The following is a 121,896-nucleotide window of genomic DNA, read 5'->3' on the forward strand; positions in this document are numbered from 1 at the left end:
AGGTGTTAGTCAGTTCATCTTTACTTATAAGGAGAGGCTGTATCATCTGCCAAGTACCAAGTAGTGGTAAATTAGAATAAATAACCAGTAGAACGTCTCTGTCCTCACAGACCCCAGTCCATCAGTGACAGTTTTGATCCGAGGCACAGCTGGCAGACATGCCTGGACCATGCAGCTCTTCCACCAACCCAGAGGAGCTCGGGCCAATCAGAGGGTGAGATCATACTGTAGATTACTGGATAATGAAAGGCAATGCAAAACCAATATCACCCTAGAAGTATTTTCATGTGACATGCTAGAGTCTTGGGTTTGTAAAACTTGGAACTCCACAACTGGTTCACTGATAACACAACTCCATATCTATCTGCTTCTCTCCTCCCACAGCAGGTGTTTGTTCCCGAGGGCCGTCCACTGCCCAACAACGATGTGGGGATCAAGTACAACGTTAAGCAGAGGCCCTTCCCTGAAGAGGTGGATAAGATTCCTCTTGTCAAAGCTGATGTTAGCATTCCTGACCTGGATGACATTGTCAGTAAGGAGGTAAGAGAAAAGCTTCCTATTAAGTTCTGTTAATTGATCTTATATCCATATTATGACTAATTATATATATAAATTAAACTATTCTACTATGGGTATAAGCTCAATCGAGATTTTTTTTGTTGTCAAGGCTAAAATAGAGCCATAAGGTAAATTACTCAATCATATATTATTTGTTATTATACAAACTCAGGTGTGTTGTTTGGGCTGTCAGGATGATTCAAGAGCTACAAACACCCTGAGTAATTACCCACACGTGAGTTGTTGGAGATGAAATTTCACTTGGGTGTCTCTTGGAAAAAATGGTGAAATCATCTAGTTTGGTGACAAATTCTTGATGATTATTTTGTGTGGTTTCTCAATCCAATGCAATACCCATGCAATAATTTACAATCAATTAGAACTGAATCCATTACTCTCCGACTGTTAAGAAAGTGAGCATTAAAAGCTTCACAAAGACTGGATTTATCAAAGGGCTGTTGTACTGGGTTGGATTAGCTTGTACAGGTTAAGCTAATAAAATGGTGACTTCTTCCCTGTTGAAATTTTTGGTAACAACGTTTTAAAGCATGGATGCACACAGTAACTCTTTGCACATCATCTTCGGGAGGTGACACCTCTGTTTGCACTATGGGACTTGCCCTTTGTGGGTTAATGTGGAATTTATGCATTCAAGTGCCACAGTCTCTTGAAAGTCACTTTAAAAATGTCCCATACCTGTCTTCTTTTCAGCTGGAAGTTCAGCACGACAAGCTTCGCATTCTGATGCACAAGCAGATAGAATATGAGAATGCCTTGGAGCGGCACAGTGAGGAAATCTGGAAGTCCAAGCCTTTCCCTGACCCACAGACAGACTGCAAACCCCCTCCACCCTCACAGGAGTTCCAGACAGCACGCCTCTTCCTCTCCCACTTTGGCTTTCTGTCTCTGGAGGCACTCAAGGTTGGTAAACATAATTTTTCTGATAGCTTTTCATTTTCATGGCAAATGAGAAAATCTTTTGGACTGAACTTGTGAAAAACATTTTCTGCCAATATTGAATATTATATACTAGCCTTCCTGCTACTTATACCTAACTTTGGTTGTTTAGCCTTGTGATTCTGGTCCTCATTTACAGTGATGTCATGTAACAGTGTAAATGACTTAAAAGGTACAAAATATTAATAATATTATTAATATTGATTTATTCTTGATAGGAGCCCAACAACAGTCGTCTACCTCCTCATCTGATTGGCCTGGAGTCATCCTTGCCAGGGTTTTTTGATGACATCAGCTACCTGGACCTGCTTCCCTGCCGACCATTTGACACTGTCTTTATTTTCTATGTAAGAGCTGGACAGAAAAGCAGCCATGAGGTGAGGAAACCCAGGCAACACACATCAGATTCTTTATAAAATAATACAGTATATGATGTATTAACCTTATTACTTCTTTCACAATATTTGTATATAAATCTCTGAATAAGGATGGATCTGTGCTTGTTCTTGGTGATCAGATCCTGAGGAATGTGGAGTCATCATCCAGTGTCCAGCCCCACTTTTTGGAGTTCCTGCTATCCTTGGGCTGGCCTGTGGACGTGGGACGCCACCCGGGGTGGACGGGACACCTAGACACGAGCTGGTCCCTCAACTCCTGCTCCGACAGCAATGATATACAACAAACAGGTAAGCTCCTAAACTAAATAACTCCGGCATTAGATCTGAAGACGACTTTGGACGATTGTACATTATGGAAACTGTCTATCCACATTTTTGATATTTATGGTAACAAACCCAATGTTGAACTTTTTATTTTTTATTTCCTGTAGAGGAAGCAGCTACTCCTGAGGACACAGGAGGTTCTGTGTTCAATGGAGAGAAGAAAGTTTTGTACTACGCTGATGCTCTGACAGAGATTGCATTTGTTGTTCCATCTTTAACAGAAAATTCTGGTCGGTATTCACTGCTTTGAATATCAATTTATTATCAATTTATTTATTTATAGATTATATATAATGAAAAAACAGCGATGGAGTCAGGACTGACAGAGATCCCATTTGCTCTTTGTTTGTTTGTCTCCCAGAGGAGTCATCAGTACACAGTGACTCCACAGTGGAGGCAGACACCAACACAGAAATCATGCCTGGTTTACTCAAACAACCCAATCTCACACTGGAGCTGTTCCCCAACCATTCTGAAAACCTGGAGTCTGCCAAAAAGGTAAACTTTGGCTTATGTGTTTGTATCTGACCTGTGTTCCGATGGTTCTCATTATGATTTCTAATTCATTTGATGTAGAATTTGCTCAATCACACTGCTTGTTGTGTTATTTCTTTAGCTGAGTCCTTTGGTGAAGACAAAGAGGTCATCAACTGGAAAGTCTTTCCCACCACTGGGTCCTGAGACAAAGGTGTTTGTGGTCTGGGTAGAGCGTTTTGATGATATTGGTAGGAACATGCTCTTTATACTGCCTCCATGTTCTAGTTTTTTCTATCTGTATCTATTGTTAAGTAATTTACTCCCTACAAAATCTTGTTGTCTGAAATACTCCACCTCTGCAGCCTTAAAAGGTGACTGTAAAAAGGTGTTTCTGAAGTATGTGACCAATGCAATTGAGGTATGTGAATGTCATTGTTTCTGTGTTTTCAGAGAACTTCCCCTTGTCTGATCTCTTGGCGGAAACCAGCACGGGCTTGGAAGCTAGCATGAGCAACAGCACTTCCTGCAGGTATTCAGAGATTTACACTTTGCTGCCAGTACAGAACACATACAGTTCATGAATTGGTAATGGTTGGGTGAAAAAAAAGAACAGTTCTGCAAAACAGCATCTGCTCTGACATGCAGCACATAAACACATAGAGTGCAAAACAGGAAGTACAATATGCAGTGCATGCAAAAGCAAGCTGAGAAAAGGAACTGTGACAGAGCTGTGACGACCATTAGGACGGTGAAGTGGCTTAAAGGAAATTGTTGTGAAGCGTTATTCATTTCTGCCAGGTATAAATATGGTCATCTGATACAACATAGCAACCATATATTTCATTGGTGACTTAACTAATTTTCTGAATGCCCAGGTCCCTTAAAAGATAAAAACTTAAGGCCATTAAAATACTGAAATCGGCTGCAGAGCAGAAGGCCAGTCTGGCATAGACACATTTTTTCTGCCTACATAAATGTTTCATGTGGACTGAAACCTGTTAGCGTTTGCATTTAAGTTCAGTCAAGAGCGATGTGATGACACTCTTTATGCAAGGTATAAATATGGTTACTATTTATAAATTCCATTTTGTTTTAGTATGAAATGATGCTTGGTAAACAAAGAACAAACTCAAAAATAGAGTAGGAAGCAGTGATGTGCTGCTGCCTGTCCTTTTTTTTAACGGAGCTTACGTGTGTGGTTTTGCCTCTTGATGGTAACATTTCTAGAGTGGCTTCTCCTGGTATTAAGCCATGTGTACGCTAAGAATACTGGAAGCTCCTGTACATTAAAATGCAACATTATACAGTCCTGTAATTCATGCTGCCTTTGTGAAACGTTTCAATGTTGTTTGTATTTTGCTATGGGCTCTAGTTATATTAGGCTGTAACAGGCATTTTTCTGCTCACTCAGTATGTCAACAGCTTTAAATTTCATCAGGACAGATAATTTTAATGTATTAAACCCAAAAGTGCTTTTTATGTTATAATATTATGATTCTTTTCCTCAAATACATTCTACTCACAGGAAATGAATCACACTTGAAATACTTCAATCTAACACTGCTTGTCTTAATCATTCTAATTTGTGACAAATCACCTACAGTATCTTTTCTTTGTGTCTTTCTTATTGTTCCCGCTGCAGGTCGGGGTTACTAGAGAAGGATGTTCCTCTGATCTTTATCCACCCTCTGAAGACGGGACTCTTCAGGATCCGGCTGCATGGAGCTGTGGGCAAATTTGGCATGGTGATTCCCCTGGTGGACGGCATGGTGGTCAGCCGCAGAGCTCTAGGTAATAGCTCATGTGGCTTGCTCTGACTTAACTTGTCATTCCCAGCCAACCACACTTCCTCTTTGCCTTGTTAGAAACAACAGAGTCAACAAATCTTAATGCATCACAGGGAATATGTTCGGATCATTGATGAGCTTACTGAAATACTAATGTGCACACATTAATATTTTATGTTTGGCATCTTAGTTTGAAATACACTAGAAATATACTCCATTTAAAAAGTTTGTATTGTTTTTTAGTTTGTGCATTATGGTTTGTAATATTAAGAAGGCATGGGTATCATTTGCTATGGGAGAGCCAGTGGAAACATCATAGTTTAGCAGCACCATGAAAGAAAGCATTTGAAGCTCCTCTGCTGATCCGTAACTTTACTTTAAAAAAACTGAATTAACCTCACTTTGTTTTTCAATGCATATAATGTCACTTATGGCCAGCAGATGGCATAGTTGTTAGCAGTGTTTTGACTGTCGGTTTTCCAATACATAAATGTACAAGAGTGCATTTTAAAGTAGTTTTTTAACTCTGTCCCTGAGTCAAGGCAGTAAGTAAAATGTTTCTACGCATTCTCAGAACTGTCACATTTGACTACTGGTGATCTCACATGTTTGCATCCTTCTCCTAGGGTTTCTTGTGCGTCAAACAGTTATCAACGTGTGCCGACGGAAGCGTCTGGAAAGTGACTTGTACAACCCGCCTCATGTGAGGAGAAAGCAGAAAATAACTGAGATTGTTCAGCGTTACCGCAACAAGCAACTGGAGCCTGAGTTTTACACCTCGCTCTTCCATGAGGTGGGGGAGGGAAAGCCTCACCTCTAATACCCCTGTCCTGTCCTAACACTGGCTCACAAGCGCACACAACACACACAGACACACACAGACACACACACACACACACACACACACACACACACACTCACACACACTCTTTTTACCTATACTCACACACCATTTACAATTGTGCGTGCATACACACACACACACACGCAGAATCTTTATATTTATACTGTACAATTTTGTTATTTATATGAATACATATATCAACACTGTCTGCCTTTGACTCTGAGAGCAAAGTGTCAAAAACCATGCCAAGGTGGAAAAGCTACATTTCTATGTCGCAGCCACTCACTGAACATTTAAATGGCTGAAGTTCAACAGTGTCTCTGCTCATTTAGGCTCATGCTTTGTGGCAAAAGAGTTTCTGCTTGTCTTTAACTGCAATACAATAGGTACACTGTTGGCCTTTCTGAACTTGTGAAAAAGTTTGTTCTTTAAACCCTGTGACATGAGAGAATTTCATGATGGTTTGGTAGTACACAGTTCAGATCTGTTTTTTGTTTTAATCAAACAGATCGCGGTTGGATATTTGCCAAGGAAATGAACATCTAAGTGTCATGAAATGTTTTGTAATAAACATCGCTGCTGCTTCAAGGCAGGTGGCTTCAATAGAACAAAGAAATGATGGACAGCATTAACACATAATCTAATTTTACAACAAATTGTCATCTACATCCAGACAACTGCTAAAGTCTTCCTAGTGCGAACACACATTTGGCCATCCAGCAGCTGACTGAGCACACAAATGTTGCCGTTAAATTTTTATTTTATTTTTTTTCCAGATGATTTTTAGAACTCCTATGTTGTATTACTGTATGTGGATGCCATTTTTGGCACCTGCACTGTCTCTGTGCCAGTCTGAAAGTCAACCCATCTCACAACAGCCACTGCACTGTTTGTGTGTGTGTGTGTGTGTGTGTGTGTGTGTGTGTGTGTTTTTGTGTGTGTGTGTGTGTGTGTGTGTGTGTGTGTGTGTTTTTGTGTGTGTGTGTGTGTGTGTACACACAGTCACATGTATGCTTTTTCAACCAGTCAAACACTATAAGGAGTCACAGTGACCCCTAGAACCCACATAGATGGAGTCTAAAGATGAATTTTGTCACTTTAAAGAAATTAGACTCAAGATAATCCAGTTTTGAAAATTTCAATTCGGTCACATATTCCTAGAATTGGTTTACTCTTAATGCTTGGGAACACTTTAGTTTACTGATGGTGAGAGCAGTTATACAGCTCCTGGAGTTTGCACTTGATTGCTGGGCTAGTATGAAATGACCACAAAAACATTTTAATTTAGAAGTCTCTGCCAATACCAAACAGCACAGTTTAAGTGTCTTGCTCATCATGATAGATTCAACGGCCAAAATACTCAGTGTAGCTAACAGCATTATATAACCTGGCTGATCAGTGCTGTATTTTTTTTTTTTTTTTTTTTTAATCTAAACCCAGAAAGAAAAAGAGTTATATTCCGTTTGGATTACAGAAATACGCAGTTTAGCCTTCACAACCTTTTAGTAACCTTTTTTTTTTTGCTTAACAATTAGTTTCACTTTTGTTTACTCACTGTACTTTGGTTTTTATTCAAGCCCTCTCACTGTCTGCCTGTAACAATGTGAACTTATTTATCACAGAGATGGAACAGGGCAAACACCTCTAGTTTCTTTGTTATATTGGAAAGTCTTAATGCACTGAGCACATTTTATGTTTATTTTCTACTCCCTGTGGTTACCTTACATGTCTTTTGTACTTTTTGTGCATTTTGAAAGAAAACCCTGCTGAAGGAAGAGTTTTATCTTGTGAAAATATGAATGAAGAAGAGGCGCCGGCGAGTTTTTAACCTATCATGTCTAATTGTGTGACTCACTTTTTATGACGGTGCTTTATGCACATGCCTTTTTTTGGAAGGAAAAAGTACATTAAATATGCTTCAAAGAAACTACATACAATCAGTCATACATTGTATCCTATGTTACTCCTCTGATGTTTGATCATATTTAAGGATTTGCCATGTACAGAAGTGGAGGATAATATGTAAATATATGATAGTGTAAGGCATTTACAAGTTGTCTGTTGCATTCATCTGAGATGGCGAGAAAAGTTATGTATGTATGCAGTTATGTGTGGGAGGCTCACAATGGGTATTGAATGTAACATGCATCAATTAAAACTATTATTGACCTTTTAATTTCTCCCATTCCTAATATTTGACTTTTTGTTCACAGGATTTTTATGAGGAATAAAATGAAGTTCCACTTTTACCTTTTAATATTCAATTGATAAACTTTTTCTTTCCAGAAGCAACATAAGCTCTAGACTTAGATTTCACATACTCTGATCAGCTAGAGCTAGAATTATATCAGAGCAAAATGCAGACACTTCAGTTATTCTGTTACGAACATTTGCACCACAAACCGAATGAAGACTTGTGGTGTTAATGGTGCTTTGGTACAAATGCAGAAAAACAGGCTGAATATTGCCTGATGAAACAGATAACAGCTCTGGGGCCTGAGACAGTAGGTGTGCCTCCAAGCCCCGAAGCTGTATTGATATTAACGTACTTAACAGAAATGACTGTGTTTGGTTTACTATAATGACAAGTCTTGATCTAAACTTAACAGTTAAGGTTGATTGTGTTCTTTATTTATTTATGCAACTGTGGCCCTCTCTGCGGCTGGAGGCTGCACTTGTGTCGGTTACCACCAGGGGGCGCCTTTCCCCTAAAAGTACCCGCCGGGTGCTGCTGTGACAGGTACAGGTGGAAATAATGAGCTAACTTACTCAATATACATATAATTATGACTTTTTTTTTCCTTTCGTGTATTTTACGGTTTAAAACACATGTCGCCTGAGTCTTGTCATTCTGACAGTTTTTCTATTAAGTTAGGATAATTGCACTTTACTAGGAAGGGAAAACGCTAATACGTGAATTGCTGTGTAAACATAAATTATTGCTTTTAATTTAGTATTTTAATGTTTTTGTATGTAGGAGCATATAGTGGCAAAAGGGATGTTGATTCAGAGGCAGGCCACATTTCTTCTTTCTTTCTTTCTGTTTTGTTTGTTTTTTTCAAACCTGGTAGGAATCTCCACTTGGCCTGGACAGTCAGCGACACTTGATGTACATTTAATTTAGGAATTCAAAAGGAGATCTGCACAGGCATGTATGTGGCAGCTATGGGACCGTGCAGCCCTCAGGGTGTGCATGACAGGGCTTTGATATCTTGTGTGCGGCCCGCCAGCGCATACAGACTTGTGTGGTGCAGCTGTGGTATCTGGGAGCCGACACTTGTCTCCTCTGCAGCCAGTTCACCACTAATGTGTCCCTCCACCGGGAGCTGACTTGACCAAACATCGTCCTCTTTGGTCTTCATAGGCTCGGGTACCGATGTGTGTGTGAGCTTGTTTGTTTGTGAGCAGAAGTGAGCTGCCGCGGCCTTGTGCGCGTCTCTGGCCCCGGGTCCCTCCCCCTCCTCCTCCCCCCCCTCCTCGCCCCGCTCCCTGTCGTCTCTCAGGGCTGAGCTGATCTGCCGTGGCCCCGCTCGCTCTCAGCTGGTGTAGCGGCCCCGCAGCCAGGCTCTCTCCGCTTGTCTGGTACTTTTGGCGAACTTTAATTTCAGTGAGCGGTGCCCTGCACGTCGCTGCTTGAGGGGGATTTTTTTTTTTTTGTGTGTGTGTGTGTGTGTTTTTTTGGAAAACTTGCTGTCGCAGAATGGACTGAACCAACAACCCAGCGAAGTGCGGATATTTAAAGAGAAGCAGAGTGTTTGAGTAACCCTCGCTGAGGGCTCAGTTACCGCTATGGAAGAGGACGACGGGCACCATGAGAACGGTGTCCACGCCGCCAAGGACTCGGACCGGCAGCAGCGGCTCAGGCTGTGCGTTTTAAATGAAATGCTGAACACAGAGAGGGATTATGTGCGCACACTGCTCTTCCTTCAGTCGGTAAGTTTCACTCATTCTTGGACGTTGCGTTCATCCGCGCTCCGCTCTCTCCCGCACGGGCAGAGCATCCTGCCAAACTCCAGTCATAAATATTTCAATTCGTGCTTGCCTGTCTTTTTGGTCAACTCGTACCTCTTATTAAATAGCTTGTGGCATTTTCTGTCATGACGAGCTGCTCTCTTTATTTCGGCATACCTGCTGTGTATTTAGTGACACACCTTTCAAGTAGAAGATAACTTCAACATCCCCCCCCCCTGCTGCAGCTGACGGACTGGGCATGGAGATAAACCATCAACAATTTGTACTGGGTTTGGCGTCACTTTCTGTCCGCAAGGATCGCTTCTCTCTTAATAGCTTAACTTTTATAACTTCATATATACGCGTGTGTGTGTGTGTGGACAGGCTACATGAGTTGGACGCTAGTGTTGGCCCAACGTTGTGGCCCTAAGCGCAGACATACCTGTGTCCAACCTGCTGCGCCTCAGCCTGACGTTATTCATGAGGATATTGTCACAAACATAAAGCTTTGCCCGATTTGTTACGAGCCCTGTATGCATGCGGCCTCCGCACGGGCTTTAAAGCCGGGGGCGTCGCCATTATCACACCTTTCTATTGTGCGTCAAAGCACAGGTTCAAGACAATCAAAGCCAGAGCTCAATTCACATTCGCTTTGCAAATAAATAGATATTCATGAGCTTTCAGATCCACCACGCCTCCTTTTTTTTTTTTTCTCCCCCCAGACTGAGATAAGGAACCATTTCAGCACAGTTTCTTATTCAGCCCTTGAAAATCAGCTATCTCTGATGAATGAATGTCCTGCTAATTTTACACGCTCCTTTCAGCCACCAACATAGTGCCAGCGCAGATGGCTCCCACCTGCAGGAGACTATTCAATTTGTCACTTGACATTTTTCGTTATCCTCCTCCCTCCTCCTCTTCCTCCCTCCTCCTTCATCCTTGCCTTGTCATCTATGGTACTGACACAGTGCAGGTGGGGTTTCAGTGTCAGACTGAGAAAATAATGAGAGTGAAGTTAAACACCAATTCGGCTGCATTTATGTGAGAGTGAGAGTAATAATGGGACTGCATGACTGTGCTTCATTGCTTTCCGTACGGAAATCCCCTCTCTTTTGTTGCCCCCCTCCACAACAAGGTCAAAGGTAAGGGTCAGCTACAAAACATCACCCTTGAGCTGGTAGGAAATAAGGCGATCGTATTTCTTGCTTTGCTTCCCCGCTGACTTCAAGAAAAGGCAAACTCTGATTTTCATCTTTACCTGCTGATAAAAGGCTGTTTCCTGTGAACAGGGCAACAATTATTTCATTTTTCAAATTTCAACATCTGGCAAGTATTTGTTAAAAAAAAAAAGTTCACGGTTCCCTTTTTTTTCTCTTGCGCTGTCACATGTTTAGAAATTTCCTTCAGGTTCTTGAAATAATTTTGTTACACTGCTGGTTCGCTGGCTTTTCTGCTGGGTCCTAGACTACTCTAATGAATGGATTTCAATTGTGTTTAAAAATATCTTTTAATATTTGGGGGGCAATCTCTGTGACACTGCTTTCTTTCTCAGTTAAACAAGAGGCAGCCAAGGCTTATCTTCTGTTACAAGACAGACCAGGCAGCAGAGGGACATGCTCAGACCCCCCCCCCCATCGCTCCCAGCTCTGGCATAATGATAAAGACAAAGTCCCACTGATTTATCTGAGAAGTCTGGGAGCTTTTTTTTCCTGTGGACATCTGAAAGCTGTCGGAGCCATAGCCCTCCTCCATCCTCCTCCCCATCATCACATCAATTGGCGTCTTTTGATTTAAGCCAGACTGGAGTGAGATGCTCAGGCTTGAGCGAAGTTCTGTTATCGCCCATGTCTCTGCATAAAACACCCTTTATACAGCTAAGGCTGCAAGCAAACAGCGTCAAAATTTAGCCCACATTGTTTCTAGTCAGGACAAGCCAGTGGGATTTCTGTTAGGATTCATAGTAAGCTGCGTGTTTACCAATTCAACTATTGCATATGTGCATTTTGCCAGTAAATTCAGTTGTCTGGTAACAATTAATCACCCCTCTTAGCATGTCCCATTGCTCTGCACTGTAAAAACTGAAACTAAAAAATGTTGATTTTTTTTTTTTTTTTTTTTTTTTTTTTTTGTATGACCTCGTTAACAAGTGTTTCTATAGGCTGGTTCAGGTGGATATGATCGCCCTCATTACAAGTCATATTCACAGATGGGAAGTTACAGTACTGTGTCAACAAGCCTCGATGCCAAAGCATGCTCTTCTGACCCAATGTACCCTATATGTGATAGTATATGTTGTGCTTACACGTGAGACCCTTACCTAAGTCCACTGAATCTCCATGTGGGGAATGTTGTGGCATCAGGACTCAGTGGCTTACATTGCTAAAGGAGCACGTGGATACTCAAAACAAAATGAGAAAAAAGAAACATCAGTGACCAACACCAGTGCCAATCCCCTGCAAATCTCCCCAGTGCCCTCCATCCAGGGTCCAGCTGAGCCTGCTCACCTTCCCTCTGTGGGAGCCGGGGCTTTGTCACCATGCAGGCTCACTGTGGTGTTGATAAGGAAAGTCTGGCTGGGGGAGCTCACAACATATGGTTTCAGTAAAGATACAGAGTGGTGGTGGTGGGGGGTGAAGATGCTACAGCAGCGATGGGGAATGAAGTGGTTGTAGATTGTCTTCTAAGAATTAGTTGAATCATTTTGAGATGATAAGTGCTGTTTTTCACATTTTAACCTACCTCATGTAATTCAGTTAGATAGCTCCCACATTTCCCAGAATGCCCTTTGAAGGCTCACTAAGAATGTATGGTGTATTTACACATTTTCTGTGAACTATAGACAGAAAAAGAGACAATGTAGGAGTTATACAGTGAGCGGTGTTTCCCCCAGTTGAGAAAATTGAACTGCAGTTATGACTGAAAGTTTTGAGCTTACAATGCTGTCTAGCCTCCTGATAGTGCTGCCCTGACACCATTGTAGCTGCACTGAGGAGATCTGGACATGACGCCATGTCGACATTAAACTAATTAAGTCCAGAATACATTACCTTTTTTTTAAGAGTTTCTGTAAATAGATTTTATATGTAGACCTTGCTTCCTATCTGAAGGCACATTTGTTTATCTCGGTCTCATTTGGGTTTTTCCCACATGTCCATGGTAGGATGGCAGCTTGCTGTTGACTGCCCACATCATTCTCCATTGCCTTATCACTGATTTATTTTCCGCTCCCCCTTTGTGCTCTTCTGCAACCTCCTGGATCTTTAGTCCCCATGAAGCATCGATTATCAATCGCAATGATTGCGGTGACACACAAAGAGATTGTTATCCGGCTTTGGCATCTCAGCCATTCCGCATGTCACTCATCCCCTGGCAATTACCAGTGCCAACGAGCTCATCCAATGTGCTGGAGGGAAGCATGTAGGGATGGTGGGAGGAGAAGAGGTGAGAAGGGGGTTGGGGTGTGAAAAGAGGGATTAGGGGATTCATTTTTGCTGTTATCGTTTTCAATCTCTGAATCTATTGCCTTTTCAAGTGGAGTGGAAACAAGCTGATTCCTTTCCAATTTGAAGTTTGTAGTGATAACTGCTCTTTTCAAGCTTTTGTTGCAGCGATTTCCCTCATTTATGTCTGAATTGATCATTTCTTCCTGCCACAGATTAGTGGGGATTTTCTTCAGGCCAGCGCTTTGTTGATTTAATCCAGGCAACTGGATTTTCCCTGCCATGATGACCAAAATCTATGACAGAATATGGTCAGTGGTGTCATACCCGGTAGACTTGAGGGATTTTCCTTCAAAACCACAAAAATGGGGGTTTGCCATGCAGGACTTTTTGACTGCACTGACCCATGGCACAGTGAATCCTGTTCAGTAAAGACAACAGTGGAATTGTGTGGCCAATAAATCAGTCAGCTTTTGACCCTCTGTCTTCATTCTGAGAAGTGAGAGACGGAGAGACGGGTGAAGGTCTGGAAGGTCTCGTCAGGGCTGCAGGATAATAGGAAACATCTGGAAATCCTGCTCCCTGTGACCCTTGCTTTAGGCCACACATGAGTGAGATTACACATGTCTAATGCTGATGTGTGTGTGTGTGTGTGGATAAATGATGTCGTGATTTGGTGTGTGATTGCACATACACCATATAGCTGCAGTTGTTTCACACCTCTTTCTCTTCTTTTGCTGATGTCGATCCTTCTATACGTCCACCTGTAGTCACTGTTGACAAGAGTCGCTAAGCAAACAGGATGATAGAAGCACATGCTCACCAACACAGAAGACGCTATGCAACCGGTGCCCAGGAAGACAGACGTGCCGGAAGACAGCCTTGAGCCTCCTCTCCGAAGTTGAGCCTGTGTATACCTCTTTCCTGTCCTTTTTTTTTTCTCCATCTCTCCAGCCCTCCCCTCTCAGTGGGAAAGACCAGCGTCAAGTTTCTCTGGGCTAGGGGGGTATAAATAGATTCAGATCCTGACTCTCGTCTTGGCCACAACGCTGGTGGTTTCAGCTCACTGCAGCCTCAGCCCTGCTGAAGTCATACAAACTCAGGCACACATCACATATATTGCAAGAGTGACAGAGGGGAAAAACTGCCCACAGCCCATCCTAACATCAGGTAGAACAGTTAAAAGGGCAGGCTGCTGGGGTTTAGTGAGGGTTTTTATTATTATTGGGCTTTAAACTCTCTGCTGCTTTATAAGGCTCGAGAGACAGAACACAAAGTTTCATCATGTGGCTGAAACTTCAGCATGAATCAAACTTTCAAATGTGAATGCAGCGTGGACAGGTCTTCGAATAAAGCAAAAGAGAGTCAGCTTAACATTTGAGTTTAAAAATATCCTAAACATTATTTTCCATAACCTGCAGGCTTTGGCCTTTTATGTTAACTAGAGCTCATGCCTATGTCGGCATACTGAGATCTGCCTTTGATGCACACATATGACGTTAATGTTTTAAGTTGCCACTGTGCACCATTCCATCTTGCTCTGGACAACTGGTACCATGCAGTGCAGCTACTGAGGCAGACCAATTCAGTTCAGTGGTGGCTGTTGTGTAAATGGGCATAAATGGCAGTTTCCAACTTAATATTAGTGCTTTTTTTTAGTCATGTGTGTTGATAAGCCATTTCTTTGAGGCGTAGGGCTGCAGCAGGAATTTTAAGAATTCAAGTTAACAAGTCTAAACCACTGTAACACCCAGAGGCATGATGTCAAAAAAACACCCCCTTCCTCATTTGCCTCCACAAGAGATGTTTGCAGACTCTTACAGTCGTGAATTAGCAAAGGATATAAGTCATGTTACGTGATCAGTGTGGATGGGTGTTTTTGGAACTTGGTGAAATGTTTTTTTCTGCGAGTTTCTTCGCTGTTAGTGGTTACACAGTCAAACAAGTGAATCTATTCAGGAGTGTGCGAATGAATCAGTGGTCAAACAGGCATTAAATCAGCTCACTGATTTCTCCGTGTCAGATATCAGACCATGCAATGTCAAGAATGCAGCCCGAGACTTTACAGATGCACTGTTTGTGGCATTTTTATGACTGGAGCAAACATCCAATAAGAGACTCTGTCACTGTGTGTGAAAGACTGTGTGATGTGCTTTTCAACAGGCTGATATATGATACAATGGGTGACCTGGCCTGAATTGTAAAAGCATGGCTACATGAGCTCTCTGATGTCCCTTTAGAGAGCATGACCTGGACGAAGTTGGGACAAGTACTTTCTCAGGGTGGATCCTGGGTGCAGTAGCTGTGCGGCATGCTTTTGGAGTACTGTCAGCATGGATGGATGGATACCTGCAGGATTTCTTGGCACAGTCTCTCCCCTCGGAGCTTCCTATTTGGTTTACAGACTGTGGCTGCAGGCTTAAAATGTTTGTTTGCTTTCTCAAATACAACCAGATGTGTGGCTTCTTTTGGGGGTCAGAGGTCGTTTTCCCGATAGGAAAACACTGAGCAAAAACAGACAACCGTAGAACACCTTTACACAAAGCTTCTTGAATTTAGAGAGTAAGGCAAGGATGTTTGATGAAGCCCGGGTTAGATTACTAAACTGTTGAAGTCTTGCTCGATCAGGGCGGGTCAGAGTAAATGCCTGGCCTGTATGCTGTCCAGTCAGGAGACCGTTCACATGACACAATGGGACAAAGGAGTGTCGCACACACATTACACACTGCCCAACACACTCCTAAGTAGGTCTTCTATTGTTTTTTTGTCCCATGATACAGCCACAGTTTTACAAATGTTTTTTTGAAGTCCTCCAAATAAATCTGATATGTACACGGGTTTTCCAGTTCATTCTCATCTCTTTTGTCCATTACTTCAGTGTGAAGGCTCAGGTTTACGCTTTAATGTCAACCTAGAATTCCCACTTCCTCTGAAAGGCCGCTGATGTATGTGTTGTGACAAAAGTCAACGAAAGTGTGTCAGAGCTCAGTGTGTGTGATGCTCTGAGTGAGTGGTGGGGATGTAAAGGTGGTGGGAAGGTGCATGGGAGACAGAACTTTGCTGGATTCACTGCCACAACTACAAAGCAAGAAAAAATGTACAGAGTTGAAAACAAGTTTCTTGTTGTGATTGCCACTTTGTTAAACATTCGCTGTAAGGCAAACAAGTTCACTTCACCAATCTTTGAGAATTCTTTGACCGCACGAGTTAAAGAGGCTGCCGGCTGCGTTATTATAACTGCTCATGACAGCTGCTGATAAATTCTTGGGCCTGGTTGCTGAAGGGCTTTTATTTTGGCGTTCACTCAACCTGATGACATTTTTGCCAACTAACATGGCACGATGAAAGGCTTGAGTCATACATGCTTGAGCTGTTACTGTGATGATTTTGTTCTCACATGCTGACAGGAAACCTTTTAGGGATTGGTGCGACATTTTGACATGGAGAGTTACCGCAGCCAGTTTTTGGAGTCAGCTGTGATTGACATGACACTTAACACGACAGATATGTGACAGAAAACAAGAAAAAACTTGGAGGTGAATGGAGCCCTTGCTTTAATGGGGATTTTACCTGAGACTGTTGTCTCTTTTCCTCTCATGATTTCAGTTTCACAATTGAGGTCCCACACTCTGTTGTCTTCCTGCTGTACTTTTGCCCGTGAATCAGAATGAACCTGAAAGCATCACTTTCAGAGGTGGAAACTAAAACAAGTGTTAGTTGCGTCTGTGCCTGCCAAAATGAGGTAAATGAATGTAGGTCAGTTGCATCAGTGGTTTCAGAGCTAGAAAAAAAAATCAGACAGACAGAAAGGACTTTAACTAGCTGCCCTCTAACTGTCTGTCCATTAAACACTGTTCTCTGTCATGTTGGTAAATATTGTTTGAGTGGGAACCAGTGGGTGCTCGCTATGATCTTCCCCACCGCTTTGCCAAATGACCATTATTGTGGAGTGTTGAATTGCTAATTTGTTTCTTTACCACTGTTGTCTCTCTGTCCCCGCACAGGACAGTGTTTATGTCTGCCCAGCTGAATGCCAGGTGTGGCACTGTTAGTTTGGTTTTGCTTGGTTGTGTTCCGAAGATATTATGAAAAATATAGGAAAACGCTGTCTGAGTTCAGCTTTTAATGATCAGCTGTGCCACATCTTTTTCTGTAGCTGGTCTTTTGGTTTGTTGGAAGCTTCGCAGGTCTCTGATGGCTCACTCAGCGCCACACTCACTGCAGTCTGATCCAGTCTGTGATCCCCACGTCTGTCAGCAGCGAAAAACACACGTCCAAACGTCCAGATGGCCTCTGCAATCTGGTCCATGATGTTATCTCCATCTCGCCACATGTCACCCGTCAACAGGAGCGCCACTTGGAAAAAGGGGCTTACAAACTGCACTGAGTGTGAGCACTGGTAGAGATGACATTAGGTGATTATTGAGCTGAGATGAAAGAACATTCCCTGTGAAGAGAATACGTCATTTTACCAGCGTAGGTCATTTTAACAGATTCACAGGTTGAAGCAGATGTGCTAATCTGAACTGCTGGCTGTTAACACTTTACAAATGCGGAAACAAATATCAATCCATCCATCCTTGCATCCACACTGATGTGCTTTCCAAGCTATTTCTAGTCCCATTGTCACAGGGGGAGTAAGTGAGAACTGGTGTTGTGTGCTTCTCTTTGTTTTGTTCCTACAGATGTGTAATGAGAGACAGAATAGAGAGTGAGTCTGTAATTGTGTGACAGAAGCCGCCTAACAACCCGAAAAAGTGGAGATATCATAAATGATATTTATAGCACATTAATTACAGGCAGCCACTGTGAAAGAGTGCGAGCATCTAGCAAAATGTGAAGGTGAAAATGCCCCAGCCCTCAGTTTTAAATGCATCACGCCAACCAGGCAGAGGGGAAAAAAAAAGGAAGCTGGGAAATGATAATTCTTGCTGTAGTGGAACCTTTTGAAAACAACATTTAAATGGGCTGAATAGGTTTGCTGAATGTCACTGAAAATTTGTATTTCACTTACTGATCATATGCATCATCCATTCATTAATGCAACAGAGCTGATTAGTAGGCAGTCTTAAACAGGAGGTCCCTGGTCCAGTGCTGTCTGTCCTCTGTGGTCGAGACACTGTCTCATCCCCTGTAGTGTTTAGTTTCCGCCCATAAGAGCAACTCAAAAGAAGTTTAAAGTTCTTCAAAGCGGAAGTGAGTGAGAGGAGGAGAAAAAAAACTGGACATGACTCAAAGAAGACTTTGTGTTTTGGTGATGGGCTCTGCCAAAAAGGGTTTCTCTTGGAAGACGGCGAGGGACTGGTTGGAGGGTGAACGGGGAGCTGAGGGAGTTTGGGAGAGATGTGAATTACGGCTTCGGAGAGAAAGAAGTTTGCTAAAGTTTACTGGGGTCCCTCATTGTGGCAACGCCACGGGCCATTCTCCGGCTCTGCTGCACTCACACCACAAAGAGGGGATTTCTTCATTTATTTATTCAATTTCATGCCATGTCGACCCCGAAATGGCCCCATCTCCTCTCCAGAACTGCCCTGTCCCCCTTTGTGGCTGGCTACCCAAATCCTCTCTCCAGAAAGAGAGACCCTTAATGGATGCATTGTTTTTAGCTTGTTGTTGTTTTCTCTTGGATAAGGAGGGGTAGAGGGTTTGAGGCTGGTGACCTGAGAACTCACATAGAAAAAAGTCCTGAATCTGTGGATCTGTGATTCTGTTTGAGCGTTGTTTCAGTAGGTGTGGGAACCGAAGCGAATTGAAAAGGGGCTCTCAGGACCAGCTGGAAAAACCTTGACAAGTGTTAGAGCTTGTTCTTGATCTACAGGGTCTCTTGTGAGATATCTGAATTGAGTGAGATGGCCCAGCATTGTTGCTGAATGCTGATGGTAGCCATGGGCAAACAGAAAAATGGCCTAGTTTTTCCCCCCATTAACACCATGTCTGTTTTCATTAAGGAGGAGCTGTCAGAATAAGACCAACCCACTCCAAAAGACTGTAATAAATCATTATTTCTGCTGATTACCCATATATTATATGTAAATTTGCACTTGCTCTCATGACCAACAGGAATTAGATAATCCATCACACCTCAGTAGTTTTGTTCCTCTAGCTCCATATGATCAATATCTTTACCAAATGGAGGTTAATGAACATGAATGAACTGATGTGAAGTGGATGTTGGTGACACATAGCAGTTTAGCAAATATGTCAATATGTATTCCAGGTCCTATTATAATATTGATATCTATAAGAAAAATGTAGACAAACGTTTGTGTATCGTACAAGCATTTTTAAAATCAGCTGTTTTTTTAGTCAAACTCATTATTTCTTCAGTTTGTCTTGTAATTCAGGAGACCAATATTTTGTTGACACACGCTTCCTTTTTTTCTGTACAACACATCAGAGCTTTCATTATAACGCAATCCAGGAGAATACCCCCACAGCTCCCAATCTGCCAGTCAAGGCACCATGTGATCATGTTCTCACGGACATTCATTTTCCCGTTAATCCCAGTTTAATATGGATAGCCTTTGCTGAAGGCAAACATACAAATTAAAAGGATCCTCTGCTCCTCACTCATAGTGACCCTTGAGGCAGTATCCCCTGCTAGCAGTGTGACGGCAGCACCAATGGCTTTGACCCTACTGTACGACTTACTCCCGTGTCTAAACTTAACTCGGTTCGACAATTATGACATTTCCTCACTTCTCTCTAGTTATTTCCCTGCTGGTTCTATGTAGAGTTTCTTGTGTTAAGAAATTATTTCTAATTATTAGGATTTGAACCTTGTAGATGAACTCAGGCTTTTTTCACAGTCAGGTTAGTGAACTAAAGTGTTTTTTTTTTAGTACTTTTGTGAACTCATTGTCAGTCAATTAAAAGTGTTCTAGACCAAAGTGAAGACTTTGACTCACAGAACGTGAATCTGATGTCGGGTCATTACTTGGTTGGCTTAGCTGCAGGTAGAAAACTGTGTTGAGAAGCAGACAAGGCAGACGTGAAGGCAGCAGGCCTCTTACTCACTGTCCAGTGGAGCGAACACTGAGCCCACACCAGCATATGGCCCGTCTGAATCTTCACACCTTACTGTCTGGCCCCTCTTCGCTCTGATAAACCTCAACATTTAGCAACCCCCCCCCCCCCAGCCCCCACCCAACCCGCATCTGACCCCTTGGCTGTTGGTCATATGAGATGATGCCGGATGCCTCATATGACACAAGAGCAGTCATTGGCGTTAAACAGTGATCACACTGTCTGGGGCGGCCAGTGATGATGGATGCTGGGCTGGACACGGCATGTTGTTTTTCAGCCTGTCGAGTACAGTAAAGTAGTAATGGAGTAAATAATAGAGACAGTGGCTTTGCATTTGTGTCTGCTCCTTCCAATAGCAATAAATAGCCTGATCTTCCTGCTTGTCATTTTGTAATTGTTGGTGCCTTAAAACACAGACAGCACTGTCTCATTACAGTGTGACTGTTGTGCCACAAAGTCTACAATTTAAATCACTTCCAAGTGTATAGTGCACAATGTGATTTATTTATTTGTTACAGTTTGGTTTGCATGCTAGTGCGAAACTGTCAGACTTTACTTAGAAATAGTAGAAAGTAGAAATAGGGGCCAGTCGAACATGCTATATACTTCCTTTTCACAAAGGCCACACTTCCTGTCCAGAAGTGACATCTGCTGCTTTTGTGTGGAGAGGCGCTGCTTCGTTCTGCAGACTGTTTGTTTTCCTTCCCTGCTGAGTTGAACCGCTGCTTATCAGCTCGAAAATAAAAAAAAACAAAAGTCTTGTCAATGATTTAAGTGTCTAAAAAGTGTTGGCCTTTGTTCTGCGTAATTGCTCTGGTTTCACTTCCTGTTTGCATGCCACACACTCAAACGCAACAGCAAAGACATCCGTGTGCACTTCTTCTATTGCAGTTTGGGTTTTTTTTTTTTTTTTACTTAAGTTTTTCTTGCACATAAGCAGTTGCAAAAAAGTGGACAGTGACTCAGCTTGATGGGATCCCCCAGCTTTGCATCAGCTGGTCTTGCGCCCATTCAGCAAGTTGCACGTTTTCCAGCTTTTATGTGAGCTGCTGTCAGAGCAGTTTCACACACTGTCCTCTTGAGTACGGCCCCTAGCGACTTTCCTTAGTTGTTTGAGGTGGAGATTGTGATGTGAATCTGATTTGGCATGAAAGTGTGGATAGATTGAGCAACATGCATCCATGACAAAACTGTACGCCGTCGATGTTATCTGAAGCTAATGTCCAACTTAGTAGAGGCTTTTTATATTTTATCATCACTGGTTGGGACAGTCATCAGCAGTAGCAGTAGCAGCTTTAAATGAGCTCATAGCAATGCACACAAACATTGTTTTCTGTGCTCTGCAGTGATCTGTCCTGTAATGGTCAACATTTCCTGTGGACCTGAGAGTTCTTTTCTGAATTGCGTATGCTTCGACAGGAGGTTTCACACTTTAGCAACTGCACAGAACTCTCGGACTAAACTACGGCTCCAGAAAAATCTCTCGATGGTTCAAGTGTGAAAACACCCTTGTTTCACAGATTGTAAATGAGGATAGATGAAGGGGTGTGGGGTTGTGAAAATGCTAACAAAAAGCTAATACGATTATAGAAAGCTCACAGCCTTGTTTCTGGGAACTGTTTCCTAGGGTTTAAATTAGATCAGTTAACCTGTTAAATGTCTCACCTTTTTTTTTCCTGGAGAAAAAATGTCCAACTGCGTATGGCCAGGGCCAGGGCCAGGGCCAGGGCCAGGGCCAGAGCCAGAGCCAGGGCCAGAGCCGGGACCAGGGCCAGGGCCATCATCTGTTTGGCTTCTGTAGTAAACCGCTTGTTTAAACATTTTTAGCTTTAGTCTACAGACCATTTATATAATGAAATTAAGATTAAACAATCTGCTTCATGACTTTGTCAGCTCCATGCACTTGACAAGCAAAGAGAGCAGGCTAAGAAATTTTAATAACCAGTAACATTTTGCTGATAACCACAGATTGCTGCCAGGCTTTGATAGTGTGCTGCTGCAGGTATTACTGTTATGAAAGGAATTAACTAAGTGAGTGAGTGAGTGAGTAAGTAGGAAATCATTTAGAAGAATTACTGAGCAATAGAGAGGACATTGGCTCACTGACAACCTGAGTAAGCTTACAAGCATGAAAACAAGACTTTATCTGTACATTGCATCAATGAAAACCCTAAAACATGTAAGTGTCTGGGACGTGCAAAGGTAAAGCAAGTACAATCTGCATCCTGAAACTGAGGGAAATCATTATGATTAACTATTAAGATATTTGGCATAATGTTCAAGATTAGGCTTTCCATTATTTTGTTACTTTTAGCTTTTATAATACAGAAATAATGAAAAACCTATTCAAAAAATATGTTTTATTTCTTGTAACATTTTATTATTCTAGTATTTCCTCTGATAAATGTCATTTCAGCTTTTTCAGCCTTTTGAAGCATGTAACTTAGAATTTCTTTTATTTTCACTTAGACTTTCTTCTATTTCCTTTGTGCAGTATGTTGGTCTTTCCTGGCTTTACCATACTGAAACATCAGTGGTGTAATTCTGCATTAGTGTTGTACTTGGCAGCTACTTTGTGGTCTATCAAGGAGCTTCATGGCTTTTTTGCTCGTGTCCTGTGGGATTGCATCATGAGCAGTTTTCCCCTAAAAGCCCATCACCCCAGTGGCAAGAGACCATCATGTGCAATATCCCTGCTGTGCTCTGTGCAGCAGCTGAGCCCCCTGCACACAGCCACTCTGACTCATTATTGTGAGTTGAAGGGTGTCAAAAAAAACATTTGTTTCCCTTCTGACTGACTATTATTAACACATTGATTAATGTCATCACTATTTTTAGGTACTGGACAGTGAGTATGTTCTGATGTCTAATGTGAGCTGCTTTGGGTAACCTGTGCAGGACAGGTGACGTCATATATACATAGTTGTACCTTATCCAAGGAGAGCTTTCAAAACACAATCATCTTTTAGTTCATCTCCATCAACTTCACAGTCAGTGTGGCACAATGACAGAAAGATGAATCTGTCCATGTAAATATTATTCATCAATGTCTGATTCTCCACTTAACACGATTGCACACCCGTGGCTCACTGATGACGATGTGCTGATGCCAGGAAAAAAAAAGGGCGAAAAGGTCACTAAGGATGGAGATATCAAAGTAAACAAGAACCGTCAGCGCCATCCTGCTGCCTCTCGGCGAGTTGATTAAGAAGTAATGAGCACAACAACTGTGTCCGGTGGGTAGAGTTACAGCGTTTGTCATGACTACTGTGTTTGTTTTTCCTGATTGATTTTTCTTTTCCAATAACATCTGGCTTAGCCACATACTGTGGAAGGGATGGCCCTTTCAATATTCATCTCATATCTTAATGTCAGTACATGCTGGCAACGCTCTGAGGTATTGCCCTCTCCATGCAAATGATGCATGACTTGTAATACGCTGAGGGTTTTCTGAGGGCGCAATTACATCTGCTTCTTTTATGTTCTCCAAACCAGAGTTGGAAATATTGGCTTTTTTAATTACTATTATTTTGCATCTTGTTCATACAGCCAAATTATGAAGCCTATTAAGGCTTGTTAACAGAAGTCACGTAGAATTACTGTTAGCTGTTAAAGGCTGGTGTTATACTTTACACATCTTCAAGTTTGTGAGCATCCACTAGGGTCGAAGACCCTTACATTATATCATCAGAGAGTGTAAGCGAGGCTCTGTGCAGATGTCTGCGCAGTCACTACGCTGCAAGGCCATCAACTGCGCATGCTTCCTCCAAGCAGACTAAAAAGTAGTATAATAACAAAAACTACATGTCTCTGGTGTCTGCAGATGTCTGCATCTGTATAATTGAGGCCTAACTTCTGCTAAGTATGATTGACTTGTCTATTTTCTTGATTGGTGGTCATTACTCTAAAGGGCTCAAGAAAAAGCTGAATATGAAAACCACCCCAGACTGCAGTTTGTCCAATTATGATGCCAGGCTTTCCAAGTACTGTGAACTGCTGTCCGTCAGATGTCGACATCCTCCCAATTATACCCATCATACCTTCTTTTGGGGCCATTTCTTGTTGTTGATTCTCATCAGGCTCTCAAAATACTACAATCCTGACCAGAGCTGGAGTGAAATCAGACACACGTGGTGTGCATGCCCAGTTTCTGCTCTGCTCTGTTGTCTCCTCTGGCTCCGCTGAAGCCAATGTCTGGGTCATGATGGTGGACAGTGAAAGCTTCCAATTTTCTCTCCAAATAAACCTGTCTGCTTTGTGATGGAACAATGAAGACAGCCAATACAACCCATGGTGAGAATGAGGCGAGACCTGGACTGAAAGGAGCTCTTTGTTGCTCCTTCCCACCATCCTCCCTGCTGATCCCCCTGTCACCACATCTGTGTGGCACATTTTGTTTAAGGAGTGAATCCTGCCTGGACGGTAGCTGTCTAAGATGTCAATAAGGAAGGACTCAGAAGTCTGGATACTTTAGTTTTTCACTTCACCCTCCATCCCTTCCCCTTTTTTGTTTTCATCCGTTGTCCCCCTTTGCTATCTCCTGCCCTCACCCTGCTTTCCTTCATCTGAAAGCCACTGAGGAAAGGCCTTGTTTCCTGCCTCATCTCGTCTCCTCTGCCAGGGAGCAATCTCTCACATGAGTGACTCTTCCAGTGTGGACACGGTACAAGTTGCCATATGGGAGATTTAATTAGTGTACGCCTCAAGCACAATCAGCTCCCTCCCAAAACCAGTCAAGAACACGACAACTACTGCCTCTCTTTAATACAGGTCTTAATTAGGGAGGTCGCAGCTCACTGCTAAGGATCTTTGCTTTCTATTTTGGTAACAACCTACGCAAAAGCTAGCAAAGAAGAAAAAAAAAGGGGGGGGCAGTCCTCCCAAAGTGTTCGGTCTCTGAGGAAATGATATGATTGCTGCTTGACTGCCGGTTGGCTGGGTTCTATCTTTAGAGCAAATGTGTGATTACAAGTGTCAGTCTTTCATTATGGCAAATGACTTACTGTAAGTAACACACACATTAGGCCAATGTAACGTGGGGCTGTATGGAGCATGCAAGTGTTTTCTTTAAAGGGACGGTTCACTCAAATTACAAATAAATTCATTTTCATTCTTGTGGTATGTAGCCTTGCAGATAGTTTTGGTTCCTCTGCGTCACCCACAGAATGCAGTGTCAACAGTTTTCACTGGGAGTATTTGGTAGAAATTTGCTAGGTTGGATTTTGAACCTTAATATTTTTTGAACACAGACCAGAAAAATGAGCATCCGAAAAGCTTCTAGTCTTGAAAAATGAAAAGTATCAACAGTTTGCATCTAATGCCTGGTCAAATTCTTATGTTTGTTTACTTCTCTAGTTCTTTTACTTAAATTGGAAAACTTTTATAACCTCAGACTACATTTTATAATTTTTTTTATAGGTTGTTGTTTTGTTGAATGAAAAGTAGGGCTGATATGTAAAAAAAAAATCATCAAAGTCATCAAATCATCATTTTTTTCTGATGGATATTGTGAGTCACAATTTTAGTTGGAAAGGTTATTTTTGCATTTCATTTTCACAGAAAAAAATGATGAATGTTAAAAATGATGATGATGTGATTTTTGTTGGGGCTTGTAGCAAACAAGCACGTTCCTTTACATCTGGAGAATATGATCTGTAGGCTATCTCTGTAGCACCACAATGCTTCATGTATGGTATCTTGTGACAGGTCTTACCTCTATCCAATAAAACTCCAACTCCACCTCGGCTATTGCACTTTGCCATATTGTGATTTTAATAGTATTTCAAGTAATTGTTCAGCCCTAATAAAAAGGGGTTTAAAACATGTTGTCATTCCTCAAACTAAGGCTACGTATTGGCACAGATTTTGACGTTGTTTTTATAAAGACACATTTTTCAAATGTGACTTTTCAATTCTGTGAGCGCCAAAAACAAAATCCCATTCCTCTCCATTGTATTGGGACAGAGGGAGAAATCTGAGAGAAATATCCTAGGATCCAAAATAACCTGCATGGCTAGAAGCTGCTAGAACCACTGACCTTTGTGCATGAGTGTGCAGGTGTCTGCAGATCATGGTGCTGCTTGTTTCATCATTATAGCTTTGAAGTGAACCTAGAGGTTAGAACAAAAGCAGCAACCTAAAATAATACTGAATTTTTCCAGAGTCATTGTACGTACATCAACTCATAGCCTTTTTTTCTCTCCCCTTTGTAACGCCCTTCATCCACGTGGCAAGCTATCAGTTTTATCAGCTATTCTTTTTATTTTCAAGACTGTATCGGTGTCTGGAGATGAGGCAGACAGTCAGTGAGGCAGGTTAAGCCTGTCGGGCACAGTGCGACAGACAGAGGAATGGGGAAGACAGAAGAAGAAAAAAAGAAACTGTTTGCAGATTCACTTCCCCTCTCTTTGTCAGGATTCTGATTGGCAGGCATGTACACACACGCACAGACAAAACTGCACACACACGCCGAGCTAAACTTGACATGAGCCTATTACGGCTGTCTTTTGCTGAAGTGGTGTGTGGAGACGCTGCAACAATGAAGCAGTTATTTTGGCTGATGTCTTACAGCTGAATGCTCAGGTGCATTAGCTTCCACTGCAGAACATCCATACATTGAGCTTTAAGTGTCACAAGACAGTGAGAAACACATGTCTTGTCACATAGTGGAAAGTTGTGTGGTACCTAAGGGATAGTGAAGCAACTCTCACATGTCTGTCTCGCACCATGAAAGGCAATACTCTGTGAAGTATGTGAGCGTGCATGTGACTGTCTGTCGCTCAAGGGCTTTTGTGCTTATGCTCATGCATGGAGAGACATACAGAAGCATACAGTATACAGATTCATACAGTGCACAGAGACAGAATCTCTGTGCACTGTATGAATCTGTTTCCTCAAAACAAAGCATACTTTTAAAATAATCAGAGGGAACCTGAACTTCCACTAACAGCACCACAGACTGTAAATAAAGGTGCACAGCGTAACCTCAGTGACGTCACCCATAGGTTTCTGAAGAGCGGTCTTGATGCTCAGAGTGGGCTGCTCCACCGTCGTCATCTCCCAGCTAATCCAGAAATGGGCAAAGAAGTCGGCCATGTGTGAAGCCAAGACTTCAGTGCATACTAGTTTAATAACTGTGGCAAATGTACACTCCGGTTAGCATCGTTAGCACAGTTCTCCGTCTGGGCGTCTTGCTCGAACTCTGATTTGTTCATTGGCTAATTAGCTAGGTAATAAGCTAAGCTAACATGACATCAATACCTTCGAATTAGTGCCAACATATAAGTAAAATAATGCAAGGATTTCACTCACCTCAGAAACCAGGAGCACAGACTTCCTTATGTTCTGTGGATTAGCCGCACAACAAGACATATTATTTGTTGATATTGTGTGAGAAAAATCCTCCAAACACCACAAACATGGCCAAGTGGTCACGTTCAGTGACTCAAATTAGCTGAGGGGATGCTGAGCGGACAGCTAGCCAACTGTGACAGCACCCAGGTGTCACTCAAAGTGGCAATGCCCTATTTTTTCCATAACTTTAAGCCTTAATGAAATGTAAACGGATGCGTTAGGTTAAAACTCACCCCGTACAGTTGTCATCAAGGGGGAAATACAATAGAAACTAAAACCATTTTTTTGTACCAGGCTGTAAACGTGTTTATTTCTGCTGTAAAGTTGGGCATTTGAACATAGGAGTCTATGGGGATTGACTTGCTTCTGGAGCCAGGATGTTAAAAACCTGTCTTGTTGTCTTGTTTAGTCAGACTTGGATGATCAAAACTCCATATGCTGCTTACATTCTCCTATATATTCACTTCTTTTTTTAATTCTGCTTTGTGTCTTTTTCCTCCGCAGGCATTTTTGCACAGAATCAGACAAACTGCCGATGACCAACAGTGTCTGTCACCTGAACATGTCAAGGTATGACCAGTGCAGGCAAAAGACAGTCTGCAAGTCAATATATATATAAAATGATTGATTTTTCCATACTGAGATGCTCAGATGAAATATTTATGCACTGATTGACCTTTTTCCCCACTTCTCTGTCCATCTGTCGGTCACTTCCTTGCTCTTTTCCCTCTCTTCCTTCCACCCTGCCTCTTTATCTCTTCATCTCTTCCTTCCTCTGTATCCCCTCCCTTTACATCATCCCTCTGTTTATAGATTCTGTTTTCAAACATTGAGGACATCCTGGAGTTGCACAAGGAAGTGCTGGCTGCCGTGGAGACCAGTCTGCAGCCCGAACCCCAGCCTCAGCATGCACTGGGACACGTATTCCTCCAGTTTGTAAGTGCATGACACGCACAAAAAAACGCATATAACAGCAGACAGTCATGCGTATATATAAGCACATGTGAGTGCATGTGTGGACGCATGCATGTGTGAATTCCTCTTCCATGTGAAAACCCACACACACACACAAACTCTTTTCATGGGTTACCCGTAACCACAGATGCAGGGAAAGCGTGCAAAGCCTGCTGTGAAAATACCCCTTAATTCTCTCTTTCTCACATACACACCCCTCCCATCTCCTGGACTCCCCATACACACACACACACACACACACACTCTTAGACTACCTCCACCCCTTTGCCTTTCCTCCTTTTCCAAACAGTCCTGCATCCTGTCAGGCAAAAAGACTCTCTCTTCCCTCCATTCCTCTTCATCAGTCTGTGCAAGTCACTGTCTCTGCCATCTCCTTCTTTTGCCCCTCCATCCCTCCATCCAAAGATTCCTCTCTGCTCTGCAACCCCCCCCCCACCCCCTCCGCTCCCCTCTGTTTGAACTCGTTTGGCCCCAGGGAACAAACAAAGAAGGGCCTGTGTCCGGGGAGGAAGAGATGGTGTGTCATTCAGCGAGGGGACAATGCTTCTGCTGGTAGCTCTCTCATAATGTCTCTCTCTCTCTCTCTCTCTCTCTCTCTCTCTCTCTCTCTCTCTCTCTCTCTCTCTCTCTCTCTCTCTCTCTCTCTCTCTCTCTCTCTGATAAACTATCTTCAATTCACTTTCACTAAAGCACAAAGCAGCTCACTAAGGTTATAGGCCTACAGAATAGTGTTGTAGGAGGGCAGCACAACCAGACTGGAGTTCTAGTTTCTCATAGATGAAAAAATGTCATTGCATTGTTGCAAGTTTCTGCCCCTTGCCCTTTTTCATCTGGCTCAAATCTAATATTGGGACCACAAACCTGTGAATCCTTGACTCTACTGCTAAACCCAACCACAGACACCATTTATGCATCCGGCTTGTGGCTTGTGTGTGCCATTTTATGAAGCACACCACCTCTTCGAAGTGAAATGACCCGATCAATAATAATCTATCCACTACCTGCTTGTGGCATGAATGACATTTAATCACACCTGGGGTTAGCTGTTGAATTGGCTCATCAAATTGTACCTTCACACATGTGAAGGTACAATTTGATGTGATGTCACGGTCATTCAGTCTGTCAGGCCAAGTGTCAGGGCAGAGAATTGATTAAAGGAGCTCAACATGGTGTGTTTTTTCCATCGCTCTGTGGTCAGACTGCACCAGTAATTGGGAAGCTGCAGGTGAACTGATTCGTTTAAGAACGGGGTTGGTCTCTTCATAATCTCAGTCTGCCAGGACAGAGACATTTGAGACTCAAACTAGTATAGGATATCAGTTCAGGATGAGTCATAGTGATGAAGCAAAACTCATAGCTGTGATATAATATGTGTAAGTCATTGTTTTGTACAGTTTTATTGAGATGATTATAATTTCATGTAAATGAGAGACAGAGGCGACATATAGTATTTAAAATGTATGAATACTATTACAAAGTGAATGTTTACAATGGTCTCAGCCTTTTGGACCCCACTGTACATGTTTTATGGTTGTAACTAATGGCTAATTTCATTATATACTGATCTGTCAATTATCATCTCCATCCAAAACCCAATGATATTTAATTAATATAAAACATATGAAGTGATAAAAGCAGAAAATCTTCACTTTTGAAAAACTGCAACCAGATTGGATTCGGCATTTTTTGCGATGGATGTCAACAAATCCCAAAACAATTAATGTACCTCCCAAAAACTTATTATCTGCATATTATTTCTTATGTCTCTGTCACATAAACCTCCATTGCTGTCCAAAAATATGTTTTTTGTTGATTCACCTGCTGTAGTCCCTGCTGGAGAGTTTCACACGCTAAACAGGCTAGCTGTTTCCTCCTGTTTCCAGTCTTTATGCTAAGCTAAGCTAAGCTAAGCTAAGCTAAGCTAACTAGCTGTTGGTGTCAGCTTCATATTTACTGTGTAGATGTGAGAATGCTGTTGATCTTCTCATCTAACATCTAACAGCAAAAAGTGAATAAGCACATCTCAAAATGTTGAACTGTTCCTTTAAATGATTCAAATTAATCAAAGAATTTTTCAAACAAATCTGCGCATTTCTCTTTCACTTTTTGCTCTGCTTTGTTTGTGCTTGTTTTCCTCCGCCTTTGTGTGTGTCTGTGTGTTTGTGTCTGATTGTGTGTGCCACCATGTTTGTGCGTCTTTTCTGTGGAGGTATTGAGCTTCACACACACACCACCTTTGTTACTGCATATCCATTACACTACCCTCTCCTACCCATGACCTTTGTCTCCTTCAACACTGACACCTCTCAACCAATTGGTTGAGCCCCGTCTGGCGCCCTCCAGCCGTACTCCTTGACCTCGACCAGAGGTCAAAACCATGACTGGGATTTGATTAACCTCCGGCATTGTTCCACAAGGCTGTCTGCCACTCACAGTTAGGGAAGAAAAATGGGAAGATTAATTGCTATTCAAAGTCAGATGTTGCCAATATGGCTTTGGGGGGTGGTTAAAAAAAATTAAGTGCAGCAGTCTTTTATTTTGAATTAACATAACGAAAATTGTTCTTATCAAAATTCTTAGTGAGAATTATACAACTGCTTCTTTATCAAAATTAATGAATATGGGACATTTTGCAGTTTTAAACTAATATGTAACCAATATAATAATTATCTTACTGAGTCTGTTTCCTCAGACCAAACACACACAGATGTGTTTAGGATTATTTCAACTCTGCAAAGGTGAAAAAGTGACTCCTGTTAGAGGAGAAAACAGAGACATCAATATTTGCTCTATTTCTGGTAGTGTATATGTGAGCACTGTGCATGAAGCAACAGTCGTGTCATTATGCACTTTCTGAACTACACCCATTATGCCTCAGCTCTTGCAGTGTTTGATACTACCCTCTCATCTTGCCTCCGGAATAACATTCCAATGACGAGGAATTCAAATAAAGACTTGTGTTTTTCAAAGGGACAACCCGAGTCTTGGAGTTATTCTGGGTACAACTGATGTCTTTCAGTCTCTCAGAGAAGCCCCAAATCTTTAAAATTGACTGTGTGGAAATTAAAGGTTCACATTTTGGTCCTACTTAAGCTTCTTTAAGGGGGCCTGAATTGACAGTGCACTTGTTGTCACCTGAGGAAGGGAAACACCTCAGAGTGGACCTCGGTTGTAAACATAGCTGCAAAGAGGCATGCTGTTTTGGGGAGCAGAGGGGTTCAATTGCAGATTGCAGAGACTGAGAGATGAAATGGTTATTTCAGGTTCAGCTACTGAGGTGCCACCATATGCTGGAGCATGTAAACTGATACACAGCGGCTGCATTTTTATGTCACTAAATACTGTTGGAGTAGTTTTTTTTCTACACTGTTTTGAGAATAGCTTGACACAATCTAGTTGCTGACAAGTTGTTTGGGATACCCTGAAACTTTCACAGTCTTGGCATGTTCAGTGTAGTAGTATCCAGCTGTCCCTCCTGGTTAAATAACTGGGGAGAGCAGACAGTCAGAAGACATATTTTGGTTATTTTACTGGTTTCATGAATAGCAAGTCGCTTAGTTTTCCCAGATTGAGGGACCATGATCGTGTTTTTCCATTACATGCACATACATTTCTGTCAGCTGCTTTACAAAGCATGCCGTATAGTTTTTGAATGTGTTTTCCTACAACTAAACATAGCTGGAAATATATGCACACATTACAAGTTGTGCACCCTTAAATGTATTTGGCATTTGGCCAGCCAACAAAGTTTGCTGCCAGATGATGTTGTGTTGTGCTGTAGACAAAATAGAGCCAGAATCAAGTTTATTGTCACCCTGCCCTGCATCTGTTTTTGCTGAGAGAAGGCTGAGCTAACAGAGGTCTCACTGAAACAAATGAAGAAGCCTGCATTTTATGACAAACCAATAATGTTAGCAGTACATGGTTAATACTACCATGCTCTAAAATGATCAGGAATCATAATGTATATCATAAACAGTCCTTATTATTATCATTATTATTATTATTATTATTATTATTATACATTTTGTTAAATATACTACACATGATTTTAAGTTGCTGGACAGAAACATTCAGAAACATTGGTTTAGTTCTTTATCCATATTATAGGTGAAAATTTAGAATATTTTGGCATCATTAGAATGTTTATTTTCATTTGTACTTATGAACAAATAGATGAATGTGGCATATGTACATTTACAAGTCCATCCTCCCTTCTTTTAGCTGCGTAGTGTACGAACTCAGTTTGACAGTATCTGGGGTTTCACGCCATATGCCGGCCCAGCTGTTCCTCCCAGTGGTGCTTTGGACCGGGATCCCCAGCCAAACGTGGCTTTGGGTGTGTTTGTGTTCTTGCTTGTGTGGTAAAACCTGGCCACCGTTTACATTGTGCTGCTCACTTGTGTTACACATCTATAAAAGATTTTCAGCTCCCTCTGGTCAACAGAATGGGAGTGAACAGAGACACAGAGCTCTAAAAAAAGAGCCTTACGCTTTGTTTGGCCACTTCAGTCACCACTGCTGGGCTACCATGTAAAAACAGAAACATGCACATATGCATTCAGTAGTACTGCATGTAGTTACCTGTGTGTGTGTGTGTGTGTGTGTGTGTGTGTGTGTGTGTGTGTGTGTGTGTGTGTGTGTGTGTGTGTGTGTGTGTGTGTGTGTGTGTGTGTGTGTGTGTGTGTGTGTGTGTTGCGTGTGTTTGTGTGTTTGTGTGTGTGGGGGAGTAAAACCACACATCCGTGCCTGCACAGGATGCTGGCTTGGTAACATTTGTGTTTTTCCAGGTGTTGTCATAGATGATCATTTTATGGATGAAAATATTGAGCCTGATTGATCTGAATGACTGATTATTATTTTATTGATTATTCCTTTTGTAGTTTTATGGCCCAAGCCAGCTTTAAATGCAAAGCCTTCGGGCAACAGCTTCTCAGTTGAGGTTGAAAGTGGTGTCCGAGCACCTGCAGTTTTGGATTTCACTTACAAGGCTGTTTCAGATGACAGTTTCAGTTTCTGGACCTCAGGCTTAAGCCCTGCTCTGCACATGGTTTCACATCCCAATTACTGTAGTATAGCCAAGAATACACAACAGACCTATAAGCTTGATAAGCTTCAGGGTGTAAATTCACCTGCAGCTGTGATACTGTGTATACATTGATGTCTACAGTACTTTGCATGAATAATGCATTTTAAGGTGTTGCATTACATATTGTAAAGGGAACTAAATGGCAGCTTGACAAAAGCTTCTGCAGTAGTTGTGGGATTGTTTATTCTTGTTGCAACACAATGCCGTCACCAAGGAAATAGAAAAAAATGCCAAGCCTTAGCATACTCTTAACTTTTTTATGATGCAGACTAATCTAAAAAAGAGAAGTGTGATAAATGGTAAATGTTACATAACAACTTGATTATCCTGTCAGGATTTTTCTTAATCATTGTTGCAATTACACACTCACATACATTGCCAATTTTGTGGCTGCAACAACTGATACTAATAATAAATAATGGCAGCTGTAGAGGTGCAGTTATCCACCACACTCCTTGCTGTAGTACAGTTGAATCTCACTACACTGAGTCCTCTCCCCAGTTTATGCTCTTTACTGTCAATCTTCCTCATGTCAGCTGTCTTTTCCTCTGTGCTGCCAACAGGCCACTAAAGTGTAGTAAACTGGGTGTTTTCCTTCTGTTTTGCAGAGGGAGAGTTTCTCAGTGTATGGCGAATACTGCAGTAACCATGAAAAGGCTTTGCGACTTCTCATGGAGCTAAACAAGATCCCCAACATCAGGACCTACCTGCTGGTAAGACACCACAACTTCTCTCCTCCACCGTGCTTATCTTGCTCTTTCACCGCTTCTCTGCCTCTAAGGTCATCAGATCAGCCTGTGTTCTGCATTTTTATGAGCTTCCTTCCTCTTCTCGCTATGACTCCACCATCTCTCCTCTTAATTATGCCTAAAAAACTTGAGTTTTTCATTATTTCATGTCACATGAGTCTTGGTTAGCAGTTGCACTAGTGTTTGTCCACATAAATCTTTCACCTAGTTTTCTTCCTGTTATCTTTACTGCTGTCTTCCTTTGCCCCATATTTCTTTCCTCCCTTGAGTCTCCTCTCGGTTATTTCTTTTTGCTGTTTTTTTATCCATGCCTTTCCTCTTTATATTCTCTCATCATAACACCTCCATTTCCACTTCAACACTTGAATAAATGGCAGAAACTGTAACAAGGTCACAGGGTTCTTCCTGCCCGGACAGGAAGCAACCACCACCAAGGTCATTTTTGCGTCGCTCTTGTAGTGTTTCCGCTACCAGCTGTTTCCGTGTTTTGACACAAAAACCTTTGGACCCTGGACAATGAACTTAGAATGGCTAGGGGGCCTTTGAGTGGGGACCCGACCAATGAAATCATCTGCAGATTCTGGGCCAGCCAGCTGTGGAGTGTTGGCAGCCTTTTTGGGACTGGCCAAGAGATCTGAGGCCCTGCATTTGTCGCTGCCTGATGGTTTGCTTCCATGGCTTTATTCTGACCCACAGGACTGGAAATGGAGGGATCAAAGTGTTGCTGTGTGCTTTGGCCTTTTTGCTTCTTCTGGCCCAGTCGTGCAGCAGTTAATTGGTTAGGTATTATGCGATATTAATGCTTCCAAAATAAAATCACTGCACAACATCTGGTTATGTATTAAAACAGGCCTGCTCAGTATAATCTAAAATATTGGACGGGATCTTGTGTTTTGTATAGCAACCATCAGCAAAACAGAAAAAAGACTGATTCTCTAAAATTTAGAAAATACCCAAAGTATGGTCTATTAAAGATATTTGGACTTGGCAATGAAAATATGCGATGTTTTCTTAGAAAAGCAGAGCGTATACAGTAGGACGAAGGTTTTGCAGTTCTTAGAGTGGTAACCCTTGCAAATCGATGTCATAGTAATTAAATGCAGAATGATATGCATTTCCATTGGCTTCTATTCAGCAGTGTTTAATTCCAGGGCAAGTTTTTATTATCTTGATTAAACAATTTCCATGCTAATTGAATCATATGATGAAGGGAGCTTCTGAAATTGTATGTAGAAATGAAGTGTTAATTGCACTGGAGGAGAAGAGAGGAGTGAAAGCAAAAGGAGGTCAGTGTGAGGAGTGGAGGGAATTCTGGCTTCAGGCTGGCAGATTACAAATAAGCAGAAGATAATGGAGAAAGGAAGAAAATTAGGTTGTGGGAGAGAAGGGAAGAAAGAGGGGAGATTAATACATTAGGAATCTGTGAAATTCCAGAGTTGCATTTTTTTTAACTTCAAAAACTGTCCTCACCTCCTCTGTGTGGAGCTGAAAGGAATTGCCATTTGATTATAATGCTCTATTCTGATCTCCTGCCTTCTTTCCCACTGGAGAACACTCAAGTAGTTTATCTGCATGGCTGCTTTTGATCTTTCATCCCATCCAATGAGCTTATAGCATACTGACAGGCTGCGTTCCTGCAAAATTCAAGGCGTAGAGAAACCACAAGTGTAACTGTAACCCCCCACTTCAGAAGAATACCCCTCCTTTCAACTGGTTCTGGGGGCTAGTTTCTAAAATCCCAAATCTTCTGGGGAATGGGGAGACATTTCAGAGGTTTCTCAGCGATCCTTTTGTTGAAAAACATCACTATTTGGGAGGTTTTTTCAGTGGCACAGTAGAAGCATGGCGTAGTATTGCATAGTCACAGCTTAGAGTTCTGTCTTTAATCAAGATGTCATAAAAATGACAATGTCTGTTTTTGGTTTTAATCATTTGGTTGTTGTTTTCCTCTAAGATGGGCAGAAGGAGAATGATCAGATCTTTAAGTGCACAAAGTGCTACTAACATAATCCATATGAATTAGAATAGTAAAATAAAAACAGGACAGACAACAATGCAGCACACTATACATGTAAAAAAAACATAGTTGTGTCAACCTAAATCTCAAAATGTGGCTGTAACAGAGCAGAATGTACTAATCTGTGCTAATAAACAGAAATCATAGAATTGGCAAACTAAGCTTTGGTGACAGGATGTGGTCATTGGCTCCAAAGCTTTTCCGCCAGCAGCAGCTGTCGTGGTTTGGGCTTACCAAAACCGAGGTTGTGCACCACGGTCACAGAGGTCATGATTTGAAATGAACAGGAAAACTAATAGGGGTAGTTCTTCATATAGTAATGTCATGATGAAATTGCTAAACATAAAAATAGACAAAGAAACAAATAATCATGTATCTCTCCAACAAAAGACAGGAAGTCACACACTATATTGATATAAAGAGAGTGAATACATGAATGTCATTGAAGTGACAGGAAATGCTCCGCAATTTCAGACGCGCTTTTTGAGCTTGTCTCGATCAACATACAAGTTTAATAATCTATTACTGGAGGCAGCAGACATATGGAAACTGTACCACACCCAAGTCTTTGCTTCCACACAGACAGAGACAGATTATTGTTCTGCACCTGGACCTGCAACAGATCTGCTGCCGGTGCAACAGACCGTGACTGAATGGCAGTGACAACAATAGTCAATTAAAGTCTGTTTATTACTGGAGAAAATACAAGAGGCATGAGACAGGAATGAAAACAGCTGCATATGCTCTGAAATAGTGTTTCAGACAGGTGCTGTCTTAGATAATACACATTTTAAAATGTTTTATACAGTAGGTGTGGAAAAGCTGAATGGACTCCTCTACTCTGTCACTGAGCCAAGATGCACCTTGTAAAAAAAGAAGACCTACTTGAGAAATATTTAACTCCTTTTCTGATAAATCTTGAATTCATTTCCACTGCTAACTGAGATTGACCTACTGTGGAAACTCATCTGCCAACAGGAAGTAGAGCTAAAGACTCAACTAACACAATTTTTAACCTCGGTTAGAAAATGTAAATGTATAATGTGCAGTTACTGATGAAATGTTAAGAGGTTTTCTTCGTAGTTATGTTCTTTGATTTCCTACTACTATTGTGTACCTGTTGCATTTCAGGCAGAATGTCTTTCATTTTAACTACATACATTTTTTTAATGTCTCTAATATTATGTGTTGTAACATTATAATTGTAATATGGTTGTGTGTGTTTCTTCTTCAGCACTGTATGCTACTGGGGGGGAAGAAAAGCACAGATATTCCCCTGGAGGGCTACCTTCTCACTCCCATTCAGAGGATCTGCAAGTACCCTCTGCTGCTGAAGGTACCGTACAACTGCCGCAATGATGTCATGGTGCCGTCATTAAATAAAATAACACCAGCTTTGTTTTATTCAGACAATCTGCACACTGAGCCAGCATGTTGGCTCAAACCAGAGACCTCATTACACAGAATCAGCACTGATCATATTGTATCTGTGTTGATCGCTACCAGTGACTCATTTTGTAGAAACTCTATAGGTGACCTGCTGGCTTTTCAGAGCACCCAATCTTCCACACCTACTGGTATTTTCAGAGGTGGCAGGCTCGGGACTCGTGTAGAAGGAGTTGTTGTTAGTAAAGGTCACAGACTACTTTAGCCGCTCTAAGACTGAATTAATTTTTTTATGTGCCTGCTCCTGGAAATTCTCCTGTTTATTTTTTAAAAATTGAGTCCACCTCTTTTCCCAATGTAGGAGCTGCTGAAGAGGACCCCTAAAAAACATGCTGACTATCCAGCTGTGGAAGAGGCTCTGCAGGCCATGAAGGCGGTCTGCTCCAACATCAATGAGACCAAGAGGCAGATGGAGAAACTGGAGGCTCTGGAACAGCTGCAGTCCCACATTGAGGGCTGGGAGGTGAGAGAGTCAGGGAGAATAAGACAGAGGATCAGGATGACACTAGTCAGGAGAAGACTGGACTTAGGGCTGTGGCATTTTAGAGTGAAAGGCTTTAATGTGCTGTCACTAGAGCATTCCGAAGTGTTTCTGCAAACAGAGGAAAATAAATTCCCATAACATAACCATGACAAAAACAGCCCGACTTATTTTAGAAACATCTCAACCTCCACAGTCTCCATCTATCTCAGGAGTTAAGCACTATTGAAGCAAAATCACTGCTCTGAGCACAGGGGCCACGGACAGGGCTTGGGAGCCGAGCGAAGGGTCCAGTGAATTTTTCACGCCTCCCTCACCCACCACAACAGAGGCCTTGTCTTAGTGGGCACCAATGGGACAATCCACCCACACAGGGTGCCAAGGGGGATGCCAACGGGCATGCTGCCCAATCAGAAGAGACCTAGGAAGCTAGTCTCACATGCACTGGTTTGGAAAACAGACCCCTTCTCTTCCTGTCCCTCAGAAAAATGTAACAGATAATTGTAATTGATAATTGTTTGGATATATTGACAGTTAAAGAACATACAGAATATTTTCTGGTCAGTTATGTTACGTCTCACAGCCCAAGAAGATAGCGAGTAGTGCTGAACTGATTAGCCAATCAGTAGAGCAACAGATCAAGAAAAATTATTCCAATGATTTTGACAGTTGATTAAACTGAAATTTTACAAGCAAATCTGTAAAAGATTTTCCTGATCCAGCTTCTCCCATGTGAAAACTTTCTGCATTTCTCGGTTTTATATGATTTTATATAATTTTTTTTATAGTTTTGGATTGTTAGTTAAACAAAACAATGAATTTGAAGACGTCATCTGAGACTCTTGGAACATGTGATTGCCATTCATTATTTCACAAAACAATTAACAGCTTGGTTGTAAGCAGTTAGTGCAGTGGTTAGCATGCGCTGTTAGCATGCACATGTTCTGGGTTCGAACCCGCCGTCCTGCCAGAGCCTCTCTGTGTTCTCCCTGTGCCTGCGTAGGTTTTCTCCAAGAGATTAATTGCAGACTGTAAATTTCACATTGGTAATTGGGTTAATGTTGTGACATTAGCAACAGATCACAGTTAGCCAAAATCTAACTCTAACTAAAATCTACTTCTAAAAATGGAAATGGAAGCATATCAGATTCATTAAGAGGAAAACTTCAGACAGACTGTAGTATTTTCAGTCTAAGACAATTTCTCTGGTCTCTGTCTCCGAACAACTCAGTAGAAGCTTGGAAAGGCACTTCACCCCGACCCTGCCCCCCTATAGAGTCTTCAGTCTAACAGCATTAGTCTCGCTCTTCTTTCCCCTCTCCAGCCATTCTCCAGACTAATCACCTCCAGCCCTAATGGAGGAGACCGCCAGTAGTGCTGAAGTAGGCCCAGATGCATTACCACAGGTCATATACAACGTGCACGTGCATGCGCGCACACATACACTGTCACCATGTATGTGTCCACTTTGCATGCTCACACATACGTTACAAACGCAGGACTGCAAAGACATGTGTGCATACACACAGCACATGCATGTGTGTGTGCACATAGGTACAGGCACGCTGTCTGAATTCTCTTACACTCAGACTCACGCCCACCCCCACCTCAGCTTAGTGCAGTTTACATGAGGTTGAATCGATCGTCTGAAACGCGATCCCCTCCCCAGGCCCGGTCGGTATTCGCCTTAAGAGAAGCGCACAGAATCATTTTTCCCTCAATGAACTCTGGAGCGATGAACATCAATCATAAATATATACTCGTGGGAATCAATTATGGATGCTCGAGGGTGGGTGTGGTCGTGTGGGGGGTTTCCACGGTCAGAAACATCAAAGACAACAGTGAAGTCCAAATCTGATCTATATGTGTGTGTGCCTGTGGGGATGTGGTGGGCACTCTACAAGCCAAAGGGGGGGAGGTTGTCCAAACCCCCACACATGGGTGTATTTAGTTCCAGATGATTTGGAGAGGAATGATCCGTTTAACAATGAGTAATGAGATGTCTTTTAACTTTATTATTAGATTTTTTCAGTAGCCCTGTTTTGACAGTTTAGCTGAACAGCGTGTATGTACTGCTTATCATTCAAATTTCCTCAGTGGCTCCACGTGTGATTTTTAGGAAATCGTTTCATCCGTCATTTACAACTCGGGCAGGAACATGTGAGCACATGGTCACTCATGCATGTATCTGTATCTGTGAAAGCGATTTCTGTTCCCTAGTTGGAAATGTGAAAAGAAACTGAAAATTATTTTCTAAAAAGAATGAAGCCTAAATAATGTTAGTAATAGGTTCTGAAGTTCGGCCACTTTGTGAAAAGGTTAATTGGACACCAAGCTGTGGTCAGTCAGCGACGTTAGCACCTCCAGACTGACTTTATAAAGATTGGAAGGTGCACATTTAGAGAAAACAAGTTTAAAATGAGAAAGAAAGCACTGAGATACTTTTTGATCTTTGATGATTAATAAAAATCAGGCGGTTCAACACAGAAAATGTGGCATTACCTGGCGAATGGAGGAACACGCATTTGTATCAGCTCCTCACAGTCCAGTGTGTTGACCGCAAAAGACCAAAGTCACTGATCTTTGCAGTGCTTCGTGAAAACGACGGGTTCTTTCAGTCTTAACAGGTTGAGGTGTTACATAGCTGACGAGAAACGGCTTTTAAGAAAGACCTGATCACATCCTGTGAAGGTGGTGGGCTGCAGGGTGACATTCTACATCTTCCTATATAAGAACAGTGCAGTTCATTGGGCAATTTCTGAATTTCTTCCTCACATGACGAGGTACAAAGTAGTTGATCAGAATAAGGCACTTCCACCTGCAATCTGCACTAGGAAATGACTCTTGTATTTCCTTGCTCTATTCATATACAGCTGTACTTTAATGTGAATGGAGGCAGGCATGCGTTTCTAGCTTGCGTGTACATGTTTTCACATCCTGAGAAGGGAATAAAAAGGCTTTGTTCCTAAGCCGAGAGTCCCCAAGGAAACTGCATCTAGGCCAAGGTAACGGTTTTGTCACTGCCACTGAAGTTTTGGTGTTACTTGTCACAAGTTCAGTGAGAGGCTAACTGTCACGGCAGAGAAAAGTGTGCAGTTAGTATTTTTGCAGTTTTTCATTGAGCCCACACTGAAGTTGGGTGGGGGACAGCTGTGTTTACTTTTTCCTATCATTGACGATGGAATGAAAACAAATTGTTCACGGTGTCAAAGTTGAATTTCATATTGTTTCACTGAGGCTGTGAACTCTTCAAGTTTTGATACAGACAACAATGTCTTCTTTGCAACTCCCCCATTTTAGCTGAGAGTGCTGCCAGAGTTTTCATGCCTATTCTCAAATAAAAACAGGTTGTAGCTGCAGCAGTCCATGAAGCCTCTTGAATAAGCAAATAATTATTGCATACATGGTGGATGCAAATGACCTCTCCAGTTGTGTCATGTCTTAATGTTGTTATACTCAGTCAGTACTGTACCTATGTCAGTTACTAAGTCAATCTTCTGTTTCAATCTTTATTTCCTCAGGGGACCAACCTGACAGATATCTGCACAGAGTTACTGCTTCATGGAAATCTCCTTAAAATCTCAGCAGGCAACATTCAGGAACGCGTCTTCTTCCTGTTTGACAACCTGTTGGTTTATTGTAAGAGGAAGTCCAGGTGAGAAATGCAACATCCGCTCAACAATACAGTTGCTGTGATAACAGCATGTCAGAGGAGAATGAACATGAAAGCATTCAAAAATGTTTTTATTGATTAACTACCTGGAAGGAAACCAGACATGGAAAATTGGCACATATATCCTCATTGATGTCCTCATTGCTGTTTGTACAGACAGATTTTCAGTGTACGAGCAAAACAAAAATGCCTACATGTGTCTGCAGCACCCGTACCTGTGTCTGCATGAATGTGCATACGTTATGAACACAGGTTCTCTTCTTGCCACGGCGCTGCTGGCATCAACGGATGTTTTCCCTGCCGAGTGTAACCACAGTGTTGTCCCATTTCCTAGGGTTTCTGGAAAGAAGTCCACCAAGAGGACCAAGTCCTTCAACGGGCCCCTCTATGTGTTCAGAGGCCGAATCAACACAGAGGTGATGGAGGTGGAAAATGTGGAAGATGGAACAGGTTTGTGTTTGCCCAGCAACGTTACTGTTGGAGACCGTCTGTATGTCCATTCATGCAACCCTCCTGGGGCGGCTGTTTGGATTCTCATGAGTGTCTGGTTCCTGATGTAAGGCAATGTATCCCAAGCTCTTGATTTATTCACTTTGATTTCTTGGGTCATATACAATATACGTTTTTATTTCACGTCTTAGTTTATGAAACCGTGCAAGTTAGAAACGGGTGGTCGGATATGAATCAGGTACTTGTTGACGGTTTGGGTGGAGTGTCAAACTTGCACCTAGTTTCAAACAGGATGCAGCTCACAGCTTCATTTACCACCTTTCAGTGTCTGTTGAAGTGTAACAGCTACCCCGAGCTCGCTGATGAACTTGCTCTCGTATTGCTTGAGATATTGTGCCAGAGATAAACAGCTCATCTAAGGCTGGTTGCGCGACGCTCGTCACTCAGCTCGTACTGAAGTTGTGGTTTGTTGCGAGGCACCGCGCTGGGCTCGGTACTACTGATGTAGAAACACACCGTCTTCCTCTCTCTCTCTCTCTCTCTCTCTCTCTCTCACGTTTCCTCTTTTTTTTCTTTCCTCCTCTGCAGTGGAAGAATATTTTTTGCAAGCTCACATGACCTTTTTTTCTGCATGTTGGTTGCTGGTTGTCACATTTAGGCTGCAGCAGGGGAAACCACAAAGAAAAACATGCCTTATTCGCAGAACTCGGGGGTGCCACATTGAGAATGCAGAAAACTGAGAACACAGATTATCTGATTGTTAGGTGTAAAAGATACGAAATACACAAGTATTTCCAGTTATCTGCTGAAAACCTGAATGGAAATGGAAGTTTGTATGTGCAAAAATGATTATGATCAATAACACAGGGGTGATAAACTGTAGGCAATATGCCACAACCTTAAGTCACACAGTGGAAGAAGTCGACTTAAGAAGCAAACTGTTTGATTTATTTATAGTGAACAGAGTTGAAAGCTGGTCGCCTTTGCAGAAATTAAGAAATGTCCTCCCCTTCACTGACTCATACCCCTCTCTGTTTTGATAAATGCCACCTTAAACATCTCAGCATGTACTTACATAAGATTTTACTAGAATTCATCTCTTTCATCCCAGTGGCTAAAAAGAGACTCTACTCAGTAGTACGTGTGTCCCAACCTGGTTTCCTGCTCTCCCATAACTGTGGGAGCTGCTCCCTGTGGGGCCTGAAGTATCAGATCTATTTATATGACCTTTGAGCGTTGAGACTAATGTACCCCATTACCAGTGGCCATTCATTATTCAGTAGCTCCTCACCTGCAGCTAAATGGATGATAAAATTAGAAAGGAGTACGAGGAGAGATTTTGTTGAGTCAGTGGAAAGATGCACTTCTACTGCTCTCGTGGTGCATCATGTCGATCTTTTTAAGTATCTTGTAAATCTGTGCTTCAGTAGTCAAAGAGATAACTTCAGTAGCAACTTAAACAACATCTTTATCAGTGTGGTTTGATTGTGCTCATTACTACTGGCTGTATTTACCCTTGAGGTCAGGGTTTATATGGTGGATATGCATCTGTGGTTTTTGTCTCAGCATGACAATGTTTGAAGAGGACATGAGAAGAAGAGGAGAAAGAAAAACAAGCTCAACAAACACGAGTGAACCGTAAAGATCATTTGTAGTTGCCAAGTTTATTTTAATTAGATGATTTAAGTATGTCCCTGAACCCTGAAGGCCATTCGAATATAACAGGCCTGATGTATTTTAAAAAATATAGCTCCCTCTGCTTTATAGCAAAGTCTTGCTATTCATGATGATTCTTTTCTTTTTTTTTTTTTTTTTACCTTGCAGCGGACTATCACAGCAACAACTACACAGTGACGAACGGCTGGAAGATCCACAACACTGCAAAAAACAAGTGGTTTGTCTGCATGGCTAAAAACGCTGAGGACAAGCAGAAGTGGCTGGACGCCATCTTGAGGGAACGGGAGCAGAGAGAGAGTGAGTAACGCTCATTCTTTTAAAGGCCTTTTTATGGCACTTCTGGTTTATGGGACTGACAGCGCAAAACCAGAAACGATTCCTTTTTATACCAGAGTTTCCGTCCTAGAGAAGTCAGTTGTTTTGTTAAGTTGCTTAGAGGGATATTTCACCAAGGTTCACTGTGTTTTACAAAGATGTATGCAGTTATTTATTTTTATGCCCAGTGTGTTTCAGAAGTTCATTGTATGAAATATAGAAGTGCCTCCTGCTCTTCTCCACCCACTGACTTTCTTGCCGATCTGTTTGCTGTCTTGACCTCAGATCCTCATTTTTTGTTTTGTCTCCATCTTTTGTGCTGCACACTCATTGCAATGTTGAGCTGTACTTCCTACAGATCACTTGTCAATCAAATGGCCAATACCGAGATGTTGCTTTCGTCCCCTTCTTCTCCATCCTGCCAGATTTGGATTTCCTAGTTGTAGTTGTGAGGTGTTTTCTGAACTCATTGTATGTCACCCCGCATGTTGGCGTCACCCTAGTTTCACAAACTATCGGGTCTCCCTCGACTGGCACACAGTAATGACTGTGGATGTGCTCATGACCTGGATACGGTGTTTGTGCCCTGCAGTTATGTCCCACCTTGAGCAGGCTGCCTGCTTTTGTTTGGTAAATAGAGGCTTAGGTGACATGACATCCACTGTTGGCCTGGCTGACCTGTGCACCACGCAGAGGCTGCTACCACAATCTATTCTTCTTCTCTTTCAAGGAATCAGTGCAGCAGAGGTATTTGACTCATCGATGCCCCGACTTAAATCAAACGTCTCATTCACAAATGGCAGATTTGCTAAAAATAGCATCTTGGTCAGATGCTTAAAGTGCACTTACATAACACACATCAGCTTTAATTAATCTGGATCTATTTTTACTCTAATAAAAGAGTTTTTTTTCCCATAGACATTAAACAGAGTTGTATCCATTTCAGTTTTGTTTTGCAGCCACGTTCATCCAAAAGCCCACCAAAAGAAATAAAAGCCCCAGCACCACCAATTTAAGATTAGTGATGTAAACTGATATTCTTGTTGCTCCCTAGGTTTTTTCCCTTCATCATGCAACTTCCCTCTTTCACCTTAAAATGTGTCCCCACCTGTTCAGCACTGGCCATCTGTCTTTGTTATGCTGTGTGCATTAAATGGTGTGAAAGGCTTTAACCAGATTTGGGGCGGTGCACAAGAGGCCACCTGATAGCTTTGATGGCTTCAAATTAAGACTGTATCCCTACAGCTATTTGGAAATGATTTGGCTGATTATTACCATGTGCTCATTGGTTTGGCTCAGCACTTTAGCGGTGTACAGCTGTCAACATGAATATGCTGTGTTTGTGTAAATTAGCTGATTTGTTTAAGTGATTTAAGTGATTATTTTTTGACGTCATCAGCGGCTGATCCCTTTGATAAAAGGGTTTTAGAGTAGGAATAAGTAAGAAGGAGGGTGCTGCAGCTTGTGGTGTTAAGTTTCAACCTGGCGGAAATCGACCTGAGGCTAACAGATGCCAGATCAGTCACAGCGCCCTATTTCCCCACACTCTCCCTTTCTATTACCCACTCTGCAGTATACTCTGTGCTTACCTTTCTCTCACCCTCTTTACTCCAGTCTAGACAGCCTCATGATAAAGTTTGACTGCAATAAATCCTGGCAGTGTTTTCACCCACTTTATGCATTATTTCTCCTCCTGACAAACCTTGGTTAATGTGACCCTTTCTCTGTATTGCTGTGCTCCTTAGACATGTGAGTCTCCTCAACCCTCCCAGTAGGCTTTTTAATTGTTCAGCAACTGCCAGCTGGAGGTGTTTTGTCTTATCATTGTTTTCACGGAAGTTTAGGGAAAATGCGTGGGTCAGATAATGTGGTGGGGTATTAGCTCATGCCAGTGAGTGCAGGAAGACGAGGAGCAGCTCAAGACAAACTCCGACAGCTGGAACCAGAAGCTGAGGGGCCCTCTGCACTGGACAGGCCCCGTCTGTTGTTCAATGACACTCATTGTTTAAGTGCAGTCCAGCTGCTGTCAAATGTAATATAACCCCACCTCCACCACAGGCTGCCAGTGACCAGCGCCAAGGACTCAATGGGAAAATTGGATTCAAGAGTTAGCTGTGAAACTTTTTACATTGTTTGTCCCAGCCCACTCCCTTTTATTTGGCCTGACTCCCAGCCCAACACTTGTCAATCAACCTTCAAATGGTTTAAGACCAAATGATTTATTGTTTAATCATGAAAAGAACTTGCTAAATATTGAAAATGAAAATCATTGTTAGTTCCTGTCCTAGTTGAGAATTCAAAAAAACAAAAACAAACAAACAAGTGGCTTTTTGAAAAGGCAGCAAGAAAAGGAGAAATAGCAACAACTTGGGGAACTTACTGATTCAGCGTTCTGAGCAACCAGTCAGCAAAGCTCACAGGCACAATAGCAACCCAATGGTTGACTTCGTGTGTCTACAAGAAGGCCTGAGATCTGAGACAGTTGATTACGCAAATACATGAGATGTACTTTATCAAGCATATTGTGGCTGATAAGGAACAATACTTTATAGTCAGTTTTAGGAGCTTTATGTTCCTCTCAGCGGAGTTAAGCAGCTTAGGGAGTCACAGTGAAGCAGAGTTGAGTCGCCCAAGTCAAAAAAGTGTCACAGTGCGGTTCAGAAGTTCATCAAACCCCACGATGAGGTTAAGCAGCTCAAACACTGGCGAGGTTTTAGTAGGGCAGCAGGCCTTACAATGGGCCCTCACATGTTCTACTTTACTGTAGAGGAATAATAGTTAAAAAAACAGCACAAAAACAAGATCAAGATCACGCTGCCTTCCTGACCTTTACTCACTCTAAAGACAACTTGTCTAGGAGAGATTAACATCTGGGTTTGTTTCGGAAGGTTGTTGGAGCCCCGAGCAACCATGCTCTGATCCTGGCTTCAGTCCACATGCACAATACCAGAACACAAGCAGGCCGTCCAGGCGAAGGCTCGTTTCACTCACAGCACCATGACAGACTTTGGCTTTTGAGTTTAAGAAAAAGTAGTTATAAGAAAAAGTAGAAATTTGTGTCCCATAATTTGTCTGTTGTATTTTTCTCTGCCTTGTGTTACAGCCACTGCATTGAGCTGAGATTTTGTTGATGCATTTATTTCCCTTCCCACATCTTTTGTCAGCTCTAACTTCAACAGATTTTCACTCCATTGATGGTTAAGAGCTTTAGACGTGACAAATCCTCTCAAATCAGACATTTGTTTCTCTGTTGTTTGTAGGTCTCAAACTGGGAATGGAGCGGGATGCCTATGTGATGATTGCAGAGAAGGGGGAGAAGCTCTACCACATGATGATGACCAAGAGCCGACACCTGATTAAGGATAGACGCAGGAAGCTCAGCATTGTGCCCAAGTGCTTCATGGGAAAGTGAGTTTCTTTGCCTCCTCAGTGCCTGGTTTCCCTAGGTTCCAGGAATGTGACTGCAATGCTATGCTGTTCACAAGGAGATCTTTACAAATCGCTGTTACATAAGATGAGCAGGCTTTCAAAAGAGCCGGTATCCAGTCTCCCCAAGTCCTGGCAAAGTGCCTAAACTGTTTTATCCCTGCATCCTCTTGCCTGTAATGAGCCCCCCCCCCCACAGTCTCCTCTCACGGGTTGTAGAAAGGGGCCAAGTTTCTCCCCACACACTCATACACCCAGACCTTTAATTAAAGTTTTGCAGCTAACCCTAACCCTGTCTGTGTTAACGCTGACCATTTTCCAGTGTAGATGGCAGACAAATGATGGAATTATGCTTTTAAGACAACAGGGTGTGTTTGATGTGATAGTAGTCGACTACTTTCACATCAGCCACTGCCAAGAAGTGAATTTAGTGGGTTTCTGAAGAAATGTAATGGTGTTATGGGAGGTGTGGACCATCCTTGTCTGGGTGTTTTCCTCTTTGTGTCTAATGTATATCGCCAGATAGTCTGGATCCTGAGATCTGCCAGGAATTGCTGTGTGTGTGTGTGTGTGTATGTGTGTGTGTGTGTGTGCATGCGTGCGTGCGTGTGTGTCAGCACTCATCCTCCCCGTCAGCGCCTGCTCAATTAGGAACAGTTTGTCATTACCATCCTCACAGGGATTTAATGTTTTATCTTCCTTCATTCACTTGTAGGTCAGAGTTCAGAGTTGGTGCCAGAACAGTAGCAGATGGTTCAAATTCCAGTGTTTGCCAACATGTCACTGACTCTTTCCTCTGCCTCGTTCACGTGGTGTCGGTCTAGTTTGTCTGTCTCTTTCACTCAATCCATTTCCACTTTCTACTATCACCCACTTTCCTCGCTTTATCACTCAGTCATTTCCTGTCGATGAGTGCAACCTGCATTAGCTCTGCATTTGTCTTACTGATGAAATTAGCCTCAGGCAGAGTCAGAGTGCTCATTGCATTAAACGGAGACTGCCAGTTTGATAGCAACCTGTTATCTTGATAACATAATTCCATCATTTGTCTGCCATCTACATTAGAAAATGGCCCGTATTAACACACTTGACATTATCTTATTGGATAATTGCTACTTTTTTGGTTGTGCCAGTGCTCGTCTAGCATCATTATGGGTATTTTAAGTAATGTCATAGCACATCCTAATTTTCTTGTATTGTTTTTTCCTCACCTTTTTGTGCTGAGAGGAGAGGTCAAGCTAGGCGGAGATGAATCAGAGTTCAGCTGCACAATGTTTAGATTAGCCTCTGTTCCACTAGCTTTTGTTTCTGAATATGTTGTCTAGCCTTCTGTGGGAAAACAATGGTACATTAGCTGCGTCTCAAGGAGGTTTTGAGCATGTCGTGTTTTCACGGTGTAAACATGACAAAAGTAAGTGCAATAAAAAAGTCAGTATAAATACTTGATGCAATACACAAAGGAAATGGAGCTGGAACAAAGTGGTGAGTGGTGGTGAGGCAGTTCCATGAAGATCTTAGAAAACAAAAGAGTTAGTGTTTGTGAGTAAAAATTTGTTGTGGTGAAATTAAATTGAAAAGGTGCAATTTGAATGACGTACAGTGGCACCCATGTTGCATCTTTTTCCATATATGATCACTTAATCACTTGTAAGTTAAGTGGCGTAATCAACAAAGAATTTCAGCCACAGAAAAATGTAACCAATCATTTGCTGATTCCCACAAATCCATTAACCTTGTGTTCTAACTCTCCTTGCGTGTGGCTGAAGGCTCCTTCACACACGTACACACACACACACACACACACACACACTATTCCTGCTCATCATATTCATTTCCATAACAGCTCCAGAATTAAACTGAGTCTTACATAACACCCTCACACACACACACCCACACACACACACACACCCAGCATCCCCTCACATTTACTCAAGTACCCCGCCAGTGTCAATTAACAGTTACCAGCTTTGACATGAACATACAGAGAGACTCACACATACACTAATAATTCAGGCATGAATACGCATTTTCCACAGTTAATGACCTCACTCCACACACTTACACAACACATACAGCACATACAGGTTATATATACACACACCAGGCAGGTCATAGAAAAAATACTTATTAATTATGGTAAAATATTCCTTTTGTGCTTCCAGGCAAATAAAAACAACTCGTGGCAGATGGCTCAAGGTGTCTGCAGTCCTGCATGATCATACACACATTGCAGTCATATGCATGACATTTATGAATGCTAAGCGATCAGACACACACACTCATACATCAGTTGCATGACGGCCTGAAAGAAAATTCACACATAATGGCAGATTTCTCACACGCACATGCTTCAAAATTATTGCCATGCTGGTCTCAGAATTCACACACACACACACACACACACACACACACACATACACACTAGCTCTCTCCAATTCACCGTTCATCATTATGTAGGGAAATGATTTTATTCAGCACCATGAAAGACGAAGAAGGGGAGAAGGTCATTTTCTCCTTCAAACATTTGTTCAGCTCATACTGAGTGTGAAAAGACGTGAGCACAGCTGAAGTGCTTCAATTTGGATGGTTGATACATGTAGCAAAGTATGAGGGATATTTGTAGCAAAAAAAAAAAAGGATAAGAATAAATTCCACATATTTGCAGAACATGCAGTGTGTGTCCCTGTGGTCAGAGTGGTTCAGTAGAACTGTAGCCATTTTACTTTTCAGACTGACAGAATAAACAGCTTTGTGCTGAAAGAGTCTTGTCACACTGTCGACATGTTGCATTGCGCAAGTGAACATAAAGGCCAGCTCAGCTTCAGAATGGATGTATTTCACTGGCTGTGTCACATGGGAAAGCAATGGGCTCTGTTTACAAGACATACATAGCGTTTATGTGTATGTTAACACTGTATGCATTACATGCATTATTGAGACCCAGTACAAACAAGCAAGCAATACCTACTGCTGTTGCAGTGAGGAATAGTCTGGTGAAAAAAACTTGCATTCCCACATTAGCTCTGCCAGTTAGCTACAGTGTGTTACAGTGGTTGTCATGTACAAAGAAAACATTAGGTTAAAAATCATTTACTCAGTCATCATTTCCACTGTTGTTCTTCTTTACATCAGCTGTTTCTTACAGTCAACACCTCCTCTACTCTTGCTTTGGCTTTCACAACAGAATCCAACAAAAATGAGCGTAAAACAGTTCAACTGCATCGACTGAGGGAAGCCGGAGCATGTGTAGTGTAGTCTTTGGTTAGAGGTGCTGCTGCATTGATAGAGCAGATAACTGAACCTTGCTTTTCCTCAGTGGTGGACTCCGACATGTACTGTACATTTTGACAACCTATTAAAGATTGAATCCATAATAACCTTTGCACATGGGAAACCACTTGGTGGAGTGGATAAAACTCAACTAACTAAACCACAGTGTCACAGATATACTGTAATTCTACTGAACCAGTCAAAGGTTTGGATGCACATTTCCATTCATTTGAGTGGAAGAGTAGATGGGTCACCACTTGACTAGGACAATGAAATTAAGTAAAGAAAACGAATCTGAAAAATATTTCCGAAAAGGGTTATTTGCTTTTGTTTTTATCAAAGCTTTATGTTTCATTGAATAAAAGTATGTTTTGTCACCATATGTTGATCTTTTTAGCTGGTATCACTTCCTTTATCTGGCTTTAGTCTGGTGCCTTCTAATGTTTTTAGGTGCGGGAATCCACCTGAAATTCAAAAAGCATGATATATGAATAATTCCTTGTTTTCCTACATTGCTTTTATACATTGGAGGTACAAATTATTTGATTGGCAGAGGATTTTAATTTTGAAGGTTGAAAATGTTGTGTTTATGAGCTCATTTCACGTTAAGAGAGTTTGTTTTCCTTGAAAGAGGAATATGAAAGAAAAGAGGTCTACTTTCAGAAATGCCAACTTTATCAATAAAAAAAATCCAAAAAAAAAAAACAAAAAAAAAACATAGTGGCATAGTGGCGCCCACACTTCATGTCTGCCAGGTGACTGATGTGAAATTCCAAAACAGCATAGTGAGGAGGCCTGTAGCAGCGATGGAGACAATTTGAAAATCAAAACAGTGAACAGGTTATCAGTTTAAGAAACCTGAGCTCATCATAAGCTTCTTTGTCTTGTGTCCTCAGTGAGTTTGTGTCATGGCTGATAGAGAGTGGAGAGATCAGTAAACCTGATGAAGGGGTCAACCTGGGACAAGCCTTACTGGAAAACGGCATCATACACCATGGTGAGACAAAACAAAACTTTTTATTTCTGTTTTTCTCTTTCTTCCACTGTCTCTTAAACCTCTGTCATCTTCTATTCTTTTACGATTTTTACTCACATTTTAATTCTCTTTCTGTATACCCTCTTTGCTTTGTCATCTCATCCTCCGTTTCTCAGCTTGTTGTTTACGTACTCTCAGTTTCTCTGATTCACATTCTCCTTCCATAATCGTTTGACTCACTCATTCACGTTATGAATGCATCCATCACTTTCAGCTCACGTTTTACAGCAGAAACAACCGCGATCCAAAGTCATTGTCTGGTAATAAAAATTCTTGAAATTCGTTTCACATTATTTTCCCCTACACTGTTTTTGTCTGGAGCGTGACATTCACAGTTCCACTAACCTGAATTATAGATTGAGTAATGTCAGACACACACGTACACAAACAGCTGTAAATAATGTATGAACACAGTTGTCCAGAGTGTTGCTGAAGAGGCTTTTGTACATAGCTAATGCAAACCACTGTCACGATTTATACCCACCTCCCTTCCTGGGAAATTTGCTGAGACCTGACGTTCATATGCCTTAATACCTGTGGAAAATCCCCTGAATCCTCCCTCACAGTAGCCCACAGCCACAGAGAGATACAAAGATGACATGCAGGGCTCTGTGGGATAGCAATGAGGCTTTGTGGTCAAACTGGAGAGGCTTGTACCCCGCAGGCAAAGTGTAGGTATCAACAGTCAGTCAGGCGCAGAGGGCTAATGTGACAGAGAGGCAAATTGAAGCTGTCCTTCTACCACTACTGGGTTGTGCATTAGTGTTGTGAAGAGGAGAGACACTCACATGCATTTTATAGTACAAAACGCAAACTTTATCCAAATAGCTGTTCACGCTTTAACCACTAAAACACACCAGTTCACACTTGAATGTTTGCAGTTTTGACATCTGTCTCATTCCCGTCATTCTCATGTACTTTAAATTCCACATTTGACAATTTACAATGGCTGATTCTGTGGCGCATTCTTCTGGTTTTATGAGGGCATTTTAAGTCTAGACTGAGACCAGCAGCTTGTTTGAGCCCATGCCAACTTGTTGTGGTGGAACCAAACTGCCTCTGTTTGGCAGATCTCACTGTTCGTTTCTCCAGCAGGCATGTGTTTGTTTATGTATTAGTCATTTTAGTTTTTCTGTGTTGGTGTGGTTGTAAGTAAGAACTTATTTTGGATGTTTCTGGGTTTATGAATGCTAGTTGGAGACTTCATGAGAATTGGCAGCTGTCTGCTATGTTAAGTACTTGAATGTCAAGACCTTTCCCAACACAAACATGAATTTACAACTGCAGTGTTTACCCCAAAAGTTTTCATCTTGCCTCTTTTCTCTACTTACCCCAATACCCTCAGGACATAAAACGTTAAACAATTGGCAACAGAAAACATTAAAAACCTAAAGCTCCACTTAAACAATATGAACCTTGTATGTTTGCAGACAAGCCTGAGCTTCCTCTCACATTTCCTCAGATACATGAGTATTATAACAAATATTGAGTCTATTCAGAAATCTTTTTTTTTTTTTTTTGTTGACGGACCACTCCTTCCTCTCAACTGAGCACTGAGCTTTACGGGAACATGGAGAGATGAAAAAAAACCTGACTGAAGCTTGCTGGATTATTGACCCCAAATCACCCAGTACTCAAACTGTAGCCCAGCTGAGGTGACATGTTCTCCCTCTGGTTGATATTTCAGTGTCAGATAAGCACCAGTTCAAGAACGAGCAGGTGTTGTACCGCTTCCGCTATGATGACGGCACCTACAAGGCCCGCAGTGAGATGGAGGATATCATGTCTAAGGTAACTGTAATTCTTCACTGGGGTTGATAAGAATGGTAATAGTCATTTGTTTGAGCTATAAATATGCATCATATGTAATATGCTGTGAATATGTCTGCACAAACTGTGTTGAACTGCATACATGTGTCATATAGTGAGTCATGTCAATTACTCTTTGAAATAGTCAGAAATATAGTATTTAAAGACCTTTAAAAAACAACTTTACAACATACAACAACATATACATATACAAAACATATACATGGTGTAATGGTTGATGCAAATATTCAAGTACAGTTCCAGGAGGCATAGAAAATTCAATCAGAAACTTCATTCCAAAACAGTGACATAAAGGTTAAAAGTAATTGAGGTGGTTATGTTGGTCTATGTCTGCTCTTAGACCCATTTAGAGACAGTGGTTTTGACGTTTTTGTCCTAAAATGATAGCCTGAGGGAAACAGTTTTACTCAGCAGTGAAATCTCTTGTCCTGGAGCCATGCTTGTACTTGTTTAGCTAAGGTGTGTATGCTCTGTGACTCAGCGGCTCAGTGTTTCTTCTCTTCTAGGGCGTCAGGCTGTACTGCCGCCTTCACAGCCTCCACACACCAGTTATCAAGTAAGTACCTGCCCTTCTCTCCCCTCCCCCCCTCCCTCCTCTCCTCCCCCTGCCCTCATATGCTAATGTTCCTGCCCTACAGGTGCATGAATGCATATTCAAGAAGGGTTCAGATTTGGACCACATCACCTTTTCTGTAATGACTGAACAAACAGTATCACTGCCAGTAATGGCAGCCGACAAACCTCTTTGCTCTCCAACTCGGACACTGAGCCAGGTACGAGCTGCTGTAGGTTCATGTGATCGAGATTCAGATCAGCTTGAGGATGACTGGTTTTTATGGGTGGAGGTTTATCTGAGGTGGCTCTTAAAGGATTAACACTTACTGTGAGCATTTGTTTCTGAGTCTTTACAGTGTAGTTGTTGAGTTGAATATGTTTATTTTTAATTTCATTTCTTGTGTGAGTCCAAAAAATGACTGCAGCCATTTCAACCTCACCAGTCACTTTCTATTTCTCTTTTTATACACACAAGCACTTCCTCACTTTCTTGCTTGCATATGCAAAACACTTACAGAAATACTGTATATAAATACTACTGTCTACACACATCATCCCCTGAATGTTAGACCCCCTTTATGTTAACACACAATGCAGCACTCCATCAGTCCTTAATTGTTCTTTTAACTGACTCTATAACTATAATTCTAGTACAGATTTTTTTTTTTTTAAAACAGGACCTAAAACTTAGAGTTGAATCTGTGTCATCTTCACCTAGAAGTAATCTACATTGCAATGCTGTAACCAAATTCAGTCAAGTGGAAGAATGATTTCACTTTACAAAAAAGTTTTCCATCGGAAGGAACATGCTGAGGCACAGGAAGCACACATCATCTCCCTCTGACACCCCCTCAAATGCACACACACACACACACACACACACACAAATACACATTCTCCATTCGCCATAGCCCCTCCCTACGTACTCTTCCCCCTTCACATTTCTATCTGTCCCTCCATCACTCACCCGCTGATTGAAGTGCCTGGGTTGCCATTGGTGCAAACAAAGAGCTTTTTGGTCTGGGGACAAATCCTATTAACATACAAAGGCAATCCCTCTGCCTACCAGCCAGTTATTATGTAATATGGCCTGGCTTTTTTAATCCATCACTAAATTGGCATTGTAAGTTGCAACCATTAATTATAATGTTTGAGTGATGGATGTGCTGCATTTTATGAATCATAAATAATAATAAACTGTGCCATGGCTTTATTAAACTCTGCTGAGTGACAAAGTGCTGCCGGTTTCATAGCATTAAAGTGCAGTTAATAAGAATAACATATCATAACATATGATAAAATGGATATAAACTCAATCGAATCAATCTTGATAATGCCACGGATGTATTGTTCTGGGAGGATGATGTCATTACTGATAAAAAACCAAAAAAAAACCAAAACTGATCAGCCAGTGAGGTCTGGAAGTAGCTCACGTTTCTCGTTGCTTTAGGGCATTGTCTGTGGTATCAGTCAGTGCACATCTTGTCCACATCTGAACTTATCATGTATTGTGTTTGGCTTTTGGCTTTTGTTCTGAACGTGGCAGTTAACAATCCGGGCGGTTCAGATACAGCCCGTGACTTACTCACAATGTCAAGGTGTTAAATCAAATAGAAGATACTGTTCATTTTTATCACATGTGATACACCCACTGAGTCACACAGCCAACCACACATCCTCTGTAGCGTTTCCTGTTTTGCATGTTTACATGTCGAGCTCACTGATCTACTGTGGATGTTTGTGTAATCTCACAAAGGCTGAAATTAAAAGGTGAATGTGAAGTGTTGTTGTTCTGGCAGGATTTAGAAAACTGTAGAACCACAGTCATGTACTTTACACCATAAGAATTATGATATGGATGTTTATTGTTTTCTCTGAGTAGAGACAATGTTATCTTTTTCTGTTACTCAAGAAATGGAACATAACAGATAGTGTTGGGTGTTGATGCTGTTGGAGGTTTTGTTGTCTATTAAACACTTACACACATTACACATTTTTTGTGCTGCATTGTAACATGAAAATAAATTCTGTGAAACTTTTTTTGCTCCTTCAGAGACAGAGACCACCACTTGAAGACCTTTAAATCTGTGGTGCCTGCCAGCAAACTGGTGGACTGGCTACTGTCCCAGGTAAAATCAGTGTCTATTGTACTTAATCCAAGTGACACAGAATACTACACAATGCTGAAAGTGTTTATCAAATCTTAATAACCGTCATTACTGTAATTGGTAACATACACTATGTCATTATTTTCCTTTTTCTGAAGTGCATTTTCCAATGCAAATCAAACCAGCCGCTCAAAAATGTATCCAATTATTGTTACATGGATGCAGAAGAAACAGTGCTATGGGTTTTTTTGCACAAAATATTTTGGACATTTGTCACCATTCAGTGACTTTTGAAAGCACAGCCAAAGGCTGTTGCAAATACAAATTTGGGTTTCCTCCAAAAATAGCAAAGAATGTAGAAATGTAGATAACAGTTTTCACAATTTCCAAAATTCGGGTTAAGATATTGTTTCTTTTTTGAAACCAACAGGAAAAGTAGTGAAAGTGCAATGTGCCATTAAAGGTCCAGGAAACAGCAAACTAGGAACAGGAAAAGTGTTAAATATGAGACCTTTAAGTAATGAATTATTACAGCTATTGAGTTTTTAAATTGTACTTTTCTGGTTATTAAAAAATGTCGCTTATTAAAAAGATAAATATGCATTATCATATTTTCAGTAGCACTTTCTTCCTTTTTTTAAGATCTAATTAAGGGAAAGCTCATAGTCTGTTTATTAAAATAACACACTAGCTCCCATTTGCATTTAACATTCACTCAGATAGTTTTGAGCATGTCTCCTAATCTCTCATTGTCTTTAATCACACACACATTTACTGACACGTGCTGGCTCACAAATCACCATCTTCACACTCAGGCCAGTCGTGCTGTAGTGCTGTGCATGAGAAGGTGTAAACAGGCATTGTGACTGACTGACTGTGTGCGTCATTGATTTGGTTTCCCAGGGAGACTGCTCGACCCGAGAGGACGCCGTGACGCTGGGTGTGGGGCTCTGCAACAATGGCTTCATGCACCACGGTCAGTTTAATTCTCCCTCACACATGCACAGATAAGGGATGGATGAACACACACAGCTGAGGATTTTTTTTTTTTTCAGTTTAGTTTGATGACACTTCTTTTAACTGACTTGCGCTTTTCATTACAAATGCATGGTGTGGTGGTGTCTTTTGTCTGTCTCAAATTATTTGCAGTGTTCTCCTTTGCAACACCTGCAGAGCCCAGTATGTTGAACGTAAACAGCATTAGCAGTGTACCATGACCGGAGCCGTTTGGCTTTGCTACATGCCTGTCTGCGTCAATCCACTGAACCGTGACGACTGGTTAAGGCCTAAAATTGAACTGGTCATCTCCGTAGACCAAGTTATGTGTAAAGTTGGAGCCATTTAAAAGATCTAGTTAGTGCTGGAATATAAAAGAAGTACCTGTGTACAATGCCTGTGAGGTATGGAAATGACTGAAACCTAAAGGTAGTCATTAATACACTTTCTCTGAACTTTGTAGACAGTTAAATTATATCTATTTTTAATTTTTAGTTGGAATAGTTTGGATCCTCCTGAAAGATCCTGGGTACTTTGACAACTACCATGTAATCCTGCTAGTAGGGAAATACATTACAATAGATTACACTAGGTCACAGATCTGGCTTCTTATTGACATGTCTTGTGATTTAGCAGAACGGACACAGTATCAAGGTTGAATTATACACTATTTAAACTCCTAGGCAGTCTCAGAGTGGCTTTCCCTTCACTTTTCATTTACACTCATACATACCCCTTCCTCCTACTACCATCTGTTGGAAGGTGTCACCTGTTCTCTCTCATCTCTCCCTCCTCTCTGCCCTTCTCCAGGGTCACAGCCTCTCTCTCCCCCAGCCTGTCTGTACACCTCACCTCTCCTCAAGTCCCTCTCGTTAGTCCTTAGTCAGCACATCTGCTGCTCCTCACCTGGTTCCTCTTGAACTCTTCTTTCCCTGTCTTTTCCTGTCTGGCCTCTCACTGGTGGGAGGATCACTGTTAACAGATAACACAGTTAAAAGGCCTTTCATCTGTCCTTACCTGCTTATATCATTCATCTACATGTCTGTCATGAACATCTGTTGCATTTTGCCCTTCAGGCAACTCAGTGTACAGAGCGCCGCACCAGATACAGCAATACATTTCAATATGTCATTATCCATTTGACAACATTAGATATAAACTACCAGTAGTAGTAATGATTTTTTTTTTTAAAAACAAATTTCCCTTTCACCCTTATTTACAGCACTAACGGGTAAATCAATACTAAACAAGCAAAAATAAAGAACATCCCATGATTCTGTCTGGGACAAAATATCTCATGTGGGAAATGTTCAGTTTCCCTGTCACATTTCACAATATGCATTTCTAGTTAAAAATGCTGTCATTGCGCCTCTGTTCCTGTGAATAAATGTCCAACAGAATGAGTCTTTCGTCACCCTTGGATATTGTCAGCTGGTCTTAACATTTAAATCATGATTGAAGAGTGTGTGTGTGTGTGTGTGTGTGTGTGTGTGTGTGTGTGTGTGTGTGTGTGTGTGTGTGTGTGTGTGTGTGTTATTAGGGTATGACTGAGTTTCCGGTATAACACACCCTCTAGTTGAATCGGTGGTTTAAGGCATTATATGGCCACAGCCTCTGTGAATCAGAGGAAATAACTTGCGTTTGAGTTGGCATGGCGCCAGTGTGAGTGGGTGTGGCATGTGCGTATAAATCAGTTTGTTAAAGCTTTTTGTTCATCTGAGGGTGCCAGATGCTCTCAGAGTCTCTGAGCAGCTGGGCACCTTTGGCTCTCTGCGTTGCCTATACAAGCCCCAGTTTTACAGTGGCTTTGCAGAATAATACACCTACACACACACACACACAGACACACACACACACACACTTGTAAGATTAGGAAATATCCTTGGTTGGCGGTCTGTGATGAGATCTGTGAATGTGTGTGTGAGCTTCAGGCTTCACGTCAGCAATGGCAACTCCCCCGTGACACAAACAGGATGGATGTTTTCTTAATTCTCTTCAACACAATGAAATCCCTCACCCACATCGTGGCTGAAACCCAAATGTGAAGATCAAAAAGCTGAGGGTGAGGCGATGTCAGTGCCAGCTGTTAAAGCGCTTACAGTACAGTGCTGCATGTCCTGTCATTTTATACTTGTGTTGCACCTGTTCCAGTGGTGTCTGATTCGTGTGCTTCAACTTGACACAAATGAAAAGCCTTAGCCATCATGAATGGAAAATTATTGTGAAAGAACAGTATGTTCACTACCTCCTTTAATTTAATGTTCCAAAGAAAGCAACACAGTGAAGGATTAAGTGGCCACGACCTTTCACTCAAGGAAACAGTTGTCGAGCGGCTGATTTCAGTGTGGCGGGGTTATTGTAGTGCATTTTGGTTCAGGCTCCAAAAATGCTGTGACTAGAGAAGCATCCATAATGTGCTCCTCACCTGTTTGAAGTGCCCCATGTGTTGGAGTGAGGCTCAGCTCAACAGTGGGATTTACAAACACACACAGACACACAAAACAGACTGTTTCTTGTGTTCTCCGGGGAGTCCTCCTAGCCCTGGCCTGTGCTGGCTACGCCCCAGATGTGGTCCAGATGTTTCTGCTCCATCATTAGCTAATGAGCTAATTAACCGTTAGCTGTGTTTGTGTAAAGATGTCCCCACATTAAGTGGCGGCTTCTTTTGATTCTGCCTGACAAACGAGTGCATCTCCACAGGTCTTTTGAAGTTTCAAATGACCTGCAAACAGTGCATGTGCTGTCGTGTAACACACGTGACATTTACGAGGTTCAGCCTCAAACAAGAGAAGAGCAAACTTTGGAGAACTAATGGACAAATGGACATGATGATAAATACCTTTCTGTAGCATCAGTTCACTTTTTCTTTTTTCACTTAAAACAGAAAGACCAAGATCTGACCCATTGCTATTTGTCTCTTTATTACTGTCTGTAGTGACCTGCTGATTACATGCTCTGTTTTTTTTTTCTCTTCAGTTTTGGAAAAGAGTGAGTTCAAAGATGAGTCCCAGTTCTTCCGTTTCTATGCGGATGAGGAGACAGAGGGAACCAGCACCAAGAGCAAGCAGCTCCAACGCAACGACTTCAAACTCATTGAAAACATCTTGGCCAAGTCTCTGGTGGTGAGCTGCAACATACACGCACACACTCACACACAGACACGTACATTTCCACGCTCACTCACATATATGCATGCTTACACAGTCTGTTGTGGTTTTTGTTTCCTTTGGAGAAAATACTGATGATCATAATAAAGAGAAGGTAAATGTGTTTCACTGAAGCCAACACACTAAATATGGCAGAGGATGGGGAAACACTGGCTTAATATGGATGGATGCACACAATGGAGAAAAATGTTGAGCACATTTATGTGGATATGTGTCAGTCTTTCATTTAGATACCTGTTTACACAGGATAATATGCATTCTGTGTGTGTGTGTGTGTGTGTGTGTGTGTGTGTGTGTGTGTGTGTGTGTGTGGGGTAATTGAACTGACATACTGGCATCTAAAATATCCTCCAGTTTGTTTAGAGGTGTGTGTGTGCGTGTGTGTGTGTGTGGGGTAATTGAACTGACATACTGGCATCTAAAATATCCTCCAGTTTGTTTAGAGGTGTGTGTGTGCGTGTGTGTGTGTGTGTGTGCGTGCGTGCGTGTGTTCTTCTTTGTTAGGTTCTGGTGGATGTGATTAGCATCACTATACACAGAACCAGCCCCCCTCCTCCCTCACACGAGTGGGGGCTGCTTTGATGACAATAAAGAAAATAAATCAGTATGCATCTTAATGAGTGTCGTCCTGTGGAAAAATAATATGAGAAGTATGGGACGTGAGAGGAGATTATTGTTGCGGTCAGATATTCTGTACAACTGTCCTCCTTTGAAGACGGCTGAAACATTCCATTGTAGTACCAGACATGACACAGGCCCTAGTAATGAGCCCAGTTTGGATTTTTTTTCCTGTTTATTGATTGTTCTGCTTTTATATGAAACAGTTAAAATGACTTGCCAGTCCTGTCATTCCGGTCTTAGATCCCAGTACTTTTTTTTTTTTCTTACTACAAACCTGCCTGGTTCCCTTATCTAAAAACACAGAGACTAATTAAAATGAAAATGCATCAGTTTCTCAGTTTCTCCTCCTCATAAATGCTCTTTTACTGCTTGTGTATTTACACTCCTTCTTCATTTTCAACCTTTGTGATACATTGACATTTAACAATCCTCATTCATGACAAGAGACAACAGCTGCTGGAAGAACTGAGTGATGAGAGACCCCCAAAGGGGACAGAAACCAAAAGTGAGATGTTAAAGCACAGCATACACTGTCTACTATTTAAAATAGAACATTCTCATTTGGCTCTTTGCAGAACTTAAATAGCATTAAAACTAATACAGAGTGGCATCAAGTTAGATAAGAAATGCCCTACTGGCTATGTTGGATCATGAGCAGGAAATTAGTTTCTGTGAAGTCTTTCAGATTTTTTAGGCCTATGTGTACAACATATCTGTCCACTGGTTAAAGCAGCTGCTGTAACTTGTTACGGGAACATTCTTGAAGTTTCAAAAAAAAATCTGAATATTTTTTCAAAGAAAGTTTCATGCATCTTGAGACAGAACAAATGTAACATACATGCAGAAATGTAGTATAGGTTATACATAGGCCAGGGACAAGATAACAGATTCACTAAAGGACTAAATGGAGAGTCTCTGCTCACTGGACTAAAGTTTCTAAAACTTAATTGGGCTAAATGGTAGCACATTTTAATCCTACCACATAGTAGCATTCATGTGATCATGGGATAAAGAGTATAAGCTGCCACAGACTCATTTTATCTTCTTAATTTGTGCAACAGGTCACATAGCTTACAGCACATTCACCATTAAACATCATATCATGTACGTATATTTATTTGGCACATAAAATAAGGTCAGTGTTGGCTGTTCTAGGTCTAGCGCACAGTGTTTTCCAGAGGCTTAAACAGAAAGTCAACTGTTTGATTAATTCTATTATCTTCACCCTAGAAGCATCACTAACCTCCTTTTTCATATCAGGGTAGGGAGAACCATGCTATCTGGCTTTCCACAAGAAGTGGGAGAAGTGGAGAAGGCTTTTTTCCTTGATTAGCAGAACTAATCATGCCTCATGGCTATTACTGAAGTGAAGTGCAGGAACTCTTTATTTACTGAAGCCATCGCCTCTGATGTAACCGCAGAGATCCCCATCTTATCAGGGCCGTGCAGCAGGAAGATGGCCCCAGCAGCTTACTTAATGGAAGCCGGCTAATGTGCTTGGTGACGACAGCGTTTAAACTAAGCCTCACCCCACCGGGGGAATTCAGCATGAGGGGCAGAGGACCTCATCAGATGCAAAACACCTGACGTGATGAAAATCACAAATTGCAAATGTGCAGGATTTAAAATGTGTGGATAGCTGTATATGAGATATGAGACCACCCACCTTTTAACATGAAACTTCAGTGACTCCTCAGAAGTAATCAAATCATTGCAGCGAATAACGTTTTACACATGAGATGTAATAACAGGATATTTCCAGGGTATGCACAGTAACAGCAGAGCAGAGTGGACTAGATAAAGCGAATATGAAATAAAACTATGTGTATCATGTATCCTTACTCTGCAGTGAAAGATATTTCAGTCTGATAATCAGTCACCACAGTCACCACCAGTCACCACAGTCACCAGTGTAAATGTGCCAGTAATTAGGTGATTTTCTCTGTGCTAGATTCACCCTGAGGAGGAAGACTATGGCTTTGAGATCGAGGAGAAAAACAAAGCCATTGTGGTGAAATCTGTTACCAGGGGTTCACATGCTGAGGTAATGGTCAACACACACACACACACACACACACACACACACACACACACACACACACACACACACACACACAAACACACTGTATCTCCTTCCTGCCCCGGGGCATTAGTTCCAGTAGGTAATGGCTGTCTACTGTTTGGACGACTGCTGTCAGTCTGCCTCAGGACTTCGTTGTGATTGGCTGTGGAGCCATTAGACATGCTTGCTCTCATCACCTCCAAATGAAACACACACACACACACACTCACACACAGTTTAAACTGAAGATAAGGCTGTGGCAAAACATTTAAACGTTTCTTTTTGATAAAACATGTTGTAGTATTATATATTACATATGATTATATAGTATTTAAGAACAGGCAGTAAAAATGGCATATGTCACATCTGGGGCTACTGTGCCTGCAGTCACAGACTTCTTATTTTTTCAGTCTGACAAAAATCACACAGTGTTGCCTTGATGTCGTTTCTAATACAGGGTTATTTTCCTTTATTTTCCTGTGATTTCGGCTTTGTGTCATGTCATCCCATTCTGGTTAGACACGTGACATGCTTCTGGCAAATTTGCCCAGCAACCAAAAGCCTGTTTATATGATCTGTCCACCATCTTCATACTTGAAACTACAGGATGATGCCCTGGTTGTCTGTGAAATCTTCTTTTTCCACAGTTCAGACAAGGAAAACCTTTTCCTTGTGCGCCCCACCATTTCATTTAGTCCCACTGGTTCAGGTTTAGCCATTGCTTTCTGTTATTTTACTCATTGCTGTTTTTTTTTCCCACATTGCTCTTCTCCTCAGTCACTCTCTGGATAAGCTTTCCTTTTTCTTCCTTTCCCTGCTTCCACCACAGTAAACCCTCACTCTTTTGCTCCCTCCTCCACCTTTTTCTCCATTTCTCTCTCTCCCTCTCACTCTGTTATTCATCCTCCATGTCCCCGATTCACCACAATAACAGGATTGCTAGTTGTGACACAGCCTGTGTGCCAGCACAGTGAATGAAGCTCAGCTGATTCCCATGGGGCTCTGAAAAGGGCTGAGAAACACTCACTCACACACAGGGCTCTTTCACTATATGATACTATTAGAGAAAGTCACGTGCAGACCGGCACCCATGCTGTATAGTCACACACATACACATACATACATCCTTCCACATTCAGATGGCTGTGACTCCTCCCAGTCGTTCCTACATCCATCCTGGGCCTTTATCCAGAGTCGGAGCCCGGCTCAGCCAAGGCCACCCCACCGGATCTGTGCCCAGGACACTGGACTCACACAGCGAACATACAGAGGCAGCATTATTCTCACAACGTGACTGAAGATGTGCAAGATGACTGCATTTAAGGACGTACAGCGGGCTGTGGTGCTGTGTGTGTGTCTGTCATTTGAGAAAGGATTTTTAGAAGCTGTTTCATAATGTGCACTATATTTGTTTTCAGTATTCCAACATATTTACGTGCACTGTGACCGATCAGATTACATTTACTTAAGGTAAAGATGCAAAGACCTGATAACTCAAACCACCAGGAGCTGCAAACACAAACATGTGGCTACAGAAGCGAGAGGGAGAGAGAAATGGAAAATAAAGTGCATCTCCCTTTTTATATCTGCATAACTGTGGAAAATGAAAGTAACCCTTCAATCAGGAAATATGTGCAAATCCAACAGGCAGCCAGGCAGAGGACTCAGGTGTAAATATGCAGCTGAATCATATCTAGTAGCCAGTCTTGAGATACACTTCCTGCATGAAAAGCACGTTCATATGCAGGAAAATAAATGACAAGACTGAACAGGCTGAGCAGTACACACTGATTCTCTCGCTCTCTCTCTCTCAATTTGTTTTGTGTGTTTTCCTTGGAAGCTCATACACTGAGCAGGGATTTGATTCTGAGTAATACAAAACAGTCAGATAAAATCTTGAATTCTACTTTATCTGAGACTTAAGCTGCACACAGTGTAGGTCTCTCTGTGACACGTGGGTGTTAATGCGTGAATTTGAATGTGGTCCCCACCTGAAAATCTTACTGTGCGAGTGGGGGCTTTAGCTGAAACAAAGGGCAACCTAAAAATGACAGCATTTTGTCTCCTGTCTGTGCGTCTGTCCATCCAGATGGCTGGTCTGCAGGTGGGCAGGAAGATCTACACCATCAACGAAGACCTGCTGTTCCTCAGGTCTTTCTCCGAGGTGGAAACCATGATCAGCCAGGCCTTCTACATACGACGCTCCCTGCGGCTGCTGGTCGCCACCAAGGCCAAGGAGTGAGGGAACACACACAAACACACCCGTACACACACACACACACACAGTCTACGCTGGTTTCACTGGTCTTTTCTCTTCCAGGATTGTGAAGATCCCTGACAACCCAGACAGCCTCTCCTTCAGACTTTGTGGCTCCGCTCCTCCTCATGTCCACGCTGTCAGGAAAGGTGAGTGACAGATTCCACTGACTTCTTGAGCCGGTTCAATCACCACAAGAAAACCTTTTCAGGTGTTCAATTTCAGGATTACTACTGTAAGGAATTACAGGCACGATAAGCTCTTCTATCTCACTCCAGCACTTGTCAGAGTGTCTGCTCGTCTTCATATTCTTCATCATAAAAAACCTACATTACCCAAACCATTGGCAGTTAGGTTGGAGGTGTGGGTGTGTTTATAGCGGCTAATGTAGCTTCCATCTCCTAACCTCAGCAGAGATGAGAAGAGGTCTGATACGATTACTTCTTTCTAACTCCATACCCGCAGACTTTTTCCTGTAGTCTTCAGATCAAACCGACGGCTCCAGACGAGTGACATCACTTGAGTCCATTCACCAGATTTCACGCGGCTCCCTCGAGAGCCACAAGAGGCTTTGCAGTATTAAACTTTTGCAGCACTGCTCCTTAAGTCCTGTAAACAGATTTTGATGTGTGACATTGGTGAAGTTCCCCTTTAAATTTCACCAATAATAAAGTGACCAATTGCAAAAAAGCAAAAAAAAAACTTTTTTCCTCACCCAAACTAAACTGTATGTAAAATGTAATGTAAATTAATTGTGTAAACATATTTTTTGTTTCTGTTATATTGTTACATTCAACTAAGCTCACATAGTGAGAGAGGTAGACCTGATCAAAAGGAAGGACATAGTGCACTATAAAGTTTTCGAGGTAAAAGGATCCCATCAGTTTGAATGTGTAATGGTAAAGTAATCTGTTGAGTGGTTTAATAGTTCACAGCTCCCAGGGAGGTCTCATAAAATCAATGTCTTGAATTCTGTTACAAGAGACATATATTTTGTTTAGGACCCACTCTGGATTATCTGTGAATGGATTTGTAAGAATTTGACCTCGTTATTGCAGCATCAGTGTCAGTAGATGCTTTGAAAAATGTTTACAGTGTCAGAAAGACAAATAATTTCAGAGAAATTCAAGGGAAAGATGAGGTAACTCTAGCCTCTAACCACCTGTTACATTCTGCTTTTAGTGAGCCTCTATTAGGGTTTTTATGACCACCTGTCAGCCGGGCAGCCTGCGCTTCAGGGTTCAGAGCCCCTATAGATCAAAGTCTACTTTTAAAACACACACACAGACACGTGCGCACACACACACACACACACACACACACACATACACACACACACACAATGCTCTGTCATCAGACCTAAAAGTGCAATAAAAACATCTATAGTTTTGCTTTATCTTCTCATTCTTCATTCTCACCTCCTAACCAGATGTTTGTGCCTAAACTGACTTGAAATAGAAAAATTTGTGATTCATGACAAGTTGGATGAGAGTTAATTCCCAATGTGTAAACCAGACTGGATTAGGGGAAGATACATAGAAACAGTGAGGAAAGGAGCTGCTGGTTAGCCAAGGAATGTGATCTCTGGTTTTATTTTTTTTTATTATGGCAGAGGGACTTCTTCACGTTCTCTCCCTCTCACTTTTCTACTTTCCCCTTCCTCTCCACACTCCTTCTCCTTTCTCTGTCTTTCCTAGTGTCCTGTATCACATCTGGCTCTCTGCTGTTGTATGAGGAGCAATTTTTTCCATCTGAATTCCAGTTGTCTTTTTTCTCTTCACTTCTGAAATAAGTCCCCCTGTGTGCTATCTGTGCATGGGTCAAGCAGCCCCAGAGTTAGGTAACTGCTGGCACCCTTGGTGGAAGTGATGCCAGCTGTGGTATTTTTAGATAGGAGAGGAAGATGTTGGAGGTGTTGATTGGACTTCCAGCCTGTAAAGCCATTAGCTTGGGACAGCATGTTACAGCATTGAGCCAAGTAATTTTCTATTTTCCTGGAGGAACAAAAGGGGCGAGGTTATGTCCAGATATGTTAATTGAGTCCAAAAGTAGATTTTTTTTTTAAATTTCCACAGAAAAAAACTAATTTACTTTGATTAAAGCATTTTGGAGAATCTTTGTTTCCACACACACGTGTGAAGCACTTTCTAACTCCTTCCATTTCTCCCGTTTGAATTTCATGTTTTCATAATAGCACAATGTAATGTATACACTTCCACTGTATTTATAGCACCCTGTGACCCTTCACCTCTGATCTTCTGTTGACACGTTGCAGGCTGGGAGGCAGCGGGGGCAGGTCTCCAGCCTGGCCAGGTCATCCTGAAAGTCAACGGCAGTAACGTCAATCGCAGCGACTACCAAGAGGTTCTGGAGCACTTCACTGCGCAACACACACAGCAGGAGCCTCTACAGATGGTGAGGGGACACAGGAGAACAAACACTAACACACAGTCATCAACAGAGCAGGGTTTGTAGTGGAAAGGGGGCATTTATTGAGAGTATTTATTAAAGAAGTGCAGTTTGTGACTCCTAACAAACCACATCATCACTTTATCCAGTGAGGTTTTACAGTGTGTGTGTTGTTGTGGCTCTCACTGTGACTGGGTACTCCCTGGGTCCTTTATTTATAGTACGAACTACATAGTGTCATAAGCTGATTAACAAGGTTTGGAGGTTATTTTACCAAATCTTTCAACAAAGTGGCATAGCTCACTAAATTCACATTTGCCAAGCTGACAGACCATAGAGCCCCAGTGACCCACATTCCTGCTCTAAGACAGTACATAAAACATAATTAGCATTAGTCAGAGCCAGAGTTAGCTGCAGCAACTTTCGTGTTAGAAAAGGAAAAAAACATATTAAAACTTCAACAACAACAAGGGCTTCTTCGTTTCATCAGCGTTCTTGGCCTCAGCATTGGGTGGCCTGTTATTCTCCAGCATAAATCACTGGCTGTCGCTGCAGGCTAGTTGTAGTGAAAGTTGGACATTTTTCTGCTCAAAATACAATCCCGCCCAGAGCGAAAGAGTAGCCCAAAGCAACAAATAAAAGACTTGACTTTTTCCCCAGAAAATTTTTACCCATTCCTGTTTCAGAGAATGTTTGTCTTATATTCTGTAACAGTTGCAGATTGAGCTTTGGTTTTTCCAAATTGAGTCATGACTGGATTCTAGTATTTACGCTCCATATTGCATGGTTAATGTCAAAAATACCAAGCTCGCATCAGGTTTGTTTTGACATTCCTACAGCAGCAGTTCATGTCTCCAGGCAGTATTTCACAAGGCTGCAGACAGAGTAGGATGTCCTCCTTACTGTATGAAGCACAGTGTTTTGTTTTGTTTAGCCTGGCCTCCTCTTCTGATAAATCCCCTTTGCTCAAAGCCAGTGAACAGGCTCAGCTTAGCAGCCTTATTCTGGACTTATTCCAGTAAATGTTTGCTGGTTCATTTAACAGCAGGATGAATTACCAGGATGTCGTTGATGTGGCTGACTGCACTGCTGAGTTCAGGGTGGTGCAGTCAGCCTTGACTGGCTTGTCAGGTGAAAAGTGTCTTCTGTATGTCCATGAGGCATAACTACTTCAGATTGTTTTATTCACGGTGTGTGTTTTAAGTGCACCCACATCTAAGGTTTTGTTTCTTTTTCTGCTCACTTCACCCTCATTTCCTCCTTTGCTCAGTTCCTCATTTTATTTCCAATAATAATTTATTACCTATTGCGAACATATTCGATATACCGGTAACTGCTCAGCTCTAATCTGTTTCCCACAGTGTCAGTGGGTGTACCGTGCATTTGAGGATGTGGAAGAACTGCAAAGGCAAAGAGGTGCAGATGAGAAGGAGGAGAGTCTTTTTAGTCCTTATCCGGTGGAGAACGGCTCGGAGCGCCAGGAGGGGAACGGCACTAATGGAGCAGGTGAAACCCGAGGTTACACCCTCTGAAGATGTTGTAGCTGAATGTATATTCTTCTTCTTCTCAGGCACATTTTTATGAGTAAAGCAGTATTTTTAAATTGTGTTGAAGTTTTTCAGAATGCATCTGATGTAATACTAATAATAACTACAAACATCAGGTTTCATTTGTGGCCCATCTGTCAGCAAATCACATCTGAACAGCATTAGTTTTAGTCGGGACAGTCCTGTATCATAAACTGTTGCTGCTTTGTGTGTGACTCCAGATTGATTTCAGACTTGATGTTTTAAAAAAAAAAAAAAAAAAAAAAACATCTGTCAAATTACATCAAAACATAATGTTCCACCTAGGCAGCTATTTTCAGATGACCTCTGAATTGGGTCATAGTTACTGTGTCAGTAAAAAGTGGCTTCAGCAGGAGGTAATTTTCTCTGAATATAGAAAATTCTCTGTTTGAAAATTACATTGGCTCACGCTACAGTCAGACGACGTCATCTGTATCATTCAGTGCCCAATTTTTCTTACAGTGCTGGCAGGGTAAGCACCCTTGACACATGTGCAGTACGCTGAGTACCTTAACATGACTAAACATGTCATGACTAAAGGGATTCATGAAGTCTTTATATTCTGGTTCAAAGCTGGAGTTTTTTTTGCAACTTGAATGTGCTATTAACATTTAAGGCATGGCCCTAATCCATTTCAGTTTTTTTAAATTCATCAGAAAAGTTCTTTCTACCTTACTCCACAATGCTAAATCAAATAAATTGAAAATTGTGATCCACAGACCACCGGCTGGGCAGGCTTTCCCTGTCCGACGAGCTGCCTCTGGTCAGTCTGACGGTAGATAACGTCCACCTGGAGCACGGCGTGGTCTATGAGTACGTCAGCACTGCCGGCATCAAGAGCCACGTGCTGGAGAAGATGGTGGAGCCCAAAGGTTGCTTCAGTCTCACTGCTAAGGTAGTTATGGAAGGAGGAGGTGGAGTTTGGTCAAAGTTTTTGGGTTAGTTAGCAGCTGTAACTGTGATCTTATTGAACGAATTGAAGAAGAGAATACACCCCAGACGGGAGACCTCAGCTCATTCTTGATGTGTAATCATGAATCATGGAAGATCCCAGCCTGGCCGCTCACTAGTTTGTGTGTCATTGATATTTGTTTAAGTTGTATTATTATGACAGGATCTGAAAGCAGCAAAGGGATCTTTTGGCATCACTGGTGGTTTCAGTTGTTAGTATTGGAAAGCTGAATGTTTAGCTAGATGAAAAACACAGTTGTCTCATGTTGCTGCTGCTAGGAATGTTTTTTTTTGTTTTTTTTTTTCTTTGCTGCAAGTGACTAAACTTTTATAGTAGCTGTGATCCATCCTTACCAGTGTTTCTTGTCTCTACAGATCCTGGAGGCATTTTCTGGTGATGACAGTGTCTTTGTTAGTAACTGCAGCCAGCTCATCTCCCAGAGCGACCGAGTAGTTACAATGCCTCAGTACGAGTTCAGACAAATCTGTGACACCAAGCTGGAGAGTATCCGACGGCGTATCAGCAGCTATCAGCAGGTACTAAGACACACTTCCACTTTCTCTTGAACACATAGAACACATGTTCATATACACTGTGATCAGAGGTGAATTGTTACACACAGAAAAGTCCCCTATTCATTCATGTTGACTTCAAAACCACTGTTGACTGAAATAGAAGTCAGATAAGTGGAAGTCATCATTCGTACGAGTGTCCTCACATTTATGCCAACAAATGTTGTTATTATTATTTCACTTCTTCAAAGCATGTTTCTTACTGGCTCTTATTTTCCAGACACCTTAGGGTACACAAGCTTTTTAAAGCTTTTAGAACAGCTGAGAGAGGCTTTTCAGTGGGACATAAAAGTGGGTTGAACGCTGCCTCTCTTATGTTCCTGATGTCAAAACACAAGCCTTTTCTATATATTCACATTTGGATATTTGGATGTAGCGCACACATGGTGAAATGCAGCAAATCCATACGTATATGAACCATATATGAATTGTTCAACACAAACTCTTCTTTCGTCCTTAACCTTGAATTAGTATTTTTCCCTTACTCAAGACAAAACTCTCTCTAGCTACAGTTACATTATTAATCCTTATATTGTCTGTTATTATGTGTTGTATCTCCATGTCTAATTTTCTGCTACAGTGACCATATTTTGCCTTTGGGGTCAGTGAAAAATTATCTTGTTAAAAACCTCCACTACAGATATTAGAGCTGTCGGTCATGCAGCTCAGGCTTTTACCCGTCATTTTTTCCTTTTTCACCCAGTTTGCCCTGGAGCTGAGGAACAAGGTGTGGCCCTCCTTCAGACAGGCCGGCGTTCGCCCTCACCCACTGGGCTGCATGGACTTTGTTCCCACCAACTGCCATGTCAGCTTGATGCAGGTGTCCTACCCCAAGAGCACTACCTCTGCTGGCAGGACTTTCAGCATCCGCTTCGGGCGCAAAAACTCCCTGTTTGGCCTGGACCCTGACCAAGGTAGAGGTACATGCACACCTACACACACACACACACACACACACACACATACACATATATCCAAGAAGATTTGAACATCAGCACAATCTCTGTCACATATCCACTGCTTAACCTAAGCTTCACAGAGATCCATCCCCTTCATGATAATACAGCTTAACCCACTTAACACTGGCTCAGTGATCGTTGTAACTAATTACCCTCAATGACCATTTAAATCCTGCAGCACAGAGAGAGGGAACGCCAACCCCTCCCCTTCCACAGTAGCCATTAGGTCTCAACAGTAGTAGGTTAGATGAGTGGTTTCCCATTAAGACTCCATTAGCTCCGGGCCATACGCATGCTATTGTCACAAGAAGTGAATGAATGATGTCAGCAAAGATGGTGCCTCAAGGCAGCACAGGAATGTGTGCCCGTTCACTAGCTCCTGCTGCTGCCGCCACCGCTGCTGCTGCTGCTGCTGCTGCTGCTGCTGCTGGTGCTGCTGCTGGTGCTGCTGCAGGGGTCAAAGGGCAGAGAAACAAGAAAGAGCAAAACACTGAGTGGAAATGGAAAGTAAATTCACCACGGAATAATTTGAAAAAGAGAGAAAAATGTTTTTAAAATCCCTTATCCATAGATACAAAGAGTAAGTGAGTATCCTGTCTTTGATCTATATGGCCCAATTTTATTATGATGCAGCTTGATGTTATTTAGGAGTCTTAAGGCTTAGCTGCTGAACTCCATTCACTCTCAGCAGAGATGAGAGTGCAGTGCAGCTTTCCAGACAGACAGCAGACAGTTAGCATTGCTTGCATTGTTCCAGGATGTCTCGTCCTCATCTTTCCTCTCAGCACCAGCTGCCAGTCAGACATCTGCCCAGCAGTTGTACTAGTGAGATGTTCAGCTCCGGTGCTTTTCAGAACGTGCTCTGCCGACAGCCACGGGGATGATGTTTTCCCCAGCGAGAGCAGCTAGCCTTTAGCGACTCTGAATAAACAGAATAAAATTATGAGGTTTATTACCTACGGTGACGAAAAAATTTCCTCTTCCAGTGCAATACCCCGGCTTTTAAAAAATAATGTGTGGAATGTACATGAAATGAATCGGGATTAATCTGCTTCATGTTAGTGTTTGCTGTGTACTAACAGTCCACACTCTGGGCTCATAGGAAGATTTTTTTGGAAGATCTCAGGTTATTGCAGCTTAGTTTGGCATTTAACCCAAGTAAACAGTTTTGCATCCTGCCCTTGTCATGCGTATCAGTTGCATAAGGAGTTGTTTTTCATCAAGCCCAAATGGAGAACAGACAAGAGTGTTACTTTATAGGCTTTGAACATCTGGGGTAGATATAATTGCCAGAGTCAAACATTTTTCATTCAGCCACTGCTAACATTGTCTCTCCTCCCCTCCCCTCTCCTCTCCTCTCCTCTCCTCTCTTCCTGTAGCACAACTGAACCCCATGTCCCACACCCAGCACTGTGTGACCAGCATGGGCGCTCCCTCCTGGAACTGTTCTGGCCTGGAAGGGGATGAAGTGGACGGCGGTGGGGATGTGGCTGTGGACGGAGGCGAGGGGTTGACAGACAGTCGACGGAGTGGCCATGGAGAGGGCGGGCTGAGCTTCCTGCTCAAACAGGAAGACACAGAGACACAGGACTCCTACATTCACTTGTATAGCCGCCTAGATGTCGCTGTGAGGGAAATGAGGCAATATGTCGCTCAGATCGATGTGTAAGTGTTTTAGTACATTGATCTACAAAAAGCTTTTTAATTATAAACATGGATATTATTATTTGAATGAGATTTTTTTGGCCTATTTAATATCAATCTCTCATTTCTACCTCTGCTGACCGGTGCCATCAATCAAAAAGAAAACTGTTTACTCATATCCATTTAGAAAATATTTTCCAACAGCTAGTGCTGTTATCAAATATTATCATTCCACTGGTGTTTATATGTGAGAGGACTATTTTCGCAGCCTTCACACATTTAGAGATCTCTTCATGAAAAGCTTGGAGCTTGCTATCCCCTCACCAGTCTCCTGAGGCTGTTCGTCAGCCTCTCTTTGTCTGTCTGCCCTTTGCCTTGTTTAAAGCTGAGGATTTACAAAAGGAACATTCTTCAGGCCCAAAATATTTACGGGCTGGGCCTCAGTACAGGAACAAGGAGTGAGGCCAGGATAACATCAAGAGAGAGAGACACATATTGTGTGTCCGTGCAGAGGAAGGGGTGTGACAGTATGAATGAATAGATGTTTGATAGTAAAGGCTTCTATGCACAGTGTATTAGAATATAAATATAGGAGTAATATTGTCTTGATGCTCAGGATGTAATTCCAATATGCTTTATATCCCTAAACCTATATATACATGTTAAAATATTTAGAATATACTACACAGATATTTCATTTTTGGAATAAAACTTATTTTTTTTTCAGCCTCTTGTCGTCTATCACTGAGCCCACGCAGCCACAGGGGGAAGGCGGGGAGCCTCCGGTGTATGAGGCAAGTCAACCCTCCCTGGCCCCCTGCGAGGACGGCTGTGACCAGGACAAAGTGGAGCAAGGCGGCATTAAAAGAGTCTGCTTTAAGGTGAACGAGGAGGACCAGGAGGACTCGGGTCATGACACAATGAGCTACAGGGACTCCTACAGGTAACTGGTTAAAGACTGTGTCACTAAATCACACAGACTTTCTAATGTTGCTCAGGTTGAAATTAAGATGTAGCCTGGGAGATAAAATAAGAATGACTCTTCTGATGTTTGTATTGTTGGGTTTTTCTCAATAAGCTGCCTGATATAAATCACAATTAACTTTTTATGCTGGTGGACAATCTATATTCACCTGGTATAACAGCGTCTTTATAAAACACAACAAAGGAGAAATGGGACATACTTGTCTCACACCTAGATTTCTAACTGTGGACTCTATAAAACATGAACAACCTTCAAACTCCCTCGTTACTCCACAAACCTATAATGCTGCTCATTTCCCCCCTTTGGAAGCTACAACTCATTCCAGATGTTGGCATTTTAACCGAGATGGAGGGCTAAAAATTACTTCAAAATGTTTTGGGCAGATCTGGTTATGTCATTTGCTTGTTGCGAGTTCATTCAGATGTTTTTTTGTGTGTGTGTGTGTGAGTGTTAGAGAGAGTGTGTGTGTGTGCATGGTTCACTGGGCCGTGCTCCACTGAGCCCCACCCTCCACCACCCACTAAGATGTAGTTATTGGTTGTTGGTGCGGTGGGCTGGTGTATAATACAGCCAAATGTTTGGGGCGCGGCCTCCTCACACACTCTGTCATTACGGCCCAGCCACGGCATGTGAAACACAACTACCTCATCAGAATAAAATGTAAAGGCAAATGTAGGCAAATGCAGACACACGCACGCACACACACGCACACACACACACACACACACACACACACAGAGTGAGGTGTTTACTCAGAGATTTAAAGCCTAGTGGAAAAAAAAAAAAAACCCTGTTCATGGTAACAGTACAAAGCTGCATGGTGAATGTGGATGAATCATCCCACTTGTGAAGGTTTGGATGTGATGAAAGGTGCTACTGTGTTTTAGAGGTGGGTGGTGGGTCCTGCTGAGATAATCAGACATTAAAGCCTGAGGTGGTGACAGACCACAGCAGAGCTCAGCAGTCGGAGGTCACGGGCCGAGTACAGCCTGTGAGGAACATAATGTGAGAACAAGGACAGGAGAGAGTGGACACAAGGGGTCAGAGACAGAAATGAACAGAAAGAACAGAGGAGTGAAGAGCACGTGAAGAAATCACAGGCAAGTAGTGTCTGTTCCAAACTCTGGTACACTGTGTCCGTCATAAATCTGTAACTCTGTTGGCTCTATAGTGTGAGTGTGTGTATGGCCCTGTTAAGACCTATTGTCTGCTATTTAGTCGGATCTAGAGTGTGTCCAGAATCACATCCAGACAGATTGCACTTGGCTTCTGGCATCAGATCTCAACTGATTGATCTTCCTGCCTTGCTAAACATGCCAGAGACTGCTGAACATCACATCTCTTTCCTCAGAGAAGAGCACACTCAAAATCAATCCAATACGCATTTCACTCATCTTTTCTTCTTAGGCCAAGCAAGTTATATTCACTGTGGATTGCATTGTGGGACAATATGTCCATTAACACCACACTCAAAATTCAAGTGGTTTTACTCTGAGTGCTGACAGTTTTAGTATGAACATTTTTACTCACATATTTTTTCCCATTGTGAACACTCTATACAGCAGTAGACCGAATTCAAATGGGACATGGCTACAATTAAAGAAGCATCCTCAAAGGAAGCCGTTAATGAGTTGCTCACTGGGATCCCGATGTGTTCTCAGTGTGTTTATGAATCCATTCTCACCTGATTTTCAAGCTGTGAATACGCTGTGGTGCTCTCACATTTTTGGCAGGAGGTGTGTGAGGCTAAATTTGGAAATCACCTCATGTGTGTGTGTGTGTGTGTGTGTGTGTGTGTGTGTGTGTGTGTGTGTGTGTGTGTGTGTGTGTGTGTGTGTGTGTGTGTGTCCGTGAGTGAGAGAGAGTGTGTATGGGTCTGAATTAAGCTGGAAAACACAAAGTCCCCATGCAGAAGCAGATAGCCAGGAGGGGAATAGTACAGGGCCCGTCGGGACAGAGGGGATTGTGTTTATATTAGGCAACAAATAAAATCAATGGGAGGACTGAAGTATGATAAGAGGAAGTGGATTGAGGGACAGCATACAAACACAAGAACATGTGCAGATTTACTAGTAAATACACACATATTACTATGAGTGTATGATGGTGTGTTTGCAGGAGTGTGTGTGAGAGTAAAAGCCAGTAGGAAATTCAAGCCTAACTACTAAAAGATGGCTAAGCTAACTCTCTCCCTGTAATTGTAGCAGCACCGATGCAGCCCGTTTCCCTCCCTACCAGCACAAACACATATTCACACACATTAGAGACCACAGAAAAACCCCAGCAGGTGATCCCCACCCCTGACTCCCCCACTTTGTCATCCAGCCAAGCCGCATAATAGTAAAAGAAGACAAAGCCGGTGTTGTCGTTTTTGTAGCTCGTAGTTGCTCGTAGGCCATTTGTCATGATAATTCAGCTTGTGAATCATTCAGAGCTCCTCTGAGGGGAATTGCGAACGTGCTCACTTTAAGCAATGTATAATTTGAGCCGCATAAATCTTCCACGCGCTCCCGGTAATCATGTCGATTCACGTAGATGTATGACTATAAATACCAGACTGCGTCTTTTTATAAATTTGTCAGGGGCAGGCAGGAGTTCTCCTGATTACTGATCCATAACACACTGGCAGCACTGAAACAAACATGTTTATTAAAGTATCTGTGTGTAAAGGTGAACTCTATTTCAGTGCTTAAGTCTAATGTATATATTTACCATCAGGCGAATGTTTTTGAGTCTGATGCAGCTACAGTTGAGTGAATGCCTCTGTGTGTAAACCAGAGGCAGTTATTACTGTGAGAAACATTTAATTACCTTTGGTCTCACATACTGTAAATCAGAAAAGGCATTTACAATCAGACGGATTATTTGGCAGCATAATTACAAGACGCTGCTTTCCAAACCCCTCTGTGGTTGGAGAGCGGAATGAACCCTCTGCTGTGTGACGCATTTTAACTGTGTTTGTTTGTTTGTTTGTTTGTTTGTGTGTGTGTGTGCTTTATTGCAGTGAATGCAACAGCAACAGAGATTCAGTCCTGTCCTACACCAGTGTGCGGAGTAACAGCTCTTACCTGGGGAGCGATGAGATGGGATCAGGTAAAAACAGTTTTTATGCACAGCTGTAAAGATTTGATTTTTATCCAGAAAACCTCTCACTGCAGTGTCTGCACTTTGTCAGTTACATGTTGTTTTGGCTCAGTATATTGGATTTCAAGGGAAACAATGATCATTTCAGAAAGAATAAAATGTGTCACTGTCCAAACAAATAGAGCTGTAACAAAGTGAATTCAGCATAAACAACATAAGCGCGGCTGAGGCAAGTATATGCCTCCTGAGTGTCAAACAAAGACGAGGCATGATGAATGTTTGCATAAGAACAGATGAGTAGTTGTTATTGCTCTGTACTTTGTGATAATGTTGATCATATGTCATATGCTTTCACTGTAGATATTTCTTGGAGGTTGTGGTCAGATACTGTAGACACAACATTTCATAATCCCCACAGCCACATTTTCTCTGCATCGAGCCAAGTATGTGACCGCTGCTGTTTATCACATCGCTTTTATTAGTGTTACGTCATAAACAGCACACAATGAGTCCGTGGTGAAATCCCTCAGTAGCCCTCAACCTCTCTAATTTGATGCATCAGAATTTACATTTACAGATGGATAGAACTTATTTAACACATGCAACAAACGCTGGTGTCCAGAAGTGTGATCACTCCTCAACTCTTTGCTTGGTGTTTTTTTTTTGGTTGGTAGGGGATGAGCTGCCATGCGACATGAGGATTCCCTCAGACAAACAGGACAAGCTGCACGGCTGCCTCGAGCACCTTTTCAACCAGGTAGGTTCCCGGGGTTCAGTCTGGAGTAAAAGCTGAATTTCTGTTAGCAGGAGCCATTGCACTCTTGAGCTTCCCTAATTAACCATAGTCTAATCCAAACTTTAACAAAATTTTTATTCTTTTATTCTTTATTCGCAAAAGAGGAAAGAGGACCAAATAATGTGACTGAAGTTTAAAGGCAGCCAGAAGACGTAAAACTGAAAGACAGAGAAACAAGAACACACACACATATCAGCTCTAACTGCCCCCCCACCCCCACCCCCACCCCTTAAACCATTTGGGACAGATGATTGTGATAGTAATCAGTCAACATCTGGGCTGAGTTACCTCATGCAGCTCCCTCTGTCCTCTGCTCTGGATCCTGGGTTTCTCTCTCATCTTTCGCTTGACTTCCTTTCTTTCTTTTCTTTGCCCCACCTTTCCCTCTTTCTCCTCACACACACACACACACGCACACACGCACACACGCACACAGAGATATGTTGATTCAGTTAAAGACATCCATACCTCTTTTCTTCTCCTCTTACCAGCATTTGATGTTGTTTAACTCCACGTGGGGTGCCCCCTCTTTGGCTGCGATAGTTTTTTCCACATGGAAACAGCAGCTAAGGGGGCTTACACACACAAGCCTTGTTGTTGTTAATGCTGCAAGAACCACGCCAGAAATTACTGCAGAGTTGTGTGTGTGTGTGTTTGACTGACACGGAAACAAATGAGGGAGCTGGTAGAAGAAAGGAAGGAGCTGTGTGTGGAATATCAGGGATGAAATATCAATTGATTACCTGACAGTCTTTCTGTGTGTGTGTGTGTGTGTGTGTGTGTGTGTGTGTGTGTGTGTGTGTGTGTGTGTGTGTGTGTATGTGTGCACGCTTGTGTGTGTATGTGTCTGTTTTTATTTCTACACAAAGGTTGACTCCATCAACAGCCTACTCAAAGGACCTGTCATGACCAAGGCCTGTGAGGAGACCAAGCACTTTTACTCAGACCACAGCCAACCAGGTACATGCTGTATTTGTTTGTGTGTGCACATTGATATGTATGTGCGTTTACTGCTTGAAAGGTGAAAGGGTGTGTCGACACGTTTCTGTTCATGCAACCGTTACACAACAGAAGCACACGCACTCACGCATTTCCTGGGTTTTATGTAAACAGAGTTTCGCCAAACAGAGGACTGGACAGCTCGTTGTCGCTACATTATCCACAAGAACATCCAGGAGGACCCTTGGAACCTGCCCAGCTCTATCAAAACCCTGGTGGAGAGCTTGCAGAGATTTGTGGACGGTTAGTGGAGCGAACACACGCACACACTCCTGCCATGTGGTTGTATACAGTTACAATCAGTCACTCCACCTTGTTTTCCTTCTACCTCCACAGATGGAAAGAACCAGCTTCTCCTGGCTCTGCTCAAGTGCACAGGTAGAGTAACATGTCCGTGTTTGACACAAACCAGTTCATATTCACAGCCAGCTGGTGGCAAGTAATCGAACTAGATAGAACCCGGCTCTAATTTTCCATAAAATTACCAGAGGAGATGCCAAAGCTGGCTGTGCAATCACTCTGCAGAACTGAGTCTCAAGCAGCTGGAAGGTTCTCATGACTGGAGTATTTAAGATGATTCCAACAGTTTTCTCTCTTTGCAAATGAGATCATCCATCATATGAAATTACAGCCAGTTCTACATCTGCAGGTCCTAAAAACATCTTCAAAGATGATTAAATTTTAAAAATGATTTATTTAAGATGTCAAGAATCCAGTTTCTGTGGATTTTTTCACATTTTAATGAGCATATATTTTATCATCTTTTTTCCTTTCATGTTGTAACATAAGCTTTGAAAAAAAAGCATGTGCATGTTTACATTAATAGTGACCACTGACTACAGTAGGTCCATATTAAGTATGTTTTAGTTTCATCACATCTCATTCATTACCAAAGAGAAAGCAGATGTTTAAATTAACTTTAACTTTCCAGTACATTTAAATCATTTGACGGAGTCTGAGATGTCAGCCATGTTTTTATTTCCCAGAGCAGAAGCAGATCAAGGTTAAGGCGAGTTGTTTGGTTTGTTTCTACAGAAAGAAGTTTAGTGTTGAAGCACATGATGCTCCAGTCACTTTGGACTGTGCACGGTGGCATATGGTGTTAGTTATTGGGAGATATCCTCTCAGGGGATCCAGACTAACGGAATAAAGTATATGTATTGGAGAAAGTCTAACAAATGTATAATGAGGAAGGTTAGAGTGGGAGGTCAGGGTGTCTGACTCTCTCCTGCACGCTGACCTTCACGCTGACCTTCACATCTTTTTCTCCTTTGCCTGCCTTTCTCTGTACCCTCCATTTTCATACAACTCCCTTCACTTCTTCTCTTCTTTCCAAAACACCCCCCCACCCCCCGTATCCCTATGAACTCCGGCCAACTCCTCTTTGACATCATCATTTCTTACTCTCTACCCCCCAACACCAGACACGTCTCTGCAGCTTCGACGGGATGTGATCTTCTGCCAGGCAGCGACGGGCGCCCTCTGCACTCTGGCCGAGCAGCTGCTGGCGGCGTTCCGGTCGCGCTTCAACAACGCCGGCGAGTACCAGGAGGACGGCAAGGAGACCAGCCGCAAGTGGCTGGAGCAAATATCCGTCATTGGTGTTCTGCTGCACTTCCAGTCCACGCTGGCCCCACACCTGGTGAGGACTGTTATTTATTTGACGACCAACAGAGTTTCTCATTTGTAGTTTCATAAATTAGTTATACTTTCTAAAAATAAAAATCTTTCCTGACGCAGTTTTAAACAAACACCATAATGGCTTACATATCCTGTTGTATCCTTCCCTCTGTGGCATGTTCCCGGGTCTTTATGGCTTTCTAGTCATGCAGCTGTCGTCACAACCATCAGGAGTCTCCTGGTGCACCCTCTGAGCTTTCTTTCTCTCCTCTGATAGAAAGAGGAGCGCACCATGCTGGAAGATACCAAGGCGGCCCTGTTGGACTTGGACAAAGTCACTGTGTTCTTCAGGCAACTGGAGGATGAGTGTCTAGTCGCAAGTAAGAGACTCCATCAACAGAGACTGACTTGGCCCATTCAAACCAGACTGCTGCTAATGAGCAGCTGTATGGTTTGACCAACTCTGAAAAGAGTTCCATTATGTGGATGTATGGAAGCTATTGAGGGTGAAACTGTCATTTTGCCATTGCAGATTTAATTTTCTTTTCATGGGAGAAACTGAATAAGCAGCTAAAACAACAGTATAATGGCTCCATAAATCATCTTAAACAAGGGCAGAGCATGTAGTCTTTTAAAGTCCTCTTTGTCCGTGTATTACAGATAACATGGTCCCTCCTGACGGGCTGTGAAGGGCTTCATTAAAATTTGAGTGCTGTTCTGAGACACATGAAATACTAGTGTATATGTGGTGGAAGCACTCAAAGATATACACAAACATTACAATTGAATACACATAGATGTATATAATATTCTTGCATCAGCATGTAACATATGCTGTTGTGGAGAAATATTCTTTTGGAGCATGAAAATGACAAATTGATTTTGTGGTTTGTGCTTGCTTCTCTCCTCTCAAAAGGCTCAAGGTTGTAACATTTATTTCAGAGTAAGCATTTGAACACAGAGGTGTAGTGCAGGTGAGTGAGGATGCACCTAGGCTGCGCATTGTGAGAGTCTTGACATGACCGTGTGTATAAACTGTAAGACCTTTGTGCCTTTTAATAACCTCACTATCTGTAGCCACCATAAATGCTGCAGGCTACCAGAAGCTTTAAAGCCAGCAGATACAAATGACGGCTGCATCCCGAATCAGTTGTCTTTTCAGCCGCCTCAATGTGGCCAGCAGAGATTGCTTCTCAAAGGAAGCGCACAACATGCACTTCTCATTTTAGGAGGCAAAGCTATGGATGAGGCAGGGATTTACTATTCCAGGTTCACACTCAGGTGCAGGAAGTATTTAGTGCACACATGCATATATTGTGCAAAAACATGCAAACTAATGTGTATACATTGTCATTTACACGGTACTTATTCGTTGCGTATGACAGACATGTAGCAATAAACACTGTGCACACTCAGTCTCTAACACTTTGATGGAAGAAAGTCTTTAACCAAAATGCTTTCCTGAAGTTGCATATTCAGCTCAGATTGCTGCAGTGTCGGCAGATGGTTTATGGCGGCAACGTCCATTGGACAGTATTGATTTGCTAATGGCATCCTCAGCAAGCAGGGAGCTATAGGTAAGATAGGGTCATGTGAGCACCGCAGAGTCTGTAGCCCCTGAGTTCAGCCTGAAGCATCACAGCCAATTCCACAGGATTACAGCTTGATGGGTTCTTTAGGAAAGAGCACTGACCCTAGAGGTTGCTCAGTAAAGGTCATCTTTTCCATTTTCTGAGAACTGCTCATGTCTCACTGTCGGAAAATGTTAGGAGGAATCGGCACGAATCAGCGTCAGGCTTATAAGTTATTACTAGTCATGTGTTGTTCATTGAATTAGAAAAGGTTACTGCTCTGCATACAAATGATACAGTAAAAACAGAACCTTTTAAACTGAAATTGTTTTAGCTGCATAAATATATTTAAAAGTTCAATAAATGTGCAAGACAACAACAAAGATATGTAAACACATGATGAAATCAAGGATCAACCTCTGTCAATTTGTCTTGTACAATCATTTGAACACTAATGCTACATTAAAAATAGTTTATACACATAGCAGTATGTGTATCGCAGATTTTCCTAACATGACTAATTCACAAGTAAGTACAGTGTTATATTTAACTAGACTTTTGTCACTTTTTCCATTACTGTGTGTGTAGTCATTACTGTCTGCGGCAGTGTCCAACTAAGGCTGGAGACACAGTGAGCTCTCCACCTTCACTTCTGGAGGCTTTGAACTTCTGATACAACTGCAGTGATTTAAAAACCCTTTTTTTTTTACTGAAGTTCATGATTGTAGGACATAAACATAATACACATGATTTGAAATGATGGATTATGCTCAATAATGCAGCAGTGCTGTCTTTAATGGCAGTTGGAAACCTGCACTACAAGAGAGTGTGAGATTTACTTGACTGTTGCTTACTCTATTATTAATGCAGGATTTGTATATGTGAAGTGGTGCCAAATAAAACCAATTGTTCAGAGTTCACTCTGTAGACATCTCTAACAAAATATCTGAGGGTACTTAAAGATGACAAACTCTAGGGCCCCTTACAGTTCTCACATGTTTATTTATTGAGTTGCTCAGACAGCCAAAAGTATAATATCACAGCCTTGTTCACGTCTCCCCTGTCTGTGTATGTGTTTTGCAGACACACCAGTGTGTTACCAGGTGGAGGGCAGCCGACAAGCCCTGAGGGTCACCCTGTTCCTGGACAGCTGTCACTTCAGTGAGCTGCCCAGTCGGTTGCAGAATGGAGGCAGCCTCAAGCTCCACACAGTCCTCTTCACTAAGGGTGAGACTGGGCAGACTGGGACAGAGGGACTGGAGAAAGTGAGAAAACTGCAGGGGGATGGGTGTAGACCAGGTAGCAAGCAGGGTGGGGTGTTGTTCCTTTGATATACAGTACCTCACCAAGGTATATTTTTCTTCCTCAAAACCTTATTTACAACAAATAATCCATTCATCTCAAATGCAATGATATTGTCATAACACAAAAACTTATTTGAATACGCTCGATGCTGTATGCAGTCTCTCAGCCTCTCACACATGTACATTTCCTGATAACTTGATGTGCCTTTATGAAGTTAGATTGAAGCCTTGTATTACCAATTTAGAACACTCCACCTTTACACTCCTCTTCGCTCCCAGGCTCCTTCTGGTTCTCAGCCGGCCTAGTATGAGTGGTTGCCATTATGCATCATTCCTGTCTGCCAAATAGCCATCAATTTTCCATATACACGTTCCATCTGGAAAAATAACTCGATGAGAGGGCTCATATTGTTCTCATGTACTTCAGTGTTGCTCCAAACAGCTTCAGAGCCATTCAGTACTGCAGATATCTGGATCAACATCACCACCTACTGGAAAAGAGTCTTGGCTACTGGTTGCATTTGTAGTATGGGGCACCCTGTGACATTGCAGATGCTGAAGTGTGTGTGTGTGTGTGTGTGTGTGTGTGTGTGTGTGTGTGTGTGTGTGTGTGTGTGTGTGTGTGTGGGAGGGGGGGGGGGGGGGGGGGTCATATCTATAAGCACCACATGGATTTAAAAAAACTGTAAAATAAGGAGATTTTGGGAAACTTTTATTTTAGAGTCAAGGTTATGTTTATGTTTAAGGTTGTTGAATTGGATGGGTTTGTGTTCAGAGTTAACATTAAAATTAGGCTCATGTTAGTGTAAGAGATAATGATGAGGTTTGAAGAAGTGAGGGTTGAGGTCCGAGGGCATTAAATAATGTGATCATGTGAGTTATTGCCCATGAGTGTTGAACTGATTGCCCCCTGCCTTCTTCGCTCAGCCCTGGAGCGTCCAGAGGGAGTGTCCCAGCAGGACTACGCTGCCATGGAGGAGTTCCAGCAGCGCACCAACGCTGTCTCACTAGAGAAGGTCAAGGCCTACTATCGCAGACTCAGGTACGCTATGCTGCACTGCATTACAGCCCTCCAGTGGTTTACTCACTAGCACTCTGGATATATTTCACCTTAAAGGGAGAGTTCACCCTGTGGTGTTGCATAAGCACGCAGTAGCACACAACCACGCTTCAACTGCTGTTTTACTTTACATCTGACATCTGAGGTCCAGAATTCTTCAAGGTGAGAACTGTATCATTTATTCAGACCTTTCTTTAACAAAGTCCCACATCAACTAACGGGATTTTGTTAGTTTGCTCATTTAGTAATGCAAAATGACTCCTTCACATCTCAGACATTAGCATGTGTAGTTTAGGAATATTGCCTATATAATGAAAATATTAATTCCTAGACGTTGTTGTTTGGGAGTGAGAATCTTTACAGACAGTTTATGTAATATAGTTGCAAAATGCTGGGCTGATTTATCAAACTGCCTTTGGGTTAACAGCTCAAATCACAGTGAATATTGGTCACTTTTGATAATACATCTCTCCATAATACGTGTGTATATGTGTATAAGCATGTATGTGTTTATTTAGAGTTTAACTCTACTTTGATTATTATTGGTTATTGCCCTGTAACATAATCATGTTTTTAATAGCCTGTTAAGAGGGTCGTGATTTCTGATATGTGCACACTTCCAGGAAATGACTCGTGGAACATCGATAAATGATGAAATATGTACTGTAGCAGATGCATAATCTATACAGTCAAGTACTCTAGATGGTGTGTGACTCAGCTCTCACACAAACTGAGTCAGAGGAGGAAAAAATCTGTAGGTTTTCAAACCAGATGGAGAGTTTTAAAAACTGAAATAGAGATGCTCATATCTCAACAGGGCTTTCTATTTGGAGAAGTCCAATCTCCCCACAGACTCAAACACCACAGCTATGAAGATTGACCAGGTAAATATATACTTAATCTGATATACGTCCCATTTACTGCTTTTGCTGAGCTCACAGAATGTGTACATTCCAGTCTCTGTGGACTTTTATCATGTAACTTATACCCTGTTCTTGCAACATACTGTAAGTCCATTTGTATATAATGTTGTGACTGAATATAAATGCAAGCACAGATACTGGGCCTTGAAGTTAGAGACCTTCAACCAAGCATTTCAAAAGTAAGATGAACTGGTGTCCTGTCCCCTCCACTGGAATTCCCCACTAGTTTGTCAAGACTTCCCCATTAACTCCAACTAACCTCAACACATCAGCATTATAAACTGTTTCCATTTGAACTTCAGTGGTGATTAGTTTAGAAAGGAAAGTTTAGTGTCTCAAACTGACTGTAGCTGTAATAGATCCCAGTGATTAAAACTTATTAGAACATAGTTTCAATATATAGAGCCTTATTCTCAGGTTTTCATTGTCTTTCAAAGGAAAGACTGCACAGAGTGTGTTATTGTGTTATTTGTGATGGCTTTCCTTTTGTTTCTGCTGATGCACCATCTTAACAAGTCCGTTACTCAACTTAGGTGAGTACTGAGTGTTGATGCTGCGTTCCATTTACCTCAGAAGTCAGGTGTCGGAGCTGGGAATGACATCACACCCAAGCTGACTGCTATCCAGTAGAACAAGTTGGAAGCTTGTTACTGCTGTTGTGTGATTGTTGTTGGGGTTTTTTTTTTTTTTTTGTTAGCAATGTCAGTTGACAACAACACATTGATATTTTGCACAAACAAACAGTGTAGCAACATGTCCACAGATGGAAGTTGGACAGTAATGTGTGTCTGACTGATTTAATGAAATACAAATAAGACAGAAGTGACAATCAACAGTATGTTACTACAGCTTTCATCTCTGTTGATGCACAGAGCGGCCATTTTGAATTTTGAGGTCAGGTTTGGTGAAGTCTGGGTTCTTTCCACTTTCCCAGTTGGAAATTCAACTTCCAGTTGAAATTCCCAACTGGAAACCCAGAAATTCCAACTTCCCAGTTCAAATGGAATGCATCATAAAATACATCAAGTGGAGTGAGAAAATTTCACTTGTTTCTAATACAAATCAACCTTTTCACTTTTTTGTCTAATATCTCTCAGATTGAATTGATACGACTGTATCTTGAAGTATTTTGCTTTTTCATTTTACTGACATTTGTCTTGAGAAAATTGCCAGAATCGGTGAAACTATGTGGGAAACAAGTGAAGTTTTTCCTCCTCTTGGTTTTATAAAATTAGATTTGAACACTCATTTAGTTACTAAATGACTTGGTAAGATGGACACCATTGTGATATTCTATTGTATCATCTCATTAGCAGTCCATTTAACCACTGAACCTTTCCGACCTTCACTTGCTTCCCTTCATAGCTGCTGCGACCCCTCAACACACTGGACGATCTCTGTCGACTAATGCAGTCCTACATCAACATGCGCCCGAGTGCCCACGGCCACCCGTCAGGTGTCAGCGTGCTGTGTGTGTCCTCTGAGCTGTGTAACCGCCTGGGAGCCTGTCACATCACCATGTGTGGCACAGGCATGCAGAGGTCAGCCTAGCAACACACCGACATTATTGTACTGCTTTTGTCGTATCACTGGACTGTCTGCTGGAATAAAGATTAACACAGTGCAGAGTGGATGACATGCACCACTGAACCTCTAAAGCGCAGCCTTTGCCTCACTGTCTGAATTAATTGCTACTTCAAAGTACCCAAGAGATGCATTTATGGACGACCCCATTAGTGTGTGTTTGTTGCAAAGGTACACACAGCACTAAACTTTGGCTTTTTCGCTCTTTGCAGATGTACCCTAAGTGTGACACTGGAGCAGGCAATGATCTTAGCCAGGAACCACGGCCTCCTGCCGCGCTGCATCATGCAGACCATGGACATTATGCGTAAACAGGTAAACCTCAGGGGCTGCTGATCTCAGCATGGGGACCAGTATACTGTCTTTTCACACACAGTCAGTAGCTACTTTATGTTCAACAACAGCTCTGCCATAAATCCAGCCTTTATGAAGTTTATAATGTAAACATTGTCAGAAATGTCTAAACTAAATAACATGTTTATTACTGAGGTCATAGTTAAAGGTGGTGTCTTATATCGGGAGGCGTTTCTAACTTTTTGTCTGCCCTGTTTACAAACATAAGGTGGGACTGAATATTAGAATAGAATCTGAATATGATGCAGTCTAGTGCAGCACCACCATTCATTACACTTCTAAAACATATAATTGGATTAATACCTCCATAACATTGTAAACTACTGAACATTATAGGCATGATAAAAGTAGAATTAAGGGAAGATTAAATTTGATTGCATTAGACTGCATTAGTTGTACCTAATAAAGTGACCAGTGAGTGTGTATCTATTTCAGGAACTAGGACTGGGCAATGTGGTTGAAATCAGTGACACACTATTAATAAGTGTATTTTTCCAATATTGATGTACAGCATATCACAGTTTAATTGCATTACATCACACTAAACTCCAGCCACATCTACAACAAAATCTCAAGTAATTTTTTTTAGCTTTTAAATACAGTCTGCTTGAAATAATTTATTTGGACATCAACATTTTTTTGAATGATAATAATGTAAGATCAAATTATAAAGCTTTACTGAAAGTTGGAAATAATTATTTTTAATCATCAAGCTGGAGTTAGACCGCATATGCAGTATGAGTAACTATTGTTATAAATTCCTCCCCTGCTCTATGCCGCAGCCACAGAATGGTACAGCATGGATGTCTTAGGCAAAACCATTAAAAATTCTTTGTGCATTACATAAATATACATCAGGTGTCCTTACTTACAACAAGTATTTCTGCACATTGTAAGTATTTTTATGTTTAGCCATTGAGGGAAATTGAACTAACTGTAGTATGATTACATCTTATAACATACGTTGTCTCCTCCACCAGGGAGCAAGAGTTGAGCTCTCTGCTAAAAATCTCAAAGTAATGGACCAGATGCCTCCATCAGCCCCAAGGTATTGTATAAAACTACCTCTGCCTATGCCTTCAGTACATTGGACCATTTGTGGCCTTTGACGAGGTGGATCCTCTCATCTGAATTCTTTCTTTTTCAACAGGCTCTTCAAGCTGTGTTTGCCACCCTCAGATGGAGAACTCTAAGAAAGGCTTTCACTTCAGAGAGCTCATCAGAGAGAGGGTGAATGTGGAAGAGGAAGATATGATGAGAGACGACGGTTACAAAAGAGGGCAAGTCTCACCGGATTTCTTCTAAGAGACACTGCTGATGGACAGACCATTGCCCCCCTCGCTGCCTCAGTAACACAGGGATCATTCCAGCATGGATACCACTAGAGTCTTCAGAGCAACGTACAGACTAAACAGGACTGTACAGATGACTAATGTCAGTTACTTGGGAGCACCTATATGGAGACTGACGCTGCCTGAAGCGCAAGACTAGTCATGTACTGTTGCACTGGGAAACAACCCAGATAGAAGTATTACTACTCTGGCTGTCTACACATAGCTGACATGAATGACTTGACCGCTGGTGTGAAATATTCACAACATAAGTGAAAGGGAGATGTCAGATTGAGGCCTCACAAAGACAACATCCACAGTGATCATGCTCATAACCGAGCTCTTATTATTAACTGGATTAACCAAACTACCTGTAGCTGACTGTCATCCTTAATGCAGATCTTATCCATTTTGCCTTGGACTGCAAGTCCAGAGAGCTGTCTCTTTCTCTGTATGGGCAGGTGTTCCCCAGGGCTCAATGTTTGGACCGCAAGTGAAGTAGAATAGGTGAATGCCCGTGTATTCATGTATGATAGCGGACTGAATAGATGCAGAAAGTCAAAGAATAGACAGAGAGATGGAAGTAGGGATTGAGGGACAGATAAAAAGACGGATGATAGAAGGGCTGCTCTTTCCTCAGCCCGTTTGCATGTGGTTACTGTGCAATTACTGTAGGTCTAGTGTGAGTACTGTATTACTGCACTATATGAAGGATAGTTATTTATTGTGTCTGGAAGGAGTGTTTTTATCCCTCACTTATTCTATATCAGGTATTAAAGAATCTAAAAAGCATTCCAGCCTACATATTGAACAGTATTTAAAGGACCAATGGCATGCCAATTTTTTTTTTAGACGTAACTGCTTGTGTATTTCATTTTATTTATGTCTATGGAATTTGATTATGTCAGGAAATCTTCAGGGAGTGCAAGGGAGGAAGGATGAACAGAAGCTAGCTAATCAGAATCAAGACAAAGGAAGCTAAAAACAAACGATAAAAGGCTGGTTTGTCAATAAGCAGCCAAGTCAACAGGTTGGGATATTGACTCATTGTTAAATTATTAATATATTAATGAAAATGTACTAGTTGTTGAAGGACTGCCTTCTGTTAACTAAGACATTGTGTTGATTTTTAAATTGGCTTTTATGTTGTCTCGAGACTGTCGTTTTTACTGTAGGTATTAAAAGAAGCACAATGATTGGTCCATACAAGCAGCAGTGTTAGCAAAACGTACTGTAAGCAATTTGCAGGTGATGTAAACAAAGGGATCTTTCCAGGACTTAATCGCAGTAACATTATTTTACTGAAGATTTTAATTTCTTGTACATACAAACTGTAACTATGTCAGAGGAAAAAATAGGATATGTCTTATGGCAGCAGAGTAATGCTATAAATTAAAATGCATTATTTTTTATGGAAATAATATAGTATATAAAACGTTTTGTATTGGTGCATTTGGAGAGATTTTTTTTTTTTTGTTTTTTTTCTCTTTGCTGAGCGTAACCTCACTGATGACTTGTAGTATTTGACTGGATTAAAAAAAAAAAAAGGTTTTAAATGCATTTCAAGAATCATCCTTGACATGCTGCATTCATTAAGCAGATGACTTAGTCCTTTTTATTTATTTAAAAGCAGTCTGGTTCCAAATGAGCATGTTGGAACGGTCTCTGCACATCCCCTGGCAGTAGCATGGCCACTGTAAATTTATATCCATTAGCTGACATAGAAGACTCGGTGGATATTTGCATTTACATCATGTCCTGTATTAAATTGCTCTTAGTGTATATTGTATAAACTCCTGGTCATAAGTGTGTGTCACAAGTTTAAATTAGCTAATGACTGCAGCATGTTGTTGTAGCTGGGCAAAGAAATATGTCACTGATTACACATTTATTTACATTATTCTAATGTTTCATTACTGTATATACTTTATTTGCAATTTTATGTTGCTTGAAAATAACTGTACAAAGGATCTTTGTTGAATCTTTCTAAAATGATCATTGTAAATGCAATCTTAACAAGCTAGTAAATAAAATCTTCACAGTATGACAATGTTTTTCGGTGTAGCAGTAATGCTGGCTCTGGTGTGATCCAACAGAGGACGTGATGTCCAACATAAAAATGCAAATACACAAAGTGGTTTCCCTCTCGTAAGGACCTTTGACCTCCCATTTATCTTGTAATTTCTCTACTTCACAATGTGTCCTACCGATGTTGTATTACCTTTGGTCATATGTTGCTGCTGTTTCACACAAATGACCCACAAGCAGTTAACACTAAATGGTTTCCCAGTACACACCACATCAGCAGGCTGTGACTAAGTGCTACTGTAAGTGAACAATAAGACTTTTTCAGCAGTTCAGTTTACTCATACATTTGCTTTATGTCAAAGTACATATCATATGATGATATGATCATCTCCTCCTTACCAGTTAATCTGAGGCTTATCAAATTGGATTCACTCAGAACATACTGAAACCTCTTACATCATTTAGTCCTCATCTTTCACTTCCACTTTGCTGCAGATTGATCTACATGGTTTTCCAACTGGATGTGCAGTGAAGTGCTCACAAAGCAGGCTGAGATGTTCCATTGTTTTGTTCTATGTCTCAATGATGTTGACATATACTTTCAGATGTTGGCAGGAACTGTGTGTGCGCCTGTTACCACTGCTCAGTGAGAGAATGCAGACCTTAAAAACACAGCTTGACACAGTTCTCAGTGTCCATTACCCTGACTAAAGAAAGCTGCACATATGAATATTGCATGAACATACCATCATCAAATGAAAGCCTTCCTTGCAGCTTCTCTCTTGGGTTGGAATTGAGTGGAGAGGTTATCTAGGGGTAATTTTTTTTAAGAAACAAGACACGTTCATTTTCCCAAAACACAGTAAAGATCCTCTCCCACCCTCCAATCAGCAGCAGTTGAACAAACCGGACCAGACGTTATTGCACCAGAACAAGGCTGCTTGCATGTTCACTGCAACTTTAAGTTAAGTAATAAATGTTGGGCCATTAAATAATTGCAGACAACCTCTAATCTGCTGATTGCAAACGTGATTAGACTGGAGTGACATTCATTTCCATCCCTGCTGTGTCTGTCAAATGGCCGGAAGGGGCTAATGTAAAAGCATACACTGTGCAGTTTCGCGTGGATATTGCAATTGGTTTTCTAGGGGGACCGACACCGACTGCATCCTCCAGCAGCAGCACACACCCCTCAGCACCGGTGATGCTTCCCCGCGGCAAGGGCACGGACAACTCCTCGTTAGAGTCGTCTCGACTTTAGGATGGTGCAGAAATCTCTCAACGGCGGGGTTTACCCAACTCAAGCCGGAGAGAAGAAGCACAAAGTCGGGTTTGTTGGACTGGACCCCGGGGCTCCGGAATCCAGCAGGGATGGGGCGCTGCTCATTGCGGGTTCGGAAAGCACCAAGCGGAGCAGCATCCTCTGCAGACCGAGGTCCAGCATCTCCGCCGGGAGACCCAGACCGTCGAAGAAAAACGCCAGCTATCGGAAACTACAGAATTTCCTCTACAATGCGCTGGAAAGACCGCGGGGATGGGCGTTCATCTACCACGCTTATGTGTAAGTGATGTCTGTCTTCAACCAAGTGTGTTGGTTCTGTCGTTATGGCCTTTTACTCGGGCACACACTGCTGCTACTGAGTCATGATTCTGGGGGGAGCTGTTCGGGGGTTTTGCGGGTTGTGTGTGTCGTTCCACACTGATGGTCATGTTCAGAAGGCGCAGTAAAGGGTTAACTGTTGTCATGCTGCCATGCTGCTGTAGATCATCGCTTCACCTGCAGAACTCTGCTGTAACTCTTCATATAGACTATTGCGACATGCTTATGTCGTATTGACATTGTGGCTGATGGGTTTAGATCCCTACAGTCCGTGTTTGACATGTGCCCGCGTTACACACTGTTGTTTCTCTTTGATTGGAGTTACCATATGTTGCGGCAGCATTAGGTTTCAGCACCGCGGTCTGTGGACAGCTCCGCGCCGCGTCACCGCTTTCCCTAATTAACGTTGCAGTCGAGCTCTGCTCAGCGATGTGGACCCTACTTCATACACACTGTAGGTGTATGTGTGTGTGTGTGTGTGTGTGTGTGTGTTAATGTGTGTGTGTGCAGGCAAAGGGAGTGTTCTGGATACAGCCTGTGACTAGACAGTCTGGGCGCATTTGTAGACTCCTGTGATTCTGTCATAAATAAGCTGGTTGATGATCTGTGACCCTCTGATGAGTGGTCAGCATTGAGGCAGGCAACCCTAACGGGAAGAACTTGCTTGATTCCTACACAGTAAAGGGCATCTGCAGCATTCTACTGATGCACTTTCATAAAGTTGGCTGATCTGCAAGACACAGACTCAAGCAGAAGGCTCAGAATCTGTGCAGCAGAGTTCGAGGTATTGTGATTTCGATCCTACACTTCCCATCATACAACCAATGGTGTCTTTATGTCAGACCCTCCCTGCCACGAAAAAATATGTAGTCATCCATTGTTATTATTTTCTCCTCCACAGCCACAGAAGACACTGCTCAGCTGTTTGCATAAGCACTTCTCCCCTTTACTAGTAAACTGGGCTTTTTGCGTAAAATCAGTGGCACCTTTATACATGTGCTCTGCTGCAGTGTTGTGCATCATATCAAGGTGAAAGATAGTAATTACAGTAATTACAGTTGTTAGCCTTCAAGTGGAAGCTCTTTTATCTAAAATGAAAGGTGGGTAAAGTGTGCTTGATAGTTTGCCCTCCAGCCATGCCCGAGTCTTTCTGGTTCAGTGATACTGCATGCTCGATAGTGAGGAGCTGAAAATGCCACAGCATTAAGGAATTCACTGTGCACAGCGTATCGACTCCCCTGAGACAGCTGGATGCCCAGAAGTAAGCCTGTGTTTTAACATGAAGCCACACACACACACTCACACAGGGCCCTCTGGGTGCTTTTGAAATATTAACTGAATACTATAGCAGCTGGCTAAAAACCCCTTCTTTGCCATTTGTGTTGCTTCTTGGAAGATCTTCATTGACTGGTGTCATTCTTCTGAGGTAGTGCTGCTATCTTCATGGCTGAATCTAGTGCAGAAAGAAGGGATGTTGTTTTTTTTTTTTTTGTTTTTTTTTTTTTGGAGGATAATACAGCATTTGGAACCAAACTACTCCAGGCAACCTAGTTAGAAGAGGGTCAGTAGCATGTGTGCTGTCTAAAATCAGAATCCTCTAGAAAGCAAGTTAGAAATTAATGTACAACTCTGCCCTAAAAGATGATGATTAAAGTCACCCTGACACACCTAGGGTTACAGCAAATTCACACAAAGTTCACAGTATAACATCCAGTCTGCAAAGGAGCGTCTGAGCAGAGTTACCACGACTCTGCCTCTATTCCATTTGTCTGTTCTATACATTATTCATAGTCATCACACTTCATTTAATCTCCCAACTCTTTTTTACTTCCAGCCAGCTGATTTATAAAACTATCATGTGCTGACTTCAGTCTAATCATTCCCCTCCTCTTTTATTCTTCTCCTTATCTTTGGCAAACAAAACGACACCGCTACCTTGAACCGAGGAAGACAAGCTTTGCAAAAAACGTGCTCACGCTCAGACAGCTGCTATTTCTTTTTGATGGTTTTCCTCTGGAAATGTTAGGCAGGTGTTTCGCTCCATGGCCCTCGTTTGTAATGCATGTGTGAATGATCGATGTGGAACACGAGTACCTACACACAGAGTGCTCTCTGTCTTGCTGCCTCCATGTCTCTCTCACCTACTCTTTTTCCTCCCTCTTTGTCTGAGCTGTCTGAGACCAAGGCCACCCTTCCCCTTCAGTTCTGTCTCTGGTCCAACATCAGTTAAAGGGGAGAGACACAGTGATCCTCATTTTTCACTGTGTTAATCTCCAGTCAAGGATATTCTGGATCTAAATCTTTGGCATCTTGTAAAATGCAGCACCCTGCATTTGGGTTTGAAGATTTTGAATCCTTATGACAGAACGGCAAAGGCTTCTTTCAGCAGCCTGTTGTCAGAAGAACAGCTGCGGTCTGTCTATGCCATATGTTGCCAACTTTTGTGAAAAGGAACAATTTAACATAATTTTGTCAGGTACTCATCTCTAGCTGCAGCTTAGCATCCTGTTCTGTTCCATTCAGCTAATGGTATGTAACTGCATTGATACATTGATTTGGCTTCAGCGGGGGCCCCCATTACTGTGTGTCGTCTTGCAGGGAGCACCAGCTGTGTGAGGAACTTGAAAGGCCTCTGCAGCTGTAAGACGACAATGTGTGTTACTGGAATATCACAGCAGAGAGAAGGAGGGCAAGCGAAGAGCTTAGAGGGCGATCAGTCAGTGAAAAAAAAGAAAACAAATCTTCCATTAAACTTTCTGAAAGTGATGCAGAGAGACAGGCCGAGGATATAGTCCAGCTATTCACTCTTCCTCTGCTGAGCTGGCCCGCTGAAGACAAACTGGGGGAGAAATAAGGCGAGGACAGTAGCAGACAGGTGTTGGCTGCCAGGGTGCTGAGATGAGATTGAGTGGTCTGTTTCAGTAGAAGAAGAGTCTGCTGTGAGGAGATGGAAGTCTGCATGCTGAGCCCTGGCCCTGTAGGTGGGCTATGGCTGGGAGTGGATTGTGTCCCACAGATGTTACTGATATTATATAATATTTATTAATGTTGTCCCTTGTGATGTTGAAACGGGAGCTCGACCTCTTGCTCAACACACTGCACCATTAAGCCTTACTTGCTCTGGTAATGATCAGTGAGCTCATGGTTGACAATGTTAGATAAATGTTAATGTGAAGGTGAAAGTACGGAGTCAGTTTGCTGACTGTTCTCTATCAGATTATGATTGTTTCTGTGGCTTTTGTGTGTTTTTAATATGAAAGTTTGGACAACTAGTAAGTGACGCTCCACCACTAAAGGCTACAGATTTGACCAGAAACAATGGTGAATCAGTGCAGTCAGTTCACTTTGAAATATTGCTGATAAAGACTTTTTTACACATGTAGTATCAAACTCATTGCCTTTCTGCTCATTGTTTTCACTGAACTGCCTGCAGCGTAGGTTTAATTTAACACACACGTCTCCAAATGAATTCTCATGTTGCTCCATATTTGCTGGATGTGTCTGTTTCGCGAGTTTCACATGTCAACTTAAAAGGTAATATGATATGTCAAATTTGTGTTCACAGCTTGTTTTGGCTCCCACTAAGTGGCAAAGAAACTGAATTTACTCGCGTGTAGTTTGGCCAAACACAATTTGCTCAGCCTCTCGTGATCCAGCATAAAATAAAAAATGTTCTTTTTTATGATAATCTATTGCTAGAGAGTGATCTCTCCTCTGTTTTCCAAGAGTCCTTGAATGGGAAGAAGCATAAACAGACTCTTTGTGCAATTCTCTGTAACTGAGTATATGGTAGCCTCTCTGAGGCTCATTTTTGATCTTGACTATATCAATAAAATTGTCTTGACATAACATGTCTGCTCTCTCTTGTGGGTTCCATTCAATATCACACCAAAATTAAAATTTTATCCATAATTCAGACCTTTACATTTTGCATTTAAAACACATGATGTCGCTTAAATCTCTTTTTACTCGATTTGGCTCTAACTGGCTTCCAACAGTGTTGTACATTACAAAATTTGCTGATAAAGTTTTCACTCGGCAGACCCCCCTGAAGCTACAAAGAACATTATTTTCGAGTGGAGGCTTGATAGATTTTTATTTCTTGGCTCATTTAATTAATTGCAGAGGGAATATACAAGAAGTAAAGATTTCTGTAAAGGGGGAAAAATGGCTGCTGTTAATGCTGCATCCACATCATGGCATAAGGAACACAATGACAGCAGGTGGCTACAGTAGCAGTGTCACTCATGTATGTATTTATGCAAGATGAGTATCCCAGAAAGTCATCATCGTCACCCTCAAACATCCCACAAAAGAGCCCACGGAGAGCACGCTGCAGTGCTGGCACATGGCCGTCACAGGCACTATTTGCTCAGTGAAAATCCTTTCTTCCTTATTTGCTCTCCTCCAGTTCATCGCAGTCTAAATTTAGCCTGATGAGTATGTCTGGGTAGGCAATGTTGTGCTGAGAGGGGCAAATCAATGTTTCTTTCTCTGCAGCTCAGGAGGAAATGCAGGCTTCTCTGCTTCCAACAACAGCCCCCTCAACTTGACTGATCAATAGCCACGTTCCTACTCATGTCGTCTGGACCTCTGCGGCAACAAGTGGATGTGTGTGTGTGTGTGTGTGTGTGTGTGTGTGTGTGTTTGTCAGCTGCATGTGATTGGGGACAGAGGTGGCGACCCAGATGAGATGGTGTGAAAACAGAGCTCTATGGTCATGTGTGTGTTTGTGGAAATGAAAACTGTTCAATAGTAGTAAAATAATAATAGATCAGTATCCTAATGGAAATTCAACAGCAGATCTATCAGCTGATTTGGAGATAATGATTAAATGTTATGCCTGTAGTTAAATGAATAGTTCAGCACTTTTGGATATAATTCTATTTGCTGGTCATATTTGTGAGCGGTATTTGTCCTGTCATGTGACTTTCTATAAGAAAGCAAATATGGGTGTTTGCCACAATGTCAAACAGTTTCTTGCAACAGAAACTTGCCACTTCAGCACAGCTGTGCAGTTTGTATAGTACTCACATTGCTGTCAGATGCTGTTAAATGAGGTGTAGACCCTGTGCCTAAGCACATGAAAATAACATTCACTCATTTTTGGTAGAGCTTGATATGTTTATTGCCTTCTTTGTACAGTCCTGGCCTCCTGTAAGCACAGGCTGCTGTGTGTGTCCACAGACAGTGTGGAGGAGAGGCATAAATGAACTCTGGTGATGGTAAAGGGGAGGATAAGTGAGTAGCTGTAGCAACTAATTGTTTGACTGCTTCAGGATGCAGGTTCTGTCCCACTCCTTCATCAGCAAGTGTCCTCATTAGTAGGTGCTGATGAGCCTGGCAAGGTCGAGTCAGGAAAGTTAGGTAAACTGATGTCCAGCCAGACTTGCAGCTTCTCTGTCCAAAACACTGCATTTCAGGCTTTATGTGTAATAAAGGAATAAAACAGTTTTACTGTAATTTAAGAACAGGATTGAGCCCTTTTTGGTATAACATGGAGCCAAAGTGTGGATTATTGCTTTTATAAAATGGTGATAACTTTCAATCACATTGTGACTTAAGTGATTAACATGTAGAGCTGAATTTGTGCAGTTCAGCGTTTTGGGAAATTTGCTTTCTTGTGAAGAGTTAGATGTAAAGATTGATAATACTTTTTTATATCTGTTAAATATTAAACCATATATTAAAATTGCCTTCTGCCACCTCCAAAGCTCACGAGTCAATCACTTATATCTTCTTGTGAAGTCAGTACAAAAAACAAAGGACAATTAGTGGTTTTACTGCAGTTTATGTACTGGACTGTTTCTTGGCAGGGTCAAGTGAAGCTCTGCAGCCTCACAGTTGTCCTCACGACAGGACTCCAGGAACTGTGTCTTATCAGTATGATTAACGTAGAGTTGTGAACTCTGACCAACAAACGAGTTTCCAGGGTGCACAAAAACTTCAGATGGTGAAATGACAAGTCAATGTGACAAGTCAAAGCGCTGTAGATGACAAGATGTGAAGTGTCTTGATGCTTTGACTGACCGACCCTAATATGCCTCATGGCTACACTGCAGTTTGAAAGACATGGGGACTTGAGAAAAACAGATACCTAAATGGATACAATTTTAATTCCTTACAGAGCAATGGATATATGAATTAAATTTTAAACAGTGACAAAGTGTGCACACGTCATTTACACCTTCTCTCTTGGAGGACGAGGTAAGGGAGGTGCTAAAAGGAGGAGGGAGGGAATTTGTGTTTTTCACATTCCTGGCCACCTGTCAGATAAAAGACAAACATTTCGTGATCTAGAATAAGAGAAAAATAAACCTTGCAAGAATAAGACAGTGTTGTTAATTTAAATAATTCCAATAAACCACCGAAACCTTTCAACGTCTGACATGGATTTAAGAATTCAAACTATACAAGCTGCAGACTTAAGGCAGAATGTAATAAAAGCTTTCTTAGTGCATGAAGAGCTCACTTTTACCAAGCAAGCTCTGACTGCGGCAGTCATTAATGATGTATGAGATGCCAAAAACATGCATATATATCGTCGATGTGAGAGAGAATGACCTCAGTCTGACCTAACAAAGTGAAATGTACAGAAGTGCTGCAGCTACAGTCGTGTGCGCTACAGGCTCATTTTGCTTTGTGTCGACTTGTTTCATGCCTCTGATGAAGAATAATAAAGAATATCATAAAGAATCAGCCTGTCCATGGACAGTCTTTTTGACCATTGCTACACACCATCAATCTCTGCCGCTTCATTCTGATTGGCTGACAGCCAGCGGCCACTGCCAAGAGTTCGTCATGACTACACTAAAACTGCAGCAGCAGAAAAGAGGGAATCAGGAAGTTGAAATAATAATTCTAGTGAAAGAAAGTGTTATCATATTATTATTTCTAAAAAAAAAAACACAGGTATGATTGATGAAGGCCCAATTGACCATGATGGAGAGTAAAAGCTTAGATGTCAGGGTGAATCAAATGAAAATTCACTCTACATTTACTCAGGGAGTGCAGACTTTGCGGTAAAAGCTTTCTCTAAGGGAAGGATAAGAGGTGGACAAATTTATCTTGTTGCATTTGAATTTTCAGAGTTACGCTTTTGCTTTTTGCTTCTGAAATGCTGAACAGGTCATAGTCAGAATAAAAACATATTAATGTACATATCAAGCAGAATGAATGTTTTTAACCTCTGAGGAGGTCATTAGAAGAATCAGCCTTACTGTTAGACTCTTTCTAAAGAGTCTGAATAGGCTGACAGTGTACGAGATGCAATCCAGAGGAGGTCGATTTTTGCCTCTTTTAGCTCATTGTTTTGGTTTTTGGCCTTCGCTCTGCTCTCATCAGCAGTAGGCAGCTGTCAGCTATCTGTCCAGCACCAAACAGCAGCAACATTTAGCAACTAACTGGTGAATTTAGTGACTCATTTAGCAGCTAAAGACCCAGGTCTTTTTTTCTCTCAGGAGTATATAGACATCATAAAGGGACTGTGGACTTTTGGACTTCAGGTGGACAGAAACATGATTATAAATGCCAGTTTCTCTGAGTCTGCTGAATGTTTTATTGAAAAGCCTTATTAACACACTTGCCAAAGAACCATTCATTTTTCAAACTCATGTAGTATAATAATTTACATATAGGTACCCAGTACCTATATGTAAATTATGTCACGAGCTGGCCCTGCTGTATTTGTGTCTTTGTGAATGTATTGTGTATTGTGGCTATTCATCTGTGTTAATGCTTGTTTCAAAGCAGAAATGATAATTGTTTATCATACTGTTTATTGGTCCTGTAAATGACCTTATTAGTGAGAGATTTAAATTGTAACACCTGATCTTGTGCTGATGAGATACTTGATGTCATTCCACAGCATCTCTACTAAGATTAATGTTGGTTGCGTCTGTGTCTTTTAAAATCCTGCGTTGTCCCAGTATTGGGTTTCACTAGGCCTTCTCCATTAGCTCTGCTTTGGATCCACTCCAGCAGATCTTTTCTCAAGAAAGTCCCTAAGGTCAGGCCCTGCTGTGTCTCTTCCTCCTCAAATAATATGTTATCCTCCATCTAATAAGGCGCTGTCCTGATTGTTTCCTCCGGAGGTGTGGCTGCCGAATTGATTTTTAACCCTGTAATGCCTGACCCCAGAAATAATGGACAGAAAATTCTGATTTCTTGAATCTGGAACCTTTATTTGGCCCTTTCACAAAATTTGAAAAAAAAAAATTACTCTGACTGTAAGGAGGCATTGGAGAAGTTTTGCCCTTTCTTGTGAAGAGCTAATGATCGACATGACCAGTACATAAACCCAGTCTGTTTAGTTTCTAATGGCACGCAGAGGCAGGTTGAACGTGATGTCAGCTGATGTTACCACATATTCTACACTCACAGGTTATTTGATTTCCTCTACACTGGTGTGCAGCCTTGTAGACATAAGGTCACTTCAGCTTTCTTATGTGAAACTGTAATATGACTGAATTGGATTAATTCATGGAAAATCAGTGTTCAAATGAGCATTCACCCGATGTAATTTTATCTGATCGCCTGCCTTCAGTTTTAAACTTTCTTTGTTGTTTCCTCACTAATTTACTCATTTCCTCGTCCTAACTAAGCTGCTGCTGCTGGTGCAGTTTGGCTTGGTTCCATCGATGAAGGCACCACCCAGGGTCTGCAGCTGTAATTACTCACTCAGTCCCCAGCTGTACCCATTTACACTTAACAAATAGTCCTAATGATCACTGCTGACAGGGCTCCGTGTTTTGTCCAGATGAATATTGTTTTTAAAAGAGATGATGCTGTGTTTTTGGGTGGGGGGGAATCAACTCACCATTTAGGATATGTGTATCTTAATGAACCGTGATCCATGGAATATTAAGCCAGAGGTATGACTTTAAGTCTTGGGTTGTTTCAGCTGGACTGACCGGTGTCTTAACAAATAACACTCATGGTGTTAATCACCTGCTTAACACACCAAATGCACAAAATTTGGATTTTATGTCTTGACCCAGCTCCTCAGACACCTTTCACCGACACCTCAGATGGTGTAGTCACATAGCCTCTACAGCAGTGTTGGGAAGTATGAACTACATGTAATTAAACTAGTAGTTTAACTACATTTTGCAGTAGCTTCCTTCTGGTAGTTCAACTACATTCACATGTGCACAGTGAGTAGTTAAATTCCTTTTTCTGCCATTTTTGTGTTGTTAACTACTGAAACTACAATTAATTTTGGGTCATCAAAGAAAAGGAATGATTTTTTTATTTTTATTTTACAATTGCTTCTCTTATGTAACCTTTAACGTCATGGATAAGCTTCCTGGATCTCAGCCTGAGAAAGGATCACCATGGCCATACTTAAGCAGTTGTATACAATTGTATACAAAACTCATATTCATCACTTTCCCATGAATGTGGCGTATTTGTAATTTTTTTGTTTTTGTATGTCTTGTGAACAAGTCGACATGTGCAATAAACTTAGTTGAGATCCATTTTTTGTCACCATGTGACTGTTTTGGTATATGTTTTGTTCTAATTTCATATCACATAGTTTGAACTACTTTTTCAACCTCTTCCAGAGTAAAGTAATTAACAAAGTAGCTTCTCCAACACTGCTCTACAGTCTGGGGTCATGAATCTAGCCAGCTGTTTCTTTGGATGTGCTGCAATTTCTGCCTGAAACAGGATTTATCAAGTGATATGTGTTAAAAAGAAAAACAGTAACTTCTTTTGCACCTTGTCACCTCTCTTCCAGATTCCTCTTGGTCTTCTCCTGTCTCATTCTCTCAGTGTTTGCCACCATCAAAGAGTTCAAGAATAGCTCAGAGAGTGCCTTGTACATCCTGGTGGGTATCATTTCATTTGCTTTAACACTCTCCTGCATATACATTCATGTCACAGGGTTAACTCCGCCGTTTTGCTTCACTCCACAGGAAATTGTGACCATCGTGGTGTTCGGAGTGGAATACATTGTAAGGATATGGGCTGCTGGCTGCTGCTGTCGATACAGAGGATGGAGAGGGAGGCTGAAATTTGCCAGAAAGCCTTTCTGTGTCATAGGTGAGAAAACAGGGCCGGCTGTCATTTCTCTCACTTTGCTCATAGACCAACATAACACAGACACATTAACGTGTTTTTCCATTCCTTCCATTTTCACATGCTGGAGGGTCTAAGTGAGGATATGATACCCATCTTTCTTATGATTTCATGTGATTTTCAGCATTTGTTTCATTTATTTATCTATTTTTGCTTGAGGTTATGCTAAAGACATGGTGTAACCATAGAAACCTCACTGGAAATGTAACTCTTCCAATGCAAAGTATTTGGGGTGACCATCAAATTACAAGAAAAATGATCCTCATTGTCTGCAGTAAAGTTAATAATCCAGTCTGATTTGATCAAGGATATGGAGTATGTGTAATATCAGATTTTTTTGCTCCTCTCTCCAGACATTATGGTACTGATCGCCTCAGTATCTGTGCTGGCAGCTGGATCTCAGGGCAATGTTTTTGCCACCTCAGCCATCAGGAGTTTGAGATTCCTGCAGATCCTGCGCATGCTGCGCATGGACCGGCGTGGAGGCACCTGGAAGCTGCTCGGATCTGTAGTTTATGCCCACAGCAAGGTGATCCTGACATCGACTCCTTTTCTTTTTTTTTTCTTCCTGTGGAGGTTCTCTACGAGTTGACCGCTCCTTTACTGAAACACTTTTCTCAGTTTTGTATTAGCTAGTCATATGTGGTGTCTAAAACCATGTCCGCTGTAGTCCGATTAAGTTTGATGCGTGGCAGTTTAGTCCCAATGAGCTTTACTTGGTTCAAAACATCTACTGCGAAGCAAACCTAGTCAAGACAATTCTTTAAAAACCTGGATTACATTCACTGGAAATGTTTAGATTTTTCAGCACCAATTATTTTAATGAATTATTTCTATGATATATGTGCATCATAACCACAGAAAGGTTCTGGTCAGACAACAAAAACAGTCAGTCAGAAAAATAGTGTCATGGTTAAATGAACAAAGCCAACTTTTCCTTACTTCTTTACTTTGTATTTTACTCAGAAAGCATACAGAGGAGGCCAAAGCATAAACAAGTGAGAGCATCCTGAAGGGAATGGATTGGATTTTAAAAAGATCCCAGTCTATATAGTCCATCCATTTTCTATACCACTTATCCATACAGGGTTGTGGGGGGTGCTGGAGCCAATCCCAGCTAACAATGGGCAAGGGCGGGGTACACCCTGGACAGGTCACCAGTCAAACAACCACACACACACACACACACACACACACACATTCACACCTCTGGGCAATTTAGAGTCACCAATTAACCTAATGTGCATGTCTTTGGACTGTGGGAGGAAGCCAGAGTACCACCATGCCGCCCGGTCTATGTATTCGCACACCCAAAAAAGTGGATTTAGGACTTTTTAGTTATTTTAGCAAATTTTCTGCACTGATATACCCAAAAATGTAAATATATGAAAAAAATATCATGGTTGCTGCCTTTTTGCTTCTTTAAGCTTCTCTACGAGTGCCACCTCTGTCATGTCTCCACTTTCACCTGTTACCTTCCTTAGCAGCCTTCTCTTTCCCTGGGATCAAATGTTGCTAGATACATTTTTCCTTTGTCCACGTGAAGAACTGAATTGTTAGCCAACACTATGATCAGGTACAAATATAGAATATCAGGTTTTAGCCCACTGCACAAATGTTTAAATCTAAGGTGTTGTTATTCAACTCTGATTCAGATATTCAGATTTATCTTCAGATGTTGTTTGCTGAGCTCTTTGTTTTCCACTGTGGCACACTATTTTCAGCTCTGCCTCCTCTGAGTAACTCTGTCGCAGTGAGGAAACATATTTCTGTCAGTTTTATTCTAATGAGTTTTGAAATAGAATTATTTGCTTGCACTAATAGGCTGTGGAAAATTTCCCAACTCTATGTGTGGTTGTGTGTGTGTGTGTGTTTGTGCGGTGGGAAGGAGAGAGGGCATGTGTGGAGCTGAGGGAAATAAAGATGTTTATGAAATACTTGGTTTGCCACAGAGGGAGTGGGACTCATGTAGTCACATCCAGTATTATTACAGAATTACAATTTTAACCAATTCACAGGGGTTACATCACCACTCTTCCAGGCACTGCAGATGACACGTTATTACTTTCCATTCCCTGATGCTTATTGTGTTGGTTTTCTCTGTAGGAGCTGATAACAGCGTGGTACATAGGCTTCCTGTGCCTGATCCTGGCTTCATTCCTGGTCTACTCTGTGGAAAAAGAGTTAAATGATGAGTTTGAGACCTATGCTGATGCTCTTTGGTGGGGACTGGTAAGACCACTGTGTACAGTAACCACTTTACAGTTCTGAGAAATACTAAACAACATAGCATTCTGGGATGTTATGATGATAATATGTACCACACCACTCAAATCAAGCAGTAAACCTTGATGTGTCTTTCACTAGATCACTCTCACCACCATTGGTTATGGTGATAAGGTTCCTAAGACCTGGTATGGGCGCTTGCTGGCAGCCACGTTCAGCATGATCGGGGTGGCCTTCTTTGCACTTCCTGCTGTAAGTATTAGGGCTCATCACAGTACGTTTGAAGTGCTGGTTTTGAAGAGCCTCATTTGTGTTGATTTAGTTCCATCATGGTGGTAAGTGCTCATTGGTGCAGTGTCTCTGCTCCCCACCTCCCAGTGTGCAGTTCCATACCCGTTCTGTAGATGTAGGTTTTTGTTCTGTTTACCACCTCTATGCTAACTGCTCAGTTTTCCTAATTTATACTAACCATAGCAAATTATTTCCTTAAAGCTGCACTAATCAGTATTTTTTTTAAACAATGGATCAAATCAAACTATGTGTGATGTAAAATATGTTGCTTATAATGACCAACAGACAGAGAATCTTCACTCTGCAGTTCCTTTTAGCTCTGTGAAGCATTTTAGCACCTTTTAGCTTATTGTTTTGGTTTTCTGTTTCAGTCCAGTCTCTTATCCACCCCATTTTTTCCTGACACAGTGTGCTATTAGATCAACAACAATTGGCAAAACTACCAACGACCTGAAGATAATAGTGGAGTCTTTAGCAGCAAGAGAGGCAGATAGTGAAAACTCTGAGTTTCTTAACCTTGAGATGAAGGACACTCTTGGTTTTCCATCCCAGAAACTGAGAGTCAGTTGCCATGGTAACATACTCTGTGAAGCTCACCTGCTCGCTGGCAGGTTTTCTTTAACAAAACCTGAGGTTCTGTCTGTCTCCGCCCCTCCTGTTGCACTTTCAGAAGCTTCTGACACAGCACGTCATTTCCTCATCATACCGTCTACATCAAAGTGCAGAGGCTGAACTGACATTGGGAGAAGGTTAAAATCCCAATTAGACATTAGTTTGTTACCCATGGCCGGTCTTTACGAACATGACCTCTTTTATGAACGATCAGTCAGTGTGAGGACAGAGACAGATGTCTGACATTCAGATATTACACATGGAGGCTTCATCCTCAGCTCAAATTCAAATCTGCACTGTCTGTCTTTATAAAACTGAGGCTGTGGACATTAAGACATCTGTCATATTGTCAGTCAGTTCCCCTACACTTAAAAATATGCATTTGTCACCGTAAATAAGGAAAAAGACATGACTCTGATCTATAAATAATCATTCAATCCCATGTTCTGATTGGTCTCACTGATGAACAGTCCTATCATAGCTGTCATATCATACTGGAGATGTTGTGATACACACTGAGTGAGGTAGACAATAGTGCATCTGAAAATACTTTTAAAAACTGGACTAAATGTAGTTTGTAAATGTAGTGAGAGTTTGAATGTAGGCTGCAGATAGTCTGAGACTGTTTTAACAGCATTTCATATACTGTATATAAAGTATAAAGTAGACATCTGAAAATTTACACTCAGTTTTGACCACAATGCTTTTTTAACTGATCATAAATTGATAAACTTCTCTCTCTATATGTAGAAACTTCTGTCTGATCGGTTTCATCTATATTTTCATCTTCTGCTGCAGCAGAACTTTGTCCCCATCAGATCACAGCTGAATAAACATTAATCTAACAAGCAGTAGATTCCAGCACAATATCCATTACAGAAATAAAAGTATGCTAAATAATATGGTCTAGTGGATGATGCTGAAGAAAATGTAATAGTTTTAACTTATTGACTCTTTTCTCCAGCACAGACTGTGTTTTTTTTCGTTTTTTTTTTAGATAAATGTGCTTTAACATCACACATTAATCTTTCTGGCTCCACTGGATTAAAATGGAGCCCCTTCTCTTTATTTACCTGTTACTGTTGTGAATCATTGAATCGGAGCTCCATTGATGGTGGCTTTTTATATTCCTCATGCATGAGGTTAACTCGGAGGGAACATATTCAAGAGCTGATTGAACTAACTCAGATCAGCTTTTCTGGAACTGAAAACTCTGAGTCTCACGTCTCAGGTTCATCCACTCAGAGTTCAGGGTTAGAGCCAGAATTTGTTAAATCTGCTTTCTTATATACACCCCAGGAGTTTATGGAGACCAACACAGAGCTAAAAGAAGAGGTAATATTGGACTCACATTCGTCAGGTGGACAGAAGCACGACTCCAAATGAACGCTAATGTTGCTCTGCTCAGTATCTGTGTGATGTGCAAGTGCATGTAACATGAAGGATAAACAAAGCTGGATAAACCAAATGTTAAGTTTATTGAGTCACTGTACATAATAAGTAAGGGGTGTGGGGAGACCCTGCTCCAGCAGAGTCAGAGAGTGAGGAGCTGGAGGAGTGGTCTTTTCTAGGTTGATCAGGTGCCACTGGTTGGACTGAGTGATTTGGAGCTTCTTGAAACAATTAGCAAAGTGCAGGTAGACAGCAACATGCTGCACAGCAATGTTTTTGGTCACTATCTTTATAAAAGATGAGCATCAACGATCATGGCTCAGTTACATCTAATTGCCTCAGTGAACCAGCTTCCAGGATCCTGGTTGTGAAACACCAGTGTTAATGTTATTAATTACACCTGTGTTTGTCCTGATATGAAATACTGCCTGTGACCAAGATATATAGTGGAAAAGGATGTGTTGATTATTATACAATTTTACCTAATACATTTCCAGTCTTTTATGTTTCTTCTCTAGTCACTTAGAAGAGAAAGCACTCTAAATGAGCCCTTCTGTTACATTACATCTGTCCTCTGTGGTGCTTAGACTGTAGCAGTAAGCTAAAAGCTTCCTCTGAGTCCACAAAAATTCTGCACTTTATCCCTTTACATTCAGAAAGCTCCCATCTTATGATGATGTAACTCCAGTCACTGATGTATTTGTGAGTTGCTGTTGAATGTTCAGCATTTCAGCTGATATCTGAAGATGTCAGACTCAGCAGTGAGCTTTGATTAAGCAGCTAAGACCTGTTTACTCCATCACACATAAAAAAACTGCGGATTGCTGTATCAGCTCTTAGCTAACAGGAAACAGTCACTATTTTTGCCACACTGACATCTGATGGATTTGGAAGAAATTAGGATTCTCCCACATTTTTATAACCTGGAGGTTTTGCAGACATGTGATAATCTGTGATATCACCACTTCACTGGATGTTTTTCTTGGATTGGTTCGCTGGACTTTACAAGGAGACGGTTTGCTGTTGTTGCAATTCCAACTTCTGGCCAGTAGAGGTCTTTAAAGGTCACTGATAACTTCATGGCCTTTCTGTGCTCCCTGCTGCTTACGCACTCTGACTCTGTATAGGGCATCTTGGGATCTGGCTTTGCCCTCAAAGTCCAGGAGCAACACAGGCAAAAACATTTCGAGAAGAGACGCAACCCTGCAGCAGGCCTCATCCAGGTGAATGTGTAGGGAAAAATGTATGATAACAGCATGAAACAGATCATCGCTCTTTTCACGCTCCTGACACAAAGCTTAAAAGATTCTTCTGTTTCTCCATCCAGGCTGCTTGGAGGTTTTATGCTACCAACCTTTCCCGTACAGATCTGCTGTGCACTTGGGATTTTTATGAGCAGACTGTAGCTATTCCAATGTACAGGTAAATGATACAGCTGGGCTGAATAATACTGCACATTATTCAGCATTTCCAATAAATACAACTGTTTTCCCATATCACATTCTGCCATGTTTATTAAAACTGTGAGCCCCAGGGGACAACTGACCCTCCAGAAAATCAGCACCTTATTGTATTCCCAACTCCTTTGATGAATCAGATACTTCTTCCTGCAGTGAGGAGTCACACACTGATGTGGCTTTTCACTTTCTGCTTTATTAAGTAATTTTACAGTGGATGAGGCTTGAGTCTTGGCAGTGACACCAGAACCTCTTTGAAATGCATTTCAAAAGACAAACACTGCCAGTGGCTACTTTGTAAAATTGACCATTTATTTTGCCATCCAGCTGTATGAATCAGCAAATAAGCCGCCGTGCTTCACTTCCACAAGTCAGATTTCTGACATTATGCATCTAGAAGTAGAAGATTTCTGCTTGTCTCTTCTGTTGGAAACAACTTCATGTTCGGTTTTATTCCAGCCGTAATTTGAGGTGAAAAGGTGATGACCAGCAGAACGGATAACTGCCAAACTAAATGGAATTAGCTTTCAAGTGCCCAACGGCAAGTTTTAACCTTATAACACTGAGTTGGAGAAAAGGTCTTGACAGAATGACAAAATGCTTTTTGTCTTTTCTCAGGCTTATTCCACCCCTGAATCAGCTGGACCTGCTGAGGAACCTCAAGGGCAAGTCATTCAGGTATCAACATTACAGTCAGTGACAAAGCTGATGATCCACAAGCATGACCTCATAATGATATCAGTATCCTGATATTACTATGATAGGATGATGATAATAGTGATTATACAGCAAAGAAAGAAAGAAAGAAAGAAAGAAAGAAAGAAATTTCCATCCATGTTAAAGCTGCATTAATCAATATTATTACATTAACAAGGCTAAAATAACTGTGTGTAATGTGAATGGAGAGGAAGTTATCGCTCAACAAGCAGCAGTCAACCAATCAAAACACAACCTGACACTCGTAAACATTGTGGACAGTGTAGTAAGGCTGAAGATCCAATTGAAGTTCATGAGAACTGGTGAAGACCAAAACCATCAAAATAGAAAGAACATTGGCCTTAAATTCATCATGTTGTCAGAAACCCAAATCCAAATTAATCAAGAGGCCAAAAAAAACAAACAAAACAGAATTACATGATTAATGCAGCTTTAAAGTGGTGATAATCAATATTTTTCAACTATGTATAATGTAAAAGGAGTGGTTCAGTCAGCTGATTCTGCAGTTCAACTAAGCTCTTGGTTTTTCCGACACACAGCTTTACTCTTTTGCTTCACTCTCACAGCACCGTGTTTAAACACAACAGATGGCTGTTTTCAGCATTTAAGTTCTGATGAGTGCAGCCTACCTGTTCAGCACCACACATCAGACAGACAATGTCTGTCTGGCCTGGCTGGTGAACATAGTGGAACCATTACGCTGCCAAAGAGCCCTATATTTCTCAAAAGTGTTTGGGCAACAAAAAGAGTTAAAAGAGAGTGAATATTGGACTTACATTCATCAGATGGACACAAACTCAATTTCAAATGAACACTTATATTGGTCAGTATCTGCTGAGTGTGCAAATAGCGGCTGTTTGCTAAAAGGTTCACCATTTTCACTTAAAAGATGCCAGTGTCATGTTCTCAGCTTGTTTCCACTGCCTCCAAGTGGCGAAAAATGAATCACTGCAGGTTTGTGACATCAGTGACTTAATACTGTTTTCTCTCTTGCTTGAAAAGTGATCCTCATGCTAATCCATACGAACATGGAACAGTGTTGATTATAAAATACAGTATAATACACGACTGATCTTCACTGTGTAACCGTGTGTGTCTTCCCTCCTCACAGGAAGGAGTCTCAGACAGAAACTTCACCCAGGTCTGTAATGCAGTTGGTTTTTATCTCTCTTCACCTCCCTTTGGCTTCACTTCAACTCTGCTCTTAGCTGCCGCGAAGGCACTCTTCTTGGGGGAGCGTGTGTACACCATAGCTGTGTGTGAGAGTGTGTTTGTGTGTTGGGGGTTACTGTAAGTCCTGATGCGAGTCAGACATGGATGTGGCTGTGTGTTAAGTGCCTCCTTCAAGAACGGTCATGCTGCATTTGCTCACATGGTGCTCAAAGATCAGCTCATTTTGGCCTCACTCCTGACTGGCGGCTTTATTAAATATTCACCAAGAAGCTGTTCTTTGATACTCTAGCTTTCAGCATCACCTCAAGAAAAAAAAGAAAAGATTTTGAACTCTTTAAGAGCCTTGCTTGAGTTTTCACACTGTTTTTGACAAAAGAAACAAGTGTAATTATTGACAATGTAGTAACACTTTATGATGACTTAGTCCTTTGTAAACCATTTGCACATTTTATGTTTGACCATGATGTGATTTTAGAAATGATTAGAAAGATACTAAAAGGAATTAGAATTTATTCCCCCACATGAAGACAAACAAAGACAACTATTTGAAAAGTGTTTGTCTATGATTTGAATGACAAACAGGTTGCAAATGAATTATAAAATGTAATTAGAATAAAGTGTTACTTGCATCACAGTATGGCACACACTGCTGTTTTTGTGACTGTATCCACTGCTATTTTATCTTTTTGTGTCTCCTCTACGGCCCACCACTCCAGTAATGAAAATGCACACAAAGACAGACTTTGCGGGTGCTGTCCGAGAACTATTAGGTATAGTTGCTGCACAGATACTAACAACTGCACTGCAAGTCTGTGTGTCTCCTTCCATTCATACCTCTGTTCCTCTTCTTCTTTAAACAGAAGTACAGTAAAGGTAGAGGAATCACAGAATTAGAACATTTTTAGATAATATGTCATTCAGTGAACAATAAATTCTGACTAGTTTACTTTATAAAGAGTACTACAGCTCCGTCAGTGATGTCTAAAGGAAAAGTTTCATGCTTAAAATAAACACAAGCGCTAATCTGCCCACACCTTTTACCTTTTAGTCAGAGAAAAGGCAGATATACATCTTTGTTTACTGCCCTGTCACAGTTGATTTATGGTTTCTGTTTAATTATGTCTTTATGCGGTTGATTTGCTTGCTGCCTTTTTTTTTTCCGCTTAATCAGCCCTTATAAACTTCTGTTTAGCAGGCAAGGTGCATATTGCTGAGTATGTAACAATGTGTTTCCTTTGACCAATTCCTGTGTATGAGGCGGAGCAAACACTATGATGGTGAATTATTTTGCATGGTTTGTGTTCACTTTCTGCATAACGTGAGACCACAGCTCTTCCTTTTGAGACGTGCATTATCATTTTGCTTCCCATGCATGCTTGCTTGTAGCTTCCTGCTGCTTGCCTGACCCACTGAATGCTCTACTATGTTCGTATGTGGACATGGCTCCTGCTGCTGTAGGACATTGCCCATTTTGCATTTCTGCTGAGGTAAGATTTATTATCACGTCAGTACTGAATTCTTCAAATTCCCAAAGATTACACTTAAAAACAAAACAGTAGGATAAAGACATTTAGTTACAGATAGTTATTTACTTTCATTTAATAAAGCTGTAAAACAAAAACAACAAGAACAAAAAAAAAATGTATTCGTTTAAATTTCCCTCTCATTACTTGCTCTCTGTAGTCGGAAGGCCAGCCTCAAGGACAAGGTGTTTCCCAGTCCTTCTAAGGCTCCCATCGCCAAGGGGAAGGCCCAGTCTCCAGGGGCAGAGGAGGGGGCCGAGGCAAGTCCCAGCAAGGTCACCAAGAGCTGGAGCTTCAATGAGAAGAACCGTGGGCCGAAGCACGCCTTCAGAGCCCGGGGCAGCACTTCCCGCCAAAACTCAGAGGGTGAGGGAACTTCACACAGTACAGCCACATCTTACCAGATTGATAATGAGAGTTAGGGTACAGTCAGGGTTTGAAGGACAGTACCACTACCACTTACACCACCTACTTTTGTTTTAGGAATAGCAAATAGCAATTGTTCAAAAGACATGATTTGTATCCAAGGTGAAAAGTCTCTGACGCAGTATTTAAACCATAATGAAACAGAAAAGAGGAGTTAGCTTAGCCTAGCACAGAAGCAGGGGTAAACAGCTAGCCCTGCTCTGTCCAATTGTAAAACAAATACACCGACTGGCACCTGTAAAGCTAGCTAAGCTCTGTGCTTGTAGTCTGCTTCTAGTTAAGGTACAGTAAGCTAACCAGATGCTAGTAACTTTAAGCTGAGACAACTAGATGGTGGCTACAAAAGTGAGAGTGGTATGTTACTCTTAGGAAGAATGCATATTTCTATTTGTTTAAGTCAGTTTCTCAATTATGAAACTCAAGAGTTGTTTGCGTAATGTTTCAAATTAGACTGGAAATAACATTTAATTGCTGTTTTACTGTAAGTTTTCTTGTACCTGTGGTCAGACAGAAACCTCATTATATCAGAGCTACACAGCGACAAGCCTTAATAATAGGCTAATAATAGTCAAAAGTCTTGGCACAAACAGATTCTTAATGCAGTTTTCCACATCTACTCTGTCAGCATTCACATCGCAACTGTTCATTAATGAGACTGTATAGTGTACAGTAGCTTACTTGACTAATGTTAAGTCGTTGACAGTGGATCTTTCCACAGTCATGAACTTAGTTGATGTGGAGGAATACACACTAGAGCTCTGTGTAGCTCCGTGCCAACACTCATCTTCTGTGAGGGAGGGTGTTGATGGCATTTAATTAATTGCAATCAAGCCTCTTTAAGATGCAGTAACTGTGCAGACTGTGCAGGTAAAGTTGCAATATAGTTTCTCCTGCATGAATTCAAACATATGAGAAAGAAGGGGAGATTTTTGTTGACCCTCGAAAACCAACATTTCATCATTATGCTGGGGAGACAGAGGACTGTTTGGTTTGGACTTTGGTGTCCAGCTATCATTTATTGCTGGACAGCCCAACTGCATCCATATGTCATCCAGGCCACTGTATCACTATCAGCAATTATATTTCTCTCCTTCACCATTTATTTGCCTTTTTGTTAAGCAATTTGAACCAATTCTCATTAGTTGTTTTTCTTCTTCCGCTTCATGGCATGTTAAAGTGCTGATTGAAATGCAGGACGAAGACTTTGGACTGAAGAGTTCTCCAGGTTAGACAAGTCATCATGACATGTCTTAAATATAGACTGTAATATATTCTATAATGTTTAGAAGTACAGTTTACCACATATGTTACATAAAGCTTTATACTATATGCAGCTGGTAGTGTAAATGTAAGAGAAGAGAGACCAGCCTTCTTTTCAAACATGAACTAGAAACCATTCAGTGGACTCCACAAGTTCTCATGTTTGGAATTGATTTGTCTGCCATTGTCATCCTGCTAGAATCCATAACAGATCTTTTTCCATGTCTCTCCTCTCTCTCTTTTTGCAGCAATTGAAGGTTTAATAAGTAAGATATTGGGATATTTTGTTGGTTGTTGGGGAAGTAATCAAAAGACAAGTTAGCTTCACCAGTCTCAGAAACCTGCATGCTGAAATCTCTTGAGATTTGTTCACTTGACATGAACCCTTTTTGAATTTTTTCCAATATGAGTTTTCTCCCCCGAGATGACTGAAGGCTCTGAAGCCTTAGTATAGCTGAGAACATGCATGTAATGATTGAAGCATCCATTAGGATTGTAAGAACTCCATATAAATGATTACACATATTTAATTACAGTAGCTGTACTGTAGAAGTCAATCCTGGGTTCAAGTCAAGTGGAGCCAAGATAATTCAAAATTGACCCAGAGACAAAATGCCCAGAATCCCTGCTTTACGTTGCATGAGACCTCACTTTCCCTACCAGATTCTCATCTAATATCTGATCAGCAGTGATTAGGCCTTAACACAAGTGCCTGTATGTACTATGCTTCAAAATCCATAGATTGGCCTCCTGGCTAAACTAAACATGCTAGTTCTGATGCTAATCTGCACTGTTATTGGTGGTGGGAAGAGAGTACCTGTCATTAAAGGTTTCAATAAAGCTTTATCCCATCAGCACTATCCTTCAATTCTGCACCAAGTCTTTTTTTCCTTTGTTCCACAAAGCTCGCTCACTACGCTCACAAACTGGCTAACTGGCTTGAAACCAACTTGGTAATTGAATTTTGCACCTTCCAAGCTCAAAGCAAGAGCTCTGCTTTGCTTCTGTTGTTGACGCTGGTCAAGTGGAGGCCAGTGAAATATTCTTTAAGAGTGTCCTTGTCTTTGCTCTGTAGAGGCGAGCCTCCCAGGAGAGGAAATTGGTGACGATAAGACCTGCCACTGTGAGTTTCTCACTCAAGAATTACCTCCAGGATTGAAGGTTGCAATAAGGGCAATCTGGTAAGGGTTTGCTTTACTCTGCAATTTTTATGATTCTACAATGTTCATTTCACTCATGGTGGGCATTTATGATTTGTTTTAAGACTTTACTCTGTGGCATAGGCTTGATTGTTTTAATAGAACAGGATAATTACAGTTTTGACCGTCATTCCTGTCTGTAATAATGTCATTGTACTTAAGAGATTAATTATTGAGATCAGGGAACATAGCGACATCATTTAAAGGAATTCTGATGGGACAAAAACATGAGCAGTCCGATTTTAAATCTCTAAATAGGGTGGTTTAAATAATGTAGCTAATCTGCTGTCTTATTTAAAACCTGTATTATTTTTGTTGCAGCAGTTTCCTAGATCTCAGTATTTACTTTTGTGAGTTCAGTATCAACAACCGATACAGCCAAAACAGAACAATAGAACAATAAAAGAAAACAGAGTAATAACTACGCAAATTAGTTTCATTGAATATGAAAGTTCAATCTTCTTGAAAGATAGTTTGTAGTTTGATAACATACTCTTAACTCAAGGTCAACTTAATGTTTTTTTTCTGAGCTTTTTTCAACTGCATCTCCTGGGTTCACCAGGAGATGGAGTTTACTCCTTCTCATCTTTTGACCTAAATTCAATCCTTAGTTCAAGACAAGGAGAAGCACAGAAAAGCTCCAGAAAAATCTAGTAAGTGGGTCTTGAGTTAAGACGATTTTGTCCAATTAGCAGGCCTTTTTCTTCAAAGACGCTCTGATGTGTCACAGTAGGAGAAACACAGGTGTGAATGAGACAATAATGCTGTTTGTCATGTATGAAAATAATGTGTCCTCCCTCAGCATCATGAAGTTTCTGGTGTCAAAGAGGAGGTTCAAAGAGAGCTTGCGGCCTTATGATGTCATGGATGTGATCGAGCAGTACTCTGCAGGTCACCTGGACATGCTGTCTCGCATTAAAAACCTGCAGACCAGGCAAGTGCACGTTCACTACACAGTATATGTGTGCTGGATATTGTTTCACTGTGACCGTAAATGTCAGGATGGATATGGAGGATACATGGAAGCATTTTCAAAGTTATTTCTTTTCTTTTCTTTAATGATGAGTTTAAATTCAGTTTAGTAGTAGAGATTTATGTTGTCTGTGATGTCACTGGATACACACATGTTGTGACACACGAGTCATTGATTTGCCTGTTCCATTCGTCCAGCTACATGTGTTGTATTCAGCTCTCCGTTCTACATCAGTAAACTTTATTAAAATGTGATTCACTCCTCCAGCTCTGAATGCGTCTCAGGTTCATTTTAGATATAACATTGATGTATAATTCACTTTGTTTTCTATATCAGCTTTTCCTCCCACAAATTAGCCCCTCCCATCTTAATCCCCTAAAGGTCTAACATGTAGGATAAATATATTCCAAGAGTGAAATACATACACTTCTCATCCACGAAGCAAGTCAGACTCACCGTATGTCATGGGTGTGTGGAATATATTGAGACTTCTTCTCCATAGCTGATGTGATTCCCACGTTGCTTCATTTTGCATTGCACTCATATCGTCTCTGTGTGCCTTGCCAGGATAGATATGATTGTGGGGCCCCCTCCCCCTTCAACACCTCGCCATAAGAAGTCCACTGAAGGTCCTAGGTTAGGTTAATAGAATGCACCTCTAGAATGACCATTTTACCAGCATTATGCTCCTTACACCATAGACCAAATATTGAAGCAGTTACGTGCTACCTTTATTATTTTGATTGACAGGACCCCTTTTGAGTTCAAGCCCCGTGACCTGGCTCATTGAGGTGGAGAAAAGGTGATACATTAAAGATTTTGTATCAAATCAAGAAAATGGTTTGATATACTTTTTATTTTATTTTATGTGCCCTTGTTTTAGCTCTTATGTCACATTATATCAGCTGCTATCAAGAAGAGGCCAAAAAAAAAAAAGAAAAAAGTGAGACATCCCGTGGCTTTCTCACTGAATGTTAATGAGCCATGTCATATGGCCTCACTCAACAGGGGTTTGACAGTGCTAGATGCTTGCTCTCACACCGGAGAGACACAGGGAGAGCTCCCCCGTCAGGATGCAATGGAAATGAAGCATGAAGCACAACAAAAGCATGCCAACTGATGCATTTTGACCTAAACGACCCCTCTATTCACACTTTGTTCAAGACTGCCTAATCTCATAATGCATGCATCCACACCGTTCACCCCAAATCAATACTTTCTCAGTGCTAGGCCATCATTCATTCATTCAAAGCACATTTATTTGTAGCGTAGCAAGTATCATCAGCGTAAATGCTTTCCATAAAAAAGTTATTCACATTGTAGCATCATGAACTTCTTAAGTAAAAAAAAAGTTAAACCCTTGTGGCAGAACAGAGTGTTTTTTTAATCTCAGATATTACCTTTCTCAAATGCTAGAGTTGACCAGATAGTTGGTAAAGGTCCTAAAGCTGAAGGAGAGGCTGCAGAGGACCAGAGCATGATGGGACGTCTGGTCAAAGTGGAAAAACAGGTAGGAATCTTTCACCCAGGTCTGTAAAACTACGAAATGATTCTCACCAACTTAAACCATTTGTTTCATTTGTGATTTCTGTTTTTTCTGGTGATCAATACATTTTAAGTTTGGTAAAAGAACACCACTTCTTCATTGTGTGTTTTCCTTTTTTCCTGCAGGTGGTCTGTATGGACAGGAAACTTGACTTCCTGGTCAATGTGTATGTGCAGCGTATGGGCATCCCTCGATCTGAGACAGACGCCTTTTTCAACTCCAAAGAGCCGTATCCAGCCCCGCCTTACCACAGCCCGGAAGAGAGCAAGGAGGAGAAGGAGGGAAAAGAGGAGGTGAAGGAGGAAAAGGAGGTGAAGACATGCTCAGCTGCAGATGTCCCATGCTCTGATGTGTCTGTGGAAAAGAGAGATCCTTTACTGGGTCGGTCTGTGGCCAGATCGGTGGGTACTCCCTCTGGCAGCAACAGCCGCCCCTCTACCTCTTGGCAGCACCAACTGCAGCACCCCCTCAGCCAGCCTGCCTGGAACAGCAGCGTGGCCAACACCCCTTCGCCGGTCGGTGGCAGTGGTGAGCACTCGCCCAACCTGTTCCGCATTCCTCCTCCACCTGCCCCGGTGCACGACCGTTCCTCATCCGGCATGGGTGGCAACAGCAGAGAGAGCGGCTCCCAGAGCAGGAGGCGCCACAGGAGGCAGAGGTGTCAGCAGGACGCCACCGCCGTGGAGAGCGACACCTCGCTCTCCATCCCGTCTGTAGACCACGAGGAGCTGGAGCGCTCTTTCAGTGGCTTCAGCATCTCCCAGGCCAAGGAGGACTTCTTTGGGCCTTCTTTCTTTACAGGCTCAGGAGGGGGAGCTGGAACAGGGACTGAAGCCGGAGCTGGACCTTCACTCTGTGCCAGAGTCAGACCCTTCATAGCAGAGGGCGAATCAGACACAGACTCTGACATCTACGCTCCCTCACCTCTGTCCTTCACTGGAGAGGTCTCCTGTGGAGAGAGGGGATGGCCAGGACTGAAGTAGGTAAGGAAACCTGGTCGAGAGAGGTTGACGGTGAAAGAGATCATGCTTCAGTTGCCAACAGGAGACCCATCATGAGACTGAGTAGCCAACTGACTGACTGTTGTTGCTGATTATTCAATATCAGACTATTTTAGGATAAGTGAATGGATATGATCAGCTATTTATTAACGAGGATGGTAAAAATGTGTTCTTATAAAAACAATGGATTGTCCTTTATCACCTTTTATGTTTGTGATGTTACACTTTACAAGCAATGCTTATTTACGGTTGTGTTGTATTCATCAAGATCTTGATTAAATCGAAAAATAGCTGTTTAAGGACACTTCTTTAACTTAGTTGAAAACATTTTTTTTGTTGTTAGTGATTAGTGATGACAGACACATTTCTGAGTGTGATGTATGACACCTGATTTTGCATCGAATGAAAACGTCACTTTGCTTTCTTTTTTGAGTAGTAAGTGCATTTCAGCACCTCTTCTGTTAAACGTTGACCACTTTAACTTTGAAAACATAGTGGCAGTTAGTAAAGCTGCAAAGATTGTTGAAGTCCTACCATGTGGTTAGCATAGTGTCTTGATTAACTTCTATACCTTTGAATGACTTGAGGTGTTATGATGCCAAAATCTTAGCTATAATCAATAAGATTATTGCAGAGTTAAAAAAAAAAAAGCTTGCTTTTCAGCATCATTAATTCAGCCTGGTGTTTACTGAATACTACAGAAGCACTCCCCTCAGAGTATTTCAGATACTTCCCCATTCATAAACCAGTGAACCTCCTGCATGGCATGTTAAATGGTTGATTTAAGGACCGTGTTAAGCAGGCTACGAAACCAGACAACAGTGGCAAAAGTCAGCACAAGAACTCAGTGAGTGTTTTTCTTCTGTACAGACAAACAGCAGTGAATAAAAGATGAAAATGTGCATGCATGACTGGTTTCAAGCTACAACGTGTTAATTTTTAAGGAGCTTTTGCTTGAATTCCAATCATGTAAATGCAGCCTGAGCTTGCTAATTTAAATGGCTCTTTTTTTTCCCTGGGCAAATATGTCCTTAAATTGTGTACACGTCAAATACAAAGGCTGATGTTTATTACTACATACTGTATGTATGGAAACAATATGGACATTAGCTCATACATTTTGTGTTGCTATCACACAACATGCAGTGCTGAAGTTGATCTGAGTAAATGGGGCACTTGATACTTGGACATGATAGTATTTGGCCTGCAATGTCAATCATTTTGATTCTCTGCAGCTCTTGTCAGTTCTGCACTAAATGAGGAGATGCAATAAAAAGCAAGCAAGGCAATCAAGAACCATCCTTTACAAACATCAACATAGCCTTATTATTTCACACCAAAATGCATTGTTTTAAAAACAAATCAGCAACTTCATTCTTAACATTCAATAAAAGCATTGCAAGTACTATTTCAGGTGTTATATAGTAGGGGTCTATGGCCTGAGCGCATATGTTCCAGGTCACAAATTTAGCCAATGTTAATGCTAAAAGCATGGGATTCATAGGGACATCTGAAGCATGAACAGTTCTTGTTAAAACTAACCTGAGTCATAACAAATCAACTCCAACATTTTAACAATAAACAATAAAATATGGACAAATTTTTTGTTGAAACTGTTCACACACAATCCATATTTTTCAGAAAAGAAGAAACAAACCTGCTGGCATTTTTTTTCCACAGCCCAAACAAAGGCCGTGTATGGTTTTACATGAAACAGTGGCTCTTAGTTCAGCACCATCGTGTAACTGCACCTTCTTCCTCTTCAATAATAAAACTTTGTACATCACTGAAGTGCACCTCTTTTGTTGTCTTTTTTCAGTTCTGTGTCAATAAAGCAACACGGAGATGTTCAGCTCTGAGAAGCGTATTAGCAGTGTGATGTAATGGCAGACATGTTTCACTAGATGGCGACCAAAAACTGCATTTGAGAGGGTGCTTGTTAAAACAGGTATCTGAGGGAGGACAGATAGATAGATAGATAGATAGATAGATAGATAGATAGATAGATAGATAGATAGATAGATAGATAGATAGATAGAGCTTTGTGCAAATCAACAATTCTTCATCCTAAATCTTCTGGGCATGTTTCACATCAGCACACTCTTCTTGTGACCAGCAAACTGAATATGTTTCAGTGGCACTATTGCTCTAATCCACACCCCCAGTCTGGTTTCATTAACTGGACTCCAGGTTTGATAACTCCTGGCTCCAGTGTGCTTTCAGTGATATAAGTAGCTGGGGGGGTTCACATACTTTTTCCAGCCTACACTGTGAAAAATTTGATGATGATTTTAAAATGATTACAGCAATTGAATGCTTTGTGTGATATTAGATAAAAAGGGTTGTATTTGTTCATAATTGTAATTTAGATTAAGATCTGACCATATTTTTAAGACTGATTTCTACAAAACTAATTCCAGGGGATTCACTTTTTCCTCCCACTGTAGATAGAGAACTTCCTCTGGCAAGTGTTTAATCCTCCAGAAGAGCACTTGTCTCTTAAGCTCTTTAATTCATGAGTCTGACCATCTAGTGGGCCACTGGCTGTCTGGAAAAACCTGCAGAGAAACTGGTCACAAACCCATTTATTTACAACTAAGATACATTTTTAACTTCAGACTTGATGGCTTCTTAGAAAGCGTGAAACCCACGAGTGATTGCCCACATTTTCACAAGACACTAGTTACATTAACTATACAGGCAAGAGAAAACAAACAGAAAGGAAGCCAGCATGTGGTATTGTATACATTTATATTTACACTATTACCAATTAGAAAGGATGCACTCATTAGTGTGTGGTACCTGAAAAAGCTTCCATTCAGCCACAAGTATATTAGTGAGGTTGGCCAATGATACTGGAAAACAGGACCTGGTTCACAGTCTGTGCTCAAGTTCATCCCAAAGATGTTGGACTGGGTTGTGTTTGGGGCTCTGTGCAGACCAGGAAAGTTCCTCTACAACAAATTTCTTTTTGGATCTTGCTTTGGAAAAGGCCACCCCAAAAATGTTACAACACAGCTAGAAGCACTCTATTGATCTACAAATAACGTTAAGATTCCCTTCAACTGTAACTAAGGTGGCTAAGATGACAAACAGCCCCAGACCAAAGGTACACGAAAGCATGTGCCTCGCCACATACATTTAGCCATACGGTGTAAATGAAGCCACTGTCTATGTCAGCAAAAAGTTGATTTATTCATTGCTATTGCCTGACAGATTTTATTTAACAACCTATTTAACAACCATTGGGGATTGTGAACGAAACAGCACATGCCTCATGCTAAACCCTAGGTCAGCCAATTTGTTAAGTGTTGAGAGGCCAGGATTTTAGTTGAAAGGGTGATACAAATAGGAATTGA

At 41.6% G+C, this 121,896-nt stretch overlaps 3 protein-coding genes across 16 annotated transcripts in view; all 3 read left to right on the forward strand.

Annotated features, from left to right (window-relative positions):
• Positions 1–7,521, forward strand: part of LOC139620173 (ral GTPase-activating protein subunit beta-like) — a 23,746-nt gene extending 16,225 nt beyond the window's left edge. For 4 of the 10 annotated variants that reach the window (XM_071475452.1, XM_071475454.1, XM_071475456.1 and 1 more), the window contains 11 exons: positions 111–214; positions 388–540; positions 1,270–1,479; positions 1,734–1,892; positions 2,033–2,201; positions 2,345–2,467; positions 2,599–2,735; positions 2,854–2,962; positions 3,165–3,243; positions 4,357–4,505; positions 5,128–7,521. In XM_071475452.1, the coding sequence (XP_071331553.1) occupies positions 111–214; positions 388–540; positions 1,270–1,479; positions 1,734–1,892; positions 2,033–2,201; positions 2,345–2,467; positions 2,599–2,735; positions 2,854–2,962; positions 3,165–3,243; positions 4,357–4,505; positions 5,128–5,321 (1,586 nt within the window). In that variant the 3' untranslated portion in view covers positions 5,322–7,521. Of the gene's footprint in view, positions 1–110; positions 215–384; positions 541–730; positions 794–1,269; positions 1,480–1,733; positions 1,893–2,032; positions 2,202–2,344; positions 2,468–2,598; positions 2,736–2,853; positions 2,963–3,164; positions 3,244–4,356; positions 4,506–5,127 lie in introns of all 10 variants that reach the window. The other 6 variants (XM_071475448.1, XM_071475450.1, XM_071475453.1 and 3 more) reach the window with 3 other exon arrangements.
• A 973-nt stretch (positions 7,522–8,494) lies between these two features.
• prex1 (phosphatidylinositol-3,4,5-trisphosphate-dependent Rac exchange factor 1) lies at positions 8,495–91,084 on the forward strand. Of its 2 annotated transcripts, none has more exons than XM_071475446.1 (40): positions 8,495–9,278; positions 27,620–27,685; positions 27,929–28,051; positions 33,788–33,892; positions 37,180–37,281; positions 37,693–37,854; positions 41,394–41,527; positions 41,880–41,995; positions 43,820–43,969; positions 47,248–47,395; positions 51,580–51,680; positions 53,407–53,510; positions 54,056–54,105; positions 56,158–56,233; positions 57,116–57,188; positions 60,185–60,330; positions 62,948–63,040; positions 65,148–65,296; positions 65,379–65,464; positions 67,591–67,730; positions 69,086–69,230; positions 70,012–70,187; positions 70,619–70,780; positions 71,520–71,736; positions 73,155–73,440; positions 74,147–74,362; positions 77,409–77,497; positions 78,163–78,245; positions 79,154–79,244; positions 79,398–79,526; positions 79,620–79,661; positions 80,708–80,925; positions 81,181–81,283; positions 83,558–83,701; positions 84,706–84,820; positions 85,656–85,722; positions 87,127–87,302; positions 87,558–87,660; positions 88,680–88,747; positions 88,850–91,084. In XM_071475446.1, the coding sequence occupies exons 1-40, from the start codon at positions 9,135–9,137 to the stop codon at positions 88,890–88,892; spliced, it is 4,941 nt and encodes a 1,646-aa protein (XP_071331547.1). In that variant the 5' UTR covers positions 8,495–9,134; the 3' UTR covers positions 88,893–91,084. The 2 variants fall into 2 exon arrangements, with proteins under 2 accessions (XP_071331547.1, XP_071331548.1); XM_071475447.1 differs by having other exon boundaries at positions 8,498–9,278; positions 71,520–71,730.
• Positions 91,085–91,195: 111 nt separating this feature from the next.
• Positions 91,196–120,328, forward strand: LOC139620175 (potassium voltage-gated channel subfamily KQT member 2-like). Of its 4 annotated transcripts, XM_071475462.1 has the most exons (18): positions 91,196–92,619; positions 102,401–102,491; positions 102,579–102,705; positions 103,095–103,270; positions 104,848–104,973; positions 105,109–105,219; positions 108,390–108,485; positions 108,590–108,684; positions 109,338–109,397; positions 110,548–110,577; positions 111,326–111,379; positions 112,293–112,498; positions 113,736–113,783; positions 114,067–114,084; positions 114,894–114,999; positions 115,820–115,951; positions 117,407–117,500; positions 117,662–120,328. In XM_071475462.1, the coding sequence occupies exons 1-18, from the start codon at positions 92,321–92,323 to the stop codon at positions 118,517–118,519; spliced, it is 2,727 nt and encodes a 908-aa protein (XP_071331563.1). In that variant the 5' UTR covers positions 91,196–92,320; the 3' UTR covers positions 118,520–120,328. The 4 variants fall into 4 exon arrangements, with proteins under 4 accessions (XP_071331563.1, XP_071331560.1, XP_071331561.1 ...); XM_071475459.1 differs by lacking the exon at positions 111,326–111,379; XM_071475460.1 differs by lacking the exons at positions 111,326–111,379; positions 113,736–113,783.
• The last annotated feature ends 1,568 nt before the right edge of the window (positions 120,329–121,896 follow it).

The sequence above is a fragment of the Trachinotus anak genome, unplaced genomic scaffold (assembly GCF_046630095.1).
Source record: "Trachinotus anak isolate AG129_WGS33_773 ecotype Australia unplaced genomic scaffold, CSIRO_AGI_Tana_v1 ptg000004l, whole genome shotgun sequence".
Classification (NCBI taxonomy): Eukaryota; Metazoa; Chordata; class Actinopteri; order Carangiformes; family Carangidae; genus Trachinotus; species Trachinotus anak.

What these genes read in the sequence shown, in the direction of transcription:
- prex1 (XM_071475446.1), top strand. Translation starts at nt 9,135, where the DNA reads ATGGAAGAGGACGACGGGCACCATGAGAACGGTGTCCACGCCGCCAAG. An exon ending in CTCCACACACCAGTTATCAA is followed by an intron (nt 54,106 to 56,157) that starts GTAAGTACCTGC and finishes TTGCTCCTTCAG; the next exon opens with AGACAGAGACCACCACTTGA. An exon ending in TGTCCACGCTGTCAGGAAAG is followed by an intron (nt 65,465 to 67,590) that starts GTGAGTGACAGA and finishes GACACGTTGCAG; the next exon opens with GCTGGGAGGCAGCGGGGGCA.
- LOC139620175 (XM_071475462.1), top strand. Translation starts at nt 92,321, where the DNA reads ATGGTGCAGAAATCTCTCAACGGCGGGGTTTACCCAACTCAAGCCGGA. An exon ending in CTGCAGCAGGCCTCATCCAG is followed by an intron (nt 108,486 to 108,589) that starts GTGAATGTGTAG and finishes TTCTCCATCCAG; the next exon opens with GCTGCTTGGAGGTTTTATGC. An exon ending in CAGACAGAAACTTCACCCAG is followed by an intron (nt 110,578 to 111,325) that starts GTCTGTAATGCA and finishes CCACCACTCCAG; the next exon opens with TAATGAAAATGCACACAAAG.